Here is a 134373-nt window from a genome sequence, read left to right as displayed (position 1 = left end):
GATTTTTTTTCCGTCTGGCAGTTAAGTTTTTAAAAGCAGCAGAAATGGGTTTCTTCACAGTATTTCTATGCATGGCTCATTTTCCACTTCTGCTGGTTCCATTGCATAGTTTTTCTAAATTAGAAATTCAGTGGGTATGCTTTAAATAAACTGCCTATTTTACCTGCTTCTTTTGAGTATGTAAGAGAAGCCAGAGACTAGATGGAGCCTAAGACCTAAATGTTTTGCGTCAGGTAGTAACTGAAGATAGATATTAGCATAAAATATAAGTACTATAACATTATCATATACAATTTGAACCCAGGACATGGTACCTGCTTCAGAAGCACTCAGGAGGCAGAGGTAGGAAGGTCCTGAGGCCTGGGCTCCATAACAAACACTTGTCACAAAGTAAGGAACTACACTGTGTAATATAAAAGTGTATTAAGTATTTTCTATCAGGTTACCATGGTGCTGAGATACATCAAGAAGTTAAGGTAATGACAAATTGTTGTTTAATAGTCATTTCTAACGAAGTAGAGTAAATAAACTGCTTTAGAACTATGACAAGGGCACGCCTTTAACCCCAGCACTCGGGAGGCAGAGGCAGGCGGATTTCTGAGTTCCAGGACAGCCAGGACTACACAGAGAAACCCTGTCTCGAAAAAACAAAACAGAACAAAACAAAACAAAAAACCAACTATGACAAGGGAAAACCTGCTGTTTAGAATACACGTCAGTAAACCAGGTATTAACATCAAAAAACCAGGTGTAAGGGTCTGGAGAGGTGGCTCAGCAGTGAAGAACACTTTAACTGCTTACAGAGGACTTCAGTTCCAGGGGATCTGACGCCCTCTTCTGACCTCAGTGGGCACAAGGGAGGCATGCAGTTCACAGACATGTGTGCAGGCAAAACCACCTATATACAGAAAACACATTTCTAACAATTGACTCATTATTGATAGCATAGAGTACAAAATGAAATAGCCTAAATTTCTATTGGTAAAAACCACAATTAACATGGGACTAACAATTTAATACTAGCCTTAACCACACTGCATGTTAAAAAGACAGCAGGACAGAATTTTCGAAGATGCAAAATTATTTCAAGTCTAAATTATCAGTAAAGTCTGAGAGAGAAAAGTGGTTCTTAGAAATCTTAAGAGACCAGAAAAACTTACCTTGTGTCGATGTCATTCAGCGATCTGTAGCAGCATGAAGGCAGGATCAAAGGACAGGAAGGATGAGAAGCTCAGGATTAGCAGGGTGGGGTGGGTGTGGCTCACAGGCAGGATCTTACCTAGTGAGCATAAGGCTCTCGCCTCAATCCCCAGTGCTGAAAATAGCTTAAAACTGAAGTGTGAAAAATAAAAAGCAAAACATCTGATTCCAATAAGAAGAAACATCTGGGTGGCATGTCTGAGAATGAAACCAGTCTAAACTGGAATACAGAACTTGAGGGGGGAAGAGTGCCAGAAAGCCAAAGTGCAAACACTTAGATGACAGTGGCCAGGATCTGAGCAGTAACTAAAAAGACGTGGTTCTAAGTGTTGAGTCAAGACTGTGAAAGCTATAGGATAGGAAATCATTGCTTTTCACTCTAAGCCTTGGGAGACTATATGGGTCCGTTTAAAAATAATTTGTTTTAGAGGGAGGGGGGGAACTGGAATGGGGAAAACACTTGAAATGTAAATAAAGAAAATATCCAATTTTAAAAAGAGAGAGACACCACAGGGGGAAAGAAACTTGTTTTTGAGGCAGGTCTCAGGTCCCACTAGGTACCCCTGGCTACCCATGAAGTTCACAGCTCAGCCTGCTTCTGCTTCCTGAGTACTTAGTAAAAGTGTATAATACCTCCACACATAACAATTAGTTCAAGTATTAACAGGAAAAAAATATAGGCTACAGAAAAAATTCTAAAGCTTTTCTGAAGTAAACAAGTAGAGCCTTTGAGAGGGAGGATACAACAATAAGCATGGCTTCCACAAACAACGCAGAATTCACCGAGAGATAGTGAAGAAACTCACTCACAACAGCCTGGGGTGATGACACATGCCTTTCTTTAATCCCAGCATTTGGGAGGCAGAGGCAGATGCTTCTGTGAGCTCACAGCTTGGTCTACGTAGTTCCAGGCAAGCCAGGGATAGATACATAGTAAGACCCTGTCTTTAAAAATAACACCAAAAACAACACTAACACTAAACTTTACTAAGATCATTTACTTTGCTTCTCAAAGAAATCAGTTTATTATGTACTACTTTATTGGCAAACATTTTGATGGAAATTTTTTTTCTGCTCAAGAAAAATTGTAGGCTGGTGAGATGGTGGATAAAGCTGCTTGGCTGAAGCCTGACAGCGGAGCTCAAGAACAGGACCCACACAGTGAAAGGCAAAACCTGCTTCCTACAGCTTGCCTGTCCTTGTACCTCACGCACAGCATGAGCGCACACACACAAACGCTTTGAGAGATGGCGGAGTAGCTGCTCTTCCAGAAGATCCAAGGTCTATTCTCAGCAGTCACAGGGTGGCTCACAACCATCTTTAACTCTAGTTCCAGGGGATCTGATGCTTTCTATGGCCTCCTCGGGCACCAGGCATACATGTGGTACACAGACATATAATCAATGCATCCATACACATAAAAATTTAAAAACATTAAAAGTTGTTTCCAGCCGGGTATGGTGGCACACACCTTTAATCCCAGCACTTGGGAGGCAGAGGCAGGCGGATTTCTGAGTTCTGGTCTACAAAGTGAGTTCCAGGACAGCCAAGGATATACAGAGAAACCCTGTCTCGAAAAAACAAACAAACAAAAAAGTTGTTTCCATCTTTGGCACCTTGGTAGTGCAGCTAAATCTCTGAAAGTTAATATATTTTGACAGCTTTTCATGAACACTGGAGAAATAGAAAGCAACAGAGATGAAATCGAATTACTATAGCCACGATAAAGGATCAGCCAAATGCCCGGCTTTAGATAGATGATTAGTGACACATGGTAGATCCAATAGAGTTTTATTCAGCCATAAAGAAAAATAAAATTGGTTCATTTCTGAAAAAAAAAATGGATGGAACTGAAGATCATCATGCTAGATGAAGTAAGACAGGCTCACGAAGGCAAATATTGCATGTTTTTTCCCATATTCCGAATCTAGATTTTTATATATGTAACATATAGTATAATATATAAGTTTATATATTTACATGTGATAGGAATGGTCTAAAGGAAGGAACAGGAGAGGTTAAGGGAGGAAAGAAAAATACATATTCTCTCATATATGTAACCTAGATTCAACAGTAAACACACATGACATGAAAATATAGGGGAAAACGACTGAGAGATGGAGAGAGCCAGTGGGGACCAAAGGAGAGAGGATAATGGGAACAGTGTGTGTGATATATATGAAACCCTTTACTTCATAGACTAACAAAAGAAAGAACTAATACTGTTAAAAGAAAAAGCACCCTCCAGTTTCATCACAGTGTACAGACTGGCTGCGTCTTTCCTCCGGCCGTCTTCCTGGCCCCTGTGGTCTCCTTGGAATTAGGTGGGGTCAGAGCTGCGGTTGGTGACCTTTGCGGCTATCTCCAGTTCTTCATCTGCACTCTTGTCCATCTTAAAGAGAGGCCAGTTGGAAATGCGCTCTGGTTAAATCCTCAGGTCACCTGGACAGTCCTTTAAATGTGCAATTAACACTGGGGCAGGTGACTGTGCTGAAGTCTTCAGCTGCTCGGTTTGTCTGCTGCGCGTCTCTGAATCAGCCTTTGTGAAGGCTGGGTTGTGTGGCGAGGCTTGTTTTCAGGCTGCTCCTGTGGCAGCTGCCACTTGTCTTCCTTTATTCTTTATCAAGCAAAAGAGAGTGTGAGTGCTTGTACATCAGATGCAGAGAACACACTCTAGACGGGGTACTCCCGAGGCTGAAGCTGCTGGGCGCACAGAGGTTCTTGTAACGTATGCTTTCTAGTTTGCATCCACAGTCTCGGTCTTGAATACAGAATCAGTCAAGGGAGGGGGAGCAGGTCTGAGGCGCACCATTCTGCTTAGTTTTGCAGGCAGTGTGTATGAGGCGGGAGTGCGTGAGAGTAGGGGTGTCGGGAGGATGGTTTAGTTTTCTATTATCAAAACCTTATTTCATAATCTCCTCGTTGCCGCTCCTAGACCCTTTCCTTTTCTAAGACAGGGTCTGCAGATTAGCCCAGGCCATCTTTGAACTGCTAATCCTCCTGCCTCAGGAGCCCAAATGCTGCTTATTAAAGGTTTTTTGTTAATGAATCAAGAAGTATAGTGTTTCATGCTTTTAAGTAGGAAATTCTGAAAATCAACACACAAATATTCAACCTCTGATATTAATAGCCAAATGAACTGCCTCAAACATACTTAGATATTTAGCAACAAATAACCATAAATCAACAAAAGAGAATAAGTCATGATGGAAAAATCAAATGCAATATGCACTGAAAAAGGTCTTCACAGACAAACAACACCTCGCTAACTGTCACTGCCTGGAAAACACATCGGGAGATTTTTATTAATAATTCTATTGGGCGTTCTTATAATTTTTTTTAAAGATTTATTTATTAATTATATGTAAGTACACTGTAGCTGTCTTCAGACACTCCAGAAGAGGGCATCAGATCTCGTTACAGATGTTTGTGAGCCACCATGTGGTTGCTGGGATTTGAACTCTGGACCTTCGGAAGAGCAGTCGGGTGCTCTTACCCACTGAGCCATCTCACCAGCGGGCGTTCTTATAATTTTGCAAATCGGTTTTTTGTTTTTCCAGATAGAATTTGTCTGTGTAGCCCAGACTGTCCTGGAACTAGCTCTGTAGATTAGACAGGCTAGTCTCAAACTCAGAAATTCACCGTCTCTGCCTCTTGAGTACTGGATTAAAGGTGTGTACCACCACCACCTTTTACAGTGTTTTATAAGAGAACACATACTATATATGTGAACACAGAGAGGAAAAACAAAACAAAACTCAAATAACTTTCTACAAATTTCCAACAAGGAAATCAAGAGAATATTTTCACTCTTTTCTTCCACAAGTATGTCTCAGAGACACCAAAGAAAGCAATCGTATCTACCTTGGTGTATTTTTCTAATCTTTATATTTGCCAGTACTGAAAGAGATCCAGCAGGTATGATTATCTGCAACCTGTGCCTTTTAAGTTCTGAATTTTCCACAGCTCTTATCAGCAAGGGATGGCTTCAATTTTTCACATCCTTACATTTGACATTGCTCAATGGAACTTATAACGTAAACCCTTTTCTTTAGTGACCAGGACTCTCAAACTCTCCAGTGATATTAAGAAAAACAGTATTATATTTCTTTGGCGCCTACAATGGGCACTTGTATGTTTAGTGATCAATAACTAAATTTTCCTGGAAACTCTCCCCTACTATAAATGAAAACTTGTTTTTTCTTTCTCCAGAAATATGTAAGTAGTTGCAATTTTCCCAGGAGTTATCATCACATGGAGAATATGGCTGACTCTAGTTGTTCATACTTTTATTTAGATTTCATTGGACAAATGCACATTTTTTGTTGTTTTGTTTGAGATGGGATGGATCTCAGGTAGCCCAGGCTGGCCTTAAGCTTGCTATGTGGCAGGGAATGACCTTGAATATCGGACCCTTCTGCCACGTTGGGATTATAGACCTGAACCAACATGGTTGGTTTTATGAATCCAGGGCTTCTTGCAAGCCAGGCAAGCCCTTCACCATCTGAGGTGTATCCTCAGCTCCAGCAAATGCACAGCTCTAGGCAGTCTGAAGAGATGGGGTTAGGAAAGCCTTGTCTTTCCTGTGTTCCTATAGTTCCACGGGCAACTCTGACCAAGGCAGGCAGGATTGTTAGCACTGACACACAACCACCACTTGCAGTTTCCCTTATTTGCAAGCTGAAGGTTTGAATCAGTGTGAATGGAACACTGTTCTTGGTGTGCCTGGCACCAACTCCTTCGGAACAATGTTTTGGTTAAATTACCCATGTGGTGGTTTCAATAGGAATGGCTCCCCCCAGACTCATGTGTGTGCATGCTTGGCTCATAGGGAATGATACTATCAAGAGGTGTGGCCTTGTTGGGGGAAGTGTGTCACTGGGGGTAAGCTTTAAGGTTTTATAAATCCAAGTCTGGCCAGTGTGTCATAATCTCTCCTTGCTGCCTGTGGATCAAGATGTTGCACTCTCTAGCCGGGCGTGGTGGCGCACGCCTTTAATCCCAGCACTCGGGAGGCAGAGGCAGGCAGATTTCTGAGTTCGAGGCCAACCTGGTCTACAAAGTGAGTTCCAGGACAGCCAGGGATATACAGAGAAACCCTGTCTCGAAAAAACAAAAACAAACAAACAAAAAAAGATGTTGCACTCTCAGCTCCTTCTCCAGCACCATGTCTGCACACGGCCATATTTTCCACCAGGATGACAATGCACTAAACCTCTGAACCTGTAAGCCGGCCCCAATTATTTTCTTTATAAGAGTTGCCGTGAGCCGGGCGTGGTGGCGCACGCCTTTAATCCCAGCACTCGGGAGGCAGAGGCAGGATTTCTGAGTTCGAGGCCAGCCTGGTCTACCAAGTGAGTTCCAGGACAGCCAGGGCTACACAGAGAAACCCTGTCTCGAAAACCCCAAAAAAAAAAAAAAAAAAGAGTTGCCGTGGTCATAGTGTCTCTTCACAGCAATAGAACACTAAGACACCCTGTCTGGTTCCATTCTGGTCCCCTTCCCTTGAAGAATCCTCAAGAGAGGGCAACACGCTGTCTGCTGATCTCCTGTCTATAACTGTCTAGATTCTGAAACTCTATGAGCTCCATTGTAGGGGGGTGGGTGCTCAAGTAGAAGCAGTTCCTGAGGCTTCATTTGCACAAGAATTCTAAGACTGAGACAATGTCGTGAAAACTAAGGAGGGTAGGTGGGTCACTACAACTCCTCTCTTGTCCTGGCACCCCATCTTGGTCCTGGAGGACGAGCACAAATAACAAAGAGAAACCCACCTCACAGCTGCCTCACACATGGCATGGCTTTCTTTATGAAATGTGGAGAGTCTACCTATTTTCTCCAGAAGTTCTCCTAGATGACCCAGTGACATAGACATGATGGTCTCAAATAGCTGGTAGTGGACACATGACATTCCTCCAACAAGTTTGTTAAAAGAGTGCCCCAGAGACCACCTGCCCAAACATATAATTGTTTATTGCTGAACCTTAACTTTTAAGGGGTTCAGCCAGTACTAAGACCGGCCTCTGTAATGCGCAAAGGTTATGTTTATGCAGCCAGCACTCCTAGTTCATGGAAAGAACTGCTCATTTGGCTTAAAACATGTAAATAAATAAAGCATTTCCTTATCCGAAAATTGGACAAATTAAAGGGTAGGATTGGAAATGTTCTTCTCAAGCCACAGAGTAAAAGGTTAAGAAATTAACCTGAAATCAAATCAGAAAGCTAAGCTTTCAGGGGGAGATTCAGAGGGCAAAGCTGAGGGGCAGGTCAGGAAGAGTGACTCTAGGTTAGACAATGAGCTGTAGGAAGCTGAGCAGGTTCCTAGTCACCAACTTCCCCTAATTGACCAGGGAACCAAGTTGGTAGCCAGTATTAGTTCACAGGGCCTTAGTTCAGTTAGCTTTACAATGTCCATATATGACAAATGTTTCTATACATCTTTCCTAGTTTGCTTTCCATTGCTGTGATTAAAAACCATAACCAATAGCAACTTAGGGAGAGAAGGGTCTATTTCAGCTTACAGTTGTAGTCCATCACCAGAGGAAGTCAGGGCAAGAACTGGGGGACAAGGACCTGAAGGCGTCTTGTGAGCGTCCAACTTGCCAGCAAGAACGACGCCACAACAGGATCCTTCCAGGATCCTTCCGCACACGTTTATTGGGAGAGCTTGATTGCAGAGGTGTAAAGACCCCAAGCCCAGAACAGGTGCTGCTTATATAGGCCTAGGAGAGGCGTGTCTCATACCCGGATTGGTTATGCTTTCCACCTCATTTGCATGTTCCTCATCTGATTGGTTATACTCTCTCAGTACCTCACTGAGCCTCATTATCATACTTCATTTGCATGTCTCTCATCTGATTGGTTATTCTCTCTCAGTACCTTGCAGAGCCTCATTATCATGCCCGGGCCAGGCAGTGACTTGGTGAAAACTTTACTGTATATATACACATTGGTTGTTTACCCAGACTTATTCATGGTGGCCAGCGGTAGCCAGTGCCACTCTGTAACAGCACATGTGGCTTCCCACAGAGGCGGGAATTGGAGCAAAGATCATGGAGGGGTACTGCTTACTGGCTTGCTCCCCATGGCTTGCTCAGTCTGCTTCCTTATAGCACCAAGACTACCAGCCCACAGTATCATCCACCTACAGTGAGCTGGACCATTCCACATCAATCATTAATCAAGAAAATGTCCCCACAGACTTGCCTACAAGGAATATGATGGAGGTGTTTTCTCAGTTGAGACTCCGTTTCCCAGGTTCTCTAGCTAGGGGTCTAATTAACAGAAAAAAACAACTGGGACAAATACATTTGCCCCTGTGCCATTTGAGTGAGAAATGTGCCCCATGTGCTTGTGTGGTTGAACACTTGATTCCCAGTTGGTGGCGCTGTTGGGGAGGTTTTGGTGCCAGCCTTGCTGGAGGAAGTACTGGGGTGGGCTTTGAAAAGTGGCCGAACCCTATTTCCAGGTTCACTTTCTCCACTACACCCTAGCGACTCTGCCTGCCTCTCTGCCTGCTGGTTTAGAGTCAAGCTTCCCCACCATGAGGGACTAAAACATCCCCCTGGAACTAAAACCCAAAGAAACTATTGGGGGCGGGGGAGCGGAAGGACAGGGGATGTGTTTGAGACAGGGTTTCTCTGAGTAGCCCTGGTTGTCCTGGAACTAACTCTGTAGACCAGGCTGGCCTCGAACTCAGAAATCTGCCTGCCTCTGCCTTCTGAGTACTGGGATTAAAGGCATGCGCCACCATGCTCGGCACCCAACAAGTCTTTTATGTGAACAGTGTATATATGCACATAAGCACAAGCATGTGTATGGATTTCAGAAGTCAATGTCATGTGTCTTTTTATGTCACTTTTCAGGGTCTCTTAGCTCCCCCGGAGCTCAGCACTTTTCCACACTGGCTGTCTAGCAAGTTCCAGGAAACTGCAACCACAGCCTTTTAATGACGCTAACGAGAAAGAACTCTTTCATGGTCATGGTAGAATGGAGCTGTAGAGGTGGGCTTGGCAGTTAAGGTTGCTTTGCTGCTCTTCCGGAGGACCTAAGCTGGGCTCTAAGTACACATCAGGTAGTGCACAAACTGCCTGCAAACCTAGCTTTAGGGAATGTGCCCTCTTCTGGTGTCAAACACACACACATCACAAAACAAGTTAATATAAATAATCATTTTGATACCAAAGAATGAAAATGGAGGTATTAACAAGTAATCTTTGGTGATGGCTCAGAAGGTAAGGTACTTGCTGCAAGGCAGGAGGACCTGAGTTTGGGAGCCATAAATGCTCGGTGTGGAGGCAGCTGGGAGCAGGGGTAGAGAAAGGTAGATCCAGGGGCTTGCTGGCCAGTCAAGCACAGTGGTACAAGTCTCTGACCCTAGAACTCCGATAGGCTGAGCAAAAAGGATCTCCTGTCTGAAGCCAGCCTGAGCTACATGATGAGATTCTGTCTGAAATATCAAAAGCTAGGGATATAGCTCAGTGATATGAGTGCTTACCTAGCACACATAAGGCCATATGTTTGATCCCTGGCACCAGCAAAATATTTTTAAAATGTAAATAATGGGGATGGGGCCCAGAGAGATGTTCAGCAGTTGAGAGCACCGATTGCCCTCTCAGAGGATCTGATTCTATTCCCAATACCAACATGGTGGTTCACCACCTCCATGGGTACTAGGAACACAGTTGGTACATAGACATCCATTCAGGCAAAACATTCATACATACACATAAGATAAAAGTATATAATGATCAACATTAAAATCAGGGCCTGGCGAGATGTATCAGCTCATAAATGGCCTACTTACAGTGCCTTCATCCTTTCGACCTAAAACACCCATGGTGCCCATCTATCATGGCCCATTGTTCATGATGCCCATCTATAACCTACCACTGGTGGGGGTAGCAGATGCCTGGGTATCTAGTCTAGCTGAATAATGAGTTCCAGGTTTGGTAAGAAGCCTTGTCTCAAAAAAATAAGGTGGAGAGTGAAAGAGAAAGACATGTAGCATTGACCTGTGGCCTCCACACACATGCATGTGTATGCACACATAGAACTAACACACACACACACACACACACACACACACACACACACACACAGAGAGAGAGAGAGAGAGAGAGAGAGAGAGAGAGAGAGAGAGAGAGAGAGAGAGAGAGAGAGACTTGTTAGTGGTTACTCATCTATATAAAATCTTATACTTTGGATTTGAGGGTGGAGGTACAGAGACACGCTCCCATTTATTTCATTTCTAGATATCCATTGCCCATGACATACTGTTTCTGAGACAAGATCTCCTGTATCTGGTCTTGAATTTGCCAGGTAGCTAAGATGATCTTGGGCTTTAAGGTTATTTTTTGACAATTTCAACCATTCATACATATAAACAATGTATCTTGCTCATATCTACCCCTAACTCCTTGACCTAGGACTTCTGATGTTCCTGTTTCCACCTCCCGAGTGTTGGGATTGAGGCATAGACCACTATGCCGAGTTTTTAATGTGGTGTGCTAGGGATTGAACCCAAGAGTAGGGTATCACTGTGTAGACTGAGATATACCTCTATCCCCTCCATACTGCACTTCCTGTGGACTCGCCCTAGAGGATTAGACCATAAGCCATGCATTTGTTTTCCAAGGGCTGGCAGAGCTACATTGCATACATCTTCAGTTTCATATGGCTGAAATTGGGCTTTATACCTTCCGATGCTTCCCGAGTGATTCTAAGCTCCTTCTGCACACTGCCTAGCTCAGTGCTCAACTGTCAGGTTCCTTTGCTACCTACAGGCAGAGTTTCGCTTACACAGAGGACAGAGATGCCACATTCAGAAATCCTCTCCCTAGCAATAATCAGAGTTTGTAAATAATGACGCTTGAGGGAACCTACAAGAGTATATTTCCTTCGTAGTGGTGAAAGGCGTGATACATGCTACTGGGGGAGAAAAGTAATCTCACGCAGCTGGGAACTATGGAAGCTACGGTGATGACTGGCTTGGTGCAATAGTGAATGTTCTGGGAGCAACCAGTCTCTTTCTTTGTAACTGGGCTTAAGGCCCATCTCTAAAAGACAATACTCATGCATGGTACAGTTAACTAGGCCAAGCATGGCTGTGTAGGTCATAGACTCTGGGGGAGAATCTACTATTATTGACTCTGCTAAATGGACATGGTATTGAGCTGCACCCTAAGGTCTTATCTTTACACCCATACATCTGTGTGTTTCTTAATCTTCCTGAGAGAAACTTCCTTTTGAAGTAGATGGAGATTAATATAAAGATTGACAGCTGGGCGTGGTGGCGCACGCCTTTAATCCCAGCACTTGGGAGGCAGAGGCTGGAGGATTTCTTAGTTCAAGGCCAGCCTGGTCTACAGATCGAGTTCCAGGACAGCCAGAACTACACAGAGAAACCCTGTCTCGAAAAACCAAAAAAAAAAAAAAAAAAAAAAAAAAAAAAAAAAAAAAGAAAAGACTGACAACTGGCCAATGTGCAAGATTAATAGACTGTGCTCATCTCTAAGTGGGAGATATATCTCTCTCTATCTCTATACCCTCTGTCTGTCTGTCTGTCTGTCCCTCTGTCTGTCTGTCTATCTGTCTCTCTCTCTCTCTCTCTCTCTCTCTCTCACACACACACACTACCTAACTCCAAGGTTCAGGGGACCATCTCTTAAGAGGGGAGTTATGAAAAGATTCTAAGGGCCAGAGGTACTGGGTGACTTCTGTGAAAGTGTTTTCTGGATGAAACAGGACCAAGGCACACATGGATTCATAATGGCTGTGACTATATGCACAAGACCTAGCTAGCCGAGATCTCAACATAGATTGGGACAAGGACACAAAGTCCCATTCATAGCTGACAATTGACATAGCTACTGCGGGGATGAGGGTGGTCAGTTTTCTCCAGGGTTTCTGCCCCTGAAAGGATCCCCAAGCTCCAGTAGATGGCCCTACATTCATGTGCATACTGGCAGTACATGGACTCAGTGTGTTCAAATAAAAGCACGTGAAGTTGAGAGGGAAATGTGGTGGAAGGGATGAGCAGAAGTTGGAGGAGAAGGATGGGGGCGCGTGGTGGTGCTGGGCGTGGATTTGACAAACACACATTCTTATGTGTGTATGAAATTCTCAAACAAAAAAAATACGCTTGGATTAAGTGCTCTCCGATTTGAGGTTTGTGATGAGTTGAACTCTGCCTCCTGAGGTTAAAGGTGTGCCGGCTGAGCATGTGGATTCTTTTATTTTATATTTTATATATGTGAGTACAGTGTAGCTATCATCAGACACATCAGAGGAGGGCATCAGATTCCATTAAAGATGGTTGTGAGCCACCATGAGGTTGCTGGGAATTGAACTCAGGACCTCTGGAAGAGTCGTAGGTGTTCTTAACCGCTGAGCCATCTCTCCAGCCCGCATGTGGATTCTTTAAAATCAATGAGAAGACATCCACATATCCACAAGGAATCCTTATCAATCTCGACTGCATTCAAAGTCCAGAAACTGCTTGCTACACTACAGTTTGGGTTCTTTCACCATTACACACCTCGGGGTATCATGGTCTGTGTTGATCACAGGAAGCTACCAAGATGGATAACACCTGGTCCATGTGCGGCTGGACTCCACCGCAAAACGAGGGCAAGAGGCACAGAACCTGGTAAAATCCGGCAACAGTATCATCGAAGATACAGCGCCTGTCTCACTTGCCTTGACATAGGGGCTATGCAAGCTGACATGCGCCATTCTTTAAATGTCTAATTTAGGGATAGCAGCAGTTAATACTGCCAAGCAGGAAGTGTCATCAGGGAAGGAGAAATCCTGTGAAGATACCCACAGGGCCACATAGGTGTCCCAACTATTCTATTCTGGAGTCGCTGATCAAATTGATCCAACTTTTACCTTTCAACTAGTTGCCTGGAAATGATTTGAAACCGAATGAAAGACGATGAAAGTGCTTTGTTGCACACTAAATTGTGTGTGTGTGTGTTTTCCTCTCGCCCAACTTCACGTATCCATGCACCAAAATGGTGATTCTATAAATACTGGAGGCTACACTCACATGACGACTTTCTTCCATCCCTGATGGGTCTGGAAGCTCAGAGAGAGAACTGCGGCCGGAGCCAGCCTCTCCTGGTGGAAGCGAGCTGGCCGCCGACGGAGTTGCTGGCCTCGACACCAGAGCCACTCGCTAGCCCGGGCTCCTGCAAGCGGGCTCACGCGCGCGCGCGCACTCGCCTCCCACGGCTTCAGCGCTTCTGGGCTTTGAGAGCGCGGCTACTCCAGTGGGCGGAGCTGCGAGGCTCTCTCTTGGCCACGTGACCGGAGCCAACATGGCGGCGCCCATCGGCGTCCCCCAGCTCGTCCGTGGAGGTAAGCGATCGGCATACGACCGCTCCAGGGCCACGCGCCCAGAGACACGTCCGCGCGTGGGCTTGCTACGCACGTGCGTACTTTCAGTCGGACCCGCGTGCACCATACACGTTGGCACGCTGCAGAAACAGACACACGTTTGTCCTCTTCTTACCTGGACCATGTTGCTGAGTGCTTAGTTCTTGAGATTTGTGGGTCGTTACCTGAAGTTTTCTTCCCTCACTTTACTTGTGTGGTTAGTGTTGCAGACGTATATACCAGCGACGACGGTGAAATGCGCCTGAACACTCGGTTTAGAGCTGTTGGATTGGCATGCCTTTTTGAGAAATTTGTAAAAGGTGATTACTGTCATGATGACTTAGGAGAGCTAACGATGTCAGGGGCATTCCAGATGCGTTTCCGGCGAATCTTTGTTGAATTAGTACTAGATGCTGGCAAGAACTCAAAAATAGGTTCAAGGAGGACGAAAAAAAGGAACACTAACGACTCGAGATACAATTTAAGTGCCAGGCACATAGGAACGGTTTTAGGAGGTCAATATTTTCAGAGCAATACTCAGCACGTATTATATACCTTCTGAGCCATCTCACCAGTCCAGCTTAACTTAATGCAATCCCCTTTTGTGAAGTCAGATACCAACATATTTGTGTGTATCTAAGGATGTGTAAAAAAGGTTGACGTTGACATGGATGGTGTCCACAAAAATATATTATTTGGAATATTTGGAAAAAGCAAGTTGTAGGACATTAAAATGACATGTATTTGTTTGACTGGTGTATGCTCAAGCAGATGCTAAGGTGTGCATACAAAGGTCACAGGTTCATAGGAGAACTTGTGGGAGTTCTTCCGTTATCTGTTTCTCAGAGATCAAATTCAGACCATGAGGCTTGGTTCAGGCTTTACCCATTGAACCATCTCACCAGCCCAGTTTAGCTCAATACAGCCCCCCTTTTGTGAAATCAGATACTCATATATTTGTGTATTTATATTTGCGTGTATATGTGTATCCAATATAATACATACAGAGAATGACATACACGATTCACGGCTTTGTGAAATAAAATAGTCGGTTTTTATGAAATGCCTATATTTTCCAAAGCACTCAAAATATAGTGCTACATATCTTAGAGGTTTTGGCAAAGATGGCTCTGGTGATTCTGTGTATACCCAGAACTTCTCATCACTTGAATGATCTTTTACATTTAATACAACTTGTTCATGTGAAGATTAGATTTTCTTTTTTAAGCCTTTGAAATGTTCTTCACAGGAGAAATTTCAAACACACAACAGAGCCGCAAACTCTGCATACACATCGTCTGCTCACAAATCATGTGTGTAGAGACACTCACTTGTCCACCCCAGCCACAGTGCCTTCCCCCGATGGTATTATTTTAAAGAATGTCCTAGGTATATCACTTTATTTGTAGATTCTTTCGTCTATGTATCTCTGAAAACTGTGCCTAGGGAGTATAGCTCAGTGGTTAGCACTCATAAGCCTTGGTTTGGGGTTCCCCTGCTCCATAAGAGGAGAAAGAAAGAAAAAAAAGGAAGGAAGAAAGGAAGGAAGGAAAAAAGAAGGAAGAAAAGAAAGACAGACTGAGAATCCTACTCATTGTCTTGTATATTGTACTTATTTTTAGAATTTCTATTTAGCTGTTTATTTGTTTTAAGACAGAGTCTCCTGTAGCCTTGAACTCCTGGTCCTTCCGCCTCTACCACCGTGTGTTGAGATTAGTGGTGTAAACCACCTGTCATACTGGGCATTTCCCTGTCAGTTTCTCTGTTCAGATTTCCCAGTCATTAACTCTAACCTTTAAGTACTTGACCATGCTCTTGTAACAATTGTTACATTTTATTTTATGAGACAGGGTCTTGTGTAGGGCGGGCTTGAATTCCTGGTCCTTCTGCCATTTCCAAGCATGTGCTGCCACACCCAGTAAACATAACAACTTTTTTTAAAAAAAGGTTTATTTTTTATTTATGTGCATGCATGTAATCCATCATGAGTTTATGTGTACCACATATGTGCAGGTACCCGAGGAGGCCAGAAGGAGACATATCCCCTGGAACTGAAATTATAGGCAGTTGTGAGCCCTAAGATACAGGTTATGGGAATTCAACTGGCCAGATCCTCTGGAAGAGCAGTAAGTGCTTTTAACCACTGAACCATCTCTCTAGCCCTGTAACAGCTATTTTAAACACTTGAAATCAGAGTTTCCCCACAGTCTGTTTTATTTGATGATGATTATGGTGATGGTGGTGATGGTGATGATTGATTGGCTACACTTTCCTGCTTCACAGCTCATGTAACATAATTATATATGTAACACAACGACTGGTATCTTTTGGAGTTTATGTTGATTTTTTTTTCTTTAAAATATGTTGAGTACTAGGCAGGTAGTTTGGTTCCCCCACTTGGTGTTATCTTTATTGGAACAGATTTGGGGGGCGGGTTGCCTTTACTTTTAGGGGAAATACTAGAGGTCTTACTCCAATGTAGAACTCAGTAAAGGTCAGATAGTATCTTAGACTTTTGTGAGCAATACTCTCTGTTACAATTACCCAACTCTGCCAAGTACAAGTGAACATAGCTGTGTTCTAATAAAACTTTATTTACAAAGACTAGCAGCCAGCCAGATGGGATTTGTCCTCTCTTGCTCTGTTAACAGGCATGATTCTTAACTCCTAGGTCATAGACTTTCTGGGATCTCAGTTGCACGCTGTCAGGGAGGCTTGGTGAGGTTTGCTCAGGGAAGTGTTGGCTCTGGATGTGAACTGGAGCTCCTACTTGTACCGGCCCTGCAAACCCTGGAATCAGTTCAGCTTGCAGCCTGCAGCCGCTTAGCCTGATAAACCCTGTGGAGTGTTGTGCTTCCTTTCCAGCGGCTTGCGGATCAAACCTCTGCTCTCTGACTTAGCCAAGCAGTCAGCTGGTGCTTGGGCTCACTTTCTAATGCCACCTCTGGGGAGGTTTTACCGAGCAGAAATCTGGGAGGCGATTAAATGTGTTTTCTCTTAAAGGCTCACTGTCCTCTGCATTGCCTGGTTGCTATGCTGTGTGATAGAAGAGGGGTTGTTAGGATCTGAGATCTCATGCATTGTAGACAAATAGAGAACTAACTCGCTGTGACTTATTTGACTTATGCTTTCACAGCCATGTTCATCATCAAAGGAAGTCTGGGCAGAAATGCAAACAGGGCAGGACCTGGAGACAGGACCTGATGCAGAGGCCATGGTGGGGTGGTGTTTGCTGGTTTGCTCCCCGTGGCTTGCTCAGCCTTCTTTCTTATAGAACCCAGGACTACTGGCCCAGCGGTGCCCCACCCACAATGGGCTGGGACCTCCCCCATCAGTCACTAATTAAGAAATGCCTTACAAGATTGGCTGTAGCCTGATCTTATGGAGACTTTTTTTTTTTTTTTCAACTGAGGTTCCCCTGTCTCAAAGGGTGGTAGCATGTGTCAAGTTTACATAAAACTAGCCAGTACAGTCACTTCCATCACAAGTCACGTTGCTTTGTATCATGGCTGACATCCCACTTCTACTAGGTTTCCAGAACTGAGGTAGAAGGTTAAATTTGTTCAGAGAGGAATCCACTGTGAAAAAGGCAGGGCAGCAATATTAACCCTAGGCAGATTTGGAGTAGTTTGCAGATGATGGCTAGACTCACCAGCTCCTAATGGTGCCATTAAGCCCATGGCTCTACACAATACCCATTCAGCTGTAGGATTCCACATTAGACCAGGCAAGGTTTTTCTCCTAAATTTGAGATTCACGCATGTAGTGCCTAGTGAACATTTTCAGTTAATATACATCTCAAAGTCAGCATGGCAAATAAAAATACATCACTTTTTTTTTTTTTTGGTCAAATTCTTTTTTTAAATGTCAACATAGACACGCATCTGCATTTCCTGGATTTGTGGTAGTACTCTTCCCCAGCCCCTCCACCCATTCCCATTCTCACCTTAGTTGATGATAAAGTTCTTTTGTATTATTTTGCTTCTCAGGCAGGGTCTTGCTTTGTAGCCCAGGCTGGCCTCCTGAGTGCTGAACTAATACCCATGTGACACCATGCTCAGCCTAATTGCTGACAATTTTTTGTTTGTCTTTGTTTTTCAAGACAGGGTTTCTCCGTATAGCCTTGGCTCTCCCAGAACTTTCTCTGTAAACCAGGCTAGCATCTGTCTGCGTCTGCTTCCCAAGTGCTGGGATCAAAGGCTTACACCACCACTGCCCAGCTATTGGCACTTTTTAAAGCAGCATATTTGACGTACAGTTCACCTGTTTTAAGTATTTAGTGTGATTTTTTTACACATCTATGGGTGTGTATGTATACAGTGTGCTTACCTGTGTGTGAGCCTGTTGGCAGCCAGTAATTGATATTGGGAAATATCTTCCTCTATTGCCTCTCACCTAAAAAACAAAAACAAAAAAACTCCAAAAGATCAAAAAACAAAACAAAACAAAACAAAAAAACCCCAAACTGTCTCATTGTGTAACCCTGGCTGGCCTGGACCTCTCTATATAGACCAGGCTAGCCTAGAACTAAGGGAGATGTTTGCTTCTGCTTTGCAAATGATAGACCAGACTAGCCTAGTACTCAGAGAGATGTTGGCTTCTGCTTTGCCAGGGAGACTAAAGCTGTGTGCCCTGCCCCTGGTACCATGGTACTTTTTTGAGACAGGGTCTCTCAGTGGACACAGAGCTGTCTTTGGAAATCGTCCTGTCTTTGCTTGCCCGCCAGTGCCTCTTACCACTGCCCTGGGATTGTGGGTACTTGCTGCAGAGCTCAGCTTTTTCACGTGGGTGCTGGGATCCTGCTCACATCCTCATGTGTGGATTATAAGGGCTTTGCCTGCTAAGTGTGATCTTTACAGATTTCTTGTCAACCTTCAGTCACCCTCATTTCTTCTTCTTTCTCCTTCAGTGTTTACTTTGTATAGAAATCCGTTTAAGAAATCTTATTGCACCAAGCGGTGGTGGTACACACCTTTAATCCTAGCCCTTGGGAGGCAGAGGCAGGGAGATGGACTACATAGTGAGTTCTAGGCTAGCCTGGGGTTACAGAATGAGACATTGTCTCAAAAACAATATTCTGAGTCGGGTGAATCTCTGTGAGTTCCAAGCCAGTCTGGTCTAGAAATCGAGTTCTAGGACAGCCAGGGCTGTTACTGTAGTGGAGTATTCAGCAGAGAAGACTGCTTGGACATGGGTTTAAGCCAATAGAAAGTCTATATTAGCCCGCTAGCAAGTACACTGAGTGTTTGGGATCCCAGGGTATTGCGAGCTTTTGTTCCCCCTGGTAAGAACACGCTCAGGGCAACCGGAATCTTCTGTAGCACAAGCTTTATTGCTTACCCCATCAGGAGCCAGTGGAGAAGAGAGCCAGAGAGAGAGCCAGAGAGAGAGAGAGAGAGAGAGAGAGAGAGAGAGAGAGAGAGAGAGAGAGAGAGAGAGAAGATGGCGGAAACCGTCCCTTTTATGGAGGACTGTCCTCCGCCTCGGACGTGTCGTTCCCTGATTCGCTGCAGCCCATCGGCCGGAGTTGTCACGGGAAAGGCAGAGCACATGGCGTGGAAAGCTACCCCGGCACATGCGCAGCTTGCTTGTTTACTACTTAGAACACGGGTGTCAGTGCCATCAGTGCCATCTTGTAATGGCGAATGTGAGGACGGCTCCTTACATCTCTCCCTTTTCTTTTATTTAAGAGCAATAGGCCACCCATTTTAATGAGAGTGGAAATAGAGGTCAAATCCCCAGTGTGTAGGTAAAGGAGCCGTACACAAAACCTCCTCCCAGGCTCATCACCCGGAGGGGTCCTGGTCTGGTCCCGTGTCGTTTTTCCTGGGGGAAGGACACTTGGACACTCAACCTTCTTGAAAGATGACATGTCTCCCTAGAATAGGCTCATATATGCCGCAGAGCCCTTCTACTGCAGTGCTTAGCCATGCAACTCTCTCGGGCTGCTGAAGCACACTCACTCTATCCCGTGCAATGAGACTAGCCTTGTGGGGTGCAAGAGCTGAGTGGCCAGCGACCTATTGCTTAAGCATAGATAACCATATATCAGGGGAAGCACCATGTTCTAGTGCTGCAAGCGCCTGGGAAGTAACCACCTTGTCTCTCCTAGTTTGGGCCTTAAGCTTACAGACCAATCAGAGAAGCAACACTAATCCACAGCAAAGAACAGCTCCAAATAATTCCACCCCCACCCATTCTTTAAAGAAGGAAAATGTTGGGGAGATAATCCTTTGGTCAGGGACAGGTCCAAGTGCGTGGGGCAAGTCTCAATTTTCAAAGGGTCTGTTCAAATTTAGCCATCCAATTCTGTATCTCCCAACGCTGCTCTCCCTTTGTTGTTGTCGCACTGGACATCACCAAGACGAGGGACATCAGTATTCCCTTGGTCAGTCTGGATTTTTCGGGTGAGTCTTTCTGGTATCCAAAATGGGTTGTCTTCATTCTGTGGAAAAACACAAACAGCTCCCCTGGATCTTATCAAAATAGGATCCGGGCCTTTCCATTTGTTATTTAAAACATCTTTCCATTTAACCATCTCTTTGGGCCTATCTGGCTCTGAACAATGGCGTTCAGCCGCCGTATGGCCATGAACATCAAGATTTAAAAAATTGAGTGTAAAAAGTGCTGTAGACACAGACACTCTTGGTACTCGGGGTAGAGCCTCCTCGACTTCCCCTTTCTGTTTTATTAGATAGGATTTGAGGGTGCGGTGCACCCGCTCAATAATACCCTGTCCTTGGGGGTTGTATGGAAGTCCAGTCAGATGGGTCACGTCCATCTGACGGCAGAACTGTTGGAATTTTTGAGATGTATAAGCTGGTCCATTATCAGTCTTAAGGAGTTTGGGTTTTCCCCAAGCACTCCATGCCTCAAGGCAATGTTGAATCACATGTGAGGCCTTTTCTCCAGTTAAAGGAGAGGCAAACAAAACTAATTGTATCTACTGAAAAATATTGGCAACTTTACTGGAAGGCTTAATCACTCCAGCCACTTCTAAAAATTGAGGGGTTCTAAAAAGGTTTTTAAAACTTCTAAAACCACTAAACATTCTACCACTTGAGGTGAATTTTCATTATATTGTTTGGATACTACTTTACCATTAGCCACATAGGCACCTATGCCAGTTTTTGATCCATCAGTATATACCACAATCCCATTTTTAAGTGGGTTTCTTACTGTTATTTGTGGAAACACAACAGATTGATTTTGGGCAAACTGTAAAATTGGATGTTTTGGATAATGGTTATCTATTTGTCCTGAAAAGGAGGTAACTAAAACTGCCCAATCATTGGATGTGGCTGCCAAGGTTTGAACCTGTCAAAAGTCCAATCTCTCTGCTCTGGAGTCAAAGCAGCAGCGTTTGCTCGGGTCTGCATTTGTGAAGCCTCTTGCCATAGAACTCTCCATTCCGTATATTTGCCCATACTGGGGAGAGCGGCTTTTGCAATCATTTGCCAGTCGGCAGGAGTTAGTGCCATGCCTGCAAGCCTGTACTCTACTGGAGCATGAACACGCCCACCCTCGGCTCCTTCAAAGACCGGAAATGCCTGTTGTATCTTCCTTTGTTTCTCTCTTGAAATGAACGAGTCTGCGCACTGCTGCTCTGCGCACTGCCGATGCACTATGCAGGGCGGGGGCTCCACATAGGGCGGAGGTGCACTATGACCTTGAAGCCGACTGCCTGGAGACCGAGCAGCAAGCTGGCCTTTGCCAGCCGCTTTTGGCTTTTTTCTTGACCTATAAGCTCGTATTTCTCTCTCATAACGAGCTGCTCCCTCCTCCAAGTCTGTTTTCTCAGAAGGGCTAATTTCTTTATCTGATTCACAGCTACTAAGAACTGGCTCTTTAAACTCATCTCTTTTCTCCTCTTTCCTTCTAATCTCTCCCCAGGTATTTTTCCCTGACATTAACTTTTCTTTTTTCCTTTGTTTTTTCTCCTCTTTCCTTCTAATCTCTCCCCAGGTATTCTTCCCTGACATTAACTTTTCCTCGGGTTCAAGACCCGTGGAAAGGCCTGTGTACTTATTTGGTGCACCATGTTTCCTCTTTGCTCCTGCTCTCTTTCCCCGCTTTACTTCTGATAGACTGTCTTGAATTTTGTCCAGAATTCTCCACCCTGCCTTAACCACTTGTTGACATGTGAAAAGAAATAAAAGGGCTTTTAACACTAGAGAAAGTTCAAAACCAGACATACCTTGTAAAGCTGTAACGCGCGTCCCATCCCCACAGTTCTGGTTCCGCTCCGTTCCCCAGCTGAAGAGTTCTGAACCCATGCCGGATCCTTCTCAACAGTCTGTTTTGTGGGAACACTTCATTACCACAGTTCCCCAGCTGAAGAGTTCTGAATCCACACCGGATCCTTCTCAACAGTCTGTTTTACGGGAACACTTCATTAACAGCTCCTTCCCCGTGATGCAGTAGCTCCCGGGTTTCGGCACCATTTATTGCGAGCTTTTGTTCCCCCTGGTAAGAACACGCTCAGGGCAACCGGAATCTTCTGCAGCACAAGCTTTATTGCTTACCCCATCAGGAGCCAGTGGAGAAGAGAGCCAGAGAGAGAGCCAGAGAGAGAGAGAGAGAGAGAGAGGATGGCGGAAACCGTCCCTTTTATGGAGGACTGTCCTCCGGAGTTGTCACGGGAAAGGCAGAGCACATGGCGTGGAAAGCTACCCCGGCACATGCGCAGCTTGCTTGTTTACTACTTAGAACACGGGTGTCAGTGCCATCAGTGCCATCTTGTAATGGCGAATGTGAGGACGGCTCCTTACACCAGGGTAGCACTGAGCCTTTCTCAGGGTGAGCTTTTAACCACAAAAACCATGTTCTGGGTTGACATAGTTCAGTTAACAAGAACAGTTAGCCAGAAGCAGAACTCCAGAAGCTAAAAAGCAAGGTTCGTACGTTTATAGACTTTCCTGGAACTATGGACTTTGCTGGATCAGGCCTCTGTTGTAGTTTTGGCTGGTGGTACTGTCTATGTGCTGAATTTTACAGCCTGAATGGTGCTTCCATCCTATAGTCAGTTGTGCTGAGGTCTGGGGCACTGTCACAATTACACAGAGAAACCTGTCCAAAACAACACAATGACAAAAACAATAAATAAAAAGACACACCCAGAAACCAAGCTATGTTCCCTCTCTCTCCTTTAACCAGTGCCGTGCCTTCCTTGGATTAATGCTTGGTACTGGTGTCTCTGTCTCCATCCCTGCCTTCTGTATTTCATTGTGACCATAGCAGCCTGGCGGATCTTAGGATCTTTAAAATGTAAATCAGATCATGTCGTTCTTCTTTGCTTAAAGCCCTCAGAGTGAAGGTCAGATGCTTGTATGCCCTTGAAGGCCCTGCACACAGCACCCTGCACACAGCACCCTGCACACAGCACCCTGCACACAGCACCCTGCACACAGCACCCTGCACACAGCACCCTGCCCTTCTTGGTTCCTCGGCAAGCTGATTGTGTGGTGCCCATCTCCTGCAGAATGTAAGAGCGACGGGACTTGAGTTCCCTTTGTTCTCTGATGTGTGTCAAGCGCCCAGAATAATATCTGGTATGTAAGATTCAGTGAAGATTTCTTTTTGAATGAATGAATGGAAAGTGGCTGGTTAATGGTGCTACAATAAAGTTAGTAATAGTGAATCAAGGAATGTGTTGAGATGCAGAGGCAAGAGCTATTAGAAATAAAAAGGAAAAATAGATAAAAACCACAGTCACACTGGAGGCTCTGAAGGTGACAAGGAGATACAATAAAGTTATTGAAGTTCAGAGTGTGTAATTAGTAAGTTTGATTCAGTAATTAAATTTGATGCTTTGGATTTAAGATATCTTTATTTTCATTTTTATAAATATGTATAAAGCAACAACCAAAAAAAAAAAAAAACCAACCCAGATACATATGAAATAGGATAAAACTTGTTAACTCATGCCAATAGAGAGTTTAATATTTCTAAAATCAAAAAAATTATGACTATACTCTTTGCCACAAAGTGTTAATGCACAAGTTATTGAGAAAAGGAAAAAGGTTTGACTCAAATGTTGTGGAAACACAGAAGGAATCCAGGTACTGGGGATGCCAGTGACAATGTCCTGGTCTTGAAATATAAGGTTCTTATTCTCACCATTCACAGTCCTTGAGGGACTCAGACATGGCAGCCAGTTACTGCAGCAAGAAGACTGATTCAAGTCATAGCTACTGGCAGAGGACCATTAGGTAGAGACGCAAGAGGCGGAGTCACCAATGGTGGCTAGCCTGCGCCTGAGCTGCCGGCACAAAGAAGGCTTTGTCAGGCAGAGGAGGGACGGAGCTTCTTGTCTAAAACTCTGCAAGAGCTGCTGGGTTAATGTGGCAGGCAGGATGAGGAAGCTCGGGAGCAGCCACAGGGGAGGTTGAGGACATGCGTGTGGACTGAGAGATGCCCATGAGAATGGGGAAGACAGGCCGACTCCTGTTCCAGAGGGTTGAGGATGACTAGATGGACTCGATAGCAGAACACCGAGGAAGCCTCTTGCTGTCCTTGACTTATATTTCTCTCTTTCCATTGTTTTGGAGATGACAGATGAGATGAGGTAGAGAATTAAGAAGTAGTATAAGAAGCTGGCCACCAATGAGGAGGAGGATTGCCCAACAGCTGAGGCTCACTGAAATGACAGTGATCTGTAGTGGCCCAGCCTTTGATACTGTGTGATTTCCTCCAAGTATGTTTCACCCTGTGGATAGAAGAACAGAGACGGAGAGGTTGGATATGCTGGTGCACACAGTACTCCAGAGGCAGGTGGGTCTCTGTGAGTTCAAGGCCAGCCAGGGCTAAATGAGACCTTGTCTGCAGGATGAAGGGTGGGGATGAGGTAACAAGCTGGATTGGATGGGATTTTCCAGGTGGGTATTCTAGAAAGAACAGGAGAAAAGAGGCATGCATCTGGCACGAGGAGAATGAATTATAGTCTGTCCCAGGCCACCAGCTTCATAAGAGCAGAAACTCCTCTGTTTAAAGCTGTGTCTTGAAAACCTGGAAGCAGGAGACGCTTATGGTTTGAAGAAGAAAAGGAAGTGCCCAAGTCAGAAAAAGTCCATAGTGACGCACTCTTGGAAGGCAGAGACAGGAGGATCTTTGTGAGTTGGAGGCCAGCCTGGTCTACATAGTAAATTTCAGGACAGTCAGAGCTACATAGAGAGACCATGTCTTGGGGGTGGGGATGGAGGTTGTCCAAAGATGAGAATTCAGGTGGCAGGGAGGAGCCTGGAGTGTCTTCATTGAGGTGACTTTGAATTCTGCCAAACAGTAATGAGTCTTACTGGAGGAACAAGCCTCAAAGTCCTGTGTCCCACAGCACAGCATGGCATAGCGGTGCTCCTGGAACAGAGTGAGGGAAGGGAGTTGGGAGCTGGACTTGTTACCTCATGGAAAGGAGACATGAACTCGGTTGGTCCTGAAGGATGTGAAGGCAGTCAGCCACAGGAGAGGAGAGCGTTCCAGAGGTGTCAAGTCAGAGTGGTGGGAGACAGACCTTCAGGACACAGGACCAGTCAGGAAGTGTTTAGAGGACTTAGAGAGAGGATCTGTGTAAAGGATTCACAGGAGAGGAAGCCAAGTCAGAATCTGTCATGGAAAAGAAACTGATGGCCAACTGATGGTCATCAAATAGGCGCTGATGGTAGACAGAGAAGTGAGAGGGTGTCTGCATTTTAATCTGCTGTTCAAGAGCTGACTGTGTTGGAGAAGGCCTTTGCAGTCTGTCAGATGGCAGTGCAGAATCTGGATGCAGCCGTGGTGAGACAGAGCAGCAGCATCCGCAGGCTCCCTGGGAATGCCGAGGGAGGAGAAGGAGCCACCAGGGGGCAAAGAAGGGATTGACAGATGGAGAGCCAAGTCCAGAAGAGACTTCTCAGGAGGAAGTTTGGGTGCAACTAAGTAAAAGTGAGTGAATTCGGCCACTAAGAGGTACACAGAGATGTGGTGCAAATTTTTAGGAAAAGAAGAAAGAGGAGGAGGAGGAGGAACAGGAAGAGGAGGAGGAGAAGAAACTTGTGATTGGTCATTGTAGAGAACTGTATATATTTTGTTTTGTTTTGCTTTGCTTTTTTTTTTTTTTTTTTTTTTTTAGTTGTAGGTAGGGGGAGACTTCCTTTTGCTTAAAAGCAGAATTTTCTTGAGATGAATTGACAACCATTACTGTTCACCTATTTGGTATAATGCAGTGGTTTTTTAATATATTCACCACGTTATACAACCATCACCACAATCCATAGTTTCATCAAGAACCTGTTACCACCAGTCCTCAGCTTGCCTGTCCCTTCTAACACTCAGCAACCTTAAGTTTCCTGCTCTTGTTTGGTGGGCTCTCATGTGGCCCTGGCTGGCTCCGAACTTAATTTGTAGCTAAAGGTGACTTAGAACTTTGAATCTTCCTGTGCCTAGCTTCCAAAGGCTAGGATTACTACTGCATCACCATGCCTAGTTCATGCCATCCTTGGGATTAAATCCAGAAGGTTGTGTATGTTAGGAAAGCCCTTTACCAACTGAGCCGCATCCTTAGGCTTTGGACCTTTCATGTATTTGGAATTATGTAATATGTCGTCTTGTGTGCTTGGCCTCTTACACTTAGCATGATTTTTTCAGGCATTTGCCAGGACTGTATTCCTTTACTGAACATCACTACATATTATCAGATTATGCATATTTCTATGCATAGAATACATTATTAGACTACAGAGAGTTTATGTTTTGTTTATTCCTTTGCTTGCTGATGGATGTTTGCATTATTTCTGCTTACTTGCAAAGATGAATAATGATGCTCAGGACATTTATCTATATGATTTTTGTGGGCGTGTATGGTTTTGCTTTTTGAGATCTGTTCTTACTACTGAGCCCAGGCCGGTCTTGAACTTGTGATTCTCTTGCTCGGTGTCCTGGGTGCTAGCTTACAGGTATGCTGCACCAGCACTGTCTGTGTAGGGTTGTAGGTCTGCATTCACTGGGCATGGCCGCTTGGGGAGGTAGAACTCAGAAAGTTTGACTGTGCTTATCCCACAGGGAAGCTCCAAGGCACCGCTCTGGGGGTGGGGGGTGGGGTGGGAAAGTGAAGTCTGAGACATGAGAAAGCTTGGTTCGGGGGTCCCCGGACCTGTGATGAGGCCAGGTCCATGGGGTTCTCAGACATCCAGGTACCTCTGGGAATCACGGAAGAACTGAGAACAGAGTTGGGGGTTGGGGGAACAAGCTACGACAGTGTCTAGCCTGGGGCCGGGTGTGGAGGTGGGCTGGGGAGGGGAGCTCCGGCTTGTCCCAGTAAGGATGATTGTCCTTATCTTGGTGGATGCCGGCTTGGTGGTGGTTGTGACTGGGAGCGCAGGGAGGCCTTCTACAGGAGATTAAGCTGCAGCTCTGTAGGTGAAGGCCTCCTTCATGGCTCCCCAGATCTTGATAAAAAGAGACAGTCCATGGTTCCAGTTTATTGTCATGGTGGAAAATGGATTCAGAAAACCATATCCCACTTCTCAGAGTGGGTCTGAGATTGAATACCTTTTGCAGGGAGGAATGTCTGGGAAGGAAAGCTTATCGGCTAAGCCCTCCGGGTCTTTAGGTACCTTGTTAGCATGGAGAGCTCTGTTTTGGGCCTACCTGACTAAGGTCTTTTCTGCAAGAAGCATGGCACATGTTCCAAGTCAGGAGTGTGGCCGGAAGCTGAGAGTCACCTAAGTCTCAGGTGTGTGCCCACAGAGTCTCTGGGTCTCGACCTGCTCTACCTTACCAAACGTCCTGGCATGGTTTTATGTCCCACATGTGTGTACACTTGTTTACCTGAGTGTGCACATTGTGTGCACAAGCTCAAGGAGGCCAGAGGTTCACATCCCATGTCTTCCTCAATTGTTCTTCTCCATATTTTTTGAGACAGGGACTCTCACTAAACTTGGAGCTCACCAGTTTGGCTGGGATGAGTAGCTCCAGGGATTTACATCCCATTGCTAGGATGACAAATGTACCACCGTGCCCAGCCTTTGAGGTAATGCTGGGATCTGAACTCAGGTCCTCACACTTTCATGCAGCAAACACTTACTGACTGAGCTATCTTCCCAGGCCTTGTTATCACTAATGAAAGAATTGATTAAGTGTGTGGGTATTTTGCTTATCTGTGCACTGTATGTATTCAGTGCTCATTGAGTCCAGAAGAGGGGCATCAGATCATCTGGAACTGGATTTACAGACGACTGTGAGCTGCCATGTGAGTGCTTGGAATGGAACCTGGGCCCTCTGGATGAGCAACCAGTGCTCTTAACTGCTGAGCCATCTCTCCAGCCCTCGCTTTGTTTTTGAAACAGAGAATGGCCGTATGTAGAGGCAGGGAAAGAAAGAAAATGGCAAGGAAGAGGAGACCCACTGGAGAGAGAGCCCGGGAATCAGGAGGCCTCCTAGAAACAGAAGACCCGAAGAACGGAAGAAAGAGCAAAGAAGAAATCCCAGGAACTGGAGAGGCAGCCTCTGCCTCTGAGACAGTGAGGAAGAGGGAGCTTCCTTTTCTAGGGTAAAAGGACTTCCTGCTATGATTCCTGATTATAAAAGTGCCATGAGACCTAGGGAGATGTACTGCTCATGGTAGGAAATTTAACCTAACATGAATTTAATCCCCAATATTTAATCCCCCACCACACACACACACACACACCCCGTAGGAGGCAGACTGTAAAAGTAGCTAAAAATGTTGGTTCTCAAATCAGGCTGCTTTGCTGTGAGCTCTCATTCTGCATTTCCTAGTTATACTAGTTATGTATTGGGGTGCCTTGGTTTACCTCTGTGAGTTCATTTATAAAATGGTGGTGAACATCCACTGCCTTCCTGGGATACTGAGACTGTTTAAAGAAATCATGCCTGGGCTAACTAGGGATGTAGTTCAGCATGGCGAGTGCTCACCTACCATATGTGAAGTCTGGGCCTCCGTCCAAGCATCATGGAGCCCGGATGACCGGATGTAGTGGCTAAGCCAGTACTCTGTTCTTTGTGGGATGCATGGCAAGTTGGAGGCTAGCCTAGGCTACATGAGACCCTGTGTTTAAAAGAAAAATAGGGCTGGATAGATGGCCCAGTGTTTACGGGCATTAGCTGTTCTTCTAGAGCTCCTGAGTTCAATTCCCAGCACCCATAAGGCAGCTCACAATTGTGTAACTGTAGCCCCATGAGATCTAATACCCTCTTCTGGTATATAAGTATACAGGCATAAAAGCACCCATATACATAAATAAACAAGTCTTTGCTGGGCAGTGTTGGACAGCTGGTGCTAAACAGAGAAACCCTGTCTCGGGGTGGAGGTGGAAGATGGGGGGCATGGGGGTGGGAATAAATAAACAAATAAATAATATCTATATAGCTACACTAATTATCATGGTGTAACAAATGACTCTCAGACACTAGGGTACAATTGACAAACATTACCAGCCAGGGTTGGAGGACCTTACTTACAGGGTTCAGCACTTAACTGGGCACCTCTGGCTCCCAGGGTCAAAAGGTTACAGTTGTGCTGTGGGCTAGAGACTCTTATTTCTTGTCCCAGGCTGTTCTTGAACTCATAATTCTCTTACCTCAGGCCCCCCAAATGCTGGGACTACAGATGAGTTCTACCGTGCCCAGCTACTGTTTTGTTTTCCTAAGAGACTCTAATTCCATAGTCATCACAACATGGAATTAGTGACAAAGAACTACAGCAAAAACCAGTCTGTGTTCACCAAGCCGCACTTCACATTACTTCTGTCAGATGCTATTCATCACACGGTACACTGGGGCATGGAACAGGACCAGGGTGTTCATACCAGAACGCTGGCATTGGGGACCATCTTGGAGATTGGCTACTATAGCATCACCTGACACAATGCATAGAACAGAGTAAGTCTGTGGTCGCTATTCATTGTGACAGTGTTTATCTAAGATATTATAACATTGGTGGTATACACTAGTAACCCTAGCACTTGGAAAGCTAAGGCAGGAGGATCAAAACCTTGAGGCCTATGTAGTAGGATCCTGTCCATTATACGTTTAGGAATATATAAAGGTCTCACCACTTAGGAGCTGAGGATGTCATTCAGTCGGTAGTGTACCTGCATGCACAAAGCACTAGGTTTGATCCCCAGCCAACCATAGACTGGTGAGGTGGCCTCTACCCGTGACCCTAGTACAGGGAAGCTGGAGGCAAGAGGATCAGAAGTTCAAGATTCTTCTCAGTTACATAGCAACTGAGGCCCGGGCTACATGAAACCCTGCCTCAAAACGAACAAGCAAGCAACCTCACCATTTAGATAGAAAGAGTAAGCATTTCATTTCCCTCTTACTTAATTTTTGAACACTCACTTATGCATGTGTGTGTAAGAGTGTGGGTATGGAAGGACATGTGCACCACAGAGCACATGTAGAGGCCAGTGGACAACTTGCAGGAGTCAGTCCTTTTCTTCTACCACGTGGGTCCTGGGGATTGAATTCAGCTCAGCAGACTTGGCGAGCCACCTTTACCCACGGAGCCATCTCTATGCCTAAGAGTAAGCCTCCCTAAAGTGATTGTTCCCCACACTGCCTTGTGTGATTTTCTTTTACCTCCCTGGGGAGAGATGAACAAACGTCTATTCATCTCAGATAGGGCACTAGTGACGGAACAAAGAAACCGTTCCAGCCAAGCCCAGGTTTGTAAACCAGTGAGCTTATTGGGGTTCCCTACAGGAGCCCAAGTAGCTCAAAAACATCCCTAATAATGGCTCAGCCCATCGTGGGTGACAGTCATCTCTGGTGCTTCCTGCCTGACAGGTGGGCAGTTCCGTGGTACACCTTTCCCCGGAACTTGCTCATTGCTATTGCAAAGGTCAGTGGGGCCGGGGAACCCCGTAACTTCAAGAGTCTCCCGAGCCTTAGGTTTCCCTCCTCCTGTAGGAGGGAATATTTCATCTCAGATATTATACAACAGTAGTTATTTCTAAAGTTGCTTTTTGTTCTTGTGGAAGCCACTGATAGAGACTATGGTCTTTGAAGATTTCTTTTACAGAGTTGGGAATGGTGATGCTGGACTTTAATTCCAGCACTCGGGAGGCAGAGGCAAAGGCAGGCAGATCTCTGTGAGTTTGAGATTAGGACCTGTCTGATCTACATACTTAGTCCCAGGACTATGCAGAACAGTGGTTCTCAACCTGTGAACGGTTACCCCTTTTGGGGGTCACATACCAGATGACTCATAACAGTATCAAAATTACAGTTATGAAGTGGCAACAAAATAATTTTATGGTTAGGGATAATCACAATGCAAAGAACTATATTAAAGGGTCACAGCATTAGGAAGGTTGAGAACCACCCATGTAAGAGACCCCCATCTCAAAAAAGAAAGAGAGAGAGAGAGAATGAACGAAAGAAAGAAAGAAAGAAAGAAAGAAAGAAAGAAAGAAAGAAAGAAAGAAAGAAAGAAAGAAAGAAATTTCTCCTACATATAGAAAAGGATGTTGACCAATCATTGAAGTGTCACCTTGGGATAATAAACTTTACATCTTACATGCAGAGTCTGTATAACAAGCTCAGATTTTCTCAGTCCAGCCTTGGTGGCCTCACATACCCTGTCTGTATCACAGTACGATTATGATTTTCCTGTAAGATCATATAGAAGTAGATGAGCAATGGGGGAGGGGAGGCACCTGGTCAGAGCCTCTGTGGATGGACAGCCGCCTGGGTGCTGCTGGGTGGAGAGGAACCATAGAAGGCACAACTCCTCCCCCTCCCTGTCATCTTCCTTGGTCAGGTCCCCTGAAAGCTCTGTGCACAGCAGGTGCTCGGGGTTACAGAGGGGAGTGTGGGGCACTGCGATCAGTGAGGGCCACAGAAGGAGCAGGCTGCATGGGCCAGTGAACGCTGGAGGCAGGGCACTGGAGACAGCTAGGGAGCCGCAATGAGATGGCTTCATCTGTTAACTAGGTTAGAAAAGGGGGGTAGGGGTGGCGGCAAGGGCCTCAAGTGCCTCCATCACCAGTGAGTTTCAGCCTGTCCTTCCAGCCAGGGAGGAGGAGACAAGTGTGTTAAAGAAAATTCACAGCTAAGGGCACCCTTGGAAGAAGGTTTGGTACTTAGTGCTTGATGGTAGCTTCTTTCAAAAGGGCCAGATTAATTTTCTAATGCTGTTTTCTACTTTAATGGTATTGCTTTAATCATTAGAGTACCACTCTATTCCTCCAGGCAATAGGAAGCTATTGAAGATTTAATGGGATTCATATTGCTTCCATGTTGATGACTTCCTGCGTGTATATTAATCACTCCTGACCTTGATCTTCAGATCCTCATCAGATCCTCATCAAGCCTGCCTACTAGATCCCCTGCGTTCACCAAATACCTGGGTCCTTTCCAAAAGCACATCAAAGAGCGTTCAGTCCAAGGTTCTGTGTGTCACAATTTTCAGATCCTGGTTGGATTTGCCTTTCAATTCTTACCGTGTCAACAAATCCAGAAAACGTAGGAGTAGAATCTGTGAGGGTGAGATTTGGCTGTGTTCGAAACGGTCTTCCTTGCTTGCTGTTCTGTGCAGCAGACCTTGAACGTGACCTAATTATTGTCTAGGTCAGTTTGTCCAACTGGCAACTCTCAGGCCTATCCAGGCCACCCCTGTGTGGGCACCCGGCTGTTGAGCAGCAGGACTGGGCCTCTGGCCGAGGCTTTCCTGGCCCCTTCCTTTAGTTCAAGCTCACCCCCTCCTGCCGCAGAAGCCTGGGAACCCTGGGCTGGCCACCTGGTCTCCCCAAAGCGCTCATTTACACATCTGCTCCAATTGTCTCCTCAACCACCTTAACAGATTTCCTAAGCAACGGTCAAATTAGGACTCAGGTCAGGAGAATGTGGCAGGAGAGGTGAGGAGTCTCAGGAGTCTGAAGAGATGAGAACCCTGGGAGGCAGACAGGCCCCCGTCAGCCAGAGACAAAGAGTGAGCAGGTTACAAGTGGAGGGTGGGGAGGCAGTCCTAAGAGACAGGATGAGAGCAGAAAGGAGTAGGTGAAGACACGAAGCAGCTAATGTGTGGCAAGCTCTCTGATGTGAGGTGCAGCAGAGACACGTCTGCCTGGGAAAGAGACCACATGTATGAGCATGAGAACTCCGGAAGAGGAGGTGGCCAGTCAACCTCAGAGGCTGACCATGGGAGGGAGGGGGACAGGGCCATGAAGCATGCTTCTCAGACATAAATCTATCACAACAAACATGTTTATAAGGATGGAGTGTGCTCCAGTAGTACAGTACTTATCTAGCATTCATGAGGCCTTGGGGCCAATCCTTAGCACAATTAAAACAAAAAGGCTTACACTTCACATATTATATAACATTGAGATTATTTTAGGATGCCCCAAATGTATCAATTTGTTGGTAATTTCACTGGCTTGTTTTGTGTGATGGCCTCATGTATGCCAGCAAGTCACTCTCCCAACCAAGATGTAGCCTCAGCCCCATTTCATGCATATTTTAAATATGACATGCCCCAACCAAGAAGTTGGAAAGTATTCCCTATGATGACTATGGGTGCTTGCCACTTACCTTAAAAATTAGGGTGTTGGCCTGGCGGTGGTGGTGCACACCTTTAATCCCAGCACTTGGGAGGCAGAGGCAGGTGGATTTCTGAGTTTGAGGCTAGCCTGGTCTGCAGAGTGAGATCCAGGACAGCCAGGGCTACACAGAGAAACCCTGTCTCGAAAAACCAAAAATAAATAAATAAATAAATAAATAAATAAATAAATAAATAAATAGGGTGTTTGTGGACTGAGTCACTGGCTAAACAGTTAAGAGCATTGGACCCAGATTCAATTCCTGCACCCACATGGCTACTCACAACTATTTGTATCTCCAGTTCCATGTGATCTGATGGCCTCTACTGACCCCCATGGGTGCTGCATGCGTGTACCACACGGGCACACTCAGGAAGAACACCCAAATGCATAAAATCAAAATTTAAAAAAAGACTTAAAGGTATTGCTTGTTTATAACTGGCTTTTCAACTTTTTATGTTTGTTTTTTAAGTATTGGGGAAGTACTAAGCCCTGGTTGTAGTAGACACACGTTTTACCTGCGGTACAAACTCAGCCTTAGCTCAATTATTTGGTTCCATCTTTAAAAATGTGTATTTAGAAAACAGTCAAAGAGGGTCTGGAAATTATGTCAGCCTGGCCCCCACCATTGTGTCCATCTTAGCATTCTCTAGTCAAGGCTTCCCATTTCACCCTCTCCGGAGACTAATTTCCTTGTGTTAGATCAGAATGGTCAAAGGGTGGTAGTCCCGCTTTGTGTCTTTTAAGATCTGAGAACTTCTGTGGGGTTTTTTGTTTGCTTGCTTGTTTTGTTTTATTTTGTTTTTGGAGACAGGGTTCTCTGAGTAACCCTGGCTGACCTAGACTCACTCTGCAGACCAAGCTGGCCTCCAACTCAGAGAGAGATCCATCTGCCTCTGCCTCTGCCTCTGCCTCTGCCTCTGCCTCTGCCTCTGCCTCTGCCTCTGCCTCTGCCTCTGCCTCTGCCTCTGCCTCTCTGCCTCTGCCTCTGCCTCTCTGCCTCTGCCTCTGCCTCTGCCTCTGCCTCTGCCTCTGCCTCTGCCTCTGCCTCTGCCTCTGCCTCTGCCTCTCTGCCTCTGCCTCTGCCTCTCTGCCTCTGCCTCTGCCTCTGCCTCTCTGCCTCTGCCTCTCTGCCTCTGCCTCTCTGCCTCTCTGCCGCTGCCTCTGCCTCTGCCTCTGCCTCCTAAGCACTGGACTAAAGGTGTGCGCCATAACTGCCTAGCTGACTTCCGTTTTGAACAATTCATCCATTTGTCATTTTAATTCACTTTCTCTTACTGGAGTTCTGGTGATACCAGCTGGTTCCTCAGAAATCTCACTTCTCTGCACTGCATGAACACTATTCCATTGCCTTGGCTCTCCAAGCCATTTAACACCCATCATGAGCACTTTAGCTCTGGATTTTTTCTATATCCTGTGGTCTCTTCTGTTTTCTCTGACCTTGTAGGCGCCGGTCTTCTTCTGTAAGAGATGCAGGGCTCGGGGTATAGCTCAGTGGGAGAGCACTTGCTTGGTGTTTGTCTCTGGGTTCTGTCTCCAGCATCACAAAGGTAAGTAAGTAAATAAGCAAACAAATGAGAAGCAGTAAAAGTGGGTATGTGCTTGGGTCCCTGGCCTCGAGTTTTTATACATCTCAGGCAGCAATACTGTTCTTAGATATATTCTGTCTTCTTTCATTTCACTCCAGTTTTATACTTCTGTGGGGGTAACTTTGATCTAGTTTTCAGGCTTTTTCCTGTACCCAGGGCAGGATACCAACTAAATAGCTCTGAGGGTTTTAACTTGATAGAAACTTCAAGTCCTTAAGCCTTCTTTCAGTGATAAAACATTCCTTGTCCCCTGGAAACTTGCAGCCCAGGGGAAGGTGCAGAGTGGGAGGGCAATGGCAGCAAATGTGAAGGGCTGTGATCAGTGAATATGGGACCCAGAGTTAAAGCCACCCACTGGGGTCTTAAGGGATGAGACAAGGCGACATTTTAGAAGCCCTAAAGGTTGATGGTAGTGAAGAACAAAATTACTGAAGTTAGAGGAGCAGTGTGTCAAAGTCCTAAGATGTTGAGAACGTGGGGGCCCTGGGGCAAGGGTCAGGTTTTAAGTGAGAGAACACAACAGGTCTCCAGGGTGAGTCCATTACCGTTGTGACAGGGGGCATAGCAGCAGCAGGCAGGCAGGTGTGCTTCCAGGGCAGTAGTTGAGAGCTTACAACAACCAAGAAGCAGAGATGGGTGGGAGGGGGAGGAGGAGGGAGAGGGGACGGGAGAGGGAGAGAGAGAGAAAGAACACTAACTGGGAATGGCATGGGCTTTTGAAACCTCAGAGCTCACTCCCTGTACACACCTCCAACAAGGTAATCCTACCAAACAGCTAATTCCCTAATCCTTACCAAACAGCTCCACAAAATGCAGAGCAAACATTCAAATATATTGATAGCTATGGGGCCCATTTTCATTCAAACTACCACAGTGTCTCAAGCAAGAAGGTAGATACATACAGTTTGCATAACAAGTTATATTTCATTATGCTAAACTCACACTTTAAATTCCTAACTATGGTCTTAAGCCTATCTCCCCAAAGCTGCTCACCTGTGTCATAGCTAAAGGTCAGGTCCAGTCTCAGACAGACGTTTCTGATTTGAGGATCAAGATCCTGGGGTAGACTCTCCAGCCACAGGGCAGGTCAAAGTGGTGTCTCTCCAGGTGTATAAGCAGAGCACTGCTCTTGGTCTCTCCTTATACGGCCCAGCGGGTGTCGTGGGGCTCTAGGCCTGTGTCTGGTTATCTTGACTAAGTGATCTCACTGGGTTCTGGTTACCAGGTGCAGCATTAGGTATAGTGGGGATCTTGACTAAGCTATTTTTACATGTCTAAAGGCATTTTCTTTTAGTATGCTCATTACACACAAGTGCCAATATGTCATTTAAGCACACATCCTCAATAACCAAACATCTTTACATACGGCCACCACTTCTACTACAACCCAGTACCACCACAGGCTGATGGCCATGCCTTTAACACATGGGAATACAAGGGACACTTCAATGCGACAGTGCACTGCTGAGAAAATTGACTAGCAAAGGAGACTTTCTTTTATGTTGCTAGTACTTAGTAGTGTATCTCTAGTACTTAGTAGTGTATCTCTAGTAGTTAGTAGTGTATCTCTAGGGAGCCAGGTGTCTTAGTTATTTGTCTTTCTTTTTTTTTTTTTTAAAGATTTATTCATTTATTATATGTAAGTACACTGTAGCTGTCTTCAGACACTCCAGAAGAGGGCGCCAGATCTCATTAGGGATGGTTGTGAGCCACCATGTGGTTGCTGGGATTTGAACTCAGGACCTTCAGAAGAGCAGTCAGTGCTCTTAACCGCTGAGCCATCTCTCCAGCCCCCCCTTAGTTACTTTTCTATAGCTGTGATAAAACATCATGCCCAAAAGCAAGTTGGGGAGGGAAAGCGTTTATGTCATTGTACAGCTTAGAGTGCATCATCCAGGGAAGTCAGGACAGGAACCTGGAGGCAGGATCGGACACAGGGACCATAGATGGGTGCTGCTTACTGGCTCCTCATGGCTTGCTCCGCCTGCTTATAGAACCCAGGACCACCTAGTCAGGGATGGCACTGTACACAATGGACTTGGCCTACCCACATCAATCACGAAGCAAGAAAGCCCACCACAGATTTGCCTATTGGCCAAACTTATATAGGCATTTTCTCAAGTGAGATTCATTTTTTTAGATATGCCTCTAGCTTGTGCTAAGTTTACATGAAACTAGCCAGAGCACCAGACTGGATGGTAGAGGACTATAATCCCAGTTTCTTGGGAGGCTGAAGTAGGAGGATCACAAGTTTATAGCCTGCCTGGGATGAACAACTTAATGATACCCAACTCTTTTTTTTCTTTCTTCCTTCCTCTCTTTCTTTCTTTCTTTCTTTCTTTCTTTCTTTCTTTCTTTCTTTTTTAAATTATATATTTTCTTTATTTACCTTTCAAATGTTATCCCCTTTCCTGGTTTCCCCTCCGAAAACCCCCTCCCCCTACCACCACCACCCCACCCAGACCCAACTCTTAAAAAAGAAAAAAGAAAAAAAAAAAGGAGAGAAAGAGAGAGCTCGAGTGGGCGAGAGAGCACTGGGGGGACCCAGCTAGGACTGGAGTGCTTGCAGCATGTGTAGTCCCTGGTACCACAGGAATAACAACAAAAATCACTGGAGAATTATTTAATTTGAGCTGTTTAAATAAATCATTTTAAATGGCAGAAATTAGCCTATACTCAATCAGAAGAGAACCTGAGATTTGCAAAATTGAGGTCTGGTTGCCTTTTGTAAAATTGACAACAAATGGCTTTCCTGTTTTGTCAGTAGGAAAGTAATAATTTAGTGGCTCTGAGAATTGCTTCCAGGGAGTCAAAAAATTATGTTGATATAAATTTATACACACACACACATATGAAGCCACAAACGATGAAAATGTATTTTGTTCTTTTCTGCAAGACTGAATTGATCTGTTACTTAAAAACAACAGGGTTAGCAAGATGACTCAGTAGGTAAATGTGCTTGTCTCACAAGCCTGATAACCTGAGTTCAGTCCTTACAAGAAGGAGAAAGCTGACCCCTGGGAGTTGTCCTGTGATCTCCACACGTGCACCACGATACATGCTTTCCTGCATTCCCATATACACGTATGTATCATATACACACATATAGACAATAGTACCAAATAGAAATTAAAACAACCACAGCAGGGGCTTGGAGGTGTAACTTGTGGGTGGGGTGCTTGCCCAGCCTTGCACAAAGCTCTGTGTGCAATCCCCAACACCATATAAACCAGGTGTGGTGGCTCATGCCTGCAGTGTGGGTACTCCATATTGGGAGGTGGAAGAAAGAGGATCAGAAGTTCAAGGTCACCGTCAGCTACACTGAAATCCATGTGTAGCCTGGGTTACTCTGAGCCTGTTTCAAGCATCAATAGCATAAACATTTAGTCCAGAACTTGGCAACTCCGTGTTTCAGTTATCTGTTTGTTTGCATTTTCATGTGTAGGTAAGAAGGACATGGATCCTTTTTAGAATTTCTAGAGAGGCCTCATGGACTGGAAAGAGACAGGAGACTCCGACTCTATAGGATGCTGAAGAGCAGCAGTCTGGATCTGGAGGGGGAATCACTTCTCCGTCTTTACTCTCAAATAACTTAATCAAAAGATTTCACGTTTCATTGTAAACAGTCTTAAAAGTCAAAATTGATGTCACCTGCAGGGAAAGCTAAAGATCCTTGAGTATTGTCAGTTGAAATCCCTTTTTTCAGAGTCCCACCATAATGAAAGAGTTTTCTTGTACTTCTTAAAAACTAGGACTGAGTGCTAATTCTGATGACTGTCAGTTCCTGTGGGGTGTTTACACAAAGGTACTTTTAACTGAAGAGTCATTTTTAGAGCAATTACAGAAAAGGCTAGACAGGGACGAGGCAGCTCGGGGCCTGAGGGTAGGGGTTAAGGTTTATTGACAGGACAGGGTCAGTCTGTTGCTCCCTAACCACTGCCCCATGTACCTGCCCTCCGGATACACCCGAGACCTCCCCGGCCTCTGCTCCCACCACAGGCCCAACTGTCCAGACTGTGAGGAAAGAAGGAAGGGAGGGCAGGCCTGCTGACACATCCCAGTTCCATATTGAAATGCAAGTTGGAAAATATTTATATATGTTTTTCTGGCCCAGATGTTGCGTTACATTAAGAAGAAGCCTTAAAATACACACAAAGCCTTGCCTGTTCTTCCCACTTTGTAGTTTGCAATTATTGCATCCCGAAGAAAGAAATTGCCTGCCTAAGTAGTCTTTTAATTTCATTTTTTAGTTTTGAGTTACAGGTTTCTGGCAAGCTCCGTGACCACTACTGTTACCTGGTGGCGCCTATATTTCATCAAATTTAGACATGCAGACTACCTGGACCTGGGCCCAGATGAACTGTTGTGACTGATAAACACGATCCCACCCTGCCCCCATGAGTACCTCCTGCTTTTCCCTTTAAGGGAATCCAAGACTCAGAGTCACAGGATCCCCAAGGGAGCCAGAGAAAAATGTGTTCCGGCACTCACATTTGCTCTGTGGTTTCCTCCCTGCATCTCTGCTTGCCCACGGGCTGCTGCACATCCCAGCAGTGCCCCCACTTCGCCAGGCTTGGTAATTACTGCAGGGAACAGTTTTGTTTTGTTTTGTTTTTAATAAAAACAAGCAGAGGCATCTATCAGGACTCACAGCAAAGGCAGAATTTGTTTGACATCTTCTGATTGCTGCTTACCAAAGAGTGACAGCAGTTATTAAACAAATAAGAGAAGAGATGGTGTTTGTTGGTAGTTTTCGGATAGCCGAAGAATATCCTTGATATTCTTCCCGGTTTGCTTGCATGCCTAAGAAATAATAGTTATTAATTTCTGAAACCTGGATTGCGTTACATTTGGAATCATGAAAATCCCGATATTAAGCAAATATATGCTTTTTAGCTGTGTAATCGACAGGGGCTTTTCCTAGCATGGAATATGTTTCAAGCACTTGCCTTTAAGATTGCAGGGTGAATATTACCAGCCAATGTAATTAAACATAATTGCATTCCCTATGTGAATTATTTTTAGTCTCTTTTAAATGCATTCATCATTATTTTCCTCTATACTAGTTATTCTTGTAGGTTTTGCCTTGATAAAAGGTTATGGAAAAAAGTCTCCTTGCTTAGAACCAGTCAGAAGTCATGAATTTCATTTCAGTTTAATGTAGAAGTTTTGAAATGAAGATTTGGTACACAGTCAAGTAGGAAAACCGTTACGGTGACTGCTCAGGGGCTGGAGTTTTTCTTTCCTGTTACTGTGATCTGAGAAAACGCCTCAGCGGCGTCATCCCACTGGGAACTGTTACAGTCACTCCAGGCCCTGTCCTCCCGTGGCAGCATCGGATCCCCACTTCCGAGGGTCCTATGAATGAGGGTGCCGGGATGGGGAAACATAGCCGGATGTGGCCAGAACTCACCAGATGGTGCGCTTAGGATTTGTGCCTGCGTGTGCTGTGATAATTTACCTCCCACCCCTGCGTACTGACCTGTAAGTATGAGTCGGACCCTTCCAGTGGCAAGCCCTCTTGCTCTTCAGTTTTATTTGAAGTGCACTCTGAAAGAGGGACAAGAAAAGCTGGGTGGAGCACCTGGGAGGCCAGGAGGGTCAGGAGTTAAGGGCAGAACAGCAGAAAAGGTGGGCTGATAGGTAGGTGGATGTGAAGATGCCCTAAAGATGGAGTCCAATGAAATGTGGGAGAGCCCAGGAGGTATGAGTGTTCGCTGTAAAATCCTCCCAGTCTGCATATGTTTGATATTTTCTATAATGAAGCATCTGAAGTTGCAGCCTAGTGTCAGAGGGCCTGCCTAGCATACATCAAGCCCTGCGTTCCAGCTATAGTGCTTGGCTGTGCTTACCAAGGACCTGTGTATCTCTACTTTAATCACTCTTAATTCAAATTAAGAACACTTGGGTTAGTACCAAAAAGGGGAGGAATATAAATGTAGCCAGAGAAAACACCCACCTCATAATGGTCTCTGGTTACCTGCTGAGAGCATTACCAATCCTGGATGCCAAAGACATCTTTACAAATGAGAGGGGCTGAGAGAAACCAAAGCCAGGAAGCCCAGCCAATGACCTCTCTGGTCAGGAAAACGTTGGCCTCCAGACCCTCACCATGGCAAAGGCTAGTGCCTCCTGATACATGATCCACACCAACAGTGAGCAGGTGACTCTACTGTATCCCTATATTAAAGTCCTATCAAATAAAAAGTGGCTCTCGGTTTTCAGCCAGACCCAGAGATTTGGCCATAAACACCTCCACCTTATCACCATGCCAAGCTATCTCTTACAGCCTGAGGTAGCTCAGTTAAGATACACTGGGCCCACGAGCATGTATATGTGTGCATGCTAATCTTGAAGGGTTCAAAGAGTAAGTTTGGTTCTAGTGGAATTTGAAGCAAACGTATGAAAGCTAGCGATCATGTATTTTAAAGGTGAGACTGAGGCGTGGACACTGGTACTTGGACAGTACACTAAAAGTTACGATCTGAGATGCCAAGAGAGCGCTCTTCTTCCTGAGTCTGAACTCTGATCATACTTTCCTCTCCTACTACTCGCTGTGGTCTATTTGTCTCCTTCTGAGCTGGTTTGTCTCAGCAGTTTGTTTGGTTTTTGTTTGTTTGTTTGTTTGTTTGTTTTTTGAGACCGGGTCCCAGGCTGGGTTTGAATTCACTATGCAGCAGAGGATAGCCTTGAACTCTTTTATCTTCACCTCCCGAGTTCCAGGTTTACAGGATGCTGCGGGGCCCCACTTCCTGCACTTTACTGAGAGTAAGTAAATACAGTAGAGCAAGCCCCCCCCCCCCAAGCTTTTCCTATCAAGACTTTTGTGACTGGAGGTCTCTGCTCTTCTTTGGTCTTCCTGCCTTTCATGCCTCAGGTTACTTCTTCCCAGCTTGATTTTCTTGTTCTTTCTCCCTTTCCTTCTTTCCCCTTCTGTTTGAAAGGACTATGGATATAAAGGTAAAGGCATTCCCATTGAGACCCCTACTTCCCAAGGTCAGGGACCAGGATTGGCCTTGGTGAAGATGGGCCAGTGGGTGGCCATTTTTCCAAAACTGGAGACCAAAACAGCTAGAAATTTCAACCCGTTGGTCCATAACACAAATCAGAAACTCGGCAAGGCGGGAAGGCTGGATGCAGGCACATGGGAAAGAATGCACGCAATTCAGCATTTGATAGCCATGGACTCGAGGAGATTGGCTGCGAATATTCACTGTTGCACTGTGTGAAATCTTTGAAATGTAATTAAAAATTTTTGTTGAGCCCCTAAAAACAAACAAGCAAAACAACAAAAAAAGGAAATTCCACAAGCCATTGTAATCTCTACCATGTATACACACATCTGTTCCCTATACCCCTCCCCAGTAAATATTTTGTGCATGCAGTGTTAGGTGTGTTATTATGTCTGTAAATATTTTAGTAGGCATTTCTAATATATCAGAATATATGTACTTTAAAACACGTATTATTATAGGGGCTGGGACAATGGCTCAGTGGTTACTGCAGCTCAAGGGAGAGGGCTGGAGTCAGGATCCCTAGAACCCCCATAACATCCAGGCATTGCAGCTATTTGCAATCCCAGCACTCAGGAAGCAGAGACTAGCTAGCCTAGGAGGAATTGGCAAGCTCAGGTTCAGTGAGGGACCCTGCCTCAATATAATAGGGGCTGGAGATATGGGTCAGAAGCTCAGAGCACCTGTTGCTCTGGCAAAGAACCAGCGGTCAGCTCCCAGCACCCCCACTGGAAATGGCTCATAAATGCCTGTAATTCAAGCTCCAGGGAATCTGATGCCCTCTTCTGGCCTCCACAGGCACTGCATGCATATGCACATACACATATACATACACAAAATAAAAGTAAATCCTTAAAAAAATGAAATGGAGAGCAATTAAGGAAGACATCCAACATCAACCTTGAGTTTTTCATGCACAGATGTGCATGTATGCCTCCATAGAAGTGTGATCCCACACACATGTGAACACACAAACACATACACCACACACTACCTCACACTGTGTGTATGTGTGTATTGTGTAATGTATATATTCACACATGTACCATCATTAAACCCTACTGTTTTTGAGAATATTCTTCATAACCATTATGTCAATGTCTAGATTTCCTTGATTGTCTTTTCATAGAATGGTTGCTAGGTCTAAAAGGAAACACAGCCACTCATTAGTGAATGTGATTAGTCATTAGGTTCTTTCTCCTGCCTCTTTATTTCCTTTGTGGTTTGTCTATTGGAGATGCCAGACCATTGTGCTATGGATGGTGTAGGTGTCCATTTTCCTGACTTTCTCCCTCCTGTTTCTCATGAGCAATACCACTGCTTCTTCCTCCTCGTACCATGCTCTTACCTGTAACAATCATTGTTGAGATCTTTCTGTTTTCTAGTTTTGTTTTTTTGGTGACAGGGCCACTCTGTAGTCTGGCTAGCCTGGAAGTAAGTCTCTGTAGCCTAGGCTGGCCTCAACCACATAGCAGTCTTCCTATGCTGAGATTATAGGCACGCACACCACTGTATCTGCCACAAGCTTTTAAGCAAGAGTTTTCCTTTCCTTTCCTTTCCTTTCCTTTCCTTTCCTTTCCTTTCCTTTCCTCTCCTCTCCTCTCCTCTCCTCTCCTCTCCTCTCCTCTCCTCTCCTTTCCTTTCCTTTCCTTTCCTTTCCTTTCCTTTCCTTTCCTTTCCTTTCCTTTCCTTTCTTCTCTCTCTCTCTCTCTCTCTGTCTTTCTTTCTTTCTTTCTTTCTTTCTTTCTTTCTTTCTTTCTTTCTTTCTGGAGGAGGTACTGGAAATTGGACCCACAGGTTTTGTGTGTGTGTGTGTGTGTGTGTAGTGTCTATACACACTCATGTAGGTGTAAGGTGTGTGTATGCTTGTGCATGTGTGGGCACGTATATGTAAAGCCCAGAAATCAAATCAGATATCTTCCCCAGTCACTCTCCACTTTATTATTTGAGACAGGGTCTCTCATTAAACCTACAGTTTATCAGTTCAGCTAGGGTGAGTGGCCCCGGAGCTCTGAGGATCCTCTTGTCTCTGTCCCCCCCCCCCCCCCCGGTGCTGGGATTAGAGGTGTGTGCTGTTACTGCTGGCTTTTTAAAAATTGGGTGGCAGGTTCTGAATTCAGGTCCTCATGATTGCAGCACATGTGTTTACCAACTAAGCCATCTCCCCCACTCCTGTGATTTTATTGTTTTTTTTTTTTTAATTGTATTCTTGTGTATGAGTGTTTTGCCTGCAGATATGTATATGCATTACAGCCGTGTTTGGTGCCCTTAGAGGTCAGAGGAAGGTATCTAATCCCTTGCAATTGGAATTACAGATAGTTATGAGCTACCAGATGGGTCCTGGGAACCAGACTTGGGTCCTCTGGAACCGGAGCAAGAGCTCTTTTTCCAACCCCTTATTTTTTATAATATAATCATCTTTGAAATGTGTTCATAAGTCAAGTGTGGTAGCTCATACTTGTAAGGCGGAGGCCAGTGGGTCGCTATGAGTTTAAGTCTTGACTGGCTGACATAGTGAGTTCCAGACCAGCTAGGAACTATATAATGAAAACTCGTCTCAAACAAAACAAAAACAAAAACAAAACCCACTGTTGCCTCTGGGCATGTGGATAGCCCCTTTAACAAGAAGGTAAAGCACGAAATTCTAAAGTTAGACTCTAAAGGAAATTTCAGGTACAAAGTATTCAGGATTTTATGAGACTGGAGAGAGAGAGAGAGATTCCCAACACTTGCACCCCCAGGGTTGGATTCAAGTGCTTGCTGGAGGTGCAGCATTCCGCGGGGGGGGGGGGGTGGGGGTGGGGGTGGGGTGGGGTGGGGGGGTGGGGGCAGCAGGACACAACTACAGAACGGATGAAAGACTTCCAGGGAAACAGAGCAGAGAGGGTAAGAGGAACTGAGAAGAGCCCGGCAGAGGATGGTCCAGAGGCCTCACTGATGAAGTGACATTTGAGCTGAGGTCTGAGAGATGTGAATGAGCCAGGGCTGTGAGGAGCTGGTGAAAGGGCAGACAGAGACAGAAGGGCTTAGTGTGTCTGAGGATCAGAAGGGGCCCCTTTAGCTGGAGGGCAGTGAGAGCCGCAAGAATGGAGCCATAGCAGGCGGCAGAGGTGGAGCCAGGCTTGCAGCCCTGTGAGCCACCGTGAAAATCTGGAGCTCAGTTCAAGAGGCCTTTGGCAAATGGATAGAGCTCTGGGCAGAAAACTCTTAAGGACTCTCCTGAGGAAAGATCTTTTCTACAGATGTTCGAGCTCACCCACTTCCCCCCCCCGGGGGGGGGGGAGGGGGCGGGGTTAATGACCTCATCCTGTCTGTGGTCTGCAATCTGGTCCTTGGTTTCTCAGTAATGTCATGGACACTTCTGAAAGGAAGATTTATAGAGAAAAATCAGCTGTTTTGCTGTGAACTGTCTGACAGATTGAGATATATAAACATCAGGAGTTACGATAGAAAAGTAATTTCTCAGGAGTGAAAAGGCAAGGGTCACATGGTTTTTGGTTATTTATTTATTTATTTATTTATTATATGTAAGTACACTGAGGCTGTCTTCAGACACTCCAGAAGATGGCATCAGATTTCATTACAGATGATTGTGAGCCACCATGTGGTTGCTGGGATTTGAACTGAGGACCTTTGGAAGAGCAGTCGGTGCTCTTAACCACTGAGCCATCTCACCAGCCCCCGGGTCACATGTTTTTAATCTCATTATAAGTATGAATTCAGTTCAGTAACTTAAGAGCATTTGCTGAGTATGGTGGCTCATGGCTATCATTCTCAGTACTTGGGAAATGGAAGCAGGAAGAATACTGTGCATATTTGAAGTCAGTCAGGATGACATAATGAGCTTTAGGCTAGCAAGGATTACAGAATGAGACATTGTCTCAGAAATAAAATTTAAGATCATTAAAAATATATATGAAGGCCTTTCAGCACTCTGGAGACAGAGGTAGGCAGATGAAGCTCTTGAGGCTAGTAATGCCATGGCCACCATGAGCCACCATACCCAGCAATGCTCAGAAGTTACTGAACTGAATTCATATTTATAATGAATTCCTAAAAATTACTCCTAAATTCCTAATTACTCCTTTTCACTCCTAAAAAATTACTTTTTTATCATAATTCCTGATGTTTATATATCTCAATCTGTCAGACAGTTCACAGCAAAACAAACTGGTTTTCCTCTATAAATCTTCCTATCAGAAATGCCAGGAGATGTTCAATCAGACCCCTCAGTTTACAACTGCTAATAATCGAAAATAGTTACCTCTTTTTTTTTTAAATGTTTATGTTTGGGGGAAAACATATACCTACAAAAACTTGAACTATGACATATAAAACACCAGTGTCTTTTCATCCTTGCTTATTTAACACTCAGGCAAAGAGAGACTATGAGAAATGGACCGTATCTCAGTAAAGCCTGTTTATTTATTTTTTATTTTTTGTTTTTTAAGACAGGGTCTCACTATGTAGCCTTGGTTGACCTGGAACTCCCTCACTGTGTAGACCAGGCTGAACTCAGAGATACACCTGCTTCTGCCTCCTGAGTGCTAGGATCAAAGGCATGCACCACCACTCCTGGCCGGCTGGCCTGCCTGCCTTCCTTCCTTCCTTCCTTCCTTCCTTCCTTCCTTCCTTCCTTCCTTCCTTCCTTCCTCCCTCCCTCCCTCCCTCCCTCCCTCCCTTTTTAAATTACAGAAGAGGAAATGAACTAGTGCAGATGTAAATAAGAAGTTCCAAGGGTGTGTGGACACAATATTGCTACCATGTCACAGAAGGGACACTCTTCCCTAACCCCCTAGTTGTATCCTTAACCCATAAGCCTTGGTCTTCATTAACTCTAAGTGTGAAGTGGATGTGTCTGGCTTCTTAACAACTCAGTTGTGTCACGTTATGTTTTTCTGGACACTGTCTTGTGAGAGGGCATGTGATGGTTTTCTGAAAACAGACACTTGAGAGGACTTGTGATGTTTAGGAAGAATATAAGTGAAACCCACAGACAGAGAAAGGACGCTCTTGCATTGCTACGCGGTGCAGAGCTTCGCTGGGCTTCAATTTGTAGAGAGAAACGTGCCACAGAACTTGTCAGCATTCTGGGTATCTTGGCTACTTCTGCTGACTCATGCAGATTTGGAGAAGCCTTGTGGTTTCTGCTGGATCAAGCCTCGGCTACTGATTTGTGTTTGGTGTTTGCTATTGAACTGAACTGCTGGTATTCTGAAGAGTGCAATTGCCCCAAGGGACTACTTCTAAACAGATCCACAAACCCCCTTTTCTATGAACCTTTTCTCCTCTACCTTTTATCTATGGGCTAGAAGGGAGGTTGAAGCATTTAAGAACCCCAAATAAAGTAGGTTTTGAAAAAAAAAAAACTACACCTACAGAAGTATTTTTCTATTTGTGTGTCTATGTGCTCTGGTGTGCACCAGGGTGTGGAGGCCAGAAATCAGTGTTGAGCATCCTCCTTCATTGCTTTCTGGGTTATGCTCTGAGACAGAGTCTCTCAGTGACCCTGTTTGGCCAGGGGCCCCTAGGATCTGCTTGTCTCCACTCTCCTTCCCCCATCCTTGGGTTATAGATGTGGGTTACTACACTAGCTTTTACGCGGGTTCCGGGAATAGGAATTCAGGTGCTCTTGTTTGAGCAGGCACTTTACCCTTCGAGCCATCTCTTCTTCATCCTGAAGGTATCTGTCTATTCACATCCCGGCTCTGTGTCAGGTTTTGTAAGGAAGTTGTGAGCTACAGTGATGCAGTCAGAAATTACCTTTCTGTCTTCTATCTTAATTTAGATGCAAGAGAGCAACAGCAATTAACAGGAAATAATTCCATTCCTTAAGCAAGTTTTCATTTCATTTTCTTTTATACTTAAAAATGAAAATGAATTTAGCTTTTCCAAATATTTAAGTGTATGCGATCCATTTGTTAAAGAATGTCTGAATTCTACAATTGAGCACACTCTCCTGCATGCGAGTGTGTATGTGTGTGCGAGTATTAAAAACACATTTCCATTGCATAGTTTAAGAAATCGTGCTAAACAGTAAAGAGTGAGTGACAGTTTAGGAAAGCGTTGCCTTAAGTCTTCAAAGCTTCATAATTCAAAAGTACTCCACCAAAAGGAAAGGCTGTCCATAGCCACGCCCCAGCTTATAGTAGGTTTGTTAACAGACGTCATGATTTGAAATCATTGAAAAGATCCACTAGCTCCAGACTGTCTCCCCTCCGGCCTGCTGGAGCCCTGATATGTCCAGCTCTGAATTACTTCTTAGTGAGGCAGGGCCTCCTGAAGCTGTAGCGTCAGAGCTGAGATCATGCCCACCTCGGAAAGGTCGCTTTGGAAGGAACAATTTGGATATGTTTACAGTGGTCTTGGTGGAAAATGGGAGCCACTGCCCACTTGAAGTTCTAAAAGAAGGCTTTAGGTTCTGGGGAAGGCAGGCCAGGTCTGTTTTCACAGTTATAATTATGAAAAGCTCACTTAGGCAAGAGTCATATTTAAAACTGTAGTACTATGTTCATTTAAGTTGTAAAATGATTATAAGTAGAAGATGCCATTCCTGCATGCTGTCTCTTTTTTAAATCCAAAACTAAAACGTTCGCAGAGTACTCTGGTACCCTTGCTTCCTCCACAGTCTGGGCGTACCGTCCAGACATCAGTACAGCTGAGTTTTTGGATGGGTTTTTGGCAAGAATACAAAGGAGCTTTATGTAGCTCATTTCTGATGCTTTTCACTGAGTATCAGAAAGAAAAGGGAGGGTTTGTGGACCTGATCAAAACAAGGAAGTCACCCGGTGACTGAACCAGGCACGCTGCAGAATGTGAGTACAGAATAGAGCCCTCCGCCCAGGACTGCCCAGCCATGGGAATAACCAGTTGGTTCCTGTGTGTGTCTTGTCAGACAGCCTGTGCCTTTCGCAGGCCTGATGGTTACCTGCTGTCTCTTTTTATAGCCTCTGTGTGCTTTGTTGTTACCCGGCTGGTCAGACATGTGTAGCAGCGCCCTAGGGCACCAAGCGTGCCCTGGGGGAGCTAAGTGCTGCCAGATGTAGGGGGCAAAGGGTTGATTCACAGGGCGGTCATTTCAATGGCTAATTTCACCTGTTTTCTTTTGGGTTTGGGTTTCATTCTTCAAGACAAATCCATTTGGGGTTGGGGTTCCCCCCCCCCTTTAAATTGCAATCCTGTCTTGTTACCTATAATCGCCCAGCCCGGCTGTCCTACCCCCAAAGTGAAAGTGTGAGGACAAGAGAATGGAGAAGTGATTTGTTAAGTCGAGTAATTAATCTTTTTACATGATAATAAAAGTTAGAGCTACAGGGCTGAGCGACAGCGCAGCTCTTACAGGCTCAGGCTCACAACCAAACATCAGAAGTTAAAGCTCTGGAGATTCCCAAATGGTGGAAATAGAAGGGACAAAGAAGGAAGTTTCCTAAACAAGCAAATTACTAGAAAGAAAAAAGAGAATTTGTTTAAAACAGCAGATGAAACGAGTCAAGCAAATGCAGTGGACCTTATGGATCTTGTTTTACTATAAATTCTGTGTTGGATTCTTTTGTTTGTTTGTTTGTTTTTGTTTTTGAGACAGAGTTTCTCTGTGTAGCCCTGGCTGTCCTGGAACTTGCTCTGTTGACCAGGCTGGCCTCAAACTCAGAAATTCACCTGCCTCTGCCTCCTGAGTGCTGGGATTAAAGGTATGGGTGAGCACTGCCCGGCTTGTGTTGAATTTTTTAAAAAACAAAAGGATAATTAATATGTAAGGACTGACCAATTATTTGATGAGTCTAAGGAACCTTAGTATGTTAGTATTGTATTGTTAAACCATTAACGATAACTGTTGCCACTTAGATATGCATACTAAAATGAATACTGATGAATGAATTCATGTACTATTTGGGATTATCTTTAAAATAGTTAAATTATTTTTAACCTAAAATTGATCAGAGTAATTTGCTGAAACTTCATGTTGGTTATATAACATTTATTGTACCAATATGCCTGCTCATGTGTGCATGTGTGTAAAATATCCATAATAAAAAGTGTTTGCAAAATAGGTTGAGAGCCCTGTGTGGTGCTTACACCTATAATCTCTGCATTTAGGAGGCTGAGGTAAAAGAGACGTCAAAAGTTTGAGACTGTCTGGGCAACATATTGAGTTATAATCCAGACTGGGTTATTGAGATTCTGACTCAAAAAGGAGAAGAAGAAGAAAGAAGGAAGAGGAGGAAGAGGAAGAGGAGGAAGAGGAAGAAGAAGAAGAAGAAGAAGAAGAAGAAGAAGAAGAAGAAGAAGAAGAAGAAGAAGAAGAAGAAGAAGAAGAAGAAGAAGAAAGCAGGAGGAGCAGGATGGGGAGGAGGGGTAGGAGGGGGGAGGGGAAGGAGGAAGAGGATAGAAAAAGAATAAAAGAAAAAGAAACAAAAGAAAAACAGGAGAAAAAAAAAAGAAGGCTTAGTTAGGTTTCCCACCTGTAACATGTGATTTCAAAAGATCCTTTAAATTCTGTGGGCCCCCACTTTGGGTTTTGTAGGGGATTTTTAAAAATTACTTATTTATTTTTAATTTTATGTGCATTAGTGTTGCCTGCATGTATGTCTGTGTGAGGGTGCCAGCTCCCAGGAACTAGAGTTACAGACAATGGTGACCCACCATGTGGGTGCTCTTAACTACCGAGCTATCTCTCAAGCCCCCAATGAGGGTTTTTTTCCCCTTGTAAAATAGGTACATCTCAATTTTCCTTGCACAAGTTGTTAAACCAAATTAAAGAATATATATGAAATTTCTTCATTAATTTCGGCTACAAAGCTGTTCGCTGTGTTGTCTTTAGTACTCCAAAGTATGTGGGTTTTGGTTGGGTTTTGGTGAGGGGGATAGGGAGATGTTTGGTATGGCTTGGTCTTTGAAATGGTGTCTTCACAGTCCAGGCTGGCCTCAAACTCTCCATCCTCCTGCCTCAGCCTTTCGAGTACTAGGATTACAAATGTTCACAAAAGGATAGTTTTCCTGTTAAGAAACTTTTTTCTGTGGTCACAAGCAGCCAGTTTTCCCGCAGCGTCCATGAAATAAGAATTGAAAGGCTCTGGGATGAGATGAGGTCCCTAGTCATTGTGGCTGCTTATTAGCTGCTATGTAATAGTAGGGAAATTTTTAAAACTTCATTCCTAACTTTCTAAACAACTTTATTACAGTCTCGTCAATATATACAGGGTAAACCTTTTGCACTGTTAAGTTCTCACTGAGAGCCTGGTATGGTGTTTACTGTATGCAGGTATACATGCACCCTGTAGTTACTGTATACGGGTATACATGCACCCTGTAGTTACTGTATACAGGTATACATGCATACTGTAGTTACTGCCAGTACCTTAAGCTTAAGCAGGAGGTTTGAGAATTTGAGGCTACCCTGGGCTATAGGGTGAAACTCCTATCTTGAAAGAGAATGAGAGTGAAAAAATTATGAATGAATTATTTTTACCTGGTATTTTTCTTGATTTTATTTATTTATTTATTTATTTATTTATTTATTTATTTATTTATTTATTTATTGAGACAGCCAGTGGTGGCCTTTGCTGCCTGTAATCCCAGACTCAGAAAGCAGAGGCAGGAAGATCTCTAGGGTTTGAGACCATGAGTTCTGGAACAACTAGCACTACACAAAGAAACTCCGTCTCAAACAAACAAACAAACAAAAAGGACCACCACCAACAAACAGTCTGGTGGGCTAGAGGGGTGACTGCTGAGAGAGGGAGAGAGCACTTACTGTCTGACGGGACTGAGTCAGATCCCATGCCTGCCTACATGGCAGCTCACAACCCTCTGCAGCTCCAGTTCCAGATGCAGTGCCCTTTACTGGCCGACCCTGGCTCTTATGTGCACACAAACCCACAGACACAGTCCTGGTTTGTTTTGGTTTCTAGTTCTGGCCAATTTCCTCACTACCCTCCTCCTTCCAGCATCTCATAAAAAATTGTCTGTGGCAAGAAATGCATGCAGCAGAGGGACAGTTTAATGACCACTTTGCCTCTTCCTTGTCCATCTTTCTTCTGTCACCTGTAGATCCATAGCCTGAATTTTACAGAATTAATTTTCTTTTCTTTTCCTTTTTTTTTTTTTTTTAATATGGAGTCTTACTGTGTAGCCCTAGTGGCCTGGAGCTCATTATATAGCTCAGGCTGGCCTTGAACTTGGAGTAGTCCTCCTTCCTCTGCCTCTTGAGTGCTGTGATTACAAGCTCTACTTTAAAAATGATTAGTAATATTAGTATCATTGTTGTTATTTATGTGGATGGAGCATGATGTGTGCACGTAGTCGCGCGCACGGTTGAGACCAGAGGACAACCCTATGGAGTTGGTTCTTTCCTCCCTGTCTGTCTGTCTGTCTGTGCTTTGGGTTGGGGGCATTGAACTCAGCTGGTCATACTTGGATAGCAAGGGCCTTTACCCACTGAGCCATCTTGTGATGAAAATGGCAACTTGTTTATTGCTTTCCTTTATAAGTTTACCATATACTTTTTTAAACTGCCAAACTGGGGCTGTGTGTTTTTATAATCTATTCGTACTACTGTCTGTAACTGTGTTTGTTCCCTTTGCTTTCGTCCGTGGGAATTCACCATAATCTATCCATCCTATTGCTCATGGACATTGGGTTGGTGCTGCTTTAAAACAAGTTTTTTAAGTTTTAGATTTATTACTTTTTAAGCGTATGAGTGTTTTGCCTGTGTGTATGTATGTGTATTATATGTGTGCCTGTACATGGCTATAAGCCACCCTGTGTGCGCTGGCTTGTGTCCTCCACAAGAAAAGCAGTTACTCTGAACTGCTGAGTCAGATAGGAACTGGGGGATCGAACTTGGGTTGTCAGTCTTGGCAGCAAGCACCTTTACCTGCTGAGCTAGCTGGCTGGCCCCTACTTACATGATGGTTGCCCCTACTTCATCCTCAGTGCATTTGGCATTTGTTTTTTAGATATCAAATGCTGTTGTTTAAAATATTACTAGGAAAATGACATAGATAAAATAGGTTACTGTTGTCTGCTACTTATACCTTTAAGTTGAAAACCTGTGTTTTACTGGAATATATGCATGTGTATGTATGGGTGAGTTTAGGAACATTTAAGAGACACAAACTCTTTCTGGGCATTTGTAAGTGTTTGTTCATTGTGGTATTCTACCTATGATGTATGCTAACTCATTTTAATTGACTGTTGAGTGCTAGTCCTTTATAAAAATTATTATTATTTATTAGTTAATATTAATAGAGGAAGAAGCTGAGGAAGATGTAGTTAAGTGATTTGCTGAAGGTAGACAGCATAGAGCTAGAAGTGAAGCCAGACAACCCAGATCCCTCTGGCCCATCAGTTACCCACTGCAGCTGCAGCCATGTCGGGAGTTCATCAGAGACACCACGTTTCATCGGAGGTGGCTGCACCAAGCACCAAGGTGATGCTTGCCACGCTTTTTTGTAGTGTTAAGAGTTAGGTAAAGCCGGGCGCCTGAACTCCTTCCTCTCATTTACTACGTAGAGGCTGACAGGAGGGGAAGAGCAATTTTGAATAGGTATGGTGGTGGCATCCCTTTAATCTCAGCACTTGTGGAGCAGACCAAATGGGTTCACAACCAGCCTGCTCTACACAGTGAGTTTCAGGCCTGCTGTTGTTACCGGAGTATCCCCTGAAAAGTGCAAAGGGCAAGCACACTGAAGACCGGTTTCAGGGAACAGCAACTGCTTTATTGCATTTAAGCAACTAGTGGAAGCCTGTTGATTGGTTACCTCTGGGGAAAAGGGCATAAAAGGAGACACGGAGAGTGCAGGCTCATCTGCAGACCAGCTCCTCACGCCGCTTCAGGATTCAGTGTTCTGACTTCTGGGAATACTTAGGAACCTGGTGTGCCACACTTATCATTTAGAAGCACAGTGTGCCCCGCAGACCGGCCGCCAGGTTGTCAAGTCTACAGAGTGAGACTGTTTAAAGCAAGTAAGGATACTGCTTCTGAGGTCTGTTGCAGAGATGCAGGTCTCGGGGCAAGGCATGGTCTTTCTCGAGTGTCTAGGGACAGTCGGCCACCCTCCTTGATCCACTTGAGCTTGGGAGGAAGAGGTGGAACTTGGGAAGTAGAAGCAGCAGATTGGACATTTCCCATTCTCTGGTTGGCCAACAGAGCGAAATATGTTTCCCTTTGGATATGTTATAAAGGCAGCAGCATCCTCAAAAGCCATCATCCCGCTGAGACGTGTACTTGCTGCATGTGTCTCCGACTGTTGTTGTTGTTTCATTGCACATGTGTAGAGTTTCAGCTGCTTTATGGGTTCATAGGCTAGCTCAGAACTTGGATAATCCACTGCACATAGCCAAGACCACATATTTATCTTAGTATAGAGCTGGCTTTGTGCATCCTGAGTGTTGGGCCCCAAGAAGATTGAGTAAAAACTGTTTTATTTTTGTTTTGTTGCTGAAGTGGAAAACATCTCTAATAGCTATGGGAACTGAAGTTAGCACCACCAAAGCCTCTCGCCTTAGTCTGGAAAGTCAGCAGCCTGTCGCCAAAGCCCTGAGGGAGAGCAGGCTGCATGTGCTAAGCACAGGATGTTAGCTGCAAGCCTGCATCAGCGCTAACTGTGCCGTTACCTCCTTCCCAGAGTTTCTAGGTTTCCGGAGAGACCGGACCAGTGCAAAAGCTGCGTGTGCCTATGCCTGGTTTATTTATTTATTTACTTTTGGTTTGGAGGGTTTTTTTTTTTTAATGTGTACATATGTGCATGTGCCATGTACTCTGTGTGTGTGTGTGTGTGTATACACAGATGCTAGAGCAGATGTGTGGCGGTCACAGGACAGCCTTAGGAAGTCAATGCTTTCCTTCCACCAGATCAATTCTGGAGACCCAACTTGGATCTTCAGGCCTCAAGTGCCTTTACCACTGAGCTATCTTGCTATTTCTATAACTTGAATTTTTGCATATTTTACTGTGCAGTCAACTCTGGGGAGGAAAAGTAATGTGTTTTATCGTGTATCGTTGACATTGTACAGAAATTAACAGCCATGTTGGGCTAGAAACTTAACAATCTTTTTCATTGGTTTAGGGTTAAAGCACTGTATTAAATATGTAAGGCCTTACCCACATGTGTTTGATTAAGAAACTAAGTGGGGTGGAGGGAGGTGGTGGTGGCTGGAGAGATGGCTGAGCAGTTAAGAGTACTGTCCACTCTTTCAGAGGGCCTGAGTTCCATTCCCAGCAACCATATGGTGGCTCACAACCATCTGTAATGGGATCTGATGCCTGATTCTGGTCTGCAGGTGTACATGTGCACGCATATGCATAAAATAAATCAAAAGAAAGCAAAAAAGAAGAGGAAAGAAACTAAGCAGGGAGGGATGCTGTGCACTTTCACCCGAGCTCTCAGAAGGCAGAGGCGGGCCAGTCTCTGTGGTTCTGAGGCCAGCCTGTTTTGCATAGTGAGTTCCAGGACAGACAGAGCTATATACTAAGATTCTGACTTGGGAAGGAAGGAAGGAAGGAAGGGAGGAAGGGAGGAAGGGAGGGAGGGAGGGAGGGAGGGAGGGAGGAAGGAAACTTAATAAAGTATTCTCTAAATTTAAAAAAACAAAAAACAAAACCAAAGCTACGTGTCTTAGTTATGGTTACTGTTTCTATGGTGAAACCCCATGACCAAAAGCAAGTTGGAGAGGAAAGGAAAATGTAAGTGAAATTATGCAAAGTTTAAAAAAAAATCTACCTTAATATTCATCCTTGGCAAGCTGAAGGGGTTTGCAACCCCCTAGGAGGAGCAAGGACATGAACCAACCAGACCCCCCAGGTAACCCCATAGGAAGAACAACAATATCAACCAACCAGATCCCCCAGGGCTCCCAAGAACTAAACCACCAAACAAAGAGTGCACATGGAGTGACCCATGGCTCCAACTGCCTATGTAGCAGAGGATGGCCTTGTTGGGCATCAATAGGAGGAGAGGCCCTTGGTCCTGAGAAGGGTCGATGCCCCAGTGTAGGGGCATGCCGAGGCAGGGAGGTGAGAGTGGGTGGATGGGTCAGGGAGCACCCTCATAGAAGCAGGAGGAGGGGGAGGGGATAGGGAGTTTCTGGGGGTAGGGGGAACTGGGAAAGGGGAAAACGTTTGAAATGTAAATAAAGAAAATATCCAATGAAAGAAAAGAAAAAAAAAATCATCCTTGCCTAGAGTGTAGTGGGATCTATCTATCTAAGGAAACACTGTGAGGTCCCTGAAAGAATCACATATTTTTTGTTAGACAGTGTTTTCTATATACTAGAGAAAGAGATGCACTCTTTCTCCCCTTCCCTTCCCTTCCCTTCCCTTCCCTTCCCTTCCCTTCCCTTCCCTTCCCTTCCCTTCCCTTCCCTTCCCTTCCCTTCCCTTCCCTTCCCTTCCCTTCCCTTCCCTTCCCTTCCCTTCCCTTCCCTTCCCTTCTTCCCTTCCCTTCTTTCCTTCTTTCCTTCTTTCCTTGTTTTTGTTTGTTTTTGGCTTGTCAAGACTTGGTTTCTCTGTGTAGCCTTGGCTCTCCTGGAACTCTGTAGACCAGGACACACTGGTTTGAACTCAGAGATACACTTGCCTATGCCACACAATTACTGGGATTAAAGAGATACACTACTTTCAGAATAGATGCTTAATAAAATCATAAGCACATAAAATGTAAAATATGATAGGAAGAAGATGGCCAACTCAAACCCAGCTAGAAAAGAGAAACAGTGGCTGGAGAGAGGATGGCTCAATGGTTAAGAGCACCAGCTGCTCTTCCAGGGGCCCTGGGTTCAATTCCCAGCAACCATATGGCAGTTCACACCTGCCTGTAACTCCAGTTCCAAGGGATCCAACACCATAATACAGACTGTGTACAGAGGAGGGAAAAAAAGTAAAAATAAATAAAGAAAAAGAAAGCAAAGAAAAACAAACACAAAGAATCAAATAGTGTGTAGACAGTGTTTTCTTTGAGTTGTCACAGTCCCTACCAGAGGGCTCTGTGGAGAGAAATGACTGGGAACACTTCCATTCCTCCTGTGGAACAAGTTAGGGGAATGATTATCTTCGAGGGTAGTGCCCTGGCCCGGTCACTAGCTTTGTAGGCCAAACCCATCCTACATCAGCCAGTACCAAGGTCAGCATGAGGTGGAAGGAAAAGAGACCAGGGCTGCTATGTGAAACTTCATAATCAGACTTTCTTTGCCCCTCCTCGGGTACTTGTTTTGACTCAGGGCTAGGTCAGATGATCCTAGAACACCTGCATTTCGTCTCCTCCCCTGTCTCTTCTCCACTTCCCAGGACCCCTAAACAGATGCAGGTGGGGTTATATTGTCCAAGGTGAGGACTCTGAGCCTGTGTGTCTCTGTCTGGTTCCCTCTGTACATTCCAGGGCCCTCACCCTACCCCCCGGGGACTCAGTCTCACTTGGAACCCTGTTCCTCAAAATGTACTTGTTCTTCTTGAATGTAAAAGGTCTTTGCTTGACACAGATTTTCATCAAATGCCTTTTTTTTTTTTTTAAATTACAATACAGTGTCTCAGCAATCTGTCTCTGTGGGTGTTCACTTGAATTCTGGAAATAGAGCTAGGGTTTCTGAATTAATAATGAAACATGTGTTTAGAGTCTGTACCTCTTCCTTCTCCTTAACCACATCCTAGATAACCCGCCAATAGCCAGTGTCACTTGTGTGAATAGATTCTCTAGTTTTAGTTTCCCCCCTCCGCCTTCTGGCTGTCTGGATGATTAATGTGTCGAGGATAATACTGTTGACCCATTTCAGTCATGTCAAACAACACCCATTGCTCATCTATATAACGGCGTACACACTGAGCCTTGCATCCTCAGCGTGGGAGCTGGTGAGCTGTGATGTAGTGCTTTAGACATTACATCATAAAGACGTAAGACAATGGGAGTGGCTATCGCATCAAACTCTGTTATCCAAATGGTAATCGTTAGTGAACAGCACTTACTGACCCGGCCAAAACCGTTCCTTCTCTCGCTCTCCCAAGAGCAGGTGGGGTGGTGATGGCATGCAACAGTGTGTCAAAGTGTGTTTTAATATCACTCGACTATTATGGGATTTGTTGCAAGTAGTTGAGGGTTTTCAGTTGCTAATCAGTGATTATGGAAATAACACTTCTGAATTTTTTTGGGAAAAACTGGCTGACATTTTTTATCATAGTTTTATTAAACGGTGTTCGAATAATTTTCAAGACAACTAATTTACTGTGGAAACTATTTTGATGAATGATCTGATAACAAAGATCAGCTTTGACAGCCCTTGAAACATTTACAGTGTGTAAGGGCATCCTTTGCATGGCGTTTTAAGTAAATGCAGAATTTGAAGGCACCAGAGTTAGGCTATCAGGTTTCCATGGTTACACTTTTCCAAGTTATTTTGTGTGTTGTGTAAATAGGTCTGTGAGTCACTGATAATTATTTGTTGTTTTGTTTGTTCTGTTGGTAATTCTGTGTTGAGCTGAATTTAATACAGTTCACAGCGCGTGCTTTGGTTTATGTATATTTTAGTGTTCATGATTGACAGTGATTGAGCATTTCTTATGGAGTGCTTGCCTTTTTTGTCATAAATGATGTGTGTTGCTCGTCCTTGAAATGTAAATAAGTTCTTCCTGTATCCCTGTTTAATAAACAGGAATTTTATGCAAAGACTTCTTGGTATATTTTAAACAATAGGCTTTGGAGAGATCTAGGGGTTTTTGTTAAGCAGATCGTACACCAAAACAAATATATTTGAGTTCTTACAAATGAGGTTACCAAGGACAATGTAAGTGCTCAGGGTTAAGCACTACATTGACTGGATACAGTTTAGTAATGGGCTATAAATAGCAGCGTTCTAGACTGGGGTGTGCGCATGGCGGAGCGATAACCTGCAGTGCAAAAGCTCTAGGCTCAATCCTCAGCATAAGAAAGAAAAAATTAATTAAATAAAATTGGAAATAGCATCTGATGTAAGTGTTAAGACCGTGATGGTGAGCTTCCCAGGGGAATATTCTCTGCAGACAGGAGCTTTCCCTGGCAGGAAATCTCTCCGCCCACCCCGTGCACAAAGTAAGAGTGTTTCTATACACTATGTTTAGAAGGTACTGAGGCTTGAAAAGAGGGAGGGTCTTTTCCACCTACACTCGGAAGAAAAGATCTTACACAGACCCTGCCATGGACCACCAAATCAGCAAGGATTAACCCGAAAAACGTCAACACTAAACTGCATGAGTCTTCCTCGTGAGTTCAAGTCTTCATGCTGCCTAAGGTCTTGGTACATCTGTAGTCAGCTTTGATGGTCAAGGTGGCCCCACTGTGATGCTGGGAGGGGCAGGGTGCTTTAGGTTCTTGCTTTAAGCAGCAGCTCTGGGGCCCCACCTAGGATCTCAGAACCCTTTGTAAATCACTTGCTCATCCCAAAGCATATTTTTCAAACTGAGGGTTTATCCTTTGCTTCTTTCTGTCTGTCATCGCACAGTTACCATAGCAACCTGCTGAGGAAGATCCATTCCGATCAAACGAGGAAAGGAATTTAGCCTGTCCAAGTAAACCGATGAGTGCTCAAGGGAAGGGAGTCAGTTCCGACAAGAATCCAAGAGCTGTGCTCACTTCAGCTGCAAACAGTAAAATCGGAATGAGCAGAGGTTAGTATGACCTTTGTACAAGGGTGACACAGAAAATTGTGAGGTGCTCCATTAAAAAAAGAAAGAGGCCTGGAGAGATGGCTCAGCAGTTAAGAGCACTGACTGCTCTTCCAGAGGTCCTGGGTTCAATTCCCAGCAACCACATGGTGGCTCACAACCATCTGTAATAAGATCCAACAGCTACGGTGTACTCATATACATAAAATAAATTAATCTTTAAAAAAAGAGCACTCATATAAAATTAAAAAGACACTTTTTTGTTTGGTTGTGGTTTTTTTGGGGGGTTTTTTGTTTTTTCAAGGCAGAGTTTCTCTGTGCAGTCCTGGCTGTCCTGGAACTCAGGTTGGCCTCGAACTCAGAAATCCTCCTGCCTCTGCCTCCCAAGTGTTGGGATTAAAGGTGTGTGCCACCACTGCCTGGCTAGAAAGACACTTCTTTTAGAAGACCACCCCAAGACACATTTATAGTAAACCATAACACATTAATTTTTACACTGCTTTCCTCTTTTGAGCCACAAATTGGCTGTTATGTTGGGAGTTGGTTTTCCTTTTGACATTCTGGTGGAATTAAACCTCAAAAAGTGTTCAATACATATAATATAAACCTCAAAAAGTGTTCAATACATATAATATTAGACAGTAAATATTTTTCAGATATTTTATATATCAGATATTTCAGGTCTGTGGGAATATTAATATTAAATATTAATCTAAAAAAAGACATGATGAATTTATCATTCCACTAAATGTGAGCAATATCTCCAACATTTCCAGCAGAAGTTCTCAAGTGTTATTTCCAGATGTGAGAAGTACCCAGCCACATATAAATAAGGAGTGTACATTTTATTGGTTTTAATTTTTAGCTTTTAAAACAGAATCGACATTGTTTTAAAACATCTTTTAAAAGAAAAAGAGGAAGAAGAAAGAAGAAAAGAGGAGGAGGAAGAGGAGGAGGGGGAAGAGGAAGAAGCGGCGGCAGCAGTAGCTACACTTAGGTTGGAAGCAGACTACAGTTAATTTTTTATATTAGTGCATAAAACTGTCAAATGTGTCTTTATTCATATGGTCAACTGAGTCTACCCAGTTGAATGGAAGATAAAAATTACCTGTGGCAATGTAGCTATACCAAATTCAAAGCCATCTTGAGAAAAATTGCATATTGTTCCTTGCACTGAAAAAGGCTTTTATATAATTTCTCTTTGTTTTTGTTTGTTTGTTTGTTGAAGTGAGCTCCTTGATGTGTGATCTTGGCGTCTGTTGTCTTGAGTCTGTTTAGTCTTGGCCATGGAAGCCTGGATAGGGTTCTCTCAGGCTTTGGCTTTTCCATTTTGGGCTGTGGCTATTGACACCCTTTCCCGCCATGCCTCCTGCCGTGGATTACAGCAGAGACGATTCCTAAGACTGTCAAAGATTCCCATTCCAATGTTTTCTTTCATTTGGTGTTGTATAGTGAAGATGCATTAAGCATGAATTCAGATGGGGAGTTAGGGGGGATTTTTGTGTGTGCTGATATTGCTAAGGTCCAAGTTATTTTAGAACAATCACTTGCTTGTACAATAATAACTTTACATAGTGTATCAAGAAGGAAGGAAGGGAGGGAGGGAGGGAGGGAGGGAGGGAGGGAGGAAGGAAGGAAGGAAGGAAGGAAGGAAGGAAGGAAGGAAGGAAGGAAGGAAGGAATCCAAAGGTAGAATGCAGTTGACATTGTTATAAAATGAGAAACTAAAATTATGTTCTTATCAAATGCTTTAATACAATTTAAAAATATTCTTATCAAAGCTGTACCTTTGCTGGAAGTCCCCACATCTTCTGTTATTAGGTATTTTAACCCAAAATGACTAGCACTTTAAGTAGTATTTTACATGACAGCTGTATTTATGAATAGTGTTTAAAAAAAATTAAAGGACTTTCTTACTATCTTATTTTTTTTAAACTCATGATGTTTTTGTATGGCCATTCTCTAAAATTGAATTCCATGTGTGATTTCTGTGAAATTGCCCTTTCTGGTTCCTATTTGTGTGCTTTAGTATAAAATTGTCCTATCACCCTCCTCTTGAGCCGAGGTGTGTGAGGTAACAGGAATGTTCCTCTGGACTGCAGAGAGCTGAAAGCTGCCAGATGTTCTGGCTGGCTCAGAGGTATGTGCTCCCTGGGTCCCAGGCCTGTGTGAAATGCTCCTATACTACTCTGACAGCTCACTTGCTTTTTCCTTTTTCCACTCTGGTCAGAGCCCCTCTCTCTCTCTCTCTCTCTCTCTCTCTCTCTCTCACTCACTCACTCACTCAGCTGTATTTAAATGATACTACGGCATCCAGAAAATCTGGCAAAGAAAATGATATTTTGATGACATTTTTCACAGGGCTCAACTGGAATGAATTATTACATTTTAACAAGGCTCTAATAAACAGCCCCTTTATTCCTCCCTAGAAGGGTACAGTATTTCTTTGTCCAAGAAGTGGCCTGAGTGTACGTATTGTTGAACTGCGAAAAAGCTTCTTTTCTCTAAACTTCAGCTGAGAGACAATGGCTTTGCTCGGCATACACTATTTCCTTGTAACTCGGTATTTTCTGATCTGTAGTCTATATAAGATGAGCTGAGATTTCAACATGAAGTAAATATTTTTTATCTTTTCATTGCATGCAGTGTTGTATTTCCCTATAGAAATGGATCATTGCTAAGTTACTTCCCCTGATCTGCCAAATGATAGACATCTAGTTTTTGCCAAAATCTTTGGCATTCTTCCCTTAGCTGTGATTAAGCTAGCCTAAAAGTCACACACAGACACACACACAGACACACACACACACACACACACACACACCCCATAGCCCACCAACACGGGTCTCCATTAGTAAGTGCAAGTGTTTATTGATCTGTATGTGTAGTATAGGTGGAGGGTGTGTCTGTTTCCCTAGAGTAGGAAGGTGCTTGTTGTCTAAGTATAGATCCTTAGGTCCTGGTGGTAGCTACTCGTGAATAATCCCATTATCAAATTGATTTTTTTATGCTTATGGTATTTTGTTTGCTTGTCTATCTGTGTACTATGTGAGTACCTGATGCACAGGGAAGTCAGAAGAGGGTGTCAGCCTGGGACTGGAGCTACAGACAGCTGTGAATCACTGAGTTGTTGCTGGGAATTGAACTCAGGTCCTCAGGAAGAGCAGCCAGTGCTCTTAACCATTGAGCAGTCTCTCCATCCTCAAATTTGATTTTTCTAAAGAAGCAAATTGAAGCCTTTTCCTGAATTTTTTCTGAGCTGGTCAGTGGTGTTATGCTATGTCAGTTGCTGTTCATACAGTTTTTAAAAGGAGGGAGGATGTTGCACCGAGCTAACGTCTGAGGGAGCCTTGCACAGAGTCCTCTTTGCTTTGACCTGGGAACCATTCTTGATCGTTATTATTGAACTTGGGTGCCCAGGCACCCAAGTCATCCTTTCCTCAGAAATGTTCTACATGCGACTGACTTTTTTAGTTTGTCTTCTCTAGAGCCAGGGCTCCCGGGCCTGGGTGATGGCGCTGACCTCCACAGATTATTGTCTGCCTTGCCTTCATCAGGCCACTCATTGTATCAGTAATGGCAGCCAACCCTATTTTATTGTTCAGACAACTTGTCCTCACAGACCTTAGAGTATAAGCAGCCAGGATAAAAGTAAGTCTTCCCAATTCTGTCACTCGAGAGTTGACATGTGTCCTTTCCCTCCTGTGGAATCTTCATGACTGCAGTCAATAGTTTTATCTACAAATAACTGCCAGGATGGTCCTGTGGGATGTCAGGTAGAATCCTTATTTCCTACAAGTCCTTGTAGCAGTCTCTGTTACACTCAACTCTGTGCTTTCTTTTCGACTTTAGGAAAATGAGCTGTTTCTCCCCACACCTGCATACCAACTGGGCCTGTGCCCTCTTTAGAAATGTTTAACAAACACTGTAGCTTTACCATTTAGAGACCGACTCCAAGCGCTGTTAATTAGCTGCCCCCACCCCCATGATCCTTCTAGGTTTGTGAAACAGACCGCTCTTCTCTCCACAAGGGCATCTTAGCTTGAGATGCAGGAAGCGGTGGTGGATGGTGTCCATATCCACGACTTCCTGAAGTGGAGAAAAAGTGTGGACGGCATCTGGGGAAGGGGGTTCTTTACCAGCTTGTTTCCTGTAAGTTCAATTGGAAGACCTTGTCTGTGCAAATAGATTTCAAAATAGAGCCTGCCCTTTGACTGTCTCCATAATTACATGGCTCGCTCTGTATTTTATTTGGCAGCCAGAGCAGTTAACCCCTGGAAGGAAGGGGCTGATGGCATGCCCAGCTCGCCTTCCCAGACATGTCCATGGCAATGAATAAACCACTGTTTGGCAAGGCCCAGAGCTAAAAACACACTAAAACAGTTCCTAGCTGAGCTGAAACTCTCTGAGAACAGATTTAATAATGTTTATTATGGCTGATTAAAAAACTTAACTTTGTCTTCAATGTGTGGCTTGTAGAAAGGTACTAATTGTTTTTAAAAATTGGGAGCCGGGAGAGTTCCTTGGTACTTTGATGTAAGCAGCATCTGTCAACAGGATGAATTTGCTTTTGTTTAGTTCCAAGAGCCCTTGTCCTTCAGCTTTGCCCAATCAGTATCTGCATCAGCCCGGGGCAATCCCTCAATGTGCGTGGATGTGTTTTCCCTTCAACAAATGCACAGGTTGTTTCTTGTGAAATATGAGCTTCTCCTCTGCTTTATAGTTGCCTTGAAATGGGAAGGAACCCACCATTTTCCCTCACTTCCTTTTCAAACCAGTACATCCTAGTCCTAGATTGCAAAAGCATCGTAGTGAGTGACTCACGCTGTTTAATTTCTCTTTGGCAACGTTTGTATGAGTTATGAAACCTTTCAAGCAGACAGTTGATGTTTTAGGTCAAGAGACTGGAGACGGAGGCCTCTGCAGTGTTCTCTTGGACTTCACGCACGTGATGCTCTGTGGGGGCTCCGGCTCCTGCTTGGAGTAATCGGTTGGAGTTCATGAAAGTGCGATCTTTCTGTGGTTCTAAATCCACACTTCAATACGTGTTCCTAGGGTAGGGTCTTTTCTAAGCCCACTGGAGGATGCAACATTTTTGAACATTAAAAACCAAACCCTGTCCGATTGCAGACACAAAGTAAGTTGCCTTAAAAAAAAAAAAAGTTGAAGTTAATGTATTATTTAAACAAATCATTTGGTTAGAATTAAAATTATCAATGGGTGGAAGAGCCACAGTTGAAAATGGATTAGTAAAACATTGTTGTTTTCTGTCTTGGTAATCATAAATCATTTAAATGTGGCAGACAGTCCTCCCTTCATCCAAAATAATTGCCTCCATTTGTAAAATCAATTAGATGTTAATATGCTATAAATAATAGTTTTGTTACTAGACTTTGGCATTTGCTGATCATTATGAAGAAATATGTTCAACGAGATATTTTACAGGGCGTCTTTTCAATTCTATATTACTGCTGATTGACATTGTTAGCTAATGTAAAGTCATACCAGCCTACCTTATTGTGTTGTTTTCTACCCAGATGTTTGATCCTTCTGAAGGAAGCCTAAATGAGGACTGATGGCCTGCTGCTGCTGGGTGAAAGCCTGGTCTAGGAGTATATTATGAGAAATGTAGGTGTCGGCAGCCACACTAGAGTACAATCGTACTTTGTTCAGTTTTACAAGTGTTTAAAATAATAAGCACTTTAGAGGCCCCTTTGAAAGTTCACTCAGACTTCCCCTTAAAAATACTTGTTGACCAAAAGCAAAACTCACATTTTCAAGGGTAAAATCAGCTTAATAAAGGGTCATTAGAAAAGATACACATAAAACCCCAGGGCACAGTGGGTGAAATGGAAGCGCTTCATTATGTGGTATAGAATGCATGAGCAGATAACAATTAAAATGGACCCTGGGTAAAAGGCCAATGAATACAGGGCAGACTGTGTGCAGCGACATCAGGCGTGGAAGACACAGCCCTCCTCCAGCATGCCGAGTTCTGAAGCTCCACCTTCCAGACCCAATCTATAAAAGGAATTAAAAGGCGATGTTTAGAAATTGATGTTACCATCAAATATGAAAATACTTAAGCACATACCTAGATTTATATCCCACATGTAAGTTTACAATACGAAGCATGCACAGTGGAATCCAGAGGACACAGAGCAATTTCAGGAGACACTGAGCCCGCACAGTTTGCAACTTTAATTACCACAGGGGCAAGTGGGCCTAGGTGGCGTTTAGGACACACCAGTGGGAGCCATCAAAAGCCTCAGACCAGGGGGCCCCCGAGCAGCAAGGAGTTGCTTTTGCTAACTTGATCAGGGTGTTGTTACTGCTGATCACCCAGCAGAAAAGCTGTAGGGTCTCTTGCACAGGCAGTAAACCCACACATTGTTATAGACAGTAGAATATTCACTGTTATTGAGGGTGATCGTAAAAATGACTTTCAGTGTCACAAAAATTCTATCAGAGTCGAAGCTGCACTCTGAGACTTATAGACACCTGCTTCTTGCCTGTTAATACGAGCATTCTTGCCCAAAGTGCCATCTTCCATCTCCATCATAATCAAGTCAGTAATAGCTTGAATATTCAAAATTCAGAATTCAAAAATTCTAAGTGCAAAAAGCCAAGCATGGCACTGCACCCCTTCATCCCAGCACAGGCAGATGTCCCTGAGTTTGAAGCTAGCCTGGTCTACAGAGTGAGTTCCAGGATAGCTAGGACTTCACAGAGAAACCCTGTCTGGAAAACAGAAAAACAAAACACACACACACAAAAATTATAATAAGCATAGCTCATGATCCCCTCCTGGCTACCTTGTTCAGGGTGACATCATTATCTTCTAGGGTACCAGGAGTGAAACTCATCTATTTCATCTGTGAAAACACTATTTTTTTTTCCTGGTCAGCAGTGAATAGTTCATGGAATAAATACATAATGGTATTTCACTATCACGTTACTTTGTGATAACACGTATGCGGTACTTTTATTGACCTGAAAGAAAACATTTTACTTCAACTATAAAGGTGGAAGTAGAGTTGCTTAGAACTGTTGTCAGCAGATTGACTGTGTCCAGGCTGGGCTCCTACTGCTCTTAATGCTCACCTGTCCAGTTGCTGGGGGCAGGGGTGGGGGATGTGCTTGCGTCTTTCTGACAGTGAGCCTGTCATTTGGCAGGATGGATACATTGACCACACTGTTAACCAGAAAGGGAATGCCTCCAAAGCCTTACCCAGGCCTCCCGGTAGAGACCTGATGCTTTCATAATTCACGTGTAAGTGCATAGAAAAAAAATTCCCCTGTAATGCCTATGTACTTGAACTTGATAATATTGATAGAAATGGCCTCTCTTCTCTAATCAGCCATACCGGAGGGAAAATCCTCTGTGTGATAAAATTGATCTGAGTCTCTATCACTCACCTGCTGTCTGGCTGCAGCATGACAGTGAAGCAGGTTCTGCTGAGTGAAGAAGGCCAATGCTGAGGCCATCTCTCTTAACTTCTGGGATGAGCTCAGTAAGGCGATGGCATGGGAAGACTCTGTGGTCTGTTCCCTGCCCCTGCCCTTGCTAGGCAGTTGTCACCCACGCCCCGGTGTCTCCAGCCTGGTTTCCATCCCTCCTGCCAGCTGTTGATCTGCTTAACATCTGCCTCCCTCACGGGACTGGAGAGGACCAGTGTGTTTCCTGGATTTAGGATTTGGCACGGAGAGTGGAGGCATAAACACATTGAGTGTGGAGTGAGAGACTAGATTTGGATGCCCCCAAGGAGGACATGTTAAAGAGCAGGGCAGGCTGGGTGTGGTGGTGCACGCCTTTAATCCCAGCACTCGGGAGGCAGAGGCAGGCAGATTTCTGAGTTCGAGGCCAGCCTGGTCTACAAAGTGAGTTCCAGGACAGTCAGGGCTACACAGAGAAACCCTGTCTCGAAAAACCAAAAAAAAAAAAAGAGTGTGTGTGTTGGTGGGGGTGGGGTGGGGGGGTGGGGGGGTGTAGAGGGAGAATGAATGATCGCTACAGTTTCCAAGTCTGTTGTCTTACCTAACACCTTACCTGATGGGAGCAAGAACACACTAATTCCCCTTAATGGTTAGAAAGTGGGCCTCAGAAGCTTGGGTGACTCAGATCTGGATTACTTCAAAGGTATGAAATGTACCTTTTCAATTAGAGGGGAATTCCTCTAAGAATTTCCATGAAAAAAACGTCTAAATGTTAATTGAGCACAGGATATGTTTTTCAAGATTAAACAAACAAACAGAACATTCTTCAAAATCCAAACCCTGAAAAAGTTGTGGTTTTGGGCCAGGCATACGTGGACTTTGAGGGCCACTGCATGCTGTTAAAGGGTAGTGTGGTGGCTGCAGGCCCAGGCTTGGAAGTGAGGAGCTGGAGGGGGCCTGGTTATTGATTATGAGAGGTGGGTATCTCCTCATCTTTAAACGGGCAGGAACTGTAAGAGGCACTGTGTGATAAACTGAATGCTGGCAGTAAGCGTCATCAAAAGGTGGTTGCTAAATCTGAGCCTCTCTGCTTCTTTTTTCTATCATTTATCAGTCTGTCTATCTCTCTGTTTCTATCTATCTACCTATCCATCCATCCATCTATTTATTTTGAGGCAGAGTTTCTTTATTTAGTCCTGAGGCGGGCTCTGTAGGCCAGGCTGGCCTCGAACTCTCCTGCCTACCTACTTCTGTCTCCTGAGCACTGGGATCAAAGGCATGTGCATCTGGCTGCACCTTTGTTGATATGGATGCTTTTAGCAGTCATCATAGCATGCACTCTCCTCAGGATGGGAAGACTGCACTTTGTATGTTGGCCTTTGTAAGGGGACAACTAGGGGGACAGAATCATAGATTGATTCTAGTCTCCAGACTTTCTACTGTATATAACAGCATGCCCAACTGCCTCACTGAAGCATGCGTGCTCAGGGAAGGGGGGCTGGGAAGCCCATTAACACACTCTGGAAAAAAAGATTATTAGTGAACACAATTCGGTGGTATCTTCTCCATTTTTCTGGATGTTTCCATATATTAGCTAATTTTATTGAAAAAAACTCAGAGAGAGGGGCTTGGGGAGTTTTCCTTGGCCTTGGTCCTTCCTGCATATCTTGCTTTACACTTGGTATTTTCCCCTATAAAATGTAGTAACAGTGGCTGGAGAGATGGCTCAGCAGGTAAGAGCACTGGCTGCTCTTCCAGAGGACCTGGGTTCAATCCCTAGCATCCACGTGGCAGCTCACATCCCTCTGTAACTCCAGTTTCAAGGGATGCAGACGCCTCTGGCTTCTGCAGGCACTGTGTCAGGTGCTGCAAGCAAACCATCCAAATACATGAAAGTTAAAGGAAAAAGTGAGTTAAAAATGAATACAGTACAGCTCTGAGCCCATAGGGCCCTTGTGACGACTGATGAGCCAGCAGATGCAAAACTCCTTGCTCAGTCGCTGACATGGTGGTTAGTAGTAAAGCTCTGAAAGGAGCTTCAATTTTTATGACATTCTACTTTACGGGTTTTATTTATTTTTATTTTATGTGCATTGGTGTTTTGCCCACATGTATGTCTGTGTGAGGGTGTCATATCCCCTGGAACTGGAGCTACAGACAGTTGTGAGCTGCCACGTGTGCTGGATATTGAACCCAGGTCCCCTGGAAGAGCAGCCCCCACATTTTACTTTTCCAATGTCCATGAAGAAACTGTTGTTTGTTAGGCGTCTGCTAAGCATGGCATACTTCCACAGTTCCTGTTCCGGTTCCTTCTCACACACTGGGACACAGAGAGACCCAGCAAGTACAGGGATTGAGATAGCCACCCAGAAGTCGCAGCTTCTGCTTTCTGGAGGACACTCCACCCTCCAGACACCAGATGACAATCATTTGATCATTTGTTTGTTTGTTTGTTTTTGTCCATATGTCTTTGTCATGGCTAACCAGGTCTGCCTTAGCTTAGAAACGGCCATGACCAGTTGTAAATGACTGAGGGGAGGTGTGGAACTTGAATTCCACACAATTTTATCTTGTAAGATCCTATTTCTTCTGATTTTTTTCCCAACCACTTATAAATATAAAACATTTATTTTTAGATATTAAGCTGTATAAAAACAGAGGCGTGCAGTTTGCCGGCTCTCCTTCACAACTGTAAGCTGTGGCCAGTGAGGGATTTTTCTCAACTATTACTTTTACTGTAATAGCAATGAAAGTGGATATTTTTTCATTTATGTATTTATGGAGAAGTAGATAGCTTTTAAAAGCTCACCATAGGGAAGAAATTAAAATGAATCAAAAAGTCTTCTTACCTCTTGCCCTATCGCACACTACCGATGAATATTGACTTTGGAAGTGTATGGACATCTACACGCTTATATAAATAACTGTGTCAGCTTCTTTTACACTAATGGGTTTTCTCTTTGAACATGATGTTTTAATTTATTCTTTATGAATTTCTTACATGTGGACAGTGCATCTCGACCATGCCTACTCTCGCCTGCACCTAACAGGCTTCCTGTGGACGTTGTTCGGCCTGTGCTTTCCCATAACATAACACTGCCTTGTGGCCCTGCCAATCAATGCCCAGAGCCCATTTAGCGCCTCCTCCTTTTTCTACTCCTCTGAGTCAGGGTCCCATGTAGCTCAGGATGACCTTAAACTGACACTACTGCCTCTGCTTCTCAAGTGCTAGAGTTATGGGTGTGTACTGCCATGGTGAGCCTTGTTCTTCCTAATGGCCCCAGAATTTTCTGTTGGGTAGATAGACTGTATTAGATGTTTAGCCCATCCCCTGTTAATACATCCCATTTGGAATCAGGCTACTTCACGATTTTTTTGTCCAAATAGTTCCTAAGTAAGCGTTTGGTGCTGTACATTTATCATTTCCAATTGTATTATCCATGGGACATTTGAAGAGATAAATTGCTGAGTTGAAAGACGTGCTTTTAATATTTTAATAAAGACCTTTAAATTCCTATGTTCATTTTCTTTGGTTATACTTACACTTGCTATTTGAACCAACTTGAGCATTCGTTGCAATGAATTTCAGTATTATGCCTTCACGCGCAATAACTTAACACACAGTCGCAATCCCACGGAGGCCAAAAGTGCAGCTGGCAATTTGTCTGTGGCTTTTGAAAGGAAAATAGTTTTAAAGAGTATAGAGCCGCCAAAGTAGTGCCCTGAATTCTGGGGTTACCTGGACATCGTCACACAAGGCCCCGCAGCAGAAATTGTTCTTTTCCACACCCGCTGTGGGGCAGATCTTCAGTATGTTTATTTCCTATTAGAGTAAAGCTTCCTATCGTCAGAAATTTATGTAAACAGTGCTAGTTAGTCAATATGGTGTGCTACTGTTGTACCAGAGCCCAGAACACTACTGTCCCTGTTTCTTTGGGGGGGCTTTCTTTTTTGAGTCAATAGAGAACGAGACTAATGATCTAATAGGCAGCAACACCTTCTAGGGCAATCCTGTTAAGGTCCTTTCTTTCTTCCTAACATGAAATACTCTATTTCTGCTCACAGGTTGTCAGAGAATTCTGTCTTCGCCACTCAATCATATCTACTTACACAAGCGGTCAGGCAGTCAACAAAGAAGACATTTCTTTTTCTGGAGACAAAGGGATATCTCCCACAGTGTGGTTTCGCCGGCTGCCGTCTCTCCCGCACATCCTGTCCCCAAGGTACTGTCCGGCTGCTGCAGGCTGCTGCAGGCTGCCACTCTGACTAGCAAGCACAGGTGGACTGTGCAAGCACATTTGAATCACGAATTTAAGACGTGTTGTTTTTTTTTTTTTTAATTTCAAATTGTGACGGGAGACATTTTATTTTAGCATACTGTAGTTTGAGAATATCAATTAAGGCAAAAATGAAGTCTGGGAAAACAACTGTTTAGCTTATTTAGAACTTCAACTTTTGATCATGACTTTTTTTTATGTTAGACTTCTAGCATGAAATTAAAACTATGTGTATATAGTTCACAATTTTTTTTTGAAAATGACTGTAAAATTGGGTTGATTTAAGAGAGATTCATGGAAACTAACACTGAATGTTTTTAAGCCCTTACATTTCTACGTTACTATGTTCTTTGAATAATTTTTTTTAGAATATATTAAATAAAAGCTAGAACATTCTTGATCCCCTTCAAAGGTTTCAGTATTGTGGGAGTACAATCTCTCTGTCTTTGAAAATGCAAGGCAAAGGAGGTGGAAGGGATCGTTTATGAGGAAGAAATATCATAAAAGAAATATAGACTTGCCACGAAAATCACCTGCTTTCTTCCTTTTCCACTTCTATAATGAATCACTCTGAGTGTTCTTCCCAAAGTGGAGCAGTCCATTTTTGTAAAGGGTTGAGAAACAAAAAAAGCTCAAAGTCCTAGCTTGGCTTAGGTCTGATCATCATAGAAAGAGCCAGCATTTGGTATTAGTCATAATGACACTTTCAACACATTGACACTTTTTTTTTTTTTTTTTTTGTAAAACCAAAAAGAAATCTGTAGGGTAGGGCTTGGCCTGGGGATTTGTCTTGGACAGTAAAGTACTTGCTCTGTAAACATGAGGTCCTGCATTTACTCCCAGGGTGCATGTAAAACAACAACAACGACAAAGACCAGGACTGTAACATGCTTGTAATCTCAGATCTGGGCAGGGGAGTCAGGGACAGATAGATCCCTAAGGATCCTTGGCCAGACAGTCTGGTCAAATCAGTAAGCTCCAGATTCAGTGAGAGGCCCTGTCTCAAAAAATAAGGTGGAGAGTAATTAAGGAAGACATCAGATATTGTCTGGTGGTCTCCACACCTCTACACATGTGAATACATATTTGATTCCATACCTGCATACACACACACACACACACACACCCGTAGGTAAAGGAAGTGTGTTGTGGTTTGCATTTTAGCCAGTTTCAGAGACAACCGAGCACCACCGCAGCCCATGGTTGTAACCAAAGCTGAGCCCAGAGCAGCAATGAGAACATAAGCTTGCTGGGAGGAGGCTTGGTGACCCATGGGAGCAGCTGGGTGATCACAGGTGACTGTAGCCCCTGCAGGGCTCAGCTGGGGCAAGCCAGGCCATTCTAGTCCCAGAATAAAAAAAGCCCCTCTCTTGATGGAGAGATCACTTAATCAGTAAGTGTTTGCCACACCAGAGTTAAGAGCCGGAGCTCAGATCCCCAGTGCCCACATAGACCCTAGTGGTGTATGCTTCTAATTCTAGTGCTGAGAATGGGGAGGGGGACACAGGAGGATCCATGGAGCTGTTGGCTCTGTGTGAGCTCCAGGTTCAGTGAGAGACCTAGTCTCAAAAACAAACGAGCTGGGCATGTGTCCCAGTACTTGTGAGGCAGAGGCAGGCAAGTCTCTGAGTTTGAAGCCAACCTGGTCTACAGAGCAAGTTCTAGGACTACCAGGGCTACACAGAGAAACCCTGTCTCAACAAACAAACAAACAAACCAAACAAAAAAGCCAAATAAGTGGGTAGAGAAAATCCCTTCTGATCGTGGAATAAGAGGAGATCCTAAGGTCTGGTCTGGCACACTTCACAAACACAAGAGCCCCAACCTCAGCCCTGCAGGGCCGAGTATGGCTCCTGGCCCAACTGTGACCTTACTGTGTTATGGTCAGCAGTGTTGCTACAAATGGCCCAGGAAGGGCTGCAGACCTTAGTGCAGACAGGAGCTATGTATAAGAGTGTTACCACCAGCAGGTTTCAGTGCAGGAGAACCAGCCACAGGAGAGATCGGGTTGGATGTGTGATGTTGGGTTAGGAGAAGACTCTTTGTTGCTTCTTGATTAAAGATGGAAACCTTCGGGCTGAAGAGTTGGCTCAGTGGGTAAGAGCACAGACTGCTCTTCCAGAGGTCCTGAGTTCAATTCCCAGGAACCACATGATGGCTCACAACCATCTGTACAGCTACAGTATACTCATATACATAAAATAAATAAATAAAAATTTAAAAGATGGACACATTCTAGGTGGTTTTATTGCCCTAGGAGAAGACATCAAAAAAGACAAACTGTTTTGTTTTGACCTCTGGTGCTCAGTTGTCATGTTACCTACTTTAAGAATGTGTGTGGGAGATAGAATCCCACGGACTTGACACACTTCTACGTGGACTTATTGGCAGAGGGTGTTGAGAGCTGTCCCTTGCATACATCTTATTATGGTACGAAGGAGATGAGAGTGCTTCTTAAGTTGCCATTGTGTAGATTGGGAACTTGGCGCCTTTTCATCTGTGGGCCATGCTCCTAAGGGGCTCGTGCACAGTGAAGAACAGAAAACTGCTATTTGTTTTGACCAGAAATCTGCCTCAGCCGAACCCGACTGACTCAAAGCCTGGTGAGGTTAACAGACCATCCAGAGCAGCGCTACCAGGCCATGTTAAGTTCAAAAGGGCAGGGGAAGGAACTGGGGGTAGCCTGGAGGGGCTGTTGTGCTGGCTTTGGAGGTCGGTGGTTCGGCAGGAAGGGCAGGACTCCATGAAGTGGGAGGCTGTGTCTGAAAAAAATGATGCCATTGTCGCGTGCTGGGTTCTGATCTCCGTTTTCAATCCCTTTTCCTCAAGCGCATAAAGAAGCCAGACTACGTGACGACAGGCATTGTACCAGACTGGGGAGACAGCATAGAAGTGAAGGATGAAGATCAGATTCAAGGGCTTCGTGAGGCTTGTCGGCTGGCGCGGCACGTCCTCCTCCTGGCTGGGAAGAGCTTAAAGGTGGTGTCTTACCAAGCCTCAGCATGACTTACATATGGACTTCCTCTTCCGTTTCCTTAGCTCCCCTCTTGCACTCATCTGTTAATAATTTAATTTTTTAAAAAGTAAAGCCTTAAGATGGGAAAAGGGGATTTTACTATGTGTTTACTCAAGAAATAATGTAAACTTCTAAATTTGATCGTAACTGGCAGGGTTCTAGAGACAATTGGCTGACTCAGCCTATCCAAGGGGATCTATGGCAGAGGACTTTGGCTTTGACACCTTGCCTCTGCCAGCTTTCTGCTTCTGTTTCCCACATCACTGCCTCCATGTGCTGAAGTGGTCCTACCCTGTAGTTTGCCTCTTCTTTTCTTGTAAGTGTCCTTCAAAGAAAGGCTAGGCCTGGTCCACAAAACCTCAATAATATGGCAAGATCTATCTATCTGTCTGTCTATCTATCTATCTATCTATCTATGATACATATATATATATATATATATATATATATATATATATATATATATAAAATCATTTCTTTCAGAATAGCCCAAAACATCCTGCCATCTATAGTTCATAAAGAAAATATAAATGTAGTTTCAAAGTGGGAGCTCAAGGGTGAATTTGCTTACTTGTCGTCTGTGTAACCAACCTGTTATAGCAACATAACCAAGCGTAAGGTGAATATAAAATAGCACAGGAAATCACAGAGGAAGTCATTAGCAACTACTTTGGTATAGAATTTTATTGTGGTGCGGTTTTATGGGAATATTCTTCATGTGCTTATGAAACTCAGTTTCTGAGCTCAGGGTATATAGTTCAACAGCAGAACATTTGCCTCGCATAGGGGAGGCCCCAGGATCAACCTCCAACAATGCAAAGCAAAAACAAAACAAGACCCCCCAATCTCAGTTATCTTGGTTGGAAAATAATTGGGTCTTTTCTAGTACAGGGAACATTAAAAAACATTTATCTACGCATGAAAGAAATCAAACTTATTGAAAATAAAATCTCTATAAAAGATGTCGGAGACTAAGTTTTTAAAATGACGGTCCATCGCCTCTCTGCTGTTGCTGCAAAGCTCGCCCATGCACTATTTCATCAAGATACAAAGGTGTGAGTAAACCTTCCTTTCTGGCTCCTCTGGGCCAGCATTCTGCTGCTACACTTATTTGTATGCTCCTGTTAGCCAGAGCTCTGACCCTTGAGGAACAGGAAGGAATTGATGAGAGATGGATTGTTGAGATCAGGCTAACAAGGACTCACCATTTACGACTCTCTCTATTCCCTAATGGTATGCATATAACACCACCATATACCCAAAGGATCAATCGGACTTGCCCTATTCCCTAATGGTATATAGCACCATCCTATACTCAAAAGAGCTTGGTTGAGGGTGGTGGTGAGGTCACGAGTAATTAATGTTATCCTCTGAATCCATCGTGGTTATATAGTCTCACCTTGGCAGTGCCGTTGTTGTGGGCATAGTCAGTAGGTAAAGGAAATGTCTTCAACTGTTGCTGCACACTTTATTTCCTGTTTCAGGTTGACATGACAACTGAAGAGATAGATGCTCTTGTTCATCAGGAAATCATCAGGCATGACGCATATCCCTCACCTCTGGGCTATGGACGCTTTCCAAAATCTGTTTGCACCTCTGTAAACAATGTGCTCTGTCATGGCATCCCTGACAGGTATTCATTTTTCAATGATGTATTGCCCCTTTGGAAACTAAGATCCATAGCACGTCCTGAAAAGCACCGTGGTTCAATTGAAACCTACCTGCACGCACACTTCTGAAACTGATTATGATGAAACACAGATTTTGAGGTATTTTACTTCTTCCTGGCTATACCACTACCATTTGATATTTCTTAAAGCAGTGTGTGAGCCACGAAGATATTTGCACATCGCCTCTTTCTTTTACCTTGTTCAATTCTCACCATATGGTAATGGAGGTAAATTTTTATTGACAGCTATTGTTTTGGCTGTTTACAAACTTAAGGTAATTAGAAAGTATATCTTTTAAAGGAATCATCAAATCTTAAGGCAGCTATATTTGTTTCATGTATTTCCTATAAAATACGGCGCGATTAACGTAAGGCCAGGGTCAGATCCGGTTAGTCCATCCATCCCTGCCTCGCTAAGGATTATCCTTGCAGCTCATTGGCTGTGCAGTAGTGGTCCTTGGGTGTTTATGTTCACGGTTCTCTTTATTGAGATTTGTCTATCACCATTTTCTCTCTGTTTATGTTTCAGCCGACCTCTTCAGGATGGAGATATTATCAACATTGATGTCACGGTGAGGAAATCATATAAAAAAATCATCTTTGATCAACTTCAGAATTGCTAGTAGCAACAGGAAGGAGAGTGTCTTGAAAATGTGAGCTATGCTCTCTTGCTCGCTCGCTCGCTCGGGGGGTGCTGTTTACCCCCAGCCCCGGACACAAGCAGCTGGTTTCCTTTTTTGTCTTTAACTCTGTGTTTATTCCAAGGAAACCCAGGCCTGACTTGAATTTCGGGCTGGAATCAGATGCACTGAGATCAATGTTGGCCTAAGTGAAATGTCAGCCCAATCCTGCTATGTGTCACGGTTTTGAGAAGGTGTAATTGTTATTGATCCACTGTGTAGTTAATGCAGAGCGCCACGGCACTAGGCAGCTGCTGAAGCTAGATATGTATGAGATGAGCTAACACGGAGAAAGCCAGCATTTTCCCTCACTCTGCCAAGATTGATCTTCCTCTTCCTGCTGATTTTGAGTGGGGCCTGTCATTATCTTACTCTGTCATTAGGGGCTACATTGGCCTGCGTGTCAGTCTATTTGGACAGCGCCTTTTTTGCTAGCCGTGTTCCCTGGATTTATTAAAATCCCCGAAGGTAGCGTTGTGTTCCATCTCTGGTGTAGAGAGGCCTGAGCTCAAAAGCACACAGGCAGAATGGTTTTCTTCTGTCTGCATTTAAGTTTTCCCCAGATGGTTGATGGCCTTTCTTTTTAAATAACAACAAGCCTACTCGATGCAACTTAAGGACCGCAGATTTTACAAGCTGCAAACATTTTTTTTTTTTTTTTTTTATTTCTGAGCCTCTCACCATCCCCAGACTTGGACTGTCCGTACTCACCGGGTTTCAGATTGTCTGTAATGGCACCTCTTGAACTGCCCAAAGGATAAATGAAATCTGTGCATCTATGATTAATTAGTAACTTTTAGATAAATAAAATGTCAACATATGACTGGGACTCTGGGAGATGGGCATCAGTTAAAATAAATACATTCTCTATTAGTGAGGAAATATTTTTACTAATAGTTATTTTATATCCAGACCGAATGTTGGGCGGCAGTGGGAACACACAGGCTAGAAACCGGCCTCCGTAGACCTGGTTATTTAAGTCAGACTTCTTTTTTTTCAATCTGTGCACAGGAGCAGCCAAACAGTCCTTACCCACATCACTCCCCATATCACTGTGTCTCAGAATGCTTGAGCGTCACTCCACATATCCTTTGGGATCTTTGCAACTCAGACTTGTGTAAGAAGTGCTTTATGAAGTGCACCTGAAATAAAGTCTCTCTTGTGATCCATTTTCATCTCGGAAGGAACCTGACTTTAGGGATCACATTTATTACCTAGCTTAATAGCCCACTAATAAAATATTGCTGCTCAAATGAAGTGGGGAGTGTCCCATGCTGTTCCTAACAGGCCCAGGGAGAGTGCTTTAGCCCTTCCTGGGTTTCCTGAAGGCTTTTAATAGAGAATTTCATGTCTGAAGCTGAAATCATTCCAACAGTTCTTAAACTCACTTGAGATGCTTTCTAGTATCTAGAAATGTAAAGGAGTCTAAAGGACATATTGGCCAGTATCAAAAAATTATATTTCTTATGAAAATATTTTATTAACTGAAGAAGTGTATTTTTAGCTCCTGTCCTTTTTGTCTGGAAATACCCATTGCACTTTATGGTTCTCTAGTCTAATATGGACCCCAAGAAAATGGTTTGCCTTTTCTCTTGAAAGTTAATTTTTTTTTAAATGAAAATGTGGTGGTCATAGTAGTTGTTCAGTTAATACTTGTTAAATGAAGTATACGGATGGTTTGTGGGGACAAATTATAGTTATAGGTGATTGTTCCAGCAATTCAAACGTGTCTTCTTCCTGCCAAGCATGTGCAAAACCCTGGGTTTAATCCCCAGAAACACACAACCTGCAGTGTTCCATATATGTATTGAATCCTTCAAATAGTTATCTTAAGAGCTATTGAAAAAGTAATATGAGCAGGGCTGATGAAATGGATCAGTGAGTAAAGGTGCTTGCTGCCAAAATTGACAACCTGAGTTCAATTCCTGAGCCCACATGTTGGAGGGGGAATTGACTCCTGCAAGTTGTCTTTTAGCACACACACACACACACACACACACACACACACACACAATAATGTCTTTATATTTTTAATTTTAAGGTAATATGAAAGAGCAACTTCAATGAATTTAAATCATACATTTTACTTACAAACATGCAGCTACAAAATTTCTTGAATAACTACACTTACATTAACAAACTTACAATTATAAATTCTTGTGTATGACAGAAGCTTACGTTTTTCTGTAAGGGAATATAAGTGGGAATCTGTTAGCAAGCGTGACTGGACTGTGGGGGTTAAGAAGCCATCAGTCTCTCAGACTGGTTGGGGTATATCTCTGTACCCTGTGTACCTCTGTACTCTGTGTGCCTCTGTACCCTGTGTGCCTCTGTACCCTGTGTGCCTCTGTACCCTGTGTGCCTCTGTGCCCTGTGTGCCTCTGTACCCTGTGTGACTCTGTACCCTGTGTGCCTCTGTACCCTGTGTGCCTCTGTACCCTGTGTGCCTCTGTACCCTGTGTGCCTCTGTACCCTGTGTGCCTCTGTACCCTGTGTGCCTCTGTACCCTGTGTACCTCTGTACCCTGTGTACCTCTGTACCCTGTGTGTCTGGAACCTAAAGGCGTTGTGTGTCTATGCCTCCGTTTCCTGACTTAGAAGCCAGCGATCTCTGTGAAGCCTTTTGGTGTGGTCTTCTTGCTGCCCAGGAGAGCAAGCTCTTCATTGTGTGACAGTGTATGGGTGTGACATTAATTCAGACAGAGCCTAAATAAATAGATCTTCTCATAGTCTCTGCGTTCCACCTTAGGAAGAGGAGCACTGTGAAGATAGCTAGATGAGATAAATTTATGCAAAATAGTAAATGCTACGCCATGTCCAAGGATCAAGTCATCCCGCCTCCTCTGCCTCCTACGTGTTCTCTGCTGTTGCTAATCATTGGACGTTCACGATGAGCCTGAGCTGGTTCAAGAGCACATGGCACTTCTGCGTCATCAAAGACTGATAAAATGGTCTTTCTGTGGCTTTACCCCTCAGCCTGCTTTGATATGTTCTAATTCTTTAAAAATCCACATGGAGTGTTTCTGGTTACCATCATGCTTTCTGGAACATTTGATTCGGATTCCACTCTTAGACGGAGAATTTTTATAACCTATTTCCTTTCTGCATCTAGCCACTTCAATTCTTAGCATGAAATTCTCCTGCTCACGTTATAGTGCTGACGTGTCGGCCTTGTTCCTTCTTGTCATTGTGTGTCATTTCTAAGCTGATAAATAAAAGAGCGGGCAAATGCTCATGACACCGAGGACATGTTTTCCTATGCTAAATACTTAATTTTCTAGACCTACTGTGGTAATTGTAGGTGAATGTATTTAGTAACTAATTTTTCCAAGTGTGGTTTTTGCTTTCTCAGAAATAAACCATGGGATCAGAACGTTACAATAGCATTGCTAATCCCAAAGCCGAGGGAACCGAGCCGGTCATCGGTGTGTTCTTAGATGTTGCAGAATCACATGGTTTCAGCTTTTACATTTCAGAACGGTGGTTCTTAATTAATATGTGAGCCAACTCTGAGAAGGTAATAAATTTACTGAAAACGTAAACAAACAGGATATAGACTTTAGGAGACTAGGATTCCAGGAAAGGACATACCTTAAAATGTGTGCCTGTGTTTAGGTCTATTACAATGGCTACCATGGAGACACCTCTGAAACCTTTCTGGTGGGCAATGTGGATGAAAGTGGTAAAAAGTTAGTGGAGGTTGCCAGGAGGTGTAGAGACGAAGCGATTGCAGCCTGCAGAGCTGGGGCCCCCTTCTCTGTAATTGGAAACACAATCAGGTAAGCCTTGCACCGTCGAGAAAGAAGGGTCAGCGGATGGCGCAAAGGTTATTGGTGGCTTGGTGTAAAGCTAATGACATGTTTTATGATTCACAGCCGTCATTCAGTCTGATATCAGCATGTGAACTGCCGGGCTGCAATATTGTTCCCTGGGTTGAAAAAAAAAATGGCTTTAAAAAAAAAGTGAATTTTGACGAGGGTCAGCTAGGAAACTTCCTGGAGCAGTGAGCAACATTCATATGGATGCTTTTGTTTTAGCTTGACATGTTGGTCTGTGATGTTCTTTTATTCAAATGTGAAAGAAGGTACCTAAGAAGGAGCTGATGGTCCCAGCCCTTGGATAGTGAGAAGAGAGAGAGAGAGAGAGAGAGAGAGAGAGAGAGAGAGAGAGAGAGAGAGAGAGAAACAAATCCCAGTCTATAAAGGAATGAAGGGCAGGCAGCATTCCTGTGATGCAGAGATCAGAGGTGTGAACTAAGATTAAGAACCAGCCTGAGAGGCTGCCCTGTGTCCCCTTTCCTCTGGGTCATTTTTTCTGTAAAACATTATTTACTTTTCCGGAGTTTTTCAGCGCTTGCTCCTAGAGTATGAGTGTATTTTCTGAATTCAAGACTTTTCTTTGTAATCTGTTTCCCACTTTCAGATCTTTTTTTTTTTTTTTTTTTTTTTTTTTTACCCTAAATGTTTTGAAGTAGACATGCAGAATATGTGTTTTCATTTAAAAGTAACACATTTTGTTAAAGATGATCGGCCAGTCCTTTTTAAAGTGCTGTTCTCATTAATCTGCGCTCGAGCCTTTGAATACATCCCGTTTGCCCAAAGGATGGAAAGCTTAGTCACCTTGAAAAGATGCTGCCTTTTTCTCTGAGTACGCCTTCAAATACTTTAAGAAAAAAGGCAGTAAAATATCAGTTAAATGCATTTATGGCTTTAAAAATATTGTAACCGTGTCTGAATCAAACTTTAGTAAAATCTCTTTGGGTTATATCTAAGAAGCTTTTATTGAAGACTTTGAACAAAATTGTGTTTTTGACAGTTTTAAATTATAGGCTAACTAGCCTGGGAAAAAAGGATAGTGTCTCTCTGTTCTTTCATAGGAAATGTTGAATCAGACCCCTACTGGGAAAAGAAATTTAATGCATATCTCACTATCTTACTGTCCACGAATATAATAGAAATGAATTCAAAATGCAGTTTTATTTTTGCAAATGGGATGAGTCGATAGATGCACCTCATATTTTTGAACACCTAGGGTTCAACAAATTTACTGGTGGCGCTCTTGCATTTTAACAAAATTTATTCTTCAGTCGAAGGGGGCAGAGAACACTGGATTCTTATTCAGGCATTCTGTGGAGTTCTGCATTCATGGCTGTGTCTAAAGGGCATGTCAGCCTTTGATTCTCTCTGAGAGGTAATTATCCTTTTCCTGTCACGGAACAACAAATGATAGCTAACTACAGAGGCACATTTGCAGTAGTCACATTCATCAACTGCAGAAAAAAAAAATTCAATTTAATTGTACAACACAGCTGCACATGGGCTTTCGAGCTTCTGTTGTTCTCCCTGCCTTGCTAGTCCTCCCTCCAGATCTATTTTTTAAACTTTTTTTTCTGGTTATTTTTTCCCCTTTTTTTTGTCTCTTCTTCCATTTTTACTCTCTGTACTTTCTTGTTAAAGTAATTTTCCTTTGTGGCTCTCATTCTTTTTTCCCCATTGAAGGCTATGAATGTAGAAAATTATCACAATTACTCATATAATTGAGCCTCTTTGTAGCAAGTACGACTCCAGTAGCCTTTCTCCATCATGAAAATGGTTTCATTATAGGGTTTTTCATATTCCCTGACACCATCCACACAGAGGAGCAAGCGTGCAGATGAGATGTGCTGGGAACAGGCTAGATCAGTAAGGTCACAGTAGGAATAATTAGCTCTGCTATGGAAAGAGCATCCAGGCCTTTTACTGCTACATAAATGTACTGTCCGTGGCTTTTAGCCACAAAAAAACTTACTAACAAATGGAGCTCCCGCCTACTACTTTGAAAAAAAGATTTGTATCAACACTACAATTTTCCATCATTAAGACTAATAACACAGAGCCTCGTATACATCAAGGGGAATAAAAAGAAAAATCTCACATTCAAGTGGTGGCTGGGCGCTGACCTTTGTTCCCCCTTTTTGTATACGACTTAACTCTTTACAAAAAAGAGCCACACGCCACACCAACATGCAGGTGAACTCCAGCTAGTCCTTGCAAAGCACAGCATTCAGTCGGAAAATCTGATAAATCTCCATGCAAGATAATGCATTTCATTACATATTCACTACATTAATTCCAGCTACATTAAAAAAAAAAAAAAAGCAACATCGAAGAAGAGTGGAATTCAAAGTGACATTGGATTTTAGCTATCGGGACGCGAAGGTCAGTTTGGGCAGACTATGAATTTGCATGAACAGGCTCCTTTGAAAACCAGATCAGCCCCCAACAACTATACCAGGAGAACTATGTGCAAAATAACAGACAATGAACTTTTTCCTCCTAGCCTAATGCATTTCATTATTTAGATAGTTTATGTCTGCCGCTGGCGAGGAGGCTGGCCCCAATTCTGATGGATGTTTGTTCTGGGGAATTACAGCAGTATTTCTGGGCATCTATTGTTTCACCTTTTCTTATTCAGGAAAAAAAAAATCTTTAAGGAGTAAATAAACAAATGAGATTCACCTTTGAGCCAAAAAGTACTTGAAATCTTTACAGACCGAAGGTTTACAAACATCTTTCAACTGGGTCTCCTTTCTTTAAGATAATCAGTCGCCATCTGCCATAGCCTCCTTCTGCTGATAGACTCTGAGAACACCCAAGCAAGTTTGCACGTCTTGAACGCTACCCCAAACCCCGAGGTTTCTAAAACTTGAAATTCTGTTCAGAAATGTAAAGAATAGAAGGGTGACTGTGAGGAAGCGAGATTTCATGAGGGCAGTTCTCTCTGTGCCCTTTGGCTTCATGAGCGACTCCCAGTGATCTCTAGGCCATGGTGCTATTACACCCACTCTCTAACCACTTTTGCTCCATGATAATCTCCGTATTATCCATATGTGTGAGAGGAACACGAGCGTGCAGCCACACGCATCACTAGTCTATGACAGTTTACTCCAAAATAATTTAAACTTACGCTTGGAGATGTCATGACGAAACTATCAATAAATAGGGTTTTTCAATGTTTAATTCATAAGTATATATTTTGATATTAATTTAGAACAATACAAAGCAAGATTTTTTTTGGAAAAATAATCTCTTTCTATTAGATTATGCACATTTAAACAATAAGTGGCTCAGGCAAAATAAGTCATTTTAATGTCATCGTGATGGATTTTGCTTGACAGCTACTGTAAATGACAATTACACTGCGTCTCTCTGCACATGAAAGTAAGCATTGCAATAAATTATCTTTTATTTCAATCCATCATGTCTGCTTTTCAGAAACAGAGAACCTCAAATAAAAGTTCAGCACTATTGTAAGAAAAATATAGTAATTTGTGATCCTGCTTGAAACAAAAAATAAAATGTCCCACTGTATTGGAAAACAGTCGTTGGCTTTCAAAAATATGACTAATTGTACTTAAACATTCCTGTCATCAGAGGGGATCCCTGACTTTGTACATTCCTCCATTTAGAGGCTACTGTTTGGACTGAAAACCTAGGAAGGTTAAGGTAAATTCCATAACTTATCAAATCAGCTACCTTTTGGGATCCTTGTCTCTGAAGAGATGAGGTCCTTCGGAGCTCAGTTCTCTGGGGACTCATCTGAAAGTGCTAATGAAACGCTCCATGTGTGTGCTTGTTTCTTTAGGAGTGTGTACTTAACACAGTACTCCTCTGCCCTCTTGGGGAATGCAGTTTTAGTCACACAAATTACTTGAAATGTGTTAAAAAGTTTTATTTATTTAGACAGTACAATTACTAATACAATATTAAGAGGGCTCTTAACAGAATTAAACTGAAGGAAAAAAAAAGTTACAGGAAGCCCCCTAAAGGAAGTCTCCCTTCCACCTGTAAGCCGTAACTGAGCCATGAACAGTCATGATACAATATAACTGCAAAGTGAGTTTGAAAGCTACCTTTCCACAGCCGCCCTCAGCATTCCCTCTGAAAGCCATCCTGTCGTCACTGTGCAGGTCTCATGACTGGACATTGCCCTGCCTTAAAGGATTTTAGCTAGAGAAAATCAGAACAGAAGAGCTAAAGCCTGGAGAGTTATTTTCTGAATCTGTGAAATGTTCAGGGCAAGAAAACCCCCTTGTGCTGAGACACAGCAGTGGTTCTATGGTGCACTGGTGTTGGGGAGCCGTGGCCTGACTTCTCAGCGTCTGCCTGCTCCTCTGTTCCAGCCTCTCCCCCCAACATTGAGTTAAAGAGGTAGGTGCACACCCCACCATCCTATTGGTGGCCGCACCTGCTTTCCCACTGAAGAAGTAGAATTTGAATTCCTTTGGCATTTGTATTGTCTTTCCAAAATCAGATTTAAGTCCCACAACCAGGAGAAGAGTCTGTGCTCCACGGATGTTCTGAAGTCGTTGAAAGCACGCGTTCCTAAGCAGCGATTGAGAACATTAATGGGGTTTATCTCACTTAAGAGTGTTCTGAAAACTACAGATTCAAAAGGGAGACAACAGGAGCAGAAGTGCATCCTTAGCTTCCGGGAACTGAACATGTCCAACCAGAGAACTGAGGCGAGTGTGTCCAGCTCCCCCTCCCCCAGCTAGGAAATCCTTCGACACCTGCATGTGTGACACAGATTCTAGGATCCCGTCGCTGGAAGTTATATCAGGACCCAGAGAGCAAATTGTGGCAGGAGAAGGCCCTCAAATATCTTTAGTCACTTAGTGGTTGTATGGCCTCATTTATAAGGAGGAAGAAGAGGTAGCAAGTGGGGGTGGGGAGAACCCCTAAGGGGTTTTAGAGTGGCCTTCTCTCATTGAAAATCAAAATGAAGATTACCATTTTCACATGTTTAAGGTGTACCTATGAAGACTTCTAATCAGTAGGATCATTGACAGAAAAATAAACAAACAAACAAATAAATAAGACTAGCATTTTATTTTATTATGTCTTTTAAGAAAATACTAGCTGGGTATAATAGCGGATGCTTTTAATCCCAGGGATCCTAGACAGGTGGATCCCTGAGTTCAAGACCAAACTAGTGTACAAAGTGAGTTTCAAGAAAGCCAGGGCTACACAGAGCAACCCTGCCCCCCCAAACAAAACAACAACAAATAAACAAATAAATAAACACTAGAACACTCTATATTGAAATGCTTTTCAAATTATTGAGGCTTGTTGGGACTGAGCTAACAACTCACGGATGTTAGGAGAACTCATTCTCGTGTGGGAAAAAAAATCCTAATTCAGGCTGTGGTGAGGTCTTGTGCTTCTTCCTTTATCTCCTCTCCATCCTCTCGTTTATATGTGGTTTATATGTAGGAGAGACGGTGAGGGAGATGTTTTCCAAAAACACCTCCTGGCCAAAGCCTGGGGTCTGCAAAGCAACCTGGACCCCAAAGCACAGCTCCAGAGAAGAAGGCTGGCTTCTCCTCTCTATGGCATTGCTCAGGGTATCTGCCCCACTGGCTGTACCAAAACTCAATTTCCATGCAGTGCTACCTCTCTGCTGGTTCCAAGGACATCCTCGTCTAAGTGAAGAAGAATCTGGGAGTTCTTTAAAATGTTCTTAAAAATTAACCTAGACATGGTGGCACAAAGCGCTTGAGGTTGGTGAATTCAGAGGCAGCTGAAAACAAAAAAAAAAAAAAAAAGTTTTCAAAAGTGTATGCGGATGCGATGGTTCCTGAAGATGTCAGCCAGAAGGGTCTGTGTGAAACTGAACTAGAGTCTGTTAGAAATGGGTTTGAGAACTCACACGTTTGGATCCGGTAGGAATTGCAAGTGATGGTTCCATAACCACCTGCTCACTGCTGTGGGCGGGGCTACAGGCGCCATGCCCTCTGCCCACATGAAAATATAAATCGTTAGTGTTCTGTGTCTTGTTATCAATCTGGCACTGCACAATAACCATATTCACCTGGTCTCAATAGCAACAAAGCTTCCAGTTCTTGCAGGTAAAGATTTCAGGGTTGGAGTCTGTGTGCTAGGTTACATTTGTAAAGGATAGGTAGATAGATGGAACCCAAAATGTCTGCATTTGGTATTAGGTCCAATATTAATGCATTTCAATATTATTGTGATAAAATATTTGCTAGTGAACTTTGCTAATGATAAGTATCTTAAGTGGAACCCTAAAATAATCACCAATTTTGAAAAAAAAAAAGGAAAAAACAGACCATCTTTTGTGTTTGTCTAGAAAACATTTAACACTTTAGTTAGATGAGAGTTTAGGAAATCATAAAAGTACAAAGTCATACTTGGAGATTACAATTTTCTCTGTCTAATGCCTGAATCAATAGTAACTGTGCTTTAGCCACAAAGCCATCCAAACCAGGTAAGTTTGGGGTGCTCTGTTACAGCCCTGTGTGCACTCACTTTCCTTGTGCATGTCAGTGTACATTTGTATGTATGTATATTCATTTCTTGCCTAAAAATAAACTTTGTTAAATGTACTTTGTGTATCTAAAAGGACTGCTAACAAGCATCAGCCGACTCTGAAATTATTCCCCAATGAAGGTAACATTCATGCTGTTATCAGACTTGAAATGGGACTGACTTTTTTTTTTCTTTTTCAGAGACTATTTTAAGTGATTTTATTTTTAATCTTAATGCGCACTAAAACATTTGATTAAAATAGATGTCTCTTGGTCACTTTAAAGCCGCATAACTCATGAGAATGATTTGCAAGTCTGTCCACACTTTGTGGGGCATGGGATAGGAACATACTTCCATGGACACCCAGAAATTTGGCATCATGGTAAGAATTCATTTGGAAGCGACTTATTGAATGACATCAGTTTTCCTCCAAGTTCTGTCCTCTTGAATCCACATTGTCACCACCCCTATCCCCACCCGTATGGGAGTGTGAGGTTATCTACTTCATTTTAACCAGGATGTTATTGTGCTGTTGAATTACAGCTCAGCACATTTCCCAAACGAGGTTTATTTTGGTTTGGTCTTCTCCTGAAGGATACATGGCTGGAAGGCCCGAGGAGTGTTTGTCTAGAAAAAGTGACTGCAGACAAAACTCCACTGCTCTGCCGTCCCAGCAGCGAGCACACACGACTGTTTTCTGTTTTTCTTTCTCTACCCCCTTTACTAACCGCTGACTGTTGTGGTTAAACTTCACTACATCCTCCACAGCGTTGACAGCTGATGTATTTAGCAGCATGTACTTCTTAGTGTCTTCTGGTTTATGCCCACCCTTGTGCTCCTTCCCCAGAGCCCGGTTTTTCACTGTCTGGGTGTGTACAATACAGAGAGAAGGCAGCAGCCATCAGGAGGGGTGGGAGGATTTGGGTTAAGGTAGGAAGCAACTGCAAGGAGGAGTCCCAGGGTGGGGGTGGGGGAGTGCACATTTATTTGAACAAGGCCTAAGAGAAAGTCCCTGTGTACTCAAGATAGGACAAGTCCCTGGAGGATTCGTGGGGACCCAGCAGAACAGTGCCCCTCTGAGCCAAAGAGCCCCCACCTGAGGTAGCTCCCTGAGCCTCACCAATGCCAGTGCTGGCAGCTGTTGAAGAATGGAGCCCTGCCTCTGGCTCCATCCTGCATTCTGAGAGCTGTCCTTTGGCAGCTTTCTCCCAAGACTTCATTTGGACCTAGGGAGACCAGGAGAGCATCAGGTGGCATGGGGAACAGCAGATGTGAAGAGAAGGGACTGCTGGTATCTGAAGACCCTAACTGCCCCCCTGCCTGGCCTTGGCAAACTGCTCAAGAGTGGGCAGGGTCTGAGAACACAGGTACCACAAAGGGTGAAACACCCCCCCACACACACACCCCTCCTGCAAGGCCCGAGTTTAACCCTGTGGGCTTATCCAGATATCCATAACCTCATCCTTTCCAAAAGCAAAGTGGCCAAGTGTTTTTAAAGCAGTCCAAACTACCCCCCCGACCCCCATGCTTCTTTCTCTCCTTGGTTCCTTTTCTCATACCTTCCTATGTTTGCTTTGCAGCAAATGACAATGATCTGCCCATGGAGGAGGGCATGGCTTTCACCATAGGTAACTAGATGCTGGGCTCCTCTGTGGAGAGCTGGGGCCCCTGGACGGAACTGGCCTTTGCTGAGGCCTGAAGTCCTGCAAAGGACTAATGAAGCTAATCAGCATAATGAAATAATTTGGATGCATAGTAAATGTGATTAAATAATGTCCTCTAGCCCCGTCTTCCTAAATCAGATACTTACCGACACATTTAGGAGACCGCAGCCATCCAACCTCTAATTCCGTTACCGGCATAATGTGCTGTTTGGTTTTCTGTTTGGTTTGTTTTTTCATTAACACCCAGTAACTAGAGGCGATTAAGTCCCTTGCTCTCTGTCAGCAAGTGGCATGCGCTCCATGGTGGCCCATTCCTGGCTGATGGCATGATTGGTGTCACCAACAAATTCCAATCACCTAGGGCCAGCAAGGCCTCCTAGTTCTGACTGTAGGACTTAATGGAGAAGCAATTAGAGTAAAATAAGAAAATTGTTATTTGCTGATTAATGAACATTTTGAGCGTGTTTTTAAAATTCAAATATTTTTTAAAAACTGACTGGAATTTATAAGAGGGACTGGTGTTTGGGTGGTTATTATCCACAGGGTCCTAATTAAGGCTTGATTAAAATGCCCTTCTTTCTCAAAAAAAAAAAAAAAAGAATTATGAACCAGGCAACTTCATACATTTTTTTAAATGATGTTGCGTTTCCTCTCCCTACTGTTTAGTTTGTAGTGTACTGTGTAAGCAGCATCAATTATTAGCCCTTATAAGATGACAACACCAACTGTGGGTAAAACACTCAGGGAGGGAGGGGCCTCCTTATAACCTCTCTCCCTCTCTCTCTCTCTCTCTCTCCCTCTCCCTCTCCCTCTCCCTCTCCCTCTCTCTCTCTCTCTCTCTCTCTCTCTCTCTCTCTCTCTCTCTCTCTCTCTCTCTCTCTCATTACCTACTGAAACAACATCTACTATACTAAAGAGTTTCTCTCCCACAGAGCCAATCATCACTGAAGGCTCCCCAGAATTTAAAGTCCTTGAGGACGCGTGGACCGTGGTCTCCCTAGACAACCAAAGGTGTTTGCCCTGTGATTTTTGAACTGTTGGGGGAAGGGAAGGCCTAGGCACACTGCAGTGTCCCGACAGCAGCCCCGTGTGTTTCAGGTCTGCGCAGTTTGAGCACACAGTCCTCATCACGCCAAGGGGAGCGGAGATACTGACTAGACTGCCACAAGAAGCCTGAGAATTGGCCAGGAGGCCACCAAGACCCAGCGGACTGAGGAAGCATCCCCAGGCCACACACAAGTCTGCAGCGTCTAGGAGAAAACGCAGCGAGGACGGAGGACGGAGCTCTGGGGACTCGGGTCCAACAGGACAGCCCTTGTGGCTAGAAAAACAAACCTCCCTTCCTGGGCAGGTGGTTAGCCCTTTCCCTGTCCATATTCTGCCCAAGTTAAAAAAAAAACAAAACAAAACCAAAAACCTCTCAAACCTATTGTGTCCAGTCTTTACATGTGGCAGTTACAGAGGGGGGGAGGGCAGGTGATTAGTTTTAGAGTCTCCAAACTTTAACATGCATGCAGAAAGAAAAACAAAACAAAACCCAGAACTCTTTCTTTAGCTTAAAATCTGTTTTACTCTGGTTCACCCCACCCCCACCCCCCACCCCTGTTGATCTTAAAATGGCTGAGCTGAGGGCCCTTCCAGAGGCAAGCACCTGCTTCCACCACAATTTCCTCTTCATTGAGGTTTGCCCCAGAGAGGATGAGCCAGGGAGCATTGCCTGTAAACGTTGTCTTGACTGTGGACCATAGGTTTAGGCTTTCTGAAGATGTGAGCAGATCAAAACCCCTTACAGACCCCGGAGGCTCCTCACCAGCAGCCAGCCATGCTTGGTCCCCCACCAGCCTGAGACACTCCCCCACTAGATCATTTGTTGTACTAAAAATTTAAGCTGCAACCCCATTCTTTAGATTTTTGAGTCTAGAGCCCAGCTAGTCCTTAAACTGTCCTCCCCTGACTGCAGTCCTGGGACAGGCTCCCTAGGCTATACAAATCAGGTATTCCTGAGACTTCACAGGATCTCTGAGAGAAAAGGCACCAGGCACATTTGAGATAAGGTCCTAGTTGGGCTCATCTGGAACTCCGTTTTAACTATGGATCAACTTGTCTGCAGGGCCCACCTGCTTCAGGAGCAGAGATACATTCTTGCCCAAAGCACTCTGCTTTCCCTTGTCGTCAGAGATCTGTTGAACCCACCTTCAGGGTGGGCTAGGCTGGGCCTCACAGGAAGAAGACAGTCCCCTCTGGGCATGGCTAGGGAGGGACAGAACATCAGCACCTCTGTGAACTCTGGTTTGTGTTCATGCAAATGGCCAGGTGGCCATGTCCTTAATAGGGCTTGGGTCATCTGGGGAGCCAAGGAGATTTTATGTTTGCCAGGATTGATAGCATAGAGGCATCCACAGGGAGTTAGCAGGACACCCAGAGCCATGGAGGAGGAGGTGGGAAGCTGGCAAGTACTGCCCACAGTGGTACATTTCAGTTCTCCTCTAAACTTGGGAATTCATCCATGGTCCCCCACTCCCCAGATCAGTTTGTCTACATCTAGAGATGTAGAGAGTTGTGTGGCGGCAATTCTAAACCGACTTTGAAGGTAAGAAGGAATGGGGAATTTTAAAGATCAACTGGTAAACTTTTGAGGTGTTCTGGAATTCGCCAGGCAGAGGCTCAGAGACTGAAGCTGTGACCACGGAGCATCCATATTCCCTAGAGAGGAACAGGGCCAGCTGCCTTAAAGATACTTGCCAGAGAATGACTTCACTTCTTTTCTAGAGCAATCAGATTAGCATGTGGTGTCTTTATCTGCAGATCAGTTTACTCTTAGGTCCCCCTAAGGATAGTTTTATTAGGACCACAGGATTTTACCAACCACTGGGACAATTATTGCAGGTGAAGGTATTTATGGGGAAGGTATATAATCTGATTCAGTAATCTAGCCTGTGCTGCTAAATGCAGCAGCTCTGTAGGAAACAAACTTAAAGGAATTTTGTGTAATGTTCTTTGAAGTTAAGACTGAGAAGTAGGGGGGTTGTTTGTTTGTTTGTTTTTAAGAGCCTCCTCTCTTCCACTTCCTTATCAGCTGACCAACTGAATTGACCTGACTCCTAACCCTGAACCGCAGGGATTCCAGACAGGAAGCTTAAGCTGGCTACCTACCACCTGAGCTGTTGGCTCCTGAGGTGACTCCGTGAGTTCTGCTCCCGATATGGAAACTTCAGGACCAATGGGAGAGTCTAAGTTCCTTTCATACTTGGACTGGCAAAGGTCTGAGCATTTTGGAGCAGGTTTGTCACTTTAGAGTTGGAGGAATGCACTCCCGGGCTCACAAAGTATTGATAAGATCTCTCTTCCTGAAGTTTGCTGAGGCCTGTGCACTCTTTCAGGGACCCGGCTCAGTTTCTCCCAAGACTTGCTTCCTTGAATTAGGAGATAACTCCTAATTCAAATGAGTGTGCTCCCTCACCTACACACAGCTCAGTTCTAAATGTGGCCAGGCTTTGAAACCCTAGCGTGCCCACCCGTTCCCAGTAGCCAGCCTGGCCTCCTGCTCTGCTAAGTGGAAGGACAGAGCACCTAGTAGACCCGTGGTCGCTCTCCCGTTCCTCAACCCAACCAGTCTCTGGGATAAACTGGTCCTAGGCAATCTGGTCATCCGACGTCCCCATACCTTGCACTAAATTCCAAGAGACACCAGTCCAGTTTTCCCCATCCCAACCCCGGCGCACAACCGCAGCGATCACTTACATGGGCAAGGCCCGCAAGGCGAAGAGACCTTCGGTTCAGATGGCATCCAAGCGGCTGCGTTGGGCGCACAGGACGGCACTCCATACCCCAAAACAGGCACTAAGAAGGAGCGATTAAAATCACGAGTACGACAGGAAGACCAGGACGAGCCGAGTTGGAGTTCTTAGTTGGTTGGTGTTACAAAGCCTCACCTTGTGGTTTGGTGATTAATGAAAAAACAAAAACAAAACAAAAACCTTTCAGGCGATGGCAAACCCTTTATTGGTTTACGAATTTTGGACTGTTGGTTTTTGTTTTGTTTTTTCCTCTTTCTTTTGTTTTTCTCTTTTGCTCCAACTAACATGCTGCATGAAATGTTTCTGCGCACAGCCTCATGCCTTTAATCAGAAGAGTAAATCTGCAGGCAGGAGCTGCTGCTGAAGAAGGAGAGAGAGAGAGAGAGAGAGAGAGAGAGAGAGAGAGAGAGAGAGAGAGAGAGAATGAATCCCCTGTACTCATATCTGTAACGACATCACCGATGTAATTTGTTTTGAATGTTCATTTTTATTGGTGTTCCCTCTGCCAAAATGTGCTTGATTACAGAGGTCTCCCAGTGATCACTGTGCACTCCAGATAGGGGAAGGTGCCGCGGCGCAGGTTCAGCTCAGGCCAGATCAAATCCCCGGGCTGTTTAACGCTGAAAGGCTGCATGTTGCTATTAGTGTTAAATATATGGCTAATTATGCGTATGAAAATTAAACATCAGTGTTATGCTAATGGGGCGCCTTCAGCTGCGGATCTGAGCACTTGAGACTACCATTTAATCAAATGAATCAGTAACTAATACGTGTGCACGTGTGAACTTTCACAAGATCATTTCCCCCGGTCCCCGTCACACCGCTAAATTATGAAAGAAATAATTATCAACACTTTCTAATTACCTAACAAAGTAATTTGGGATTCATCGTGGGGCTGGCGGGATTGGGAACCAACAGTCCCTAGCAACCAGCGTAGTTTGCGCCACGCGAGGTGGCTGTGTGGTAGTAGTGGGGGGGGGGTGCGAGAGAGTCTTTTGTGCACTTTTCAACACTTGCACCCAGATGGTAGACAGCGCGCTTTGGAAGCTCGCGCTTTGGAAGCTCTTTCCTTCACCAGCTTCCCCACCTCACCCCCGGGCCCGGAGGCTCCAGCTTTGGCCACTGGAGGTGAGGAAGGGATCGGGCGACAGAGAGGGGCATATCTAAACACAAATATTCAAGCCTACCACTGATCAGGATTTGCTGAGGGTGTCGGTGTCTCCCTAGGACTCCCAAACCCCAAGTACTCTGGCCAGACCCCAGGAGGTCGAAAAATGACCACCTGGCAGGAGTTCGACGCACCAGCCACCAGGCGACCGCGGGCCCTCAGGACTCCACGCTGAGCCGCGCCCTCGGGGCGAGTGAGCCCGGGGCTCCTGGCTCAGGGGGAGTGGAGAGGGGAGGGGGAGGCAGGAAGGTTGGGAGGGAAAGGAGGGGGGGAGGCGGTGCGGCCGCCTTTCCTGGGTGGAGAAGCGCGGGTTCCTGGCTCTCCACGCGCACTGCTTTGATCAGACCCGTGCAGCCTCGAGCTGGAGTGGCCAGCTGGGCCTGGAGAAATGCGAGCAAGCCCCTGGGAACGGTGGCAACGGCGGGGCGGCGGCCGAGTGAGTGAGTTGGGCCAGAGGGCCCCCAAACCCAGATCCCCGGGATGTGGCCGAGAGAACCCCAACCTGGGAGGCGCGGCCTGGAGCGCGCTGAGCTAGGCACAGGACGCTCAGAAGGACCGCTGGCTACAGGCTACCTGGGTTGTCGCCCAGTGCGCGACTCCGCGATCCAGAGACCGCGGCCGGACTCTGGAGCGGCGCTCCGCACCGGACTAGGTGACCTCAAGAAGTGGTCCGGGGTCCCAGGCGTTGGGGGCGGGCGAAGGGTGGGGACAGCAAGGGGGAGGGCGACGGCAGGGCGCGGCTGGTTGGTTTCTGGGGCGGGAAGCGCGCGAGGGAGGCGGGAGACTGGAGTCGCGCGCCTTCGAGGTCCCTGCGCGGACGCCGCAGCCCATTGTGCGTCCCGCTCCGCGCGCTCTGTTGCAGAGGAGCCCCGGCCCGGACGTGTGGACCCGATTCTCCCCAGGCCGGGCCGCGTCGCCCGCTCTAGTCCAGCCGAGCCCGAGCTTCTCGGACCAATCCCCGGTGATTATGCAAGAGAGCCGACCAATCAGCTCCACCAGCTCATGAATATTTATGACCTTGGCTGAGTCAAAGCTTTGAACCGAGTTTGGGGAGCTCGGCAGCATCATGCTTAGACTTTTCAAAGAGACAAACTCCATTTTCTTATGAATGGAAAGTGAAAACCCCTGTTCCGCTTAAATTGGGTTCCTTCCTGTCCTGAGAAACATAGAGACCCCCAAAAGAGAAGCAGAGGAGAGAAAGACCCACACCCAGACCCGCGAGAAGAGATGACCATGACCACCATGCCAGAAAGTCTCAACAGCCCCGTGTCGGGCAAGGCTGTGTTTATGGAGTTTGGGCCGCCCAACCAGCAAATGTCTCCTTCTCCCATGTCCCACGGGCACTACTCCATGCACTGTTTACACTCGGCGGGCCATTCGCAGCCCGACGGTGCCTACAGTTCGGCCTCATCCTTCTCCCGACCGCTGGGCTACCCCTACGTCAACTCGGTCAGCAGCCACGCGTCCAGCCCCTACATCAGTTCCGTGCAGTCCTACCCCGGCAGCGCCAGCCTCGCCCAGAGCCGCCTGGAGGACCCAGGTACGTGCGCTTGCCAGGGACAAGGAGAGAAGGGAAGGAGAATAGGAGAAAGGGGGAGAAGGGGAGGGGGAAAGAGAAAAGACAAGAGAGTGTGGGGTAGAGAGGTGGGTGGGGGTGGGGAAAGCGCGGAAGTAGTAGAGGTTTCGGATATCAATCTGTGGATCCTTGTCACTGAAAAGAAAAAAATTATAAGTCAATTCAATTTACAACTGTCCAGCAAAGGATAAATCCGAGCGCGTCTCCTGGCACTGTCTGGGCCTCTGGGCCGCTCGGTGCGCCGAGCACACAATGCCCTGCTGGAAAACAGAAACCCACATGTGCACGTATTAGTCTCGGTAATTATTTATTGCGTAGCGCTATAAACAATGTATGCAATTAAGGGTAATTAAACCTCAACTACCGCCTGCAAAAAATAGCAAACTTTCTCTGCAAAGGCAATAGCTGCGCTCTTGGGAACGACCCAATTCTGTCTGCAGCAGCCAGGGACATGCGCTCGGACCTTGAGGGACCTTCGCAGCCTTTCAGGGTTTCTTGATCGTTCTTTTTCGGACCCTACTTCTGCCAACCCATCCATAGACATTCATTCTCGTCCCTCCTCACTAAAGGCAGTGCAGCATTCACAAGGGTCTCTGCTTCTGTTGTCCCTCCAGGGGCGGACTCCGAGAAGAGTACGGTGGTGGAAGGCGGCGAGGTGCGCTTTAACGGCAAAGGGAAAAAGATCCGCAAACCCAGGACAATTTATTCCAGTTTGCAGTTGCAGGCTTTGAACCGGAGGTTCCAACAAACTCAGTACTTAGCTCTGCCTGAGAGGGCGGAGCTGGCGGCCTCCTTGGGACTCACACAGACTCAGGTATCTGGCCGCTCTGCCAAACAAGCTTCGGGAGCTGGGCTCGAGCCCCAGGCTTCAATTTTTTTGTTCGCTGGGCATCTGGTTCTAGGTGTCACAGTCCTCCGCACAACCCGTGTGTGTGTGTGTGTGTGTGTGTGTGTGTGTGTGTGTGTGTGTATCCACCTCTGACTTTCAGTGTCTCCCCTTCCTCCCTCAAACTGTTTGCCCTAGCTCGGACCCTACTCTCTGACCTGCAGGCTACCTGGTCTTCTGATCAGGCAGGGAACTGGAAGGATCTCCCCAGACGTTTTGTTTGGAGGTTCTGAGGTCACACGTGCCTGAACAACTGGAACAATAGAAGGGGGATTTAATCTTCCTTTGCCTTTAAAGTGTGTCACTAATCACTCAGGCCCTGGGCCTAAGCCTGCTTCCCCCACCTCCTTCTTCTTGTGAGGTGGCAGAGGCAGATCCTTCCCTCTGGCCCTTCACTTCCCAAGTTCCAGATCCTTAAGAAGAAGGAAAAAAAAAGTGAGATTTTTTTTTCTTCCTGCACTTCTCTAAGACCTTGGGCAGTTCCTAGGCATTCGAATGAGGGCTGACGCCGGTTTCCAGTCTGTCTCTAGATTTAGGTTGGAGCTGGGGAAAGCAAATACACCGTTGGGGGGGGGGGGAATTGGACTGAGTCTAAAGAGTTTAACAAAGACGCTGTAGCCTCTTCCATTAGTCCTACGAGGAAAGGAGATCTAATTTTAACAAATGTTCCCCCCCCCCGTTCCTATCTAGGTTTTAAATTTTCTTTATTGTTATTGCATTGTGCTACATGAAGTCTTCCATAAACGTCAGCCCAGGTGGCACCGACTCATTTGCAAGCCAAGGCCTGGCTCTCCCCTGTTCTCTTATTCCCGGCTCTGAAAGCTGCTCTAAAAGTTGCCAACAGCGGCTGGACCTGGGGCTCAATTTTCTGGCCTTTGGTCCTCATGGGGTGTGGGGAGGCGGTGGTCTCTGCCCCTCTATCCTGGAGCTGTCAGCTTTCCCAAAGCAAGGAGGGTGGGTATTGTTGTCCACCAGTCCCTTTTCTCCCTGGGCCTGGGTAGGCTCAATGGTCATAGTCCAGTCACGTTGTCGCCCGATCCTGCAGGTCAAGATATGGTTCCAGAACAAACGCTCCAAGTTCAAGAAGCTGATGAAGCAAGGCGGGGCAGCTCTGGAGGGCAGCGCGCTGGCGAATGGCAGAGCCTTGTCTGCCGGCTCCCCACCGGTACCACCCGGCTGGAATCCGAACTCCTCATCTGGGAAGGGCTCCGGCAGCAGCGCTGGCTCCTACGTCCCCAGCTACACATCTTGGTATCCCTCAGCGCACCAAGAAGCTATGCAGCAGCCTCAACTGATGTGAGGTTATCAGTTCGCACTCACCCGCTTCCTGCCCGTATCCCTTGGCCTGGCCCCTCCCGCCTCCAGGTTCATCCACCTTTTCGCACGCCCTGGGCTGGGAGGAGAAGAGCCCATGGGCGGGAGCAGGGGTGGGGGGGGGGAGCTAAAACTAAAAGAAAAAGGAACAGTGAAGGCAGAGGGCTTGCTACTTCTCGGAGCCCCTAAAAGTCTGACCCAGCGACCTTTCAGTTCTGGGCCCGAACCTGGTTTGGGCCACGGTGAGCAGCAGAGTGGCCTCAAAGCGCAGGCACTGGAGACAGCCAGTGCTACAAGATAACCCGCTGGACCAGACTCTCAGCTTTGTGAGACTATCAGGAAAAACAAATACGTAGGAGGGGGAAATATGCTCTTTTTCGATTCTGTCCGTCTTTGTCTCCTTTTTGCACTGTCTGTGCGCCGAAGTCAAGGTCCTCGTGTGTCTGCTGTCCTCATTCTACGACCTCTCCAAAAAGTCACCAGGTCTGAGCCACACCGGTCTGCCGGCAGCCCATCCACCGAGTCCTGGACCGCTTTTTCCTGAATGGTCTTCTTCCGGGCCCTGCTTGACCATCTGTGTAGCTTGTTTGGGAAATGGGGGAAATCAGAGGGAGGGGGGTTAATTTATTGAAAAACAGACTTCATCTGACGCTGAGTGTTGACCAATTCCAAATTCTCTGGGACATGGAGTGGGCGCTGTCCAAACATACTATTTACCTTAAAAACACCAGAAGAGGGAACAAGGACAGGAAAGTGACTTTTAAGGTACACAGTAACTTTTGTACTTGGCTGGAATGCAGAAAGGGGAAACAGGATGCAGTGCATTTTACATGCTCCAAATTATTAAAAATAACAACAAAAGAAAGACCGAAGTAAGAAAGTAAGATATGTAAAACCAATAGGATGTTGTCAAAAACGTTTGGACAAGAACACCTGGCCAAGAAGAAAAATCATACTTTGGGCAGCAAGAGAGAGGACCAATGGGCCTTGGAGAGAAAATAATTTGTCCTTTATGTAAAAGCACCCCAATTCCAGGTTGCTTTAAAGACACAAGCAGCAGCTCGACCACAGAACACAAGTCATCGCCCTGAATGCACAGGCTCTGGTGCAGGATCTAATTGCTGTACATATTATTGTTGTTATTATTATTATTAATTATTATTATTATTATTGTTCTGTAAACATGTTGCACAAGCTTAGCCTCTTTCCGTTCTGTTGTGTGTGGCTGTAAACCCGATGCTTTGTGAAATGAGAATCTTGACATTTTACTTGTGAAATTTGGAAAATGTGACCGATTGAGATCAACCGTGTTTTGTGTTCTCTATGTCAAAGTTTAGTTTTATATTGAGAGTGTTAACTTATTGCTTTGTATCTTGGGGGGGGGGCGAACTTTGTAAATAAGTTATAAAGTTTCTTTGAGACAGTAAAATTATGGTTTCAAGAAAGAACCATCGCCTCCTGTGCTGTTTGAAGGGAAAGGAGGGGTGCCCCTCCTCACCTCTGGAACATTAGCATACTACTTACTACGTAGTATATTCTTTACTAGGGAGCGATTGGGGACCTCTAATATCCCAAGATATCATGCTAAGGTCTGTGGGGTGCCCCCAAAGGCCTGTTTCTCTTGCTCCTCCCCCTCAGCACGACCTGAGATCCTTGCCTAGCTGGGAGAGATGGAGTCCTACAGAGGGTTGGGGCATTTGTCTCAGGAGCAGGTGTTTTAGGGCAGAGTTCCACTCAGGTGCTCAGGAACCGAAAGGCTGAGAAAAGCAGAACTCCAGGGCACCAGGCTTGGGAGACTGGAGCTCTCTTCTGGTGCCCTGTCATTTCTCAAGAACCCTGGAAACAGAGATACCCGGCTCTGCCCCAGCCTCCACCCGGATCTGACCTGCCAGATTTCGCTTGACCGCAGGCACAGGATAGCGCCTTGGCAGGGACAGGAAGCTCATGTCTTCCAAGCCACCGCCCCAATCAATCACTGAGGTCCTTGGGGACAGAGCTTAGTCCCAGGGAGCCACTCGAACCTCCCACTGGGGAAAAACAAAAGAAAAAAAAAAGAGCCATTCTTGCTTATTGCCTAGAGACTTCTCTCTACATACTCAGGAACTAGATAGAAAGGTCAAAGCACAGGGAGATTCGGCGAATTTTGAAACTGAGCTGACCATAGTCATTCAACATCGCTCCCACCCCCAGCCCCGAGTTTCAGATGCCAGTTCATTTTGAGAACACTTCCCTCTGGTAGAGCATTGGGATTAAGTTTGTTTCCAAAGAGCAATGACTCTAAGAGGGTAGAACCAGGCTGAACCCCTTGCATGTCTGAAGGTCTCAGGCCCAGCCTAACCCAGCCTAGTCCCAGCCCAAACCCCAGTCTCAAACCAAAGACTACTGAAAACCTCTGGCCCTGACGGCCGGTTTTGTGCGATTCTGGCTTCCCAGGCACCCTCCTGCTGCCCGAGGGGGCTCCGCCTTTGGGGGGTCCTTTCCGGCGCGCGGTGGGGAGGAGATCCTGGAAGGCAGTGATCTGTGTTGTGACAAGCACCCATTTTTCAATTGGTGCTGGTGAAAGATCAGATGCGCGGAGCTCTTCCGATGCCCTTTGGGAAGGGGAGGAGAAAGTGGCGGGGCTGGAGGGGGAGTCCTCTAATGGAGAAGACCGACTGGGAGGTAGGGTTGGATGAAGCTGGGGACTTGGATGCCTGCTCTAGGACTGAAATTGGGACCTTTCCTCTGCTGGCCGCATCAGAACCAAGTGGCAAGATCAGATCAAGATGGTACTGGATAGACCGGGATTGAAACGGAGGAAATCCACTTCTCAGGCTAGGCCCAGGCGTATTTGCAGATGCCTGATTCTAGGCCTGGCCGGATTCAGTTTCCTCGGGGATATGTGACTTCTCTAGCAAGGAGACTTTTCTCATTCATCTAACTCAGTCCACCAGAGGACAGCTAGTCCCCAGCCGCTCCGGCCACAAGCAAAATCTGTTTGGTCAAGCTGATTTTAATACTTTGAGACATTAGCTTATACTAATTTAATAATCTCTTGCTAACAGTTCAAATAGAGAAATTATTAGTTTTAGCTCAAGGAAGGCGGTCTTTAGTTAGGCCCTATTATAATTATAAGCAGTTGTACTTTTTAAAAATGTTAATCTCAATATAGGCCTAATTAATACTGCCTTGTTACTGACAAGCAGTTCATCAAATATCTGATTCAAAGATTTTCATAATGAGTATATTAATTAAACTATGAATAATCTAAAGGTGGTTATATTTAAACAATACCTCATTATAATGATTAAATACTGATTTCGAATATTATGTCTTAACAATCGTCACATAGAAAACACAACCTTTCCTTATGTATGAGTCTGTAATGGCAAAATGCAATTTTGGGATTTTTTTCCCTTGTTCAAAAAATGTGAACCTCATTTTAAAACACTTCTGAAATAGGTTACACACAGCTTAATGATTATCAAAATGACTCTTTTCTGCAAAAAAAAGACCCCAAAGTGCGCGTACAGCTGCAAACCCAAGAGGGTCAGCATCATTTCACTGTATTCTCTTCTTGATTACAAGCCGGGCCCATCAAACACAACATAATTACAGTAATTTCAGGTTTATTTATTCTAATGCAGTTTCCCCATCTCTCTGGTAATTATGAGCAATTTTTTCGCCCAGGGAATCTTTTTGCATTAACAAAAGAGATAACGCACTGAAAGCCAAATTTGCTGCGCATTGAGAAAAGGGAAAAAAAAAATTCAAATAGGTGCGAGCTGCCATCTCTGCAATTCTCCGGTACCGGAGCCGGCAAATTGCTTGCAGGTGTATGGAGCAAGCTTGTCAATGGCCGGGCCTCCAAATTAGCAAATGCACAGCAGCGAAGTAATGAAGACAGACTTAGCAAAATTGCTAAACAACAGATACCTCTTTAATATCTTCTCTCTCACACACTAGCTCTAAAAGGGGGTAGGGGTGGGGGTGGGGCACAGTCCCAACCTTTCCCTCACTGGTTTTGGCTTTTGGTAGCTTAGATAGGCTGAGCGGTCCTGTGAGTGGTGAAATCTATTGGTGGGGGAACCCAGAGCCTGCCTTTTGATGATATTTTAAGAAGATGTAAACTGAAAACATCTATGGTCCACAGCTTGCCTTCGCTGATCACTATGTTGTATTACTCTGTCCTTCTTCAGGGAATCTGCACCTGGCCCAGGTTAGATGGTTCTTCAGACTTCCTGATTTCTGCACTTAACAGCTAAGCACCACAAAAAGTTCTCAGAATCCCTTCCACTTCTGTAGCCCAAAGTGTGAATTTGTAGGAGTCCTTTAATGAAGAAACGAACTGAATCTTTCCCCTCTGAAGGAACTGTCATCTGCTTACCCAAAGAAGAGCAGGTTTGAGTGCTGGATACAGATAGACTCTGAGTTATTAAACCAAGAAAAATTGGGCACAAAGTAGAAATGAATGCCTGCCCCCCCCCCCAAACACCGCCAATGAACCTGTATCCTAATATTGATCCCTTCCTCCCTTTATCTTCTGAAAGTCCATTTGCAGAATTATCTGGGTTTTGCCTTCCTCTCACCTGGGGTTAAAGACCTTTGAAATCACAGACTAAAGCGAACTTTTCTGTTACCTGGCTCCCATAGCCATCAGAACCCCCATCTAGTTCAGCACAGAGTGTAAGGGCTTTTTTCTCCCATGCCCATAAAAATCTCTTTCCTGTCCCGAATTTCACAGTAAACCCCAATTCCAAAGTGGAAAAGCAAAAAGCTCCAAAAGGTGCTTCCCCGGGCTCAAGAAACATTATCACCCCCACCCATCGCTTTCCTACCCCCTCCCTCACCCCCCCCCCAAATCTTCAGGGATTAACACTTCCTGAAACATCAAGTGTTTTTATAAAAAGGGGAAAAAAATACTCCTGACATCGCTGACAAGAAGTTTTGATGGAAGAATTAGCTGGTGCATACATAATCACTCCCCCCCCCCCACTCCCGGAGCGGGAGCGGCTGCGGCAGCAAAGCGCAGTCTTCCAACCCTCTGAAAAATGAAACCGGTTTCCACCCTTACCTTCTTCAGTGTCTATTTCAGATAATCTGGACACACACTCTTTGCTACATCAAATCAAAAGGGTCGAAGGCGGCTTTTGGCTGGGAGAATGACAGGAAAGAAAAAGAAAAAAAAAGGAAAAAAAGGAAAAAATAAAACCAAGGAAGAATAGGAAAATACAAAACCCCGACCAAAACCAGAGCAAAACAAAACCAGAAAACCAAAAAGAATTCCCCAGCCCCATCTTCCTATGCTGAGAACAGAGTGGAGGAAAGAGGTCCCCAGGACCAGGAGCCTCCCGAGCGCCGCAGGCTTTTTGCATCTCTGAGCTTGCAGAATAGAACTGAAAATTTCGGCTATATAGCCTCTGTCTTTATAGCTGATGAAAAAAATTGCAGATTATTAGCATAAATGTTTACTCTTCATTACGCTGATGACATTGTGCACTCGAGATCTTGGTAATCTTTGGGAAAATTATGAGTAATTTTTAAAAATTTTAAAGCAGCAGCAGTTACCATGCAATTCAGGCTAATTCTGCGTAGGCTCCGAACGGATATAATTATCGAGGAGTCAAGATGTTATGCTAAAAACTATGCATTGATATTCCCATTTATTATGTACATACAACTTTGACAATGTTGATGCTTGAAATAGCAGGAAATTGTCTTGCGCAAAAATTACAGTCCATATTAGGACATCTGAAATTGCGAAGAATTATATAGTAATTGCAGGCTTTCAGATGGGAGAGCCAGAATGCTCAAACTAGTGCAAATGTGGATAAAATTACAGATCAGAGCAAAAATTAGGGGAAAAGGGGGTCTGGGATTTTTCAGGTTGGCTATAGGATTCCGGAAGTGTCTAATGCCACATGATTGCTGCAGCTTTAGGGGAGACATTCAAGCCTCAAATAGCGCCGTGGCCAGGGTGGCTTTAATTGAATTTCTTGGGCTCTTTTGTTTTAATAGGGGCAAATGAGGAAATTGACCACCCAAGACAAATTTTCACTGTTCTACCTCCGGAGAATGTGTTGAGAATTGAATCCCCTTCCTCGCTGAGCGTTCTCTGCGGCAGGGACTCTGGGGAGGTCTCAGAGCCCCCCACCCTAAACACAGCAACTGAGAAAGCCACTGGACAGAGCGCCCCCCGCCCCCAACACTTCCATTTTGCTTTTTCTTTCTCCTCCTCTTTCTCCCATGGGCCCCTTTTCCGGATTTTCCTTCACCACCTCCACAGTGCAGCTCTACAGGCCCTGGGTTGGGATGGCCTGCGCCCTGGGGGCCGGCTGGCGGTTGGTGTGTGTGTGTGTGTGAGTGTGTGTGTGTGTGTGTGTGTGTGTGTGTGTGTGTGTGTGTGTGTTTGCGCTCGCAGACTGAGGAAGTAGTGCCTAGAAAGATCACCTCCGGGAAAAGGACCAATGACCTCTCGGTGCCTACACATGGGAGCCAGAGCCTGCTGTTTAGGGGCTTCACATGGGGAGGGGCAAGGAAGGTTTGGCCTAGGGGTCCTCCATGCCCACCCTGCGACCACCTGGGCCCTTGTTTTGTTTCGTCGTCCTGAGATTGCGTTGTGCAGCACCCTCCCTCAACTCCCAAGACACTTACTCCCCATTTGGGCGGTGCTTCTCTAGGGCATTGAGACACCCTGCGACTTTAAGAAGCCGAGGCCAGGCCTGCAGAGGGAGGAGGCTGGGAGGGGAGTGTCCCCCAGGAGGAGGAACAACGAGGCGCCCTGCACCAGAAGCCTTAGCTTTGCTAGGGTTCTAAGCGGTTGCATCCCTATTGTTTAGGGGGAGCAATAGTTCCCACCTTTATGGTGTCCGAGACTGTTGGACCCGAATCCCGAGAGAGGCTGGAATGTGAAAATCCTGACTACTTGATCTGAGCGGACCTAATCTCCCAGGATCACTCTGTCTGCTCCGCCCCCCTCCACCTCTGGCCTCTCTTTCCGTGTTGTAAGCCTCTGCTCCAGCTCTAGCCCAGCTTGGAGATACTTTGGAGACTACCTTGTTTCCTAGAGCAAGGGCCGGACTTAAGACCCAACACAACCGGTGACATTGGGACTCCAGGACTCTTGAGGATACCCGGAATCCCTTAACACTGTAGTGTTTGCGCTTTGGCCAGGGATGATGATGGGGGCAGCCGTAAGCTCGAGCGACCCCAGAGAGAAGAGTCTGTCTAGAAACTCTCTTGAGTTCTCACGTGGAGGCGCCAAGTGGCTGCTCCTAAGACCTGCCTGCTTCCTACCGCCCCAACCTCCTGAAACATATTGTCTCTTAACCGGAGGCCCCAGGGCGGAATGTAACATCTTGTAATGTGGCAATCACTGCCAAATCCGTCCCCGCTAGGGGAACTCCTGCTGGGGCGTGGGGGGGGGGTGCTTCGGAGGAGTGCGGGCCTCTAAGTCCTGTCTGTAATGGGGTGTGTTTGTGTGCTGTGGGTTGGAGATTGCTTTCCAGGCAGATCCCAGGAGGGAACTGAAGACTAGCTGTAAGGAGGCCTTTTTAGGCTGATTTGGGTGTCAGGGCACTTGAGAGGCAGCTAGGCCAGGGAGAGCCTAGTCCTCTAGCTAGGACCTTGCTTGAGAACCACACTCAACTCCCTTGGACTCCACATAGAATAAGAAGGAAGTGCTGTGTACCTCTCAGGAAAAGATCGATCGGTCTTTTGATTCTCAAAAAATCTGAAGCTAAACAGTCTAAAGCCACTGACGGCCCTATTCCCTGGAGGCAAAGGAGCAGTCTTGAGACTTTTGGACAAGTGCTGGTGGCTTTTGGTGTGGGGCAGTTGCTCTCCGGTTCTGTGCTATCCGGATTTTTGAAGGGCGAAGGGGCCTTTTTGCAATCCCAGGATATGGGAAGAGAGAGTTCCTAACAGACCGGGAGAGCAAACACTGAATTTCTTTTCTATACCTTTCTGCCTCTTCTGCCTGAGAACTGTTTGTAAACAAAGCTCCAACCTTGCCCCCCCCTCCCCGCCCCCAGTAAACCTGATACTTCCCTCAAACCTGCCCCACCAGTCTCGGAAATCCTTACTAGGCACGGATATTCATAATTTTCACAAGTGATCCTGAAAGCAAGCCGAGGAGGAAGACTTTTAAACGGTCCCATATTGCAGCCGACTTGAGGAGACCCGGGATGCCTACGCTCTGCTTTTGGCCTCCCCAACCCGGGACCCAGGAATTCTGGGCAGCAGCAGGGGTTTCTGTGCAAAGACTAGAACAGCGCGGGCTTGGGAGTGGAGCAGGAGGACTCAGGATCTGGGGAGACCTGCAGCTGGCACTACAGAATTCAGTGCCCTAGCTTTTGCCCGAGTATGGGAATGCGAGGAACCCCCCTTGGGGGTGTGGAGCAGAGAAGGCCCGGCACCCCTTAGGTCCCACCCCGCCCCCGCTTCCCTGCGCTTGTCATATCCTGTCTTTGGCCTGATATTTTACACGAGTAAATGGAAGGGGATTACAATGAAGATTTATGTGTGCTCCGAGCGCGGCTGGTTTCCCAGTGTAGGGAGCCGAAATCGCCGCTTCCCATTTCCATTTTTCATTCCTACTTTGGGGAGCGCAAGTTAGTGCGGGGGGTAGGAGGGTTGTGGGGAGCTTGTCTGCGCGGCGGCGGGCTGATCACAGGGCTTGGCGTCTCTGGGCGGGCTGGAGACTGTGAGAAAGGCTTGCCAACGCGTCGCCCCCGGCGGGGCTGGAGCCGGCCCCCACCCCCTGGAGCCCGGCTTTGTTTCTCTCCCTAGCCCACCCCTCCGCCTCCCCGCCCCCCTCACGTCTAGATCGCGGGTGCATCTCAGCGACCTCTTTGGCCCCTTCTGGTTCACGGGAACGCCCCCTTCCCCCTGGTTCCTGCACCCTCCTTTGCCCACTGCCGGGCGAAAGGCGCGTCGTGGCCCTGTACGACCCCGCCGCCGCCGAGTGCCAGGTTCGGTGACTCCGGCGAGTCTGTGGGGCCTCGGCCCACCCCGGAGAGGGGCCGCCCGCCCTCCGGGCTCCCAGGCTCGGCTCATGCCAAGGCCTGTTGCGTGATTCCAACTTGGGCTGACATTCCCTGCCCGGGGCGCTCCGGCGTAGGCCTCTTAATCATCTTGTCTGCTGCAGATCCTCGACACCAGCCAATTTACTGCCCCGTCTTTCCCGGCTGGTTTCAGAAGCCGGGGAGGGGAGTGCGCGCAAAGGAGGGGAGGGCATAACCTTAAGAGAAAGGCTGGTACCAGCTATTGGCGCGCAGGGGAACACACACATACACATCGCAAAGCAGAATTTGGCAGTGAGGGAGTGTAGGGGGTTGAGATGGGAGTTTGGTAGGCAGTGGTTGCAAAGAAAGTTCCAAGTCCCAGGCCATTCTGAATTGTGCAACTCCTTCATTTCCAGAGACCATCCTGGATCACCGAGGAGGCCCGACCTCAGTTTGATTAGAAAACAGTATTCGCTTTTATGTCCAGAAAGTCACTTGCATTTTTTTGGTTATTTGTGCCCCTCCACCCAGATACGAGGTGAAGATATTGGGATGACCCGCATAAACTCTTCAGGCCTGCGTTTTTAGCAAGCAGAATTTTCCGGTCTGTGCCCAACTTCCTCTGCAGTACAGGCTGATCTCTTGGAGGGCTTGGTAGAAGCTCAAGCCTCATGCAGAAAAGGACCAGTTCCTCCCCATCCCTAACCTTTCCGTTCAAGGCGAAATTAGAAAAGTCTCTTAATAATATCGGACTTCAGGAGTAAAGCGCCCCTCCCCCGATTTAGAGCATTGCATTAAAGCAGTAATAGTAAATACTAAAGAGCCAAAACTTATCTAGTGCTTATCACAAGCAGGCGTTGTTACATCATTGTCTCATTAGGGGTTCATTAAGTTGTTCACTATTCTGAGCCATAGCTGTTATTAGTTCTCCTATCGTAGAGATCTGCAAACTGCAACACAGAGAGACTAAGAGGGTTGCCCAAGGTCACATAGTCAGTGGTTGATGCTGGGGGAGTGTGTATTGCGGGGTGCGTGGGGGGGGGGTTGTGCTTCCAACAACAGACTCCAGTGCTTTCAGTGAAACAGGCTTTTTTAGTTTAGACCTGTAGGGAATGCCAGAAAGTAGGGTCGTTTCCGAAGCTAAGAGCTGGTCATGTGAGGCCTGTAGTGGGAAGCAAAGTTCAGTGTTGGTGGACCTTCCCTCTTGAAGAGTGTGAGGTGTAATGTGCATCATTCCACAGCAATGAGCATCCATCTCTGTCCGCCGTTGTGACTGCATTTTCATGTTTGTGTCAGCATGCGTAATGGGAGTGTGTGTCTGGGTGTGTTTGAAAGTGTGTGTGTGTGTGTGTGTGTGTACATACTAGCATAGCACGGTGTTCTGGGGGTTGCCCGGCATTCCAAAGCAGCCAGCCGTGCTTCACGGGAGTGACTCACTGAGTTCTGGTATCTGCCAGCTCCCGAAGGGCCTCTGGGGGCAAATGGAGGGAGGGACCATTGAAGGAGTCTGATCCCAGACTGTTGCAGAGCTTAGGTCCTGGACATTTGGTTGTCCACGGCAGCTCGGGTGCACTGCCTGGCTAGCACTATGGACGCGGTCGCGGCGGAGACCGCCCAGGCGCGGGGCGGTGGCGCCGGCGCCAGAGGGACCAGGCGGGCGGAGGCTGGAGCCGCCCGGCGCTGAGTGACTCACGCCGCCTTAGGCTGAAGAACTGCGCGCGGACTCGGGCGAGGGGGGAGGAGCTGAACCCTTCACCGAGGCCGTAGTACCCATCTCGGACTGTGCGCATCTCATGGCCATTGCAGCCTTGGAAAGGCGTAAATGTGCAGTTTCGTTCATCCGATTCCGGGGCGGGGACCCGCTCAAGGTCCGAGCCGAGGAAACCCTGGCACCAAGGAAAAAGCACACACTCCAATGAAAACAATAATTTATTTTAAATAATCTCTTCATATTGTAAAATCAACATTAAGAGTATGTTGCTTTCATAATAAATAACCCCCAAATACCTTGCATTTCAAGAACAAAGACTTTAGGACAAGATAAAAACAAATTCAAATCAGTAGCTTAATTTAACTGAGAAAAATTTTCAAAGGGGGAAAATATAGGGGCTGCTGAGGTCACTGCTACGTTGCAGCTTTCACAACTCGGGGGCGGTTTACAAAAAAGTCTGAAAAGATGAGAAATTTTTATACAAATAAATGTGGGGAAATCTGCACAGACACCCTTATTTACAAACTCTGCATCGAAGTTCGAGCTAATAGTCCTTAATTCATCTTAAAAAAGATAATTTAAACACATTTTTTGCAGCGTCCACATATTAAAAAAATCAGTTTTTTTTTTTAACATCAAAATGAGGTCATCCGCAAAGGCACCTAAACTTTTAAAAAAATAAAAATAAAAACCCTCCACTGGCGATGGATGAGGAGCTACGGGAGTGTTCCTGGGGAAAGTGGGAGGCGGGAAGAGTTGGGAGAGCTGGGAATTCTCCCCTTGAGCCCCCAGGAGGTGAAAAAAACCGGCGGGATCCCGAGGGTCACGGGGGTAGGTGATAGGGTGGGGTAGGACCCGGGAGGTCAATAACCGCTGAGGCCTGGAGCAGGAGAGAAAAAAGGAGCCTCTGAGAGCCGGGAAGCCTCGAGGGAGGGGAAGGCGTCCCAGTTCCTGACCCCGCTCAGGGCCTAGAGAGACCAAGGGCCCTGAGGATCGCGCTGAGGGGGTTGGGAAGGGGCGAAAAGTCCGAGGATGGCCTAAAAGTGGCCAGGGCTCAGGTCGGAATTGAGGCCAGAGACTCCAGGCTTGGCACTAAAGGATCCCACGAGGCCTTCTTGTTCCCGGCTGCTCCGTGGCAGTGCGAGGAGTGGCTCCACGACCGGTCACCCCTGGTCGCCACTTTCAATACGGCTGGGTGAGTGGCGGTCGCAGGCTGGTAGGTTCGAGCCTCTAGCTACAGGACGCGTGCTGAAGAACACGGTGTCTCAGTTCTCAAGTCTCAGACGCTGTCCACTCGAGGTTAGAAAATCGTCCCCGCGCTCACCGGGGCGCCCCCACCTGCGTGGTGGTGATGATGGTGGTGGTGGTGCGCCTGCGGAGTCTGCGAAGGATGCAGAAGTGGCGCTGTGGCTTGCAGGTGTGAAGCGGAGCCCGAAGCCTGGTGGTACCACGGGTAGTTTCCCAGAAAGGCCGAGGCGGCGCTGCTCGGGCTGGAGCCAGAGCTGCCCGCGCCGCCGCCTCCGCTGCCCGGGCCGCCGCCCGCCATCCGCTGCGGCGCGCCGAAGTCCCAGGATGCTGGCGCCGAGACCGGCGGGGAGGCACAAGGAGGAGAAGCGCTGGCTCCAGGGTGCTGCTCGGTGGGGATCTCGCCGCTTTTCCACATCTTCTTGAACTTGGATCGGCGGTTCTGGAACCAGATTTTGACCTTTGTAGAAAAAAAGGAAAAGCCCTGAGCTTTAGTACAGGAACCTGGGCGGGAGGTTGGTGGAGTGGACACCGGCGGGCGAGCAGACCTGGGCTCTGGGCCCCCGCTCCTTCTAACTACATTGGGGGGAATCTCAAGATACTGATGGATGAGCTCTAAGTATGTGACCAAGGTTCTGGGTAGTGTGGTGGCAGGTCAGTTATGTAACCCGCTTTAGCAGCAGCGAGTGGAAAGGCGTTGTAGTGTCGGATTTCTGTTCACCCGGGTCATTTTCTTTCCTCCCACGCGGCTGCCCCCTTTGAAAAAAATTTGTATTTTATTTTATTTTTTAAAGGATTGGGCCTAGAAGTTTACTTTGCCCGGAATAAAAAAGCACAGGTGAAAATATACTTTTGAAAAGTTGTTCCGGACGTGCCCGCTTCCTAGCGAAAGCAGGCCATCTCCCACCTTGCTCACCTGAGTTTGGGTGAGGCCCAGGGACGCCGCCAGCTCGGCTCGCTCTGGCAGGGCCAGATACTGGGTCTTCTGGAAGCGTCGCTGAAGGGCCGCCAGCTGGAAACTGGAGTAGATGGTGCGTGGTTTCCGGACTTTCTTTGGCTTCCCGTTCACTATTCGGATTTCAGGCTCAAGGTCTTCCTTGTCTGCAACGAAAAGTGAATGGTGAGCACCCACCGTCCAACCCCGCGGTCCTAAAGTTCGGAGCTGAGGCCTTTAGGGACTTGAGGAGGCCTTCCCAACTTCAGCACGCTCCGACTGGCCTGGCCACGGAACCCTGCAAGGGACCCGGGGGAGCTGTGCAAGAGAGAAAGAAAAGGAGGGCAGCAAAGCTATGCGCTACCCACAGCATGCCAACTGGCCCAACCGCCCACCGGCTCTGTCCCCCGGAACGTGGAGAGACAGAAACTGTGATTCGCGTGCAGTTGGAGATTGGGCAGAGTTCAGGGCGGGAGCAAGAGATGCACAGAGTGCAAGGCTAGAGATCCGGACTGCCCCCCACCCCATGCTTACCCGGTCCCTCCCCGTGACTTGGGCACCCTAGATGCTAGCGATGCTTACCCGGCTCGTTGTTGACTGGGGACGAACTGGTGCCGTAGGGCGCGTAGGAGGTGTACGCGGCGGTGTAGCCCAGGTCGTAGCTGCTTTTGGCGGAGTAGGAGACGTTGTTGAGGCCGCTGGCGTGGTACTGGTAGGAGCCCATGTGCGCGTAGGGCGAGGCCCCCCCGCCGCCGCCGCCCGCCGGGTGCTGCTGGTTGGTGTAGTAGCTGCTGTCCGTAGCCGTGGACACCGGGAGGGTTGGCGACTCCTGGGGCTTGTGCAGGCTGCTGTTGCTGCTGCTGCTGCTGCTGTTGCCGCCAGGGCCTGCGCCCGCACCGCTCGGGGGCTGCTGGTGCTGGTGGTACGTGCTGGAGGCGGTGATCTGGGTCGAGTGCATATCAGCCACCAGACTGTCAAAGACTCCAGTCATCCTGACCCGGGACAGGAAAGAGCACGGGTGGCGGGCGAGAGGGGGATGCGAGGCGCCTCCTCTGTCTATCTCTCCGGGTCCCTTCCAGCAGCCAATGTAATTACGGGGAGGGGGAGGGAGAGGAAAACAAGAAATGAGGCTACGGTCTAGGCGCCTCCTCCCCTGGAGGAGGCGATCACCGTGCGTGGCTCGGGACCGCAGCTGCTGGCCGCATCCTTCCCGGGCCTCTCGGACCTCTCGGCTCCTGGCCCGGCTCGGGCGGGGGGCGAGCAATGGAGGGGGCAAGAGCGGTCAGACCCGGTAGGGGCTCCAGGAGGCGGGAGCAGGTGAGCGACCCCCGAGCAGCTTTACGATTGTCTGCCGGGCAGGCTCCTGCAGGGTGGGCATTTAACACTTGTCACGTGACCGCGGGCAACGTCACCTAGCAACAGCCAATCAGAAGGAATGAGCCGCGGGGCGCCGGGAGTCCGCGACCCGGCGGCCCGGGGACCCGCGTGTCACGTGGCGGGCAAGGCGGCCGCGGTGGGTGCGTGTACAAGCACTGCAGAAAGTGGGTACCCGATCTGGAGCTGGATAGGGTGCGGGATGGCCCGCAACAGGACATAAGGCTCCGGGAAAGAAATGGGGTCTCCCACCTTACTCTGCTTTCAAGAGCCAAGTCTAAGGATTTACATCTCTTGTCCAACTTCGCCTTAATCAAATAAAGCCAGGAAGAGGGCCGAGCCAGCTCTGTCTCCTTTTTCTCCAGATACTTTTCCTCGAGGTGCCTGGCTCGCACTACTCTTGTCAGCCACTTTGCACCTGACGGGCAATTGATTTAAATTATCCATAAACCGCGTATAATAACCTATGCTTCCCAAACTACCCACAGAGATATTACGACAATTAATTGGATAATATTTAACGTTTTTCCTTTTTGCTTGAGAGAAGAGCTCTATAAGCCCAAAGGTATTATTACTAGTAATGTATTTGAAATCACTTTTCCTCATACACATAAAGGTCTCTAGTAATGACGCACATCTGAGCCACTAGCTGGAAACTGATTCTGAGGTTCCCTCCTTGGGAAAGGTAGGCCAGACTAGACAGCCTTCAAAGTCGTTTGCATTGGTGTTTTTACGAAAAGGGGAATGAAAAAAAAAGATACTGAAGTAATATTAGAGATTTATCAAGATTCATTATCACACGTTTTCTTGATATAAACAATAAATATAAGAAGTTTTATTTTGTCTACTTAATTTCTCTTTCTCTAGGTTTCCTTCTTTCTTTTATTTTTCCTTTCTTTCTTTCTTTCTTTCTTTCTTTCTTTCTTTCTTTCTTTCTTTCTTTCTTTCTTTCTTTCTTTCTTTCTTTCTTTCTTTCTTTCTTTCTTTCTTTCAAGTCCAAGTGATGAGTTCTCCTCTCTGGTGGTTGGGATTTTCAAAAGAAAGATGATAGATGGACTCAGCGCAGTGATGGACTCTCAAGTTTGAAGATTCTGCGGTAGCGCCTGCTTTGTGGCGCCACCTGGTGGACAGTGTAAGAGGTTGTTACAGGCCTGGTAGACAGTCTAATCACGCCCAGGCGCCAGCCTCTGAAACCCCCCAAAAGAACAAAATAGTAATTAAAAGCCACAAAATTGTGCTAGTGCGCGCCATCTGAAGCATCCCTTCCTAAAGACATAACATGTCACTGAAAGAACTTGTTACAACAACTGCCTAATGGAAAACAAGTTGATACTTTAAAAAATACGATCTTTGGTCTTCCCCAGAAAAAGCAAGTGTGTAATTAAAACTCCAGCATTCACACAGCGGAATAATGAGGCAGGTAATGCGCCTTCCAGTCTGCCTGGATTTAGTTCTCAGCCACTTGGCTAAGGAAGGCCTGGAGAATGGGGAAGAAGGAGTTTTATTAGAAACGCTCCCCGATGGGACTCGCCTGCACCAGACCAGACCCTCTCTAACTGTATTGACTTGAAACTGCTTCCTGCCGCTTTTATGTGCATCAACGTTATCTCAAGGTTTTTAATCCAGATTGCTTTTTAGCGACTCGATTTCAAGTCCCTGTGCTCTAACACCACACGGGTAGCTGTTTTGCCCTAATAAAAGAAAAAAAAAACAATCAAAATTAAAATTAAAAATCAGAATCAAAATTTAAAATGTGATTGCGCCTTCTCTGCCCCTTTGTTAAGCCAACCAAGCATGTCCTGGAGGCTGACTGGGGGTGGAAAGTTTTCTGCATTCTATTTCTTTCTCAACCCCCAGAAACAGTCTAAACTCAGGTGAGATTTGTAAAACAGCATCGTTCTGGAATAAATAGAACCTGAGCCCTCTTTTATCTTGGACACAAGATGAGTGCCCTCTGAGCCTGGGGAGTGGAGGCAGCTCTGAGCCTAAAGAGGGGAAAAGCTGGAAGGGGAAGGAGAGATACCTATAGCTGTCTTGGGGTGGGGGTGGGGGGTAGGCTTGAAGGGTTCTGATAAGCCAGACACAAATCTACATCTTGTTCCAGTTACTAATTTTGTTTTCTTGAGGCACAATCTCAGGACGCTGTGCTGGCTAGTCTGGAACTTGCTGTGTAGACGGACCTGGCTTCAAATTCACAACCATCCTCCTGTCTACATCTGAGTTCCTGAGTGCTGGGATTACAGGCATGAGCCACCCCCCCCCCCCCAAATCTAGGCTCATCCAAATTGTCTGATTGCTTTGTAAGAAATAGCCAACAGATTTCTCTATTTTGGTCTAAAGTGAAGTACCCTAAGTATTTTTGTAAAGTATTGATTGATATTGGTATTTTATACTTTGATCCCCAGTTCTGAGGAGAGCCACTCTGCTCTCCTCAGACAGAAGAGGCCTCAAGAGGGAGTTGAGATGAATTTGGAGGGAAACTGGCTGCCTGAATGAGGCTAGTTTGCCTTGGTGCTTGCTCCTTCCCTTCAGTTATTATTCTTAGCCCCGGAGTTCTTTTAGTCTGCCTGGATCTAGCAGAGGAGGGTTAGGTGTCTCAATGCAGACTTCGTGTGTAGCTTGATCCACCCATTCCCTTTGTAGCGATGAACATCTAGAGGTTCTTGGATAGAAGAAAACAACTTCTTTTGCATCAGGTGCTTCACCCAACTCCAGCTGTCAGCCAGCTGTCTTCTCTCTTGCTACAGCACAAATCCCAGTGGTGTTTAGGGTAAGCCTCAAACACCCAGGATTTCCAGAGGCTCCAAGCTGGAGAGTGAAGGTTCACTTAGGGCTCCCCCTAACCCCCTGGCCAGATTCCCTCGACTTCTCTTGGCCCAGAACTTTGCCTCTGCTTGTCTACTGGGTGTCCTGCACCAAGCTGAGAGGTGAGATCTGGGAAAGAAGGCACCCGCCCCACTCCCCCAGGGCTTCCATGTTGGCCTGCACATTCCAAGGCTTTTTGACTACCTACTCTCTGGCTATGGTCCCAGGGTGAATCTTTCTTTGCTGCTGGTCCCAGGAGTGATGCTTGTGTGTGTGTGTGTGTGTGTGTGTGTGTGTGTCTTGGGGGTACCATCCCTATAGATGTAGCTCTGGAGACCTGCAATTTCTAAATTTCTTAAGCTTTGTCCTGGAACTCAAAGCTGTGGGGAAAGGGCAGGGATTTGTCTCTGGAGACCTCCCAGTCCTGCCTTTCTCATATGGGATTCTCTATCAGAGCCACACAGCTACCCCAGAAAGTTCTTGTTAGTGTCTTTAACACTGGTTCTCCCAGCAAGACCCTAAGGTTGCCTCCAGGAATCCAGGGAGCCAAACAGAATCCCATCCCTTAAGCCATCACATGGACAGACTCCAGAGCCTGTATTCTTGAAACTCACGTTTGTGTTTTAGTTTTCCTTCCTAGACTCAGCAAGTGGTCACAATGTATATCCTTTCAAGGGTTGGGCTTGTTAGCCCAGTTAAGTGGGTGGGGTCTCCTGCTCTGTGCTTCCTTGATAGCTCCCCAGGGGACATCTTTGCCTCTCCTTTCCCCACCTTAAGTGGTCCCTGAGTACAAGGCAGTACTGCTCCCAATCTTACTACTGGCACTTCCTTGTTGTAACATAGTGTCCGGATCTGGGGATCACTAAGGTCCGGTGGCCTACAGTCTAGTAGAGAAGGCAATTGCTAGAACATATCCTAGACTGAGTTGGTCACTCATTAGCCCTAGCTTCTGCCAAGCCTTTACCATCCATCTTAGCTGTGAGGAATCCATAGAGTGGGTATAGAATTGACAGAGAAGGAAACAAAGGCATAGCCCCAGGTCTCTTGTTTATGACAAGGACAAACAGTAGTGATGTGTTTATTAAAAGATAAAGAGAGGGTGGTTATGTTCTATGGAGACATGGTGAGGTATGGGGAAAGCAGGTGCCTCCGTGGCCCATGCTGAGACATCCCCTCCCCTGAGGGATCAACCACGTATAGAATAGAGTTTATTCAGGGTATGGGAAGGGGAGAGGAGAGGGGAGAGGGAAGAAGAGGGGAGAGGGGAAAAGGGAGGAGAGGGGAGAGGAGAGAAGAGGGGAGAGGGAACAGGCAAGAGTGGAGAGGGGAGAAGCCAGCTATGAGCATGTGAAGAGATGGGGGAAGGGGATGGGGAAGGGGGGAGGGGACAGAGCTGGGAGCAAGAAGGGAAGAGCAAGAGCAGGTAAGAGGGCAAGAGAGGAAGAGAAGGAGGAGGGGGCAAGCAGCCCCTTTTATAGTGGGTCAGGCCTACCTGGCTGTTGCCAGGTAACTGTGGAGTGGAGCTTAGACAGAATGCTAACAGGTAGAGTTCAGATCTGGTCCATGCAAGGGTGCTTTTGCTTAGGGACTGGAATGAAGGTTGCACAGCACCCTTGTCTTGTCTGGTAGGGTACTGTAGAAGGGACATTAATATCCTCAAAGGTGGAGCACAGTTCTGTAGCCCCAAGATATTTTTCCCTTCAGGATTCCAGTGGACCTATCTCAGGTCACATGGGAAGATTCCAAACAGAAGTGAAGAGTTCAAGTCTTTGACCAGGGATGAGGGGGAGAAAGCAGTGGCCAGGCTGAGCTTCAAGGACATTGTCCCTTCAGAGAATGACAGGGGTCACCTTTGCTCTTTCGACTTTCCAAGGCACTTCTTCAAGCAGAAAGCCCCGACTCTTTCCCCAGAGCTGGGGAGCCGGTTCAGCACGCTGCTACAACTTTTCAGACCCAATCACCATCCGTTTTCCAAGCCTGATCCAGAGGGGGTTCCTGGTCTTGCGGTTAGCACGGCACTGAGCCCCTCTAGGCTCTGTGGGCGCTGTACACTCTGAACACTAGTGCGCCACTGTCAGTGAGCAGGAGAACGCGACATCTCCGTGACTAACAGCTGTCCCATCCTGGTGCTCAGGGCAGGCGGGTTAGCGCTGGTGGACCGCTACTTTTCTCTCCCAGGTGCTCCCTGGGAAGTTCCGCGCAACCGCTTTCTGTAGCACACACCGGGGAAAGAGAGCCCTGCAAATGGCTCTCCAGGAGGCCAGAGCTCAAGCTGGAAAGAAAACAGTCCTCCCCGAGAGCATCTTGGCACTCACACCTGCTCTAGCCCCTGCTGGTGGCCCCCTTGCGGTGTCCTGCTGCAGGCACGCACCCCTGCAGCCCCACTCTTGGGCCTGGGTGATCCAGCCAATTGGACTACTGGACAGAAGGGTCAGGTTAGCTCCTGTTGGCAGGTGGTAACCTGTAAGGCAATTCTTGGAGGGCAGAGCAGAGAAGAGCCTTGAGTGGATGGATACCTTGACTCCTCAAGCGCAGTTCCAGTTGTCAGTATATCATGCTTCCCCCCCATCTTGAAATCAGCTCTGTAGGTCTTAGAATCTAGTTAGGCTTTCTGCAGGTTACATTTATTGGGTCTCTCTCTCTCTCTCTCTCTCTCTCTCTCTCTCTCTCTCTCTCTCACACACACACACACACACACACCATCACCATCACCATCACCATCACCATCACCATCACCATCACCATCACCATCACCATCACCACCACCACCAGCATCAAACTGGGAGAACTTGGCAGAACTCAGAGCACCGTCTCTTTGCAACCTCATCTTCAGCTAGAGAGTGGTATTACAAAGCTTTAAGCCAAGTCAGATGCCAATCCATAGGATCGGCAGAATGGGACTTTGTTGCCTTAAACTATTGAGTGATAGCCGGGCGTGGTGGCGCACACCTTTAATCCCAGCACTCGGGAGGCAGAGGCAGGTGGATTTCTGAGTTCGAGGCCAGCCTGGGCTACAGAGTGAGTTCCAGGACAGCCACGACTACACAGAGAAACCCTGTCTCGAAAAAACAAACAAACAAACAAAAAAACAAAAACAAAACTATTGAGTGACTTTGTGGGTGTTCCCCAGTTCTCCCATGGAACGAAGCCTCTGGAATTATCCTATCTACCAGCTTTCTGGTAAACCCTTGGAGGTGTTCGTTCTCTGCTCTAGACTACTTGGTTTTTTGTTTTTGTTTTTGTTTTGTTTTGTTTTTTTTGCAGGGACCATGGAGCACTGGCCCACTTTTTTCTCATCCAGGACTAAGCAGGCCTTTGGTAGAAGTGAGAGGGGGAGGGCAGAGGCAGTGGACCAGAGCCCAGCTTGGACTTGGTTCAGTGTTATGTGGAAAGTCATTGGGGGCAGGGCTAGAGCTTAGAAATTTTTCCAGGTACCAGTCAGACCAAGTAGCAGGGGCAGGGAACCAACTTCCCTCTTTCTCTCTTTGAAAGTGGAGAGAGGTGCAGGAAACTCTCCGGCTTCGGGTATTTGCCGCCTAAATTTGGTTTTGAGACAGTCAGTCGCACTATGTTGCCCTAGGCTGGTCTGGAACTTGTGGACTCAAAGCAATCCCATTTGCTCCACAGGGGATTGTCAGAGGAAGACAGGGAGAGCCCTTACTGTGTCAGTTTGGTTTTTTATGTTGCTATTTGATTGTCTTGTGAGAACTACCTGCTTTTTTGGTCCTCTCTCCACTGTTTGTTACTTTTTCCTGTTGAGTTGTAATGTAGGAAATCTCTTCACATTGTATAGATTAACTTTTGGCTTTGTTTGCAGTCAAAAATGAACACTAATATTCTCATTTACTTTAAAGTTATTATCTATGATGATGATGAGTATTTGAATGTTTTATCTGTATATATGTGTGTACTACTTGTTGGTATCAGGACCTTCGAAACCTGTGACATCATATAAGCCCAACTGCAGACCTGTTGCCAAGGCAACAGGCACTATATTCCCAGAATCCACTTGGCTCACCTCCCACCTTTACCTGTGTTACCTCATTACCTCCTGATCTATCTCTTTCTCATCCCTCCTTCTCTTTCCACCGCCACCTTGCCCCTCACTCTCCCAATAAACCTCTTACACATAGAGTTGTTTTGTTGTGTTTAGAAGAGAGCTGCTATTCTAACACCTCACTCCTTTTGCATACCTACATCAAAAAGTGGAGGCTGGGAAAGGGGCTTATATTCCCTGGATAGAAGTTTTGGACTGTTGTAAGGTGCCATGTAAGTGTTGCCAATCCAACTTCAGTTCTCTGGAAAAGCAGCCAGTGCTCTTAACACCAAACTGATTTCCCAGCTCCTCTCTCTCTCTCTCTCTCTCTCCCTCCCTCCCTCCCTCCCTCCCTCCCTCCTTCCCTCCCTTTCCTTCTCTTGTCTCTCTCCTCCTCTCCTCTCCCTGATACATGCTGCCTTCTCTTGCCTCAGTCCTGGAAATAAAAAACTTGACTCTCTTCTGGTTATTATTTATTTTTGTCTCATGGGTATGAGTGTTTTGACTGCATATGTTTATGCAATGCAGCATGCAAGGCTGGTGCCACAGAGGCCAGAAGAGGGTGCAGGATCTCCTGGAACTAGAGTTTTGGACAGTTGTCAGCTGCAGTGTGGGTGCTGTATCATCTCTCCAGCCCTCCTCCCTTCATTCAGTATTCTACTTATTTATTTTGTGTTCACAAGTACAGGGCTACCCATGCCTGTGCGGCGATCAGAAGACAACCTGAAGGAGGAGATTCTCTTTTCTTCTACCAAGTGGGTCCCAAGTGTCCCCGAGCCCCTTTACTGTCCCCAGCACCCCCACTCCACCCCCTTTGCAATTTCCTTCACTTCCCGTTCAGAAGTTTGGTTTTTACATTTATTTTTCTTTTATTATGTATATGGGTAATTTGCCTGCGTGTATGTCTATGTACCATGTGTGTGCAGACATGTAAGTTTTTATTTTTGTTTATGCTGGGAGTTGCCCCATGAGTGAGAGGTTTAGCACTGAGCTGCACACCTACCCCAGAAAATTTCACATTTCAGGTGACATCTCTCTCCGTCTCCCTTCCCCTTTGGTACTTAAAGATAATAAAACTATTTTTTCTGCCTGGCGTGGTGGCTCACGCCTTTAATCCCAGCACTCAGGAGGCAGAGGCAGGCGGATTTCTGAGTTCGAGGCCAGCCTGGTCTACAGAGTGAGTTCCAGGACAGCCAGGGCTACACAGAGAAACCCTGTCTCGAAAAACCAAAAAAAAAAAAAAAAAAAAAACCAAAAAAAAAAAACCAAAAAACAAAAAAACAAACAAACAAAAAAACCAAAACCAAAACAAAACAAAACTATTTTTTTCTTCTGATACTTTTTTTTTGGTTGATTGGTTGGTTTTTCGATAGCCCTGGCTGTCCTGGAACTCACTTTGTAGACCAGGCTGGCCTCGAACTCAGAAATCCGCCTGCCTCTGCCTCCCGAGTGCTGGAAGGCGTGCGCCACCATGCCCAGCTCTTCTGATACATTTTGAGTTAATATATACAGTGCTTATTAAGTATGAGCTCTGGACTCAAACCTTCACTCATACACGAGTTACCTTATGACTTTTGGGGACTTTTTGTCATTTCTCTGTGCCTTGGTTCAGTGTTTAATCAGCTAAAAATGGAATCTTTGAAGAAGGGATATGAACTTCTAGAACAGGCCCAGTGCTGTCTCCTGAGACTTGATTTTGTGAGTTCCAGTGGGCACCATTCCCTGCTCCCCCTGAATTCATATGACTCACCACACATGTCACTAGATTCCAGGCAACAGCACAGCAGTGGAAGTCCCGTGTCCCACTCTGCTGAGTCTTGTCTCCCCCATCTCAGGCTGAGCGGAGGCGCTTTCCTTATAGATTTCTCCTTCAACTCTGCATATGAGTTGGCTCGAGGAGAATATTCTATGCAAACAATCACTTGCTTGTTGGAAGGTTGTCTGGCCAAAACATCAATTTCACATATCGGTAATTACTTTTTTCCACAGTGATGGGAATGGACCCAGGACTTCCTTGCCATACAGGAAAGCCCTCTACCATTGAGTCTCTGTAATACAATGAGCTCGGAGTCAAGGGGAAATAATTTCATCAGCAAACCATGAGGGCAGGATCCAGAAAAGAATTGTATCTGTGAAAGCAAGAGTTAGAGTCAGGAGTCAGGCATAGGATCCAAACCTCTCCATTCTTTAGAGCACCTGTCAGTGAATAGAGCAAGTCTAGTGCACAGCCCGTGGTTATCACCAGAAGCATGTTAGAAAACGGTCATTGGTGTGGTTGTGGCAGGCCTACACTCAAATCATAAGCACTTCTTTTTAAAGGCAATGGGTGGTACAGCCTCTCCCTCTCCCCCTACCTCCTCCTCCTCTCCTTCCTCCCTTCTCTTCTTCCTCTTCCCCTTCTTCCCCTTCTCCTCCTCCTCCTTCTTCTTAAGGCAGAGAGCTGGAGAGATGGCTGGACGTTAAGAACAATTACTGCTTTTGCAGAGAACCGGGGTTTGGTTCCCATTACTCCACTCAGGCAGTTCACAGCAGCCTGTGATTCCAGTTCCAGGGGCTCCACCGCCCCCTTCTGGTCTTCATGAGCTCCTACATGCATGTGATGAGCCCAGACTCAATCCGCACACAGACATGTATACATAAATAAAACAAACAGGCAGATCTTTAAAGACCAGCTTAAAGAGCAACTTAGCAGGAACCTGTTTCGGCATAAAGAAGAAGCCGGGTAAGATGTCTCAGCAGGAGAAGGCACTTTCTGTCAAGAAACTGGGTGGCAAACGAGAGAACCAGCTCTCACAAGCTGATCCCCACAAAAGAGATTCCATACACACACATACATACTTGCTTTACTTATTTTATTTTACATTGAAGGAGGGAACCTCAGTCAATACATGTATCCATAAGATCTGGCTGTAGGCATGCTTTCAGGGCATTTTCTTTGTCTTTTTTCCCTTTTTATTGATTTTTTTGTAAACTTCACATCACGCACACCAATCCCGCTCATTTCCCAGTCCTTCCATATCCACTCTTCATCCTGGTTATGCCCCCTCCAAAAGAAAAAAACAAACCTCACTGTGGAAGCTTTGGTGTGTCATGGTGTGTCACAAAATATACCATTTTGTTCAAACAGCTTACTTGTCAACGTTCACGGCAGTGAGTCATGGGTCTGGTTCCAGGCCTCTGGCTTCTGCTACACTGTCAATACTGGCTCCTCACTGAGACTGCTCTAGGCTATCCTGCTGTTCCATTGAGTCATGAAGATCCTGCAGCTTTGGTTCTGTAAGACTGGTCTCTTCACATACTCCAGCAGCTTATAGGTGGGGTAGATGTTGGGGTGGGCTAGCTCAAAGCCCAGGAGCTGGGCCTCCGTAGTAGCTGAATCGGTCAGTGCACCAGCTCTCCTGCACCCTTGCAACAGGGCCAGCTCTTTCCACCATGCCATCAAGGCCAGCTCTCCTGTGCCCATACCATCGGGCCAGCTCTTCTGCACCCACACCACCAGGGACAGCTCTTTCTTGCTGCTCAGGCCAGGAGCAGGGCAAACTCTCTAGTGTGGTGGCTGGTGAAAGGTGGGATCAACTCAGTACAGTGCTTAGACATTAACATAGCCTCAGGCAGCAATCCAGACCAGGAGCATCTGAAAGGCCTCTGGTGGTAACACAGGCCTGGGATATCAATACAAATACAGACCTTGGCAATGATAAGACCATGGACACAAACAGGGCCCCAGTTGGCAGCATGGACCCAAGTCATTATGGCCTCAGGTGACAGACAGTACAGGGCATTCAGATTGGTGTGGTCCTGGTGGCAGCATGGCCCTCAGACATCCACTTGGTCTCAAGTGGAAGCTATGGACATCTGCGCATAGCCTTCGGTAGTAACTCAGGCCACGGGCATCAGCACAGACCTGGGTTGCAACAGAACCACGGGCCCAGGCATGGCTCTCGGTGGCATCCAGGGCCAGGATGCCACTATGGCCTCAGGTGGCAGCATGGATCATGAACATCTGGATAACCTTTAGTGTCAACACAGGCTACAGACATCAGCACAGACGCCAGCTTTGATAGGGCCACAGAACAATACATGGCCTTTGGTGACAGTCGGGGTCCAGACATCACCATAGCCTCAGGTGTTTGCACAGGCTCTTCACATTTACCTGCTCCTCACCACCATAGTGTTCCCACTTCCACACTTCACCACAGTGTACTAACCACTCAGCTTCACTTTCTCTCCCATCTCTCCATCACATATTCTTTCATTGTAATGGCGCCCACTTTGGGGCCAGGGCAGGAGCTTGGGTGTCTTTCTTCTAGCTGCTTCAGGACACCACAAATAATGATGTTAAATGTCATAAAAATAAGTGAGGATATAACTCAGTAATAGGACACTTGTTTAGTGGGTGTGAGGACCTGAGTTCAATCTTTAGTATCACAAAACCCCAGAACAAAACCCAGGAAACTTCCCACCGAAAAGGAGAATAGTTAGCCTTATTGGCCAGTATCTGTGACCCTGACACTTAGGAGGTCAAGACAAGAGTATCAAGGTAATCCTGGGCTCCATAGAGAGTTTGAGCTCAGGCTAGGCCATATCTAAAAATCAAATCAAATCAAATCAAAACAAAAACAGAAGTAGGAGGAAGAGAAGCAGATGCAGGTGGATCTCTGTGAGTTCAAGGCCAGCCTGGTCGAGAGAGAGAGAGAGAGAGAGAGAGAGAGAGAGAGAGAGAGAGAGAGAGAGAGAGAGAGAGAGTTTGGACAGCCAAAGCTACTGCTGCTTCCTCCTCATTTCCCAAGTGTACAGGAGTGAGCTAGAATGTCTTGTTGCCCTAATTCTTGTAACTTGATAGCTTTACTTTGCCCCACACCCCTTTCCACTGGGGCATCCACTACAGACTTTATCCCCCTACCACACCATCTATGTTATAATCCAGAGAGTAGTTGAGAGAACTCCTGATGGGCTCAAACAAGGTTTTACTGAAGTCTTGGGATAACAAGAGGGGAATAAACATGACTTGGATTCTAAACTGGGTAGATTCTATTGATTTGGACTGAAGTACAGATGGTTGCCAATTGCCATTTAGGTAGTGGGACTTCTGAGTTTCCAGAGAATCTCCAACTGTAGAGAACACTTTTCCCCACTCTGTGTAGCCTTGGCAGTCCCAGAACTCACTCTGTAGACCAGGCTGACCTCAAGCTCAGAGATCCCCCTGCCTCTGCCTCCTGAGTGCTGGGATTAAAAGTGTGCGCTATCACCACCCAGCCTGAGAAAAAACATGGACCTGAACCTTTTATCTTGACATAACCGTAAGGTTCTAGTCACCTGTAAGAGATGATAAAGGGTGAAATTTTGTATCCTTTGTAGGGCACAAAGTGTGCAAGAGATACCTAAAATGCAATTATCAATGATCAGGATACTGAGAGCAATACAGGTCATTTCTGTGCGATATTTCTATCTCTCCAAGGATCCTTCATATTACTCTTTCACTGTTAACCCTGTGAATCCACCACCTCCACTTATCTCCAGGCAGCCACTAATCTCTTCTCTACTACTATAACTTATTTCCTCAATAAAGGTATATAAATAGAATCGTATGATATGAAACCTTTGAGAATTTCCTTTTTAATGCTTAGCTTAAGTAGAAGTTTCTGGTTGTGTCGTGTGATGCACTCACATGGTGTTTTGCTGTGGGAGATATTTGGAGAGAGTATAAATAGGACTCACCAGACAGTGACAGGGCACTTGCATAGGAAGCTGTGCAGTCTCATCTTCGCTGATCATGGAGACAGGCAGAGAACTCCTGGCATTCTGGCTGGCCCTAGTCAATCCCACTGACTTGTGCCAATTCTGTTCAGCCCTGTCAGTTTCTGCTGGATTGTGCTGCCGTTGCTAACTCGTGTTTGGTGGCACTTTTGAACTGGATTGTTGGTATCCTGACACTACTGAATTGGAGGGCTGGTATCCTGACAATGAAGATTGGAATCACCCCAAAGAACTTCTTCTACAGAGGCCCACATCCCCTTGTCCTGTTTACCATCTTTTCTCCCCTACCTTTGGACAGTGGGCTAGAAGTGGGGAGGTTGAAGCATTTGAGAACTGTTTATTAAAGTAGGTTCTAAAAAATCTAAGCCCACATCTCTGGAAGTTCATTCAAGTTGTTGTGTGTAAGAGTAGCTGATGGTTTTTATCGCTCTGTAAATTCTTTGGTATGTGTGTTCTAATTTTTTTTAAATACATTTTTTCGTACATTGTATTCTAATTACAGTTTCTCCTCTCTAAATTTATTCCACATCCTCCCAAATTCTCCACCCACCCAAATCCACATCCTTTTCACTCTGTCATTAGAAAACAAACAGGATCTAAAAAAATAATAATAATAAAAATTAAAATAAATGGAAAACAAATGGGGGGAGGAAGCCAAAGAAAAAGCACAAACAACTCACCCAGAGGCTGAAACACACACATCTACCTGTGCAGAAAAGGAATAGAAACAAACTCAGAAGCTGTGATACATAAGGATGTAATACATCTGGGATGGTTAAAAAAAAAAAAAAGAGAGAATCCCAGACAAAATATATGTTCTGAGACAAAAACAAGCACACAAACAATGCCAATGATATCGTTGAGTTTTTTTTTTTGTATTGGCCATCTGCTGCTAGACATGGGGCCTGCTGTGTGTATGGTTTGAATATCCAGTGAGAGATTGTTGGGAAAAAAAATAATTTGTGTTTTTGAGCAGTTATGAGTTGGAGATAGCTTCTGGGCTAGGTTCATATGTTCACCAGTTCTGTTGTGTGTAGAAGCCTTGTTTCCTTGGAGTCTTCCATCCCCACAGACCCTTACAGGCTTTCTTCCCTCTTGGACACAGTTCTCTGAGCCCTGAGGTGGGGAGAGATGCTTTGTTTGACCAGTTACCTATTAAAAACACTGGGTTATTTCCAGATATGGGTTATTATATTAAGCTGGTATAAACTTATTTATTTTAGACTCAGAGTCTTGCTATATAGTTTAGAATGGCCTTGAATTCAACAACATTCTTCTTTAGCTGCCTCAAGTGCTGGGATTGCAGGTGTGCTCCAAGATGCCAGGAATGCACAGATAGTTCTGTGTTAACATGAGTTTTCACTTCTCTGGGATGTACAGGTTGTTCACATATTTCTTTCTTTCTGTTTGGGATTGGTTTTAATGCTTTGAATTCATCTGGATCCCCAAATCGGGAATCTGTGTGTTTAAAAACACTAAAGGCCCTTGTCCCCAATTGGTTTTTGACTGATTAATAAAGAGCCAATGGCCAATGGCTGGGCAAGTTGACTGAGGCAGAAACTGGGTATTTGTCTGGACTAGGAACTGGAAGAGAGGAAAGAGAGATCAATATGTCTCAGAGGAGATAGATCAGATTTAGAGTTGCAGGAGAAAATTCATCCAAAATGAAGGTGGAAAGGGAAAGTGGCCCTATGGGAGGGGCTGCCCAGAGGGTAAGAGGGCAGCAAAGATAAAACATAGATTTAGGAGGTGTTGAGCTAGGAGTACTGAAGGGAAATGTATGCTAGCTGGGTGGAGGATTAGAACTGCCCAGCCTTTGAGCTAGTCAAGGCATATTTAAAATTAATGGTGCATGCCTGTATTAGTATTAGTGTGTGTGTGTGTGTGTGTGTGTGTGTGTGTGTGTGTGTGTGTTTCATTTGAGAATCCAAGCTCCAGGGCATATGCAGCGACCTCTTCCTTTTTTTTTTTTTTTTTTTTTTTTTTTGAGACTGTTTCACTATATAGTAGGGGCTGTCCTAGACCTTGATATGTAGACCAGGCTAGCTTTGATCTCACAGACATCTTCTCGTCTCTGCCTCCCAAGTGCTGAGATTAAAAATATAAGGAGCTTAAGGGATCTGCAACCCTATAGGTGGAACAACATTATGAACTAACCAGTACCCCGGAGCTCTTGACTCTAGCTTTATATGTATCAAAAGATGGCCTAGTCGGCCATCACTGGAAAGAGAGGCCCATTGGACACACAAACTTTATGTGCCCCAGTACAGGGGAAAGCCAGGGCCAAAAAAAAATGGGAATGGGTGGGTAGGGAAGAGGGGGGGAGGGTATGGGGGACTTTTGGGATAGCATTGGAAATGTAATTGAGGAAAATACGTAACAAAAAAAAATATGCACCACTATGCCTGCCTATTCATATTTTATTATTTTATTTTGCTTTGTTTTCCAGACAGAATTTCACTATGTAGCTGGCTGTCCTGGAACTCACTCTGTAGACCAGGCTGGCCTCAAACTCAGAAATCCTCCTGCCTCTGCCTCTGCCTCTGCCTCTGCCTCTGCCTCTGCCTCTGCCTCTGCCTCTGCCTCTGCCTCTGCCTCTGCCTCTGCCTCTGCCTCTGCCTCTGCCTCTGCCTCTGCCTCTGCCTCTGCCTCTGCCTCTGCCTCTGCCTCTGCCTCTGCCTCTGCCTCTGCCTCTGCCTCTGCCTCTGCCTCTGCCTCTGCCTCTGCCTCTGCCTCTGCCTCTGCCTCTGCCTCTGCTGGGATTAAAGATGTGTACCACTGTGCCTGGCTTTTACTTTTGTTTTATTTTTTTCAGTTTTTAAAGACAGGGCTTCTCTGTGTAGCCCTGGTTGTCCTGGAACTCACTCTATAGACCAGGCTGGCCTCGGACACAAAGGGATCCACCTGCTTCTGCTTCCTGAGAGCTGAGATTAAAGGGATGTGCCACCATACCCAGCTCTATTTTATTTTTTAAATAAATCATGTTATAGACTTTGATTGTGTTCCTCCTCTCAATTTGATATGTTAAGAATGCTAACCACTATTTCCTCAAATATGTATTTGGAAATCAGGAATTAGGAATGAAGACCACAGGAGGGAGGCCATTCTCTATCAACCAGAAGGCTATGTCCTTACCCGGATCAGAGATTTCTAAGCTCCAGAACTGCAGGTTGTTTCTGTCATGTTCTCTGTGGACCGGGCTGTGGTGGCCCCAGCACATTTCTCCATCATCAGGCTTCTCTGCATTTGAAGTTCTCATCAGTTGTTTGTTTTGTTGTTGTGTTATTTGTTTTTTGATGGTTTTTGTTTGTTTGCTTTGCCATTTTGATGGGTAGGAGGTATAAAGTCACTGTGGTCTTAATATCCATTTCCTACAGGAGTAAGTGCTGTCGCAAGTCTTTTCCTGTGTCTGTCTCTCTATTCAGACCTCTTTACCACCCTGGTTGTTTTTATTTTATTTATTTATTTTGGTGAGACAACTCTTTATGTCTTTTGTTCATATTTAAATTAGGTTGTTTGCATTTTTACTCTTGAGGGGCTCTTGTTTGTTTGTTTTTACAACAGGTTCTAATGCAACTCAGGCTGACCTCCAACTCACTGTATAGTTGAGACTGGCCTGGAATTCCTGCTTTCCCTGTTCTTACACCCCAAGTTCTGGGATTATAGGTGTGAATTATCATGCTATTAGGGGTTTGTGTCTTTTTTCTGTTTATTAATTATGACCTTACTTTCCTTTATATCTTTGGAAATACAGTAGTGACTTTAAGGTTCTTGTCTGCTCATCTAAAATCTGGGTCATTTTTAGTGTAAATCTTTTAAAAAAGCAATAATTTTCTTTAAAGGGATGAAAATAGTAGTGTGCATAAGGAAGATCTTATTTTATAAAAAATTGCATTATGTACATACCTATGTATTTACATGTATACATATGTATTTATGTGTATGTACATACATGCAAAAACACATACTTGTGTTTAGTTGCTAAGTAAAGTGTGTTTGTGTTGCAGTTATCCACAGAGATGTCTGGAGGCCACCAGCAGGATCTGCTTGGGGGGGGGGACTCGTTTGTTTGTTTGTTTGTTTTGTTTTTTGTTTTTTGAAAGACACAAATGTGCTAACAGGTCTAGCGAGCTCTGTAAAGGATAAAAGCACTTGCTAGCTCTTTGCCACAGGTTGGCTCTGCATTAGAATCTTTAAGACTGTTATTAAAACATTTACATAGTGGGGGGTAGTGAGATGGCTTGGCGGATAAAAGGCACTTTGCCTTGCAAGTCTGACGACCGGAGTTTGATCCCAGGAACTCCCTTAAAAGCGGAGAGAACTGACTCCACAAAGCCGTTCTCTAGTCTCCACGTGAACACCATGGCCGGTCCAACTCTCGCCCATACTAATAAAATAAATACATACATTTAACGTGCTTTCTGTATCTCACTCAGAGGTCCTGAACGAGGAGCCGGAGGAATTTGCATGGAACCTGTACCTACCCCAGCTGTACTGACGCAGAGGAAAGAGAAGAAGATGGATCTTGCTTGGACATGCACACAGGAAGAAATGTCAACAAGGGCATTCATCCAGGGAGCCCAATAAGATTACAAGGCAGGTAAGGGTAAAATGATTCACCTGAGGTCACACGGCCTTAAACTATGGGCCTGAGACCAACAAGGACCGGGACTCAAAAGCCCTAACTCTGAGCCACTGAGAGAAGCAGAGGGCAAGACTCCAGGCAGGTCGCAAGTTCTGTGGTTGGATGCCCTCCTCTTAGTGAAATTCTCTCATGCTGGACGTTAACCCCAGCAAGTGCTCTATGCATGCAACTCCATCCCCAAACCCAGTTTGCTCAGGTTTGGGAGGGGTAAAGTGCCTCTGTTTGATTAGGTGCGGGTAGGCATTACTGCTTCCACATCTCCTCATCCAGAACACTGGACCTCTTTCTAAACTTGCAGCTCGTTACGCCAGAATTGAAGGATGAGTTTATCAAGCATGCTTTAAAGAATGAATTTACCGAAGGTGATTGATGAGCACTAAATTTTCAATCATGTAATTTCTTATATGGAAATAAGGGCAGTTCAAAAAAACCTTGGTTCTGGGCAGAGTTCATTCTGAGGTGGTTCTGTGGTTCCCATTTAGGTACATTTTTATTACCAGGGCAGGAGTGTGGGGGTTGATGGGACACACACACACACACACACACACACACACACACACACACACTGTTTGGCCTAGGCTTGCACAGTGAAAACTCTTAGTCGGGGCCCTGTTTTCTTTCTGGTCTCTCTGTCATGGCCTTCTAGAAGTGGGTACTGAGAAGTCCCCAGGCCCTTTTGAAACCAGGCCTGGAGGAGGACCTGGAGGGGTAGAGAGAGTGGAGGCCTTGGGTGCCTACAGGACAAGAACCTGGCTTGTGGGCAGGAACAGAAGATTGCCAAGGCTCTTTGAGTTCCTGCCAGGGCTTCCATGGATCAGGTTCCAGGGCGTCTGGGGGATTTGCCTGGGCCTTAATCTTCTGGAGTTCTGTGCTTTCTGTAAAGTACAGCGGAGGGGGACTCCTGCTCCTTATGGGGTGACTTTAGGATTTGTATTTTGAAGCCCTGTGATAGTTTCAAACGAGGGGTGTGGGAGAAGGAGGGCAAAGGATCAGCTGATTTCTTAATTTTCATGTTTACATAGCATTTGTTTGAAAGTCGTAAGAATCTAAATTCCAAATGTGGTTACAAAATCAGCCTCCACTTAAACTGGTAAGTGCATTTTAATGAAGCTTAATTTTAAAGCATAAAATTTGCATATTGAAATTTGCTTTAAGGAACTTTTAGAATAGGGACTCAGAGCCCGGGCTCACTCGTATTCTGAGGTTGTAGCCATCCCTTCAAATGACTTTTCGTGAACTGGAAATATTAGCTTAATTGGAAGAAGGCTTAGCAAAATGACGGAGAATGAAATTGGTGGAACTTACAGGGCCACTCCCTGAGTTCTGAGCATGTCTGTGGGACCCTTTGGAGTTCAAAAGTCAGTGTTTTCGGAACACAGTGTTAAACAATTACCCAAAGCAAGTGCAGAGTTAGTAAGCCCAGCGTTCGTTCAGTAAATAGAGTAGAGGCAGGAGGATCAGGAACTCAAGGTCATCTTCAGCTACTTAGGGGGAGTTAAAGGCCAGTCTGAGACGCAGGGGACTCCATGTGAAACATAGTCAAAGGATGGGAGTCTTAAATTAACACGAAGATTTGTCATGTGGGGACCAGCTTCCATGATCTGCCAATGGCTTTCACACCAAAGTCAAACTGATTGAACATACAGAGCCTGAGACACAGACAAGACTTAATAAGTATATCTTTAATGAAAATGAATGGGTATTGAACACAGTTATGTAGCACATATTGATATAATGTGTTTGTTTGTTTGTTTTTTGGTGTTTCAAGGCAGGGTTTCTCTGTGTAGCCCTGGCTGACCTGGGACTCACTCTCTGTAAACCAGGCTGGCCTCGAACTCACAGAGATCTGCCTGTCTCAGCCTGAGTGTTGGGATTAAAGGCTTGCCTGGGCTGGTGGTCCTGTGTTCTATAAGAAAGCAGGCTGAGCTGGCCATGGGGAGTAAGCCAGTAAGCAGCGCTCTTCCATGGCCTCTACACCAGCTCCTGCCTCCAGGTTCTTCCCTGTTTTGAGTTCCTGCCCTGACTTTCTCTGATATTGAATGCGCCTAGAAATGTAAGTGATATAAACCCTTTCCTCCTCAAATTACTTTTGGCGATGGCGTTTCATCACAGCAGTAGAGACCCTAAGGAAGACACAGGTCACAGACGGTAAGTAAGGAGGATTCCCTCCATTGCCTTTGACCCAAGTCTCCCAGTCACCACACCTGCATCTAGCCTCACACATCTCTTACTGACTGGTCCGTTCACCAGCTGTTCGCCTTTCAAATGAAGACCTGGCACTCTATAAGTTCTCTTTCCAGTTATCAAAAAAAAAAAAAAAAAAAAACCCAAAATCCTTTTTCTCTTCATTTCCGTTTTTCGTGTGATCCCTAGAGCCTAGTCACATGGCTTCTTTCCCTTTGGGGTCTCTTCAATCCTCTGACATTTTTTACATACAAGTTCAAACTTCATCTTCCAGTGATGCTCATCCTGCCTTTCATTCCCTCCCTGGCCCCGGACTAGTCCATCTGTTCATTATCACTATCTCTTTCCCTTTGATCTGTTGCGAAGGCTCTGATCCGTGCTTGTTAGACCTGCAAGCCCCGCCCATGTAATGGTCTCTTCTTCCTAACCTTCAGAAATGCCACATCCCCTTCTACCTCCCCTTCCCGGGAATGAGTCCATCCAGCCTTCGCAGCAGTTTCCCAGGCTGCTGGAGTCTTGCGGCCTGAGTCTTTATTCTTCCTGTGCTTTCTCTTACAGCTCTTCTGGATGACTCTGTTTGGCTCAACTAGGATGCGAAGGAATCCCACTTAGTTGTCCCTGACTTTAGAAAGGGCCAACCTTGCGGCCCTGGTGGGAGCGCAGGAAGTGAGAGCATTGCCTGGTGAGGTGCCAAGCCCGGTGCTGCTGCTTGCTCTTCTAGCTTCCCTTGGAAGCTGGTAGAGAGAACATTTTCGGAGTGGAAAGACAGTTTGACTTGAGCAAATACTGATGAATCATAGACAACGTTTGTTCCTACCAAGACTTTTTGACTTTTAATGTTTTTAGTTTTTTTTTTTTTTTTTTTTTTTTTTTTTTTTACCATTCCAGTTAGTATTTGGACAATAGCTATAAGGATCTTTTTTCTTTAAAAAAAAAAATGTACATTCACACAAAATTTTAATGAGCCAGTGCACGGACGCTCTGAAACCCACTAGGAATACCATGACCTCAGCCTAGCCTCTTCTTCTCTAGAAGCAGCTTCATATGGATTTCCTTTTCCCACCATCTCTGCACTCTGGCTGCCGATAAGCAACATCTTTTTTTTTTTTTTGTTTGAGACAGGGTTTCTCTTGAGTAGCTGTGGCTGTTCTGGAACTCACTCAGATCTGCCTGCCTCTGCCTCCTACAGTGTCATGCCTGTTTAATGTGGCATTCCCTGTCTCCATGGTCATAGACTCCAAACCTCTGGGACTGTGAACCCTGATAAACGAATTTTTTTTTATGCGTTGCCTTGGTCACAGTGTCTCTTCACAGCAATAGGAAAGTAACCAAGACATTATGTGTTCCAAGCAAGAGTCCCATAACCAGTCGGAGATGAGTCACATGTCAGAAATCTTGACCTAGTGGCTCAAAGGCCAGAGAGGCCAGGGAAGTTCTCTCTCTGTCTCTGTCTGTCTCTGTCTCTGTCTCTGAATAGAGTTCTCTGTGTAGCAATGGCCATTCTTGAAACTTGATCTGTAGACCAGGTTGGCCTCAAACTCAGAGATTTGCCTGTCTCTGCCTCCTGAGTGCTGAAATTAAAGGCTAGCACCACCACTGCCCTGCCTAGCATTTAAAATAACAATTCCGACGAAATGTAGTTCCATCTGAGTAAGTGCAATGCACAACTACTTGTAGGGTTAATGGTGTCCTGTGTCTGCTCTGCCACAGGGCTCAGCCACTTGGGGAGGCAGGATGCAGGGGTGTGTGTGTGTGTGTGTGTGTGTGTGTGTGTGTGTGTGTGAGGGGGGATGCCACTCCAGGGGTGGGAAAGCGCAGTCTGGGGTCCCCAGGACAGCCAGAGCTGGCTCAGCGGTCCCTGGGCCTGCAAGGAGGCTGGTGTCCTCTGATTCTCAGGCTCTTGGACACCCAGGCACCACTGGGAGCCTTGGAAGAGCTGAGAATGGAGTGGGGGCCTGAGGGCTGGTTCTAGCCCAGGGCGGAGGTGGAAAAAGGGGAAGTGCTCCTGCTGGATCCTGCGGAATAGAGTCCTTGGCTTGTCAGCCGCAGCAGGTTTGGACTTGGCTTGGTGGTGGCTGTGGCTGGGAGGACAGAGACCTTCTATGGGAGATTAGACAGTGGCTTTATAGGTGAAGGCCTTCTCCATTGCTCCCTGTTTTAGTCAGGGTTTCTATTCCTGCACAAACATCATGACCAAGAAGCAAGTTGGGGAGGAAAGGGTTTATTTGGCTTACACTTCCATACTGCTGTTCATCACCAAAGGAAGTCAGGACTGGAACTCAAGCAGGTCAGGAAGCAGGAGCTGATGCAGAGACCATGGAGGGATGTTCTTTACTGGCTTGCCTCCCCTGGCTTGCTCAGCCTACTCTCTTATAGAACCTAAGACTACCAGCCCAGGGATGGTCCCACCCACAGGGGCCTACCCTTGATCACTAATTGAGAAAATGCCTTACAGTTGGATCTCATGGAGGCATTTCCTCAACTGAAGCTCCTTTCTCTGTGATAACTCAGCTGTGTCAAGTTGACACAAAAATAGCCAGTACAATTGACCCCTTGTCAACTTGACACACAAACACATCACTAGTAAGCCTCAACCCTTACATTCTTATTCATCCCCAAGATCTAAATAACTTTAAAAGTCCCACAGTCTTTACATATTCTTAAAATTTGAATCTCTTTAAAATATCCATCTCTTTTAAAATCCAAAGTCTTTTTTACAATTAAAAGTCTCTTAACTGTGGGCTCCACTAAAACAGTTTCTTCCTTCAAGAGGGAAAATATCAGGGCACAGTCACAATCAAAGCAAAAATCAATCTCCAACTGTCCAACGTCTGGGATCCAACTCACGATCTTCTGGGCTCCTCCAAGGGCTTGGGTCACTTCTCCAGCCATGCCCTTTGTAGCACACACGTCGTCCTCTGGGCTCCAGATGCCTGTACTCCACTGCTGCTGCTGCTCTTGGTGGTCATCTCGTGGTATTGGCATCTCCAAAACACTGCGTGACCCCTTCAGTCCTGGGCCTTCAATTACAACTGAGGCTGCACCTTCACCAATGGCCTTCCATGGCCTCTCACAGTGCTTAGCCTCAGCTGCTCTGCATGACCCCTTCATGCCTTCAAAACCAGTACCACCTGGGTGACCCTTACACATTACCAAGTCCCGCTGCAGAAGGAGTACAACCTTGCCTATCTCTGGAACACAGCCTCTTTGTGCTTTTAGAAAACACTTCCCAGAAGATGTCACCTCAACGATGCTGGTCTCTTCTTAATCACCGCTAATTTCTTAGCTCCAGCTAACCAGCATCAATAGTCCCAGTAATGCAAAGTTTTTGCTTTAGTAGTTCTGGTATCTTGTTAATCACAGCTGATTCTTCAGCCCCAGCTAACCAGAACTACAAAATCTTCACAATCAAAACAGCAACGGCCCTGAAAAGAGTCTTTAATTTTCCCTCTGAAATTTCACAAACCAGACCTCCATCTTCTGCACTGTTCTCAACATTATCTTCCAAGCTCCTACACAACATCTGACAGAGCTCTTAACAACGAATGGATCTTCAAGCCC

The 134373-nt window shown here is 45.6% G+C and overlaps 3 protein-coding genes across 9 annotated transcripts; 2 read left to right on the top strand and 1 right to left on the bottom strand.

The window, feature by feature from the left end:
- The first annotated feature begins 13477 nt into the window (after positions 1–13477).
- On the top strand, positions 13478–89812 carry Metap1d (methionyl aminopeptidase type 1D, mitochondrial). Of its 7 annotated transcripts, none has more exons than XM_085834787.1 (12): positions 13505–13560; positions 15592–15704; positions 59182–59347; positions 70847–71004; positions 73888–74037; positions 75559–75707; positions 76273–76315; positions 80038–80201; positions 87017–87114; positions 88313–88360; positions 89329–89407; positions 89495–89812. In XM_085834787.1, exons 3-12 carry the CDS (start codon positions 59257–59259, stop codon positions 89571–89573), a joined length of 1059 nt encoding a protein of 352 aa, XP_085690913.1. In that variant the 5' UTR covers positions 13505–13560; positions 15592–15704; positions 59182–59256; the 3' UTR covers positions 89574–89812. The 7 variants fall into 7 exon arrangements, with proteins under 7 accessions (XP_021005440.1, XP_021005449.1, XP_085690913.1 ...); XM_085834788.1 differs by lacking the exon at positions 13505–13560 and adding an exon at positions 13650–13898; XM_021149781.2 differs by lacking the exon at positions 15592–15704 and having other exon boundaries at positions 13478–13560.
- A 4356-nt stretch (positions 89813–94168) lies between these two features.
- On the top strand, positions 94169–97206 carry Dlx1 (distal-less homeobox 1). Its single transcript, XM_021156260.2, has 3 exons — positions 94169–94901; positions 95552–95751; positions 96869–97206. The coding sequence occupies exons 1-3, from the start codon at positions 94589–94591 to the stop codon at positions 97121–97123; spliced, it is 768 nt and encodes a 255-aa protein (XP_021011919.1). The 5' UTR covers positions 94169–94588; the 3' UTR covers positions 97124–97206.
- Positions 97207–108783: 11577 nt separating this feature from the next.
- Positions 108784–111105, bottom strand: Dlx2 (distal-less homeobox 2). The gene is made up of 3 exons (XM_021156689.2): positions 110594–111105; positions 109994–110178; positions 108784–109537 (listed from the first exon to the last, which is right to left on the bottom strand). The coding sequence occupies exons 1-3, from the start codon at positions 111000–111002 to the stop codon at positions 109133–109135; spliced, it is 999 nt and encodes a 332-aa protein (XP_021012348.1). The 5' UTR covers positions 111003–111105; the 3' UTR covers positions 108784–109132.
- Positions 111106–134373: the final 23268 nt, after the last annotated feature.

This window comes from Mus caroli, unplaced genomic scaffold (genome assembly GCF_978045245.1).
Source record: "Mus caroli unplaced genomic scaffold, Mus_caroli_1 scaffold_2, whole genome shotgun sequence".
NCBI lineage: Eukaryota > Metazoa > Chordata > Mammalia > Rodentia > Muridae > Mus > Mus caroli.
The sequence above is the reverse complement of the archived record's forward strand: the minus strand, read 5'-3'. Positions and strand labels throughout refer to the sequence as shown.

Excerpts from the sequence above, each read along its gene's own strand:
- Metap1d (XM_021149781.2), top strand. The coding sequence starts at position 59,257 with ATGAGTGCTCAAGGGAAGGGAGTCAGTTCCGACAAGAATCCAAGAGCT. Across the intron at positions 76,316-80,037 it reads TTATCAACATTGATGTCACG|GTCTATTACAATGGCTACCA; the intron begins GTGAGGAAATCA and ends GCCTGTGTTTAG. Across the intron at positions 88,361-89,328 it reads GGGCATGGCTTTCACCATAG|AGCCAATCATCACTGAAGGC; the intron begins GTAACTAGATGC and ends TCTCTCCCACAG.
- Dlx1 (XM_021156260.2), top strand. The coding sequence starts at position 94,589 with ATGACCATGACCACCATGCCAGAAAGTCTCAACAGCCCCGTGTCGGGC. Across the intron at positions 94,902-95,551 it reads GAGCCGCCTGGAGGACCCAG|GGGCGGACTCCGAGAAGAGT; the intron begins GTACGTGCGCTT and ends TTGTCCCTCCAG. Across the intron at positions 95,752-96,868 it reads TGGGACTCACACAGACTCAG|GTCAAGATATGGTTCCAGAA; the intron begins GTATCTGGCCGC and ends CCGATCCTGCAG.
- Dlx2 (XM_021156689.2), bottom strand. The coding sequence starts at position 111,002 with ATGACTGGAGTCTTTGACAGTCTGGTGGCTGATATGCACTCGACCCAG. Across the intron at positions 110,179-110,593 it reads CCCAGTCAACAACGAGCCGG|ACAAGGAAGACCTTGAGCCT; the intron begins GTAAGCATCGCT and ends TTTTCGTTGCAG. Across the intron at positions 109,538-109,993 it reads TGGGCCTCACCCAAACTCAG|GTCAAAATCTGGTTCCAGAA; the intron begins GTGAGCAAGGTG and ends TTTTCTACAAAG.